At 34.9% G+C, this 144,179-nt stretch overlaps 5 protein-coding genes across 9 annotated transcripts; 4 read left to right on the top strand and 1 right to left on the bottom strand.

The window, feature by feature from the left end:
• Nucleotides 1–16,546: 16,546 nt before the first annotated feature.
• LOC128206726 (uncharacterized) lies at nucleotides 16,547–23,158 on the top strand. The gene is made up of 2 exons (XM_052909373.1): nucleotides 16,547–16,940; nucleotides 22,355–23,158. Exons 1-2 carry the CDS (start codon nucleotides 16,580–16,582, stop codon nucleotides 22,768–22,770), a joined length of 777 nt encoding a protein of 258 aa, XP_052765333.1. The 5' UTR covers nucleotides 16,547–16,579; the 3' UTR covers nucleotides 22,771–23,158.
• Nucleotides 23,159–52,823: 29,665 nt separating this feature from the next.
• Nucleotides 52,824–64,715, bottom strand: LOC128206881 (endoribonuclease LACTB2-like). 2 transcript variants are annotated; one of them, XM_052909589.1, is made up of 8 exons: nucleotides 64,542–64,715; nucleotides 62,242–62,405; nucleotides 61,213–61,330; nucleotides 59,664–59,766; nucleotides 58,765–58,840; nucleotides 56,573–56,721; nucleotides 54,820–54,901; nucleotides 52,824–53,841 (listed from the first exon to the last, which is right to left on the bottom strand). In XM_052909589.1, exons 1-8 carry the CDS (start codon nucleotides 64,703–64,705, stop codon nucleotides 53,789–53,791), a joined length of 909 nt encoding a protein of 302 aa, XP_052765549.1. In that variant the 5' UTR covers nucleotides 64,706–64,715; the 3' UTR covers nucleotides 52,824–53,788. The 2 variants fall into 2 exon arrangements, with proteins under 2 accessions (XP_052765549.1, XP_052765548.1); XM_052909588.1 differs by having other exon boundaries at nucleotides 52,824–53,234.
• A 6,520-nt stretch (nucleotides 64,716–71,235) lies between these two features.
• Nucleotides 71,236–97,185, top strand: LOC128205742 (serine/threonine-protein kinase 3-like). 4 transcript variants are annotated; one of them, XM_052907662.1, is made up of 16 exons: nucleotides 71,236–71,361; nucleotides 72,703–72,783; nucleotides 74,239–74,334; nucleotides 76,867–76,930; nucleotides 77,802–77,918; nucleotides 78,455–78,517; nucleotides 78,858–79,022; nucleotides 80,560–80,665; nucleotides 81,324–81,385; nucleotides 83,990–84,127; nucleotides 84,513–84,623; nucleotides 84,953–85,025; nucleotides 85,327–85,449; nucleotides 85,751–85,819; nucleotides 90,971–91,164; nucleotides 91,954–97,185. In XM_052907662.1, exons 1-16 carry the CDS (start codon nucleotides 71,348–71,350, stop codon nucleotides 92,110–92,112), a joined length of 1,635 nt encoding a protein of 544 aa, XP_052763622.1. In that variant the 5' UTR covers nucleotides 71,236–71,347; the 3' UTR covers nucleotides 92,113–97,185. The 4 variants fall into 4 exon arrangements, with proteins under 4 accessions (XP_052763622.1, XP_052763624.1, XP_052763625.1 ...); XM_052907664.1 differs by lacking the exon at nucleotides 72,703–72,783 and having other exon boundaries at nucleotides 71,248–71,361; XM_052907665.1 differs by lacking the exon at nucleotides 74,239–74,334 and having other exon boundaries at nucleotides 71,264–71,361.
• A 320-nt stretch (nucleotides 97,186–97,505) lies between these two features.
• LOC128206858 (leucine-rich repeat-containing protein 40-like) lies at nucleotides 97,506–107,590 on the top strand. Its single transcript, XM_052909554.1, has 4 exons — nucleotides 97,506–97,653; nucleotides 102,024–102,999; nucleotides 104,279–104,367; nucleotides 104,938–107,590. The coding sequence occupies exons 2-4, from the start codon at nucleotides 102,217–102,219 to the stop codon at nucleotides 106,379–106,381; spliced, it is 2,316 nt and encodes a 771-aa protein (XP_052765514.1). The 5' UTR covers nucleotides 97,506–97,653; nucleotides 102,024–102,216; the 3' UTR covers nucleotides 106,382–107,590.
• A 7,617-nt stretch (nucleotides 107,591–115,207) lies between these two features.
• LOC128204279 (DNA-binding protein Ikaros-like) lies at nucleotides 115,208–126,868 on the top strand. The gene is made up of 6 exons (XM_052905691.1): nucleotides 115,208–115,272; nucleotides 121,760–122,025; nucleotides 123,117–123,264; nucleotides 124,069–124,308; nucleotides 125,331–126,095; nucleotides 126,476–126,868. Exons 1-5 carry the CDS (start codon nucleotides 115,270–115,272, stop codon nucleotides 126,090–126,092), a joined length of 1,419 nt encoding a protein of 472 aa, XP_052761651.1. The 5' UTR covers nucleotides 115,208–115,269; the 3' UTR covers nucleotides 126,093–126,095; nucleotides 126,476–126,868.
• Nucleotides 126,869–144,179: the final 17,311 nt, after the last annotated feature.

Genomic DNA, 144,179 nt, shown 5'->3' with positions numbered 1-144,179 from the left:
CAGTTAACAACCGAATAATAATAGTGAATCGCTGTGTAAGTAGTTAAATTATCTATAATGTATTAGAGTAATTTTATAAAGTAACTAATAAAACGCGTAAAATGTTACGCTTTGGTGTTTAATGTGTACCAGCCCTAATCGTGCCTGCGATTGCGCGTAGACAAGTTAAAACGACATTTCAATTAATGGACATAAATTATTGAATGCTGCCTTTAATAATCAGGTTCAGAACAGATAGTATGCCCTAGTGGTGGACATTATACAACTTTAAATCTTGCAAAATATATTTTTCCTCCCCAACTGTATGTGTTATGCCTTTAAGAAACAAGAATTAATAAATAAATAATGAATACCATGTGTTGCAGTCCGGATAGAGAGATCCGACCCGAGGAAACGCGCATAACACGGTAACGAGGCTTTCCTATCTGGTTTGTATGAAAATGCAAAGACGAAAAGGCAAATTTGTTCTTATGTCTAATATAATATACAAAGCAATACTTCTGCATTTTATAGCAAGACTTCATGACCATAAGCTATTATTGTAAACTTTACTTTTATCTCTAACATTTTCAGACAAAAGATACGTTATCAGGTCATATCCAGTCTACATTAAAAATATAACAGATGCACCACGCAAGATGTCTTAAGTGCATACTTGGTATTTCTACTTTATATCGTCTAGTTCATGCAAAAGAAAGCAATAAGGATCTACAATCAGGAAGACATTTTTATTCAGGAAGTGAATAAAAGCTGCATTAGGAATATATTTTATAATTGCTGCAATTTATAGTTAAAAACTCAGTTCATTGTAATGTTACTTTGACTACATTGCCTCCAAAAATGAAATTTAAAATGTTATATTTCATTTTGAACTCATTTTTCTATGGATTAACTGTTAAGCAACCATGACCGAAGATATTGGCTGTTCACTGTAAAAAAACATTTCGCTATCTTCGACTCATGTTCAAGGTTGCTTACTCTTTCAAGATATGTATTCATAAATAATGGAAATATACATGTTTTTCTGATACATGTATTGTTAAATCGTCCCATGTTTAAATGCGTCTTAGCTCGAGTATCAGGTGTATCATGTGGATTATGGGATATTTATCCACATCTATAACAGCCTCCATGGCCTAGTGATTAGGCCGTCCGACTAAGGAGCGGGAGGTCGAAGGTTCCAGCCCTCTATGGGTTTGTTCTAATATGGTTGATTGCTGACCCAGCACCTAATTCCATAATGAATCCCGGTGTTTTGCCCTGTATATATGAAATGAAACGGTAGTCCATCAATCAAGGTGTCTCATTTGTCAATTGCATAGGTCTTTAAATTAGACGGGTGGCCATATAATATCCAAACACTCTGTTGAACTGGATTAGCAATTGTGCAATTTGTTAACATGTTTCGTACAAGTCCTATTCGTTAAAACATGTCGGAAATTTTGGTTCACATTACGATATAACATATCTCCAAAACACATCGTCACCATAATATGCATGCTCGACGCTGGAATGAGTAAACTTAAAATGGAAAAATGTTTGGATGCCCCCATCGCTATATTTGACATATTTGCACAAATAGTTAATTTCCTTCCTCTTTCAAAATATCAATCCCTAAATGGAGTGAAATATACAAATATTTTCTGTAATATGTAAATGAAAATATTTTGCCAATATATTTATGTTAGTCCGGATAGATCTCTAAGTTATATGCTTTTTGTCATGTCGAACGAATCTGTAAAAACGTAATGACTTATCATAACTAATTACATTTGATTTTTATAAGGTTAATAGAAAGAACAACTTGCTATAAACTACTATATTAATTTCGCAGTGGTAGACATTAATTCATTGGTTATATGCCAACACAAGAAATACTCTCACATTTGAACCGTTCACAAATCTTTACCAGTACCCAACAAGTCAACTTAAAATTATAACAGGTAACAGTGTAATCATTGTGACCGATTTGCATTAGATCATTAAATAAGGTTATATTTGTCTATGCTATCTAATTTTAATTAATGTGAAAGTAAATTATACCGTCTAGTTATATTCTAGTTAATGCACAGTGTATATTCGTACAAAATAAACGTATAACTATACAGGGGCTACGTTTCTTCTGCATATATTGCATGCCTATCCCTTGTATAAATGCGCCATAGTCGTGCGTTCGAGTATCAAATGCAAAGTACGGAGGTATTCAACCCCCTGAATATCCAGTAACTATTCAATTGGTTCAAATGTCTAGTACCTACCCGTTAATGAAACAGAAAAAGAGTTTGGCATGCAATATGATGGCGTGTAACTGATGCTCATCGTCAACAAGCAATAAGCATGCATGCTGCCGTAATTGGTAAACGTGAAATAGAACAATATTTTGATGTTTGGATATACATAAACATATCGATTATATGTATGTGTTTATGTTTGATTATGACATAGACGGCGTGTCCGATACGATAAATAACTTAAAGAGACTAATCCATTATATTGAACAGTTTTGAAATGGGATGATAATCAAATTTGAAGAGTCTAAGGTATGGTATTCGGGCGTTGAGGAGTGGTAATCTACCAAAAACCAAATTTAACTTGCCCAATGATATAATATTCTGGAACTTTGTCCTGGAATAAGAACCAAGAAACACTTGGAACAGAAACTACGAACCATTGTAAAATATTAACATATTTCAGAAAAGATTTTCCTATTTCAATTGAAAGGCGCCTTTTAACTGTTTGAAGTATAAATTTAGAGGAATCCATTACATGTTAAGCAAATAACTGTTCGATTTGTTCACATATTTAGTACAAATCCTTTTCGTTAATAAAACTGAAAGGGAGTTTGGCTTGCATTTTGATAGGACGCTCATCGCCAAAAGGCAATAAGGAGACTTGCCACCGGAATGGCCAAAATTATTGGACAATGCTTGGATGGTCGCTTCCAGGTAAGCGTGTTTACACCTCAGATATGACGGAATAGCGTTTGATGGTGCACGAATTATCGTGGTACCATACTACCATTCTAGATGTCGTAGTCGGCATATTAACACTGTGACAGTATCAAGAATCGCCTTTCTACTGATTATGTGAATACAGACCGACAGTACTGCGTCAAAGCAGGACAACATTCGACCTCACTCTGCGCGGATGATGGCGGATCACTTAGGGGAAGGAACATCAAGGTATTTTCATGGCTTACTCTTCTCCGATATGCGTCCAATCGAGAATACATGGAATACGATTTATCGACCTACGTTTCATCGAAAACCGCGCCTAAAACCATAACATATGAGTGGTTCCCTATTATCAAGTAACAGATCCAGTGACATATTCGGAAAAATGAGATGCCGCTACCAGGAATCGAGGGCATACATGCTATAAATAACTTTCTGTTTGCAATTCAAACGCTTTGCTAACAATTTCGTTATGAAAATGAGTATTTTAAAAACACAAGCTTGATGACCATGGTACCGCAGAGTCTACATACCCAATATCAACAATTCACATACAAAATGTTAGAATATATAAGCCGTTTAAAAACATAAAACAAATATATAGAAAGAGAGTTTATAAATAGTGTTATGGTAAATTTTCTTAATGTTTATTAGTAATTTCAAACTAACTATGAAAGTCAGCTGACCAGGCAATATGCTATATACATGTATTTTGGTTAATCGGCGTGTGACGTTTGTTACGGATACAGTAAAACAATTATTGCATGATAACATCTGGGTATTAAACATATTTATTTACAGATACAAATACAATGGTGAAACGATGTGGTGCTGGTTTTACGCGTACATTTAAAATATATTTTTGTTACAAGATTCCTAAAACTTACACAACAAAATCAAATATACAATGAATGTGTCTTGTATTCTATGGAAAAGGAAACTTAAGAGAAAAGCAACACTTTTACACTTGAATACATTGGTGTTCGATAAAGCTCTGAATAAAAATACATGGAATTTGTTTTATATATCAATCACTTTTTTACTGGAACAAAGTCTAAGTCTGTATAACCGTCAAAATGTATTATAATGTTGATAACGAATTAAAATACATGTAATAGTATACGTACTAAGAAATGTTGAACAATTCGGATTTACATAAAATAATATCATACAATATGTGACTTGCAAACTTGAATTTGCAATATGAGAAATAACCGTTTTTTCGTGTGTGTTCTTTTTGACATTCGTCTGATCACAGTTGCTGCCATCATCATTGGAAACACTGTCTTTCTCAGTTAAAACTCAATCAGATACTGATTCACCATGAACTTTTTGCTGAAATAAAGTTGTCATAGAAAGTTTCAAATCATACCCGATTTAAGTTCAGTTACATAAGCGTTTAAGATTGCTCAGTGTTAACAGGTTGTTTGTGTGATGAAATGTACAATTTAATGATAGTCTAGAAATAAACGTAAAGTGAGATTTTCATTGAATCCAAATCGATGTAGAGTAGATGATGCAATACGCATTGCTTAAACTTCATATTTCAAAGTCCTTAATATCAACTTCGAGCCGACTAGAACATCAAGCCAACGGGTTTCGAATGTAAATCACTTTCAGTAAAAAAAAATCCTGACATTCAGATGTCTGAAATAACACGCAGGCATAAATATCATAAACATGTTTCGTACGTACGTTTACTTTTCAGAGACGTTTGAATTGTGAGTTGTTTGATTCATCGTGTGGACATCTGTTCCTTGAAAAGCCTCCTCAGCAGTTTGAAATGAATATAAATTCCCTGTAGTTGACGTTGTTAGCACCATTTCACCATTGAATATAACAATGTATGCAGAAAGTATGAACATATTTAATTATTTAAAATATGAGACTTTAAACTGAATAATAAACATTCAACAACAATACATTTATAACATTTAAAAAACAAGCACTAGATTATTCAACAAAACATGAGTTATTGATATATATATATATATATACAATTATTCGAACCCGAACCCCCGCTGCACATTTAACCCTAAATTATTTGGCTAAAGTGGAATGTTCCGTTTTTTGCCACTGAACGTCAACTCTAGGTATGTTAAATATTATATTATTAAAGTTAATTTTATACCCATCACAAATCCAAACAATATTCATATCGCAAAATATGTTAGTCCACATTCAATTTCGCTTACGTTACGAAATAATAAGTATAAATGCGCTTTTTTAAAATGACGTAACAAAAAATGGTGCGTCCTAAAGATTACTTTGATTATGATATTATGTGTCTTTTCAGGGTTTTAAACCAGCAATGTTTATACTGAAAGGGCCAAGTTAATTGCGTCTTGAACCGGATCTATAAAATCCACTCTAGTCGAATAAAACCTCCCGCATAAACACAGTAGTTATAACCATATTGTATTACGATAATGCTGGATAAGAGAAAATATCCAATTTCCATTAAAAAATATACAATTGTACAGAAAGGAAAAGAAGCCACATACGTGGCAAATTTTGTTGTGGAAAAATCGTCTTTCCCTTTAAATCGCATTTGACAGCGATCTGCAGGTCATTTACGTTACTAAAGCCTATATAATTGGTCAGCAATGAAACAGTCGATTGAAAGCCGTCCAATGAAAACGCTTTTACACTCAAGACATAAGCGAGTACACTTTCCAAATTGCAAGATGGTGATTGAAAGTTAAAGTATAACTATCGAGATATCTTTCGATATAAATTAGTTTTATTACACACTTACTATACAAACAGGTATATAAGGCTCAACTGAGGTCAAATTGCTTTGAAAATATGATTGATGAATAATGATTGTCATTTCTCTGCGGTAAATTACAGCTCGGGTCAAATTTGAAGGAAAATGCCCTAACAGTAGAATAGAATAAGTGTGTTTGCAGCTGATAGTGGTGGGCACGATAATATTAATAATAAAAAAAAAAAAAAATAATAATAATAATAATAATAATAATAATAATAATAAATAATGTACCCCCTGGTTGGCCTTTTAATTATCAAAAGTGTACTTGTTGTAGCATTTATGTGTTTCTGTAGTAGGTAGTGTACAAATAGTAGTGTAGTTGTTGCTGTAGTCATTAGTGTAACTCAATCAACAATGAGTAATGTTTTTCTTGCCGTAATTAATAGTGTAAGTCTTGCTAATTATAAGTGCATCTGTGTATGTAATTAGTATCGTAGTTCTTGATGTGATTAGTCGTGTACTTGTTGATAGTTTTCGATCTTATCAGCAGTGCATTTCTTGCTGTAATCAGTGGTGAAGGTTTTCATGTTATCATCAGTGTATTGTTTATTTATTCAGTAGTGCAGTTGTTGCTGTATTCAAAATTGTGTGTCTTCCTGTTATCAGTAGTGTAGATCTTGCTGTAGTCAGTATTGTAGTTCTTACTAATAAGTAGTAAAGATCATTCAGTAATCATTATTGCATTTTGCTGCAATAAGTTATGTAATTATTTCGGTTATCAGTAGTGAAATTCTTACTGTAGTGAATATAGTGATTATGGCTGTAATCAGATGTGTAGATCTTTATGTAACCAGTAGTATATTGCTTACAGTAATTATTACCGTAGTTTTTATGTAATTGGTTGTGTAGTTGTTGCTTTAACTAATAGGGTAGTTGTTTCTGTTGCTTAAATCAGTAGTGTAGCTGTTGTTGTAATTAAATAAGTAGTTGCTTTCTTGCTGTGATCAGTGATGTAGTTGTTGGTGTAATTAGTAGAGTAGTTATTTATGTAGATAGTAATGTAGTTGTTCTTATAATTAACTGTTTAGTTATTGTTGTGGTTTCTGTAGTGTAGCTTTTGCTATTTTAGTAGTGTAGTGTTACTGTACTTAGTTATGTCGTAGTTAGCGTCAGTAGTTTTTTCGTTGTGACCATTCTGTTATTGTTGGTAATATTGCGTCGCAAATACATTTTTGATATTATGACAGGACGCTTTTCTGGTCACCTGTATCACGTCGACTATGGTGTGTTATCACGTATCCGCCGAGTCCAAATGTCGAGATCGATAATTGTTTAACTCACCGAACGAGACGTGATGCAGAGCACTAGAAACGCATTGTATCGTAATACTGGAATGATAACATAACTTTTTATATTTCGGTTTCAATTTGATTTAAACATCTCGCCATCTGTCAAATGTCCATAAAGGAAATGGAGGCTACTCCAGCGAAACAAATCAAAAGTTGCATGGTATATGGTGCATGGTTAAATGTACATGATGCATGGTGAAATGAACATGGTACATTGTTAAATGTTTTTGGTGCATGATGCATGATGCATGGCGTTTGGAACATGGTGCATTGTATGTTACATGGTTCACGGTGCATAGTGCATGGTACAAAGTACATGTTGCAGGATGAAATGTACATGGTGCACGGTGCATGGTACATGGTATATGTTGCATGATCCGTGTTGCATGATCCAGTGTGCATGGTTGATGATGCAGGGTGTATTAAATGTGGTTACATTGTACATGATACATAATGCATGGTATTTGGTGCATGAACCATGGTGGATGGTGCATGGTGCATCATTTATTGGTGCATCATTTATGGATGCTTGGTGCTTGATACATGGTGCATGGCTTATGGGTAGATAATGTATGGGAACATTGTACATGGTACACGTGAGTACACGTTACATGAGACATGGTGCATTGTGAATGTGTGCATGGGTCACGACTACACGTTGCATGAGACATGGTGCATTGTGCATGTGTGCATGGGTCACGACTACACGTTGCATGAGACATGGTGCATTTAGCATTTGTGCATGGTTTATGGGTAGACGGTGCATGGGACATGGGTATGGTTTCTGAGGGCATGGTCCATAGGTACACGTTACATATGACATTGTAATTTGCGCATGGAACATCGTGCATGTGTACACATTGTTTGTGACTTGATGCATGACAATTAATCTTCACACTTCATCTAGGAACCATGGGAACTACCGCAGCATGCCACCCATATAATCTAGGAGCTACGGGGACTATCTGGGCATGGCACACCACTTATCCATGAACATGGGTGGACAACCTTTGCATGGCACACACTCAGTCTAGGAACCTAAGCTCAGCAAATAAGTAACCTATGAACCTGAGGCATGATCTAAGCATTGCACTTATTTTTATTTGGAGCCTGGATAACTATCCTGGCGTGGAACACAATTAATCTAAAAACCTAGTTACTACCTTTAAATGACAGACAATTAATCTAGAGATATGTAATATATTCTTGACGATACGTTCTTAGGTGATGGGCCTGTAACCTCTGTCACACTATCAAGACTTTTGCCTTCGAGTTGCCCCCCTTGGCATGTGCATTTCTATATGAAGAATAGAATTAGATATTAGAAAAGATAAAAATATAACACTTATAGGGAAAACTGACTGTCGAAAATTCGATCAAATTCATTAAATGTTCTTAAAAAGACAACTTAACGATTTGATCTCTGATTTGTATGGGATGAAACCTTACAATAAAACGGGGAGTATTTATGAAAGACTTTACAAAAGGTGGCCTAATATGATAAATGTTGCAAGTTCTATGCATTGTTCAATTCTAAGATGGCTTAAAAATTATATAGTGCATTAATAATAGCAAAAGTTTTCAAAGTGATCGCTAGCTTAATTGATGTTTAATTCTTGTAAAGTGCTTTGTAAAGATATTTGGGGAAAAATTCAAATACATTTTAAAAAGATGTTAATCTTTTGAACAGATGTAATAACAGCATATATACTCTAAATATCTATGAATATCAATATATTTTGTATAAACAGTGTGTTTTATATGCCTTTCCTCTATAACCATTACTTTAAAAATGGACATTATATCTTCATGTATGCCTTATCAAATAATTGATTACACTTTGTAAACTGCTTAATTGATTTTAATAGTGAAATGTATGGTTTAAGTGCTTTATAATGAATTGTTTGCGAAAAGTCAACTTATTAATTTAAACTGCTAGCTTGTGAGGTACAATAGCACAATCTTATCAGCTAAAACGTGTTATTGGACAGCGTTTAAATGGTAACAGTAAAGAATGAGTCTTATGATCGAATGAGGTTATATAATAAAAATAATGTGCAAATCTATGTCACAATGTATCGTTCAAGAGTTGTCTTGCCTCCCTATCAATTATCGGGAATTGCCTACGATAATTCTAAACTGTTTGACTTTGCTGTCAGGAACGTTTACGTACAAATCTCCCAACGCACTCAGGCATTGCCGTTCCGCTGTACACACTGTTGCCTCTTTCCTTTGATAACAGATATCTGGTTTTGTAATTAAGCGGGCCAGGAAAACTGCCTCCGACAACTCGAGGGTGAATTACAAATTATATTTTTAAATGAATTGCGTCGGTTTGCAGTTGTCAAAGAAATCACATGTTGATGTTGTTGTTGTTGTTGTTGTTGTTTCTGCTGCTGTGTCTGCTATTATGTAATTCACTGATGGTTAATACAAATGTTTTTTACATTTTAAAGCTTCGATCATTTTTTTCAAGTTGATGTCGTCTTGGAAAGCACTATTGCTGCAAACCTGAATACCAATTATTCGTGAAATATATAGTTTTTGCATATAGGGTAACCTTATCAACAAAATTATGATACTTACTTGTGCTTTGTTTTACTATATGTGTTAATACTCAAGCCTTGTAAATCATTCTACTAGACTGGTGTTTTGACCGTCGGTAATTTACCATCTTTCAGCATGCAGCGATTACGTGACTGGAGTGACTGGAGAATAACATGTCTGTACGTGTTGTCTCTGGCAATATGTATACCTTTTTTACTATTAATATCTTGAACGGTTTCTTGGCCGATATTTTTGCACACCGAGAATGACACCAAGACTATCAAAAATCGTCTTCTGTTTCTGCTTCGACCTGAATGACTGATTTCACTCGTTAACGTCTTGCACGAGTGAAATCAGTCATCAGGTATGTTTTTCATTCACAATCGTAAGGTTTCCGTTTTAACAAAATCGTACGGTGTCCATTCTTACAAGATTGTATGGATACATAATTTACAAAATCGTATTAATTTCATTATGATAACTTCGTACGGATTCCATTCTTACAAAATCGTACGGATTCCGCTTTTCCAAAATCGTATGGATTCCGCTCGTACAACATCGAATGATTCCGTTCTTACAAAATTGTATTCCCTCCGTGCTAAACAAATCGTATGGAGTACTCTCTTACACAATCGAATAGATTCCGTTTTTAAAAAATCGTATGGATTCCGTTCTTACGAATTCGTATGAATTCCGTTCTTACATATTCGTATGGATTCCGTTCTTACAAAATCGTATGGATTCCGTTCTACCCAACTCGTATGGTTTTAGTTCTTATAAAATAGTATGTATTCCGTTCTTTCAAAATCGTTTGGTGTTCGTTTGTTATAAGAATGCGGGACGTTGATGTTGCATTCACTCTCCTAATGTTTTTGGCAAATGTGTTATTACACAAGCTGTAACTTATCAACCTCAAGTGCACCTCTAATCATCTCCATTTTCATATCATAAACTGGAGTTGAGCATATAATTCATACATTCAGCGTAGCTGTTTCTCTCCTTAACATAAATTATCCCAGAACGGGAAGGGCAGAACACGACAAAAGCAAATTAATCATTCCAAGCTAAGGCCTGCAACAATGCCTATTGTTCATTGTTGTAACATTTGAAACTCAAAAGCGGACACTTTAAAATGCACTTAACCCGACCCATAACTATTTATAAATTGCCTGATTTTATCAATTATAATATTTGTCGGCTAATGAATGATATTTTTACTTCTAAACCACAAAGAGATATATTAAATTCTAAGCTATTATAGAAGATATCGTCTAAATAAAGTCGAGGAGTGCAAAGCCTTGAATTTTTAACATGTTTTGGGAATATTATGTTTTAATGGATATTTGGTCCAGGTTGTGAATGTATTTTTTCATAATTAAGGGTGCCCTTTTGGCTCAATATACTAATTCACTCTCTTAATCTTTATTTTAGATCCTTTAGTATTTTTAAAAAAGTTAGGGAAGAATCTGATGTTTTCAAACATGGAATGTTAATGTCATTAGCGCCGTTCCTGCAAGAACAAAGCTTTTCACTTACCAACTGTCATGAGATCATCACACTCGACTTTAAAGCAAAATAAATAAAACATGACACCAAGGTACCTTCAACTTACTACTACATCGTTCATAAAGCTGGCCCAATAGTAAGATATTTTTAATTCAAAGAAAAATGCCAGAAAGAAAAACATGCATCAGTCTAGTCGTACGTCATATAAACCATATGGACACGAGGTGACATCAATATTACAATCTGCAGCCTATTTTATAAAACTGTTTAACGATATGGTAGGGATAAAAGAAGCAAACAATGAATTGATTTGTCAGTGGTTATCCAACAATTACTTTTAACTAAACTAAGTCGTTGGATATACAGACAAGCCATAACATAACATACGGACTACTTTTCAAAATGTATGCAATTGGCTGCTGAAAAAATAACTTTGTATAACGTCAACAACAGCACAAATACGCTGTAATCAAAGGACAATGATTGCAATAACATCGGTTTTATTTTAAAAAGCAAGACATGCAGACATGTCAAAATTGAAAATAAACAACCTAAACATAGCTATGCCAGACGAGTTTTGAAGGTGTTGACGCTGCATGATACATAATAAATTGTAAACATCCATCTAATTTTGCTTTTGATTTCGTGCGGGATAAAACTTATTTGCAAATGCCACGTACGGATGTTTGAAACTAATCCCCAAAGCACGTTTTATAATTCTAATAATGAGCTCCGACGCACGAAAATGGTTATAATGGTACGTTTGGAGTACGCAATCCATTTAACTTCATACATTCGCGTTAATAAGAATAAAATTGGTGTTAAAATGGCGTAATCATACGTCGCAGTAGCATTTAGAAATGGGGAAAAAAACATATTGGACTCATACCTGCACTTTGAAATTCAAAACATTTTACCAAACTTTTTTCGTGTAATCTTTAAGCAAAATGTTGTTTTAGCTTATGATGATAATACACATCATATTAAAATGTCATCCGCCCTTTTCACTTCCAAAACTATTATTTGATAGGTAAGGGTATGTGAGACTCATGAGTACATCTTTCACCGAGACACAAACATGACACAAGTACATCACCATTCTGAGACTGAATATGCATTGAACACATTTCATGACTTCTCTAAAACGGTAAAAACATTATGCTTGATATAGGGCTTGACAATCATGTTACCCATAGAATTTTCAATATTGACGTGTTCAATATGTTGTAAAAGGATCTATGTATAATAATACAATTAAAACTACAGGGACAAGCCTAGTAAAAGAAATATAAAAAAACCTGTTTAGTAGCACAGCGCAAGTGTCTAAACGACGATAAGCGAGAGAAACAAACTAGTGATTTTTACCAAATATATCATTTAATATAATACCAACAATTCTATAAAACAGAGGTGACATAAGATGTAAAATGATCATCCTTATCTTATGCAGCTTTATTGTAAATTGATTTGATATATCTTAGCATAAAGGTAATGCAAAGACATATGTTTTTCACAATCATGATATATTAATTGCATTTTACTATACAACATCTTGTCTCTATTATGTTGTATAACCCAAAAAACAATTGCGGGTCAAGCTTTAAAAGCAATGTTTAAGATGAACAAGTATTTGTATAAATTTACGGACCTTACTATTAAACACAAGTTAGATTTGTTTGATAAGCTTATTTCGCCCGTTCTAAATTATGGTAGTGAAGTGTGGGGCTTTGTCAAAGGTAACGCCATAGAGCGAATACATATGCAATATTGTAAAAGATTGTTGGGTGTTAAAAGAAGTACACAGAATGATTTTATTTATGGTGAGCTTGGACGTGTAAACTATCAGACAATTAGATAGAGTAATATTATAAAGTATTGGGTCAAGTTATTACGTACAAGTGATAAGAAGTTTAATAAGAAAATACATCTTACTTTATTGAATGACTGTGAAAGGTACCCTAATAAGAACAGTTGGTGCTCGATATTACGAGATCTGTTGAGTTCACTCCAAGACTCTTCCAAGAAGTAGGGAACGATAAAAAATTTCTTGCTTATGTTAAACAGAGACTAAATGATAATTTTATCCAAAACTGGAATGGAAGATTAGTAGCCTCTAGTAGAGCTTTGTTTTATAACAATATAGCATGTTTTAAACTCCAACCTTACTTAATCTCATGCAGTATTAAAAAGTTTCGATTTAGTTGATCAAGATTACGTGTATCTGCACACAGACTTATGATCGAGAGTGGAAGATGGGCGAAACCCAATACCAGTTGATGAGAGAAAATGTAATACATGTCAAGTCTTAGAAGACGAATACCACTTCGTTCTGGAATGTGGCCTATACTCTGATATAAGACGTAAATATATACCAATATTTTATAGACGTAGACCAAACATGCAAAAGTTTATCCAATTAATTACATCTGATAAAGAAGACATATTAAGAAATCTTAGTATATATGTTTACAATGCATTTTTAGTTAGATCAGTTGGCATGCGTATGCGTCCTAATTATTGCATCTGTATCGTGATCTGTCCGTTTATCATGTAACGTTTTGTATTGTGTAGTTAGTTAAAATATTTACTAGTTTTACAAATATGTATGATATACTTTTACATAGAAGTACTGTTACATAAGTGAGTATTCAGCTTTTATTATTTAGTAAAACAAATTCGAAAGTAATAGTTTCATAAATGATGTATGCAAATACTTCTGGTGAAGTATCTCTACCTGAAACAAAATAAGTACGCTTTCAAAAGTACGCATGATTGCTTAATTGCGTATAAGTATTTATTAAATATAACTTTTCACTTCTACACACACTTTCTGTCTGTATTGTTACTAGACTGAATATTTGCACACAGTGTTCATGTACAATGATTCTCTAAATTTTGTTACATTTACAGTCATTATCTAATCTTACCTGATTCAGATATGACTATTACAAAAGTGAATTTTAAAGTTTAAGTGATTTCCCTTAGTCCTATAGTTTCGTTTTGTATAGTTTGTCCGATATAGGGAGTTGTAGATATTTGCAAACACAACTCTCATTATAGAACAACTATTGTATATATGTACATGTATTTATTTCAACTTATATGTGATTAAACATATAACGTTATTGACACGTTAATTTAATTAATAGATTGCATTATAACATATTTTCATTTACTGAACTTATGAACGTATTTGCTTATTTGATATTTATGTTGTTGTTTTTTGTGTTTTTTTTCGGTTGTCTAGTTGTGTTATTTGTATGCATGGAATCACCTGAAAACACTATATTGTATATATATTTGTCCACATGGGCTATGGCCTTCTGGATATTCTGTAAATAAATCTTGAAATCTTGAAATCTATAATAAAGCAGGATTTTAGTGTGTGATAGAACAGCAAATTGATTTTGCTCCCCCAGACTCAACATTGGCAACACTATAATTTACCTTTTTTACATAAGTAGTTTCTCTCAAAAGCATACGGTGGACAATGAAAAACAATATGAATTTTGGACTCGACAATATTATAGCCAAACAGACAGAGACGCAAGTTTCTGTCAAAGCTTCATAGCGCGAACTGCGGTTCAAAACCGATTTGGTGAAGCATCAGCCTTAAACAATTCTGCTCAACGTAGTAATAACTCTAAAAGAGTTTACATGTTTAATTATTTAAACATAATATACGTTCATAATATGCTTTCCATTCACTCATTCGATTATTAAGCATAACTTGTGATCCATCATCTAACATATTTTTTTTATAAAACGGTTGTTGTACAAACACATTCAGTACAGGGCGAGTTTCAATTTGACCCTGGAAATAAATGTCCCGTTTTTACCGCTTAGAGCACTTTAACTACATGTACTGTTTCAGTTTTTATGTTCACGTGAGAACAATTGTATCTCAAACATATATTGTAAACCCATTCGACCTTCAACTAAACTGCTGCATTTGGGTTTGCCAGTGCCAAACAAGAACCGTTTTGCTCGATAGTGAACATTGTTTATGAGTGAATAATGAAATTACTATTATTACTTGTATTAACATTGTCTTTGTTGAATTAATTGCAAAGTTTGATTTTCAATTTACAAAGGCCTAGTATCATCATGGCAACCTGCATATTAATAACATTATTAGATATGACACCAATGTTGCAATATATTAAAATAACTTTTTCTGGAGTATTTCTCTGTAAATTTGAAGGCAAATCGTTCTGTCTCTTTAACAAATTCAAATGTTTGAATTGCCGGGTCTAGTTATCAGACTCTTTCGTGATAGTCACAAAATATGTATCTATGTTTGAAACAGTTATCTAAGTTGTACCTGTAAAAGCACTTGTAGGAACTTGTTTACCAAAGTGTTCGCGTCCTTGAAGTCGAAACCGCTCTTTGGCAATACCTCGCTCAACAACATCAACGTTTCCTTGAAGTACATAATTTTATTTAAGTTTATTGTTAAAGAAGCATATAAAAGCTCAAATACTTAATGGAATAGGGCCTTTCAAATATCCATACATGTTTATTTAGTGGATATTGAACAATAGAAGACATTCAAATCGTTGTAGTAATCTATTGGGTAAGAATTGGGTCAAATTAAATTTCGCAAAAGGGTGTTTGTGCATTTAAGCTCTTCAAATCTCTTTAAATGAATATATGTGATAATTCATTTTGTTTCATTATTAGAAAATTTTAGTTTTTAGGGCGTTGGGTGACGACTGTCATGCAAAGCTTCTAAAAATAAATATAATTATATCCAAAATATTTTAAAAATGATAAAAATCACCGTCTTTGAATGATTCAATGCAAAGGGTAATAAAAACCCTTTCTGCAAGTCGCGGCTCCTATTTGTCTTCATAGATCACAATATTGGCCTAAAGCGTGAATTTTCTTTTTTTGTATCTTGGGTGGGAAACAGTTTTACTGTTTCTAATAAAAAGGTTTCTAAGCACATTACAGCTACCGTAGTATTGCTTAAAGTCAATATGAAATGGTTAGTCTAAAGCCCGGTTTAAAATTTTAGCCGTATCGATAGTAAACTGATCAAAAAAAATATTCCCCCGTTGATAAGTTTAACCAACAATACATTTGCAAATGAATTAAGTTAAAACAAATGTATCATAAATAATATACAGAAAAACAACTACGTAGGTCAGTCATTGCCTTAGCTGCTTACCAAGTAGTGGATACAATATAAAGCATGCTTACCTGTTTGTAAAGGTGCGACAAGAAAGTAATTTTGAAATGTAATCGGAAATCGTAAATATATCATATTTGATTATCCAGTTAACTAGATAACATATCATAACTAATGAATGGAACCCGGAATCACAATGTGTCATTTTGTGCCGTCTATCAACCTGGTACCATTTTGGAGTTGGTTTTATTTGAGAAAATACGGTATTCATTCAGTACTATAGGGCTGCTCTTTATAAATAACGATTATCCTTTCGTTTCAAACATTCGGTAAACCTGTCAGCTAACAGTAACGTGAACTGAATGCTCGTTAGAGAATGACTGGACTACTTCAACTAATGTTATTGGTCAGCGCGACCATGGCTTCTGAGCCATCCTGTCCCACATGTTCAAAATACGACTATGATGAAAAGATGCTCGAGAGAATGATCCGGATGGAATTCGCTTTTGAAAAATTGTGCGAAAAAGTGGATCTGAATTTGAACAATATCATAGCTGAGAAAGAACGTTTGCATGCGGTAGTTGATGTTATGAAGGACCAGCAGGAGCAAGCAGAACGTAAATTGGTTTCGCTGATGGAGGAAGTCGAGAGAAACCAGTCAAGCACTCTGGACAAGGTTGTGACTGATTCGAACAAAACGTTAGACCAAATAAATGCCGCCTTCAGTAATATCCAAGGTAAGTTCAATGAAGAGGAGCATACTCTTGATGTTTGCACAGCTTTAAACTTATTTTTGAGTGGTGTGTTTATATACACATTGAATAATTGTTTGATGGCTTTGGTTTGTAAGAAAGAAAAATATATATAAACATTGAATGAAATAACTTTGTTTGAATATAAATATGGTATTATGAAAGATATAGCAATATATCTTACGTCCTAAACACCATTTTTTTTTCATTTGTTGCTTCAACACTCATGAAACTCGTATAACGATTTGTACTCACTCGTTGATAGATATTGCGATGTTTCACTAAAACATACAATTGTGTTGAATGCAAAATAAATATTCATTACGATCACGTCGTTAAATGAATGCGCCGACGTTTGATTTAGACTTGAAAGCGGGCTAAAAGTTCAAAATGTGGAATCATTTTACTGATTAATCGCTCTTAAACCACAAACGCAGAAATTAAAATTGTTGAATTCTAAATATAAATAGTAATTGTATAGTTATCCTTTCAAAAGCGTTATTATTAAATGTTTTAATATAACTTTTCTTCAATTAAAAAAAACAGAAAATTTCACCAATGACATATTTCACGGAAACTGTGATTACTTTATTTAAACTACACATTCAAAAAGCATAATCATTTCTTAAAGGCTATTTAATCACCAGTGTTCCATAATAGTATAATGATTATATGTTTATTTTTACAGTATTATGTTTATCATATGTATGTTTCTACAGCATATATAATTTTATATCAACATCATTTGTTTGCCGCAAAACGACGAACCGTCATTAGATTAGCCAGTGACAAGAAGTTGCCGTCAATTTCTTAAAATACTTAATTACCATTTACTTATAATATGTCTAATGTCGGTAAGGTAGAAACACAAAATATGCATAACTAAAAACATAACGCATAATGCCCCATACAACAAACATCATGCATATATGCAACATGCACCAAAACACATAAACCGTGTACCTGTTAATCATGCACACAAGCACCAAACACTTTGTCAGATGAACCGTGTACCTATTAACAAAGAACCATCCGTGTACCTTTAAAGCATGCACACATGTACCAAACTTGTCACATGCACTGTATACCCATGAACAGAAATAATGCACCAAGAACCAGGTAACATGCACCGTGTATAAACAAAGAACCATGCATCAAGAACCATGTCACATACACATTATACCAATGAACCATTCACACATGTACCAATAAACAATGTCACATACACCGTGTATCTATGAACAACGTACACAGGTACTATGCATCATGTCACATGCACCGTGTATCCGTGAACCACGTTCACAAGTAACATGCATCATGTCAAATACACCGTGTATCCATGCACAACGTACACAATTACTCTGCATCATGTCACATACACCGTGCATCCATAAACATCGCACCATCCCTATGCACCATGCGCCAAGAACCATATCGCATTCACCGTGTACCAATGAGCCATTCACACATGTACCAATATGTAAATATAGCATGGCTTCCAGTGTGACAGTACATATTGTCAACATGAGGGAAATACTGTTACCCGAGGCGAAGCCGAGTGTAACAGTATTTACTCGAATGTTGACAATATGTACTGTCACACTGGAAGCCATGCAATATTTATTTTATTATACCGAACACGGCTACATTTATATACATATATAAGATTTTTACCATTACACAACTTTCAAATTTAATCAATTTATTCTGTAATTATTGTTTGTTTACATTATTAGCTGTCATTTTGTTGCAAATGACGTTTAGAAATAATGCAAACACCGGTTGTAACCAGATTAACAACACATTTTAATAAGCGCTTACCACCTCAGCCTTGGGAAACCAAAAAATTCCTATTTTTAGACCTGTTTGTACTTTTGGAATCTTTATAGACTCAACTAATGTATTTCCATCGCCCTCCGTATGAGAGGCAAAAGGTTAAGAATTCAGTTTCTACTGCCTCTGATGTCCTGACAAAAATAGTTTTATTATTTATTTTTTCATATCGTAGTCGATAACTTGAACGGTTTTGTTATGCAATTTTATTTATTTTTTATTTATTATCAGCTCTTATTATTAATGCGACCATTAAAAATTCTAAAGCGCACGCGCATCTTTTCTGCGCATGTGATATTACTTTGCCAGTCAACATTACCGGGCAATATTAAAAAATATTGACGGCTCGGGTATAGGGAATTTAACATAGAGAATATAAGTGAGATATAATAATAAACAATGTCACATACACCGTGTATCCATGAACCACGTACACAAGTACCATGCGTAATGTCACATACACCGTGTATCCGTGAACCACGTACACAAGTACAATGCATCATGTCACATACACCGTGTATCCGTGAACCACGTACACAAGTACAATGCATGATGTCACATACGCCGTGTATCCATGAACCACGTACACAAGTACCATGCATGATGTCACATACACCGTGTATTCGTGAACCACGTACACAAATACCATGCATCATGTCACATACACCGTGTATCCGTGAACCGCGCCAAGAACCATATCGCATACACCTTATACCCAAGAACTCTGCACACACGCAACATTCACATACACCTTATACCCATGAACTATGCACACACGCAACATTCACATACACCGTTTACCCATGAACTATGCACACATGCACCATTCACAATGTCACATACACCGTATACCCATGAACCATGTAAGCATGCACCATTCACAACGTCGAATACACCGTATACCCATGAACTAGTCACACATGCACCATTCACAACGTCACATACACCGTGTATCGAGGAACTTTGCACACATGCACCAATCATAATGTCATATACACCATATACCTATGAACTATGCACAAAAGTACCATACAATATGTCACATGCACCGTGTATCCATGAAAATCGCAACATCCCCATGCACCATGCGCCAAGAACCATATCGCATACACCGTGGACTCATGAACTATGCACACATGCACCATTCACATACACCTTATACCCATGAACTATGCACACATGCATCATTCACAATGTCACTTACACCGTATACCCATGAACCATGTATGCATGCACCATTCATAATGTTACATACACCGTATACCCATGAACCATGTATGCATGCACCATTCACAATGTTACATACACCGTGTACCGATGAACCATGCACACATACACTATTCACAAGGTCACATACACCGTGTATCGATGAACTTTGTACACATGAACCATGCACCATGTCACATACACCGTATACCCATGAACTATGTACACATGAACCATGCACCATGTCACATACACCGTATACCCATGAACCATGCACACAAGCAACATTCACAATGTCAAATACACTATGCACCCGTGAACGTCGCACCATGCCCATGCACCATGCAATAAGATCCACATCACATACACCGTGTATCTATGACTCATGCACATATGCACCCGTGAAACATGCACCATGCGCCAAGAATCACGTCAAATGCACCGTGTACAGGAACAATGTACACATACAACGTTAACCGCTGCACCACATCAACCATGCGCCATGTTGCATATACCGTGTACTCATGCACCATGAACCGAACACATTCATCCGTACACAATGCATCATGTACCATACACAATTCACCATGTACCATGCACCAGGCACCATGCATCATGTACCATGCACCATGCACCATGAACTATACACTTTACACGATATACCATGTACCAAACACTACGCACTATGCACCATGCACCAAGTAACATACACAATGTACCTTGTACCATACACTATAACTCATGCACTATAAACCGTGTACCATACACCATACATAATGCACCATGTACCATACACCATTCACCATGTACCATACACCATACACAATGCACCACGCATCATGCACCATACACAATGCATCATGCACTATGCACCATGCACCATGCACAATGCAACATGTACTATGCACTTTACACGATATACCATGTATCATACACTACACACCATGCACCATGCAATATACACAATGTACCTTGCACCATACACTATAAATCATACACCATATGCAAAGTACCATTTACCATATACCATTCATCATGCATCACACAAAATGAACTTTGTGCCATACATCATGTATCTTACACCATGCACCATACACCATACATCATACAGCATGTGCATTAACCATGCATAATACACCATACACCGTGTACCATACACCATGCACTACGTACTATACATCATGCTCTATAAACCATACACCGTGTACCATACACATGTACCATACACCATGCACCATGAACCATGCACCATGAACCATACACCATTTACATTGTACCGTGTACCTTACACCATGTACAAAACATTATGCACCGTACGCCATACAACATAAACCACGCACCATACACCATAAATCAATACGCCCTGTACCATATACTATGTACCATACACCGTGTGCCATACACCATGCACCAAGAACCATGGACAATGCACCATACACAATACAAAATGCACCATGTACCAAACACAATGCGACATGCACCATACACCATGCACAATACACTTTGTACAATGTACCATGTGTCATGCACCACACATAATGCACAATGTACCATGCACTATACAAGATATACCATGCACCACGCACCATGCATCATACACGTATGTAACATACACCATGCACAAGGTTCTATGTATCACGTACCAATGCACCATGCAATCTACTTTACAGAAACCGCAAACACAACTTGCGTTTATTTTACATTCTCTGAAAAAATGCACACGGCCGGAGGTATACATATATGTTTTAAGTGAATGAATGGCAAACATACCGTTTTGATGAGATCTCAATGAATATTAAAATTAAATTGTTTCTAACAAATATATGCCCTTAAGGTGTATATTTTTTGCAACTGCATACTTTCCAATCAAATCAAACGAATCTTTAGAGGATATCTACAATCTTACACTGAAATCAACAAATTGTCTGTTTTTTGTAATGCTAACTTTCGAATATGTTTTCGGTACTTTAATATAGTTTTCTTAATACCCACTTTTTAATAAGTCTTTGCTACACCGTGGGACGCCCTTCATGTAAAGTTTTGATGGCTGATGAGTGTCAATTCTACGCTGGCTCATGGAGAAATAGTTATTCAATATGTTTTTGAAAGTTTATTTATTTCGCCTGTATCTCCATTTGATCGTATATATTTTTTTACAAAATTAGTAAACATAGTTCACAAATATAAGAAAAAATGTGATTTGTGTTTCCAAACAGAGATCTTAAATCTACTTCACCAACTTCTATAAATTGATAAAAACATAAACCGTATCAAAACACTTATTTATATTTATCCTCAATGATCAGAAGTTTACGAAAATAATATTTACAAGCAATCTACAATTAAACCTTATGTTTCAGACAAAATCGCTTCTCCACTGGTGTACTTCCACGCCCGCTCTCCACAGACCACCTACCTGTCTACAGGTGAGGTGATCATTTACAAGAAAGTGGAGACCAACCAAGCCAACGGCTACAGCGCCACCACGGGAAAGTTTACCGCTCCAGTACCGGGACTCTACTTGTTCTTCATGCACACATGTACGCACACATCTAAACATGCTTTTCTCCAGATAGTGAAGGAGGGCTCAGTCCTCATTGCAAGTAATCGGTATGAGACTAGCTATTATACCTGTTCGAGTAGTCAGGCGTTTGTTCAGCTTGATGCCGGGGAAACTGTCTGGGTACAATGCTCCTCTGGGAGCTCGAACAGACAACTGTTTGAGAATCCTTCTTATTATTGGACCAGTTTTGGTGGTGCTCTCATCCACAACTGACGTTCTTGGGTCAGTGTTCATAAAAAACCAAAATGCATAAAACAAATAATGAATGTGGAATCGAATTTCGCAGTGATTAATTTGTTATTCTTAAACAAATATCTTGCCATTACGTAAATGAGTTTTGCTTTCACTTATACCGTTATATTTTGCATTGTTATATATCGTCTGTGTACTCCGCCTGTATGTTGTGTTCTGTATACGTTTTCTTAAAATTGACAACACATACATTAAAACGAAATTATTGTTTGTGTTATACCTAAGAACGCATAATACGGTTATTGTTTTCTTTGCGGTCTCAACACATGTATTGTTTCCCTTCAATTCGTTGTTTATAACCTTTTTCCAGAATAAATCAGTTTCAGATTATTTATGAAATAGTGAATATTCAATAAAACTTCATATACATACTTGAAGGCGATGTCGAAAGGTTCATATAGATTTTATTTTTTTATTCCATTAATGTCCTTAAAGAATTAAACAACATTTTTTTTCGAGAAATAACCGAGATGAACACATAAAATCGGTAAACATTGTGAAGGCAATGCTTGTATCATTGTTGTCTTTATCTCAATATCAAAATACCTTGTTAGCAAAACATAGTGCCGGTACAGTCAATGCCAAGGTAATATTAAGAAATCATACCGCGCATGACATTTTTATATCATTTTTTTATTTTTTTACCTCCAAATATCTTACTCGACTGGCAATCAATGTTGGTCGTTGTGCAACTTTAAACATGTCATCTAGGTTATTTTCGGCAGAAAACGACAAGGTGTCTTTTGAAATGTAATATCAAGTCTTGACATTAACTGATTCAGCGGTTCTAGGCAGGATATATATATATTGGTCAAATCCGTTTATTTAGATATTCCTATGCCTTTTCCTACAACTAGACTTTCGACTATTGCAACTACATCTGTTGACTGGTACTTGATGATCCTGATAGTAGTTATACTGACCTGCAGTGTTGCTGCTGCTGATGATAATGATATGAAGAATATGTGGAAGTGGTGGTGATGATGATGACGGTTTACGCGACGACGATGATGATGATGATGATGATGATAATGAGGAGGTGGAGGAAAAAATGAGGATGATTATGAGGGGGAGGAGGAGGAAAAGGAGGAGGTGGTTATTCCGGATGCAGAGGACAGGTTCGCCGAATAGAAATCAAGCAAATTCAACTGATAGTAATATTATGACTTTCATCTACATATAGATTATCAATATGGCAACAGTTTAGAAGAGTATATACAAACAATATTTTGAACTCGACCGCCGCTGCGAACCCGCAAACCACCGCTGCACATGAAACCTAGGGTTGGGTTGGCTAGGGGGGCTGTTCCGATTTTTAGACACGTATATTAAAGATTAAAGTTAAATATTGTTATACTGGACTAGAAATTATAACCCCAATTGTAGGTTCGAACAAAATATAATTGAATATATTGACGGTGTAAACACATTTCTAATAAGAACAGAAGCAACATACGTTAAATTTCTTTGCGGCCTGAATGATATAGCTTCTATATACTGGTCATCTTGGTGTAGCTATACTCTGTGAAGTATTTTATGGTATGTAAGCCAGCGCACTTTAATAATAGTAGGCTTAACTTTTGGTCAAAATCAGAAGGTTTTTTTCTGTGGCTTCGCTAGCTCGTCATTTATATTATTTATCAATCATCAATTATACATTATTGCTTGTAAAGGTATAATTATGTAATATAGTAAGGTTGTTCAACGTAGGTATGCAAAACCAGGCAATATATTACTATCATCCTTATTATTTCCAATAAACACTAGTATCGCATCCTGTATATACAATGTCCTTAAATCACAGGCCTAACCGTTATCGGTTATAGTTAGAGAAGCCATGATATTAATTAAATTTAAGAACATAAAACATATTAGGGCGTGTAACACTATGCCCTCTCGCCATTATTAATTCATTTTTGTTCAGGTTAGTACTCAGGTTATCATTTCTATTAAGCTAAATAATGGTTAAAATGTCAAGTGCTCTATTGCAGTTACTGGCAGGTGCCAATTGGATATTCTGAGAATATATGGAACAGTTAATCGCTTTAGCATATGTTTAAGAGTGGTCGATGTCTTGAATGATAACAAAAATAGCTTAATAACCGTGTTTTCTTAAAGTATGTCAAAAAGGCTTGGTCTAGCTAAATTTACATCACTGAAACAATTAATTGACAAGCTCCTTTTAGTTGCGATACCGAGAAAATCCTTTCTTGCATTCCGGACGTGTGTTCCCGGTCATGTGACCAGTGCTGGAAAAACCCATCATACCATGTAAGATGAGTCACGCGCAACAACGCGCCACTTCTCATTTCTTTTATTGTAAGGTTTATAAAAAGTATATTATGCCATTTTAATGAAGCGCAATCAAATATATAAGTATGCAATACTTTTAATTAAAATTGAAAATAAATAATCATAAAATGTGATTATTAGAGGAACTATTTGACGTCAATCTTGATTTAAAATTACTGCGCTTTATGACGTCAGTAAACAACGTCGCACGTGCTTTTTGGTGAAATGTAAAAAAGTGCGTTTTCTGCATCATTTTTCCACAAATTAATAATTTTAGATATGCAAAACAAATTTCAATCATGTTTTTTTCCGGTCCGGATCGAAAAAATCATACCAGACGGCACGCGCGTAAGCCGGTAACGAGGCTTGTCGATGTGTACCGGAAACACATGATAGATACTTATATTTCTTCTTGCCATTAGGTTAATTTGGTACTATAAAACGCTCTTTGTGGAGCTCGATCATCAGTTTGTTAGTTCCTAAGCAAGTCAATAAGTCAGAGTCTGAGGTTTCTTATGGTTAGGATTCAAGAAATTCTAGCTTTTCTGCAAAATGGTTAAAATCCAATAAAATAAAACTGGGTATTCAATTTTGGATTCTTGAACACCTTTTTTATTTCCACACAATTAATCTAAAATCCTGGAGACTACCTTGGCATTTCACACAATTAGTTTAGGAGTACGTTTTATATAATGACGATACGTTCTTAGGTAATTGGTACCTCTGGCACACTGAAAATCAACAACTGTAGGGAGACTGACTGTCGTAAAAACGGTTATATTACTATTGTTTACACACTTATTTATAAGTCTACCCAATCCATATGATCATTTGAAATAGTTGAATGATCTATTCTCTGAGTTTGTAGGGAATAGAAAACTTAAAATAAAAAGTGCAGTATTTATAAAAGAAGATGGCATAAATATAACAGATGTTGCAAGTCATATGTACAGTTTGGAAAAATAATGGCTTTAAATGATATTGTACATAAATCATATTAAATGTTTCAATGTAATGGCTAGCTTAATTGGTGTGGTTCAGATGTTTAATTGCTTTTACACGTTTTGTGATGATATTTGACAAAAATATATATGACAATATATGCTATACATATGGATAAAATATGTATAGAATAGACAATGTAAAACTGTTTCTGCATATGTCTTTATTCTATTACCATTACTTTAAAAATGGACGTTATGTATTAATTCATATTTAATACTTATACATTACTTATAATACATACTCAATATGTAATCTGTCAACGAAGATACTATTAGTTTGCTGCTGGAGAGCATATTGCTTTATTAAGCTTTTGCCAAATCGCCTCTTATATGAGCAAGCTTCTTACAGATTTAACATAAATATCAACTGACCAGCTTATAAAGAAATGGATGGTTTTATTAATATAATAAGCTTTTGCCAATCGCCTCTTATAGGAGTCAGCTTCTTACAGATTTTACATAATTATCAACTGACCAGCTTATAAAGAACGGGATGGCTATAGTCATATAATAGGCTTTTGCCAATTCGCCTCTTATAGGAGTCAGCCTCTTGCAGATTTTACATAACTATCACCTTACCAGCTTGTAAAGAATGGGATGGTCATAATCATATTATAATAAGCTTTTGCCAAATCGCCTCTAATATGAGTAAACTTCTTACAAATTTTACATAATTATCAACTGACCAGCTTATAAAGAACGGGATGGTTATAATCATATAATAATCTTTTGCCAATTCGCATCTTATAGGACTTAGCCTCTTACAGATTTTACATAGTTATCAACTGAACAGCTTATAAAGAACGAGATGGTCATAATCATATTATAATAAGCATTGTCAAATCGCCTCTTATATGAGTACGCTTAGTACAGATTTTACATAATTATCACCTTAACAGCTTATAAAGAACGGGATGGTCATAATCACATACTAATCAGCTTCTTTGCTGTCACAACACGTTGACCGTAAAACTGAACATAATCATTGTTCTACAGCAGATTTAGGAGAATGGTCACGAACTTAACCCGTGTACGTGAATTCTTATTCCATGACTCCGTAATCGTATTACAAAACCCAAACTTGTTGTTCAGAGCTGCGATCATAGTTACGAACATTGGTCGTTAAATGGCACCCCGGAAATGTTATATCGGTTTATATATCGGTTTATATAAATACATAGGGTTTATATACAAGTCTTAATTATCCTGGACGAAGGCAAAAAACAAAACTTGCTGCACAAGCCCGAAAGTCTATTTATGCTTTAAGTCTTACAAGAGATATTTTGGAAAAGAAATCCCATACTGAATATATTAAATGATTTAATTCGAAGCCTATACTTGATTATAGAGCTTGTATATATGGAACGGAAATTTCGGATGTTCTTAAATAAGTTCAACTTTAAAACTGTAAAGATTTTCTTGAAGTGAAAACTTACGTAAATTTTTGTCTTACATTAGACAATTACGGCAGTTTCCTTTATGCTTGGACCATCATGTAGAAAAAAGTGTTAATACTGGAGCAAACCACAATGCATGCATGAAGAAAGTTATCCGATACATTACCTAATGATAAAACGACAAGATGACATTGAAAGCAATAATTATGTTCTCTCTGTAAAAAACTTACTGTACCCGCTATGGAAAAGAAATGTTAATAAACTTATATTAAAATACTTATGTCAATCTACCATTTTATGTGAGAAAAACAGTAGCGAGATTTCTATGTTGTTTTTTCTATGTTTTTGCCATAGATTGCATTTGAATGGTCACCATTTAGGAATTCAATAGTGGACCAAATATGTTGTGTTAATTTTGATATTTGATGTATGGACGATGCGTACCATGTAATTTTTAAATATCATAAATAAAGACAAGAAAAAACATCGTTATGTCTGTTCATGGTACAATGTTGTACATGAATTCAAAACTTTCTGCAATGTTTACTCAAAGATGAAATAAAAAAAAACTGTTTATGTCATTGTTATTATGAAACCAAATATAAATGATATAATATAATTATGTAAATTAATTGATAGAAAACACAAGTCGTTTCTTTAAATACATTGTATTTCTGTGTACAATAATGGGTCGGAGGTCTTTTTTAGAAAAATAAACTATGGAACATGAAAATATTACCCGTTTAGAGAATATTTAATGTACACACGCTAATACAAACATATGATCCGCGAAATAAGAGCCTATTCGAAGTTCGAAGAAAGATTTAGTATAACGGCTAAAGCTTACGACCATGATTTGTTGTCTTATCATGATTTAATAAAACATTTTGTTTTCATTTATTTCCTACATAGATTATGCTTACATAAGAAATGAAGAACACACACACACACACACACACACACACACACACATATATATCCTAGTATAATGACATTTCTATACTGCATAAAGTAATCTTCTATTTCACACACGCACGCACGCACACACACACACACACACACACACACACACACACACACACGAGCGCGTGCGCGGTTTTTGAACTGCTACCACTTAAGTCACTAGGTCCATTCCATTCATCTATCCATTTTTAAATAATTATTTTTAGCATTGTATTTCTTGTAGTAATATAATGTCATAATTGTTAGTTTCAATCCTTCCTTTTTTCCATGTAACCTAAAATTTTATATCAAGACCCTTTTTAGCCACAACTATACTTGTGGGAAAAACTACCGAAACAAGCTCAATAGCAAAATGTTTAAACATAAACCCGGTTTAATGGCACTGGGTAACGCCAAAGACATGGAACACAAAAACAAACAAGAGCTGTCACAGAGATAGCGCGGTCGGATATTTCGCCGCTTTTCAGTGTAAGGATTGAAAAGTTTTGGCGAAACATGCATGGATCACTGTTAGATTAGATTTCAATGCAATACATGATGTGCTGGGATATTAACATAAATGTGGTTACATGGAACATTTAAACCAACAATTTTAAGTCTAATAATAAAGGGCCATTATTTGCAAAATACAGTTAAATAAATCTAACTTGGTTATTCAATTTCTTTGGTGGTTGAATATCATTGTATAAAGTCTCAATGCAATACATCAAGTAGTTGCTGAGATATTATCCTATGTGTGTTAACATGCAAGACCTTAACCAGAAGTCTCATAATAAAGGTGCAAAAATTATATTATATGAAAGATAGAGTTATCTTACTTGATTAAAGAAGAAGGTTAAATGGTTGGGAGCATGTGTGTAGTTTCAATGCAATACATGATGTATTCGCTGATGTATTGACTTAAAAGTGGTAACAAGGAAAACCTTAACCAGAATTTCTATGTCTAAAAAAGGGGCCATTATTTGAATTTAATGCAAACTAGAGTTATCTGACTTGGTTAATTAAGTAGGCTGGATGGTTGAGTACCATTGTATAAAGTCTTAATGCAATATCATAAGAAGTTGTTGAGATAATAACCTATGTGTGCTTACACGCAAAACCTTAACCAGATTTTTTTAGTCGAATAATAAACGGCAATTATTTACTTTTAATGCAAACTAGAGTTATCTTACTTGGTTAATTAGTAGGCTGGATGGTTGAGTACCATTGTATCGAGTCCCAATGCAATACCTCAAGTAGTTGCTGAGATATTAACCTATGAGTGCTTGCACGCAAAACCTTAACCAGAATTTTTAAGTCGAATAAAAAAGAGCAATTACTTGCATTAAATGCAAACAAGAGTTATCTAACTTGGTTAATTAAGTAGGTTGGATAGTTGAGTACCATTGTATCAAGTCTCAATGCAATACCTCAAGAAGTTGCTGAGATATTAACCTGTGTGTGCTTGCACGCAAAACCTTAACCAGAATTTCTAAGTCGAATAATAAAGGCCTATTATTTGCATTAAATGCAAACTAGAGTTATCTAACTTTATTGATTAAGTAGGTTGGATGGTTGAGTACCACTGTATAAAGACTCAATGCAATACCTCAAGTAGTTGCTGATATATTAACCTATGTGTGATTGCATGCAAAACCTTAACCAGAATTTCTAAGTCGAATAGTAAAGGGCAATTATTTGCAATAAATGCAAAGTAGAGTTATCAAAATTGGTTAATGAACTAGGTTGGATGGTTGAGTATCATTGTATCAAGTCTCAATGCAATACCTCAAGTAGTTGCTGAGATATTAACCTATGTGTACTTGCACGCAAAACCTTAACCAGAATTTCTAAGTCGAATAATAAAGGCCTATTATTTGCATTAAATGCTAATTAGATTTTTCTAACTTTATTGATTAAGTAGGTTGGATGGTTGAGTACCACTGTATAAAGACTCAATGCAATACCTCAAGTAGTTGCTGATATATTAACCTATAAGTGCTTGCATGCAAAACCTTAACCAAGGTGTGACGCCAACGCCGACGCCGACGCTTGGGTGAGTAGTATAGCTCTCCATATTCTTCGAATAGTCGAGCTAAAATCACAAACAAGAAACATGGAAGAACAGCACAAAGCTTCACAAACAGCAGAGTAAAAACACAAATTCAGTCACGGTTGATATTTAGGATTGATGTCGATTTATGTATCGGCATATTTCATATTATTATCATTTCTTTCTTTTACTACATACTTGTGTGAATTGAAATCAAGCCAGTATTACAAATGGATAGTTCAGAAATAGTAAAGCAACGAGTTGACATTTGTGAAGTGTTTAACAGATATAAGATTATTCAAGTTACCACTAAGATCCTTTAATGAATCGACCCCAAGCCTCAAATAATCCACATTTTCTGGTGGTAGCATCCCCCGGCCCCAATTTCTCGAAACTTTTTAAGCTTAACAGGCTTAAGTCGCTTATTTCAATTAACCAAAATGCATACTAATAATGGATTTTGATTAATGAAAAATGTTTTTTTTCTAATAAGCATACAGATTTTTCTTATAAAACTTCTAAGAACTCTTAATGAAGGTAATATAACGGATATTATAGAACAAAACAAATAGAGAGTTTAGCTTAAACCTGTTATAAGGAATTAAGAAATTTCGAAAAATTGGGGCCAGCTTCTCAAGTGTATTTGATTTAGTCAACGTCTACAGAATGGCCTCGATCTACAAATATGAGGCACCAGTATACATGTTATCAAGAGCAGCGACATGCCGATCGTGAGAGCCTTTCAATTGTCAATGTATCAGACATATCCAGCATATGCAGGTCAACAGCAACTCTAACAAATTCAACTCACCTTCCTACAAATACTGCGTACTAACAACATCAGGTTAGCTAGCCTAAACATACAGAGCTTTTCCAGCTCTAAATATTTCTGTAAATTACAAGATAACAATGATATCCTATATGGATGTGAAACCTAGCAACTTAAAGCAACTCAATCATTCATCGCATCGTTAGACCCGACAGCTATGGGAAGAGCCTCATTAATACAATGAAATATTTTCAGTGGGCTAGTTTTAGTGAACAGACTGTGTAACACCCTGTTCTATCGATTACAATCAACCAATTCAAAGACTAGTATCATTCGCTTCGCATATAGACCGACCAAAAATGAAGCTTATACCGCAATGGAAACTACAGGAACAAGCCGTCAATTATCTATTCAACACATTTAAAACGTTACTATTTGGACTGCAAGGGCCCTAAGTCTACTAAATATTCCGGCGCATAACAAGCATGTAACTTCAATGGTTCCTGCACTTTAAGACATCTAGATCCCATGCTGACATATCAGGAATCAAAGATATCAATAGGAAAGCCCAGCGCCTATACAGCCTCACCCATGATGACCAGGTATTAAACAGGCTTAAAACAGACCACCAAGCGCCATACATATGTTCATAAAGCAAATACGTGGAAAAAATCAATTTTGTGAAAATGTGTTGTTGTTTCTTTAAATTTGACTTTAAAGAATACATACAATGCTTCGTAACCCAAACTATGAAACATAAGCAGGAATAAGGACCAACTAATAAATGCATGTGAAAACATTTGATGAATAACAAAAGGTAATTAAAATATTTGTAGTTCGAAATTCATTTTTGACTTAGTTAAACATTTATCTTTGAGACTTTAATAATATTGCCCCAGAACCCAGATTTTTTTGTGGATTATACGAGTATAAGTCCAGAGAGAAAGACAGCTGCGTAAGAACTCAGGAAAGATGGGATGACATACATCGGTGGTATTCGGAAAGCTATTCGGACCCGACAACTAGGTCATATATGTTTTCACAAATGAGGACACGGCACGACGTTCTATCCTTCCGCCTAAGCTGCCCGTCAACTCTCAACAAAGTACATATCATGATTAGGAGCATTTACAAGCGTCTGCTGCCCTTATATCACACAATGCACCATGGCCAGAAAAGCTATCCACCAGACTCCTCAATCATGCTTCAGAAGAGCTGTACCAGGCCTACCCAAGCTGGTTCAACTGTCACTCGACCAAGGCCAATACCACCTTGACCGGAATCTGCCCCCCTTTAAGGCATGTCAAACCTGTTCCGTTGCTCACCATCCAACTACAAATCCATTTCTTTAACATCAGTTTTATGCAAGGCAATAAAGTTTCACACTTAAGTCTCTTTCAGAAACTGGATCATAGGCCTGGATAAGATGCTTTTATTGTACATGTACTCAAAAGGTCGCCCTTATCAGCTGCCTCTCCTGCCATGTTCAGCGTCCCTCAGGGCAATGAGTTCCATCCGCAGCTGGACACTTCGAATGTGATTGCTTTTATATCGTACCATCCCTAGCTCAGAAGACTCGCGGTAATTGCAACATGGCCATGATAGTTGTTCATATCTTCAAAGTTAGGAACCCTTTCAACAACATCAACATCATCCACGGCACAGCAACACTCCAGACTACAGATCATGCCAAGAACTTCTACGTCACTTCTTCAACTGAGCTCTCATGAAAAGTATCTCCTTACTCCCATTGCCAAATCAACTTGTGAGAAATTAAAATCAGCATCACCGACTTTCCTACCGACCTCAAAATGGGCATCAACATCGGTGCAACATAATCAGAACAACCTTGCTTTTTAAGATAATACACCACCTAGTTCCCTTTACGCCAGATCCTCGTAGATTTCATACTATAATGGAACGAATGCAACACATTAAAACATATCACGTTAGTGTTCAAACTTGATTAGGACCTCTGTTTTAAAGCATTCTTTCACGAGATCAATATAAACCATATGGTTGTAAAACTTCAGTTTAAAACATTTAAGTATTGTAGCCTCCATAATTATTCATCATTTTATGGACACACATTTCAATACTCTTGACCTGTATGACTACACATAATGCAAGACGGTTTTGTTTAAGTTTACAGAGGATGCATTATATTTCTATCCATGTGTACATAAAATGCAATATGTTCTTTTTTATTAGGGTGCAAAATGATCCTGTTCATGTTTACAGCGAATGCAAGATGTTCTTGTTCATGTTTACAGCGAATGCAAGATGTTCTTGTTCATGTTTACAGCGAATGCAAAAAGTTCTTGTTCAAGATAATAGATACTGCAAAATGTTGATCTTAAAGATAACAGATAATGCAACATGTTGATTTTCAAGATAACACAGAATGCAAGATGTTGATCTTCAAAATAACAGAGAATGCAAGATGTTGATCTTCAAGATCAGAGAGAATGCAAGATGTCGTTCTTCAAGTTAATAAAGGATGCAATATGTTTTTGTTCAAATTAACAGAGAATGCAACTTGCTCGTTTTTAAGTTTACAGAGAATGCAGGATGTTCTTGTTAAAGATTATGGAGAATGCACGATTTTCATGTTTAAGATCATATAGAATGCCGGATGTTCTTGTCGACTTTATACATAATGCAAGATGGTTGAGCTTGTTCAACTTTGGAGGTGTTGCATGATTTTCTTGTTTAAGTTATCAGAGGATGAAAGATGTGTTGTGCAAGATTACAGATAGTGTACGATGGTCTTTCTCAAGGTTGTAGAGAACGCAACACGGCTTGGTCATGGTCGTTAGTAGTTCTTAATCATTCGCTCCAGTTGTTCCCGGGCTTCATTATTGCATACTTAAAGAAATATAAACTACAGCTATCACAGACGTGGTAACTACCCACAGACGTGGTGACTACCCACACACGACGCTTTTACAAATACCTTATGTATTGATTCATGCAGATATTACAATGTAAATGAAAACTATATTACTTATGATTATCACGAGGGAAGCGATTTGCCACATTTTCAATACACAATATATTTAGGCAGGTTCTGAACTGTAGAATTAGTTAACAAATATGCATATAAACTCAAATTGGAAAATTGAAGTTCAAGGGCACATGAATCGGCTGTATCTATTAGACAATACGCGTAAACTTCATGGCAATCGTGCTTTCCAAGTATCAAAATGATCCCTTTTGAATTGTGAAATAAATTTACTCAGCAGACCCCAGTATAGCTAAAAAGTAATAATTAAATTAATGGATACATATAGCTCTTGGCAGTTTTGCCGCAACCGTCAAAATGTGTTGTTTATAGTAATTGTGTGTACAAAATTTCAGAATTGTCGCTAATCAACTGTGAATCTAGTTCGACCCACATACTCCTGCATAATTATGAAGTAAAAAATAGGGCTCATAAATATTAAATTACTTTGGTGCTTCTGACAAAAAATGTGCTGAGGTTCTTTCAAGCTAACACATATCGTTCGCACGTTGTGATTATAAGATTTATTTACAGAATATCCAGAAGGCCATAGCCCATGTGGACAAATATATATACAATATAGTGTTTTCAGGTGATTCCATGCATACAAATAACAAAACTAGACAACAACAAAAAACACACAAAAAAACCACAAAAAACAACAACATAAATATCAAATACGCAAATACACCAACTTAATAAGTTCAGTAAATCAAAATATGTTATAATGCAATCTATTAATTAAATTAACGTGTCAATAACGTTATATGTTTATTCACAGATAAGTTGAAATAAATACATGTACATATATACAATAGTTGTTCTATAATGAGAGTTGTGTTTGCAAAATATCTGCAACTCCCTATATCAGACAAACTATACAAAACGAAACTATAGGAAGCCTAAGGGAAATCACTTAAACTTTAAAATTCACTTTTGTAATAGTCATATCTGAATCAGGTAAGATTAGATAATGACTGTAAATGTAACAAAATTTAGAGAATCATTGTACATGAACACTGTGTGCAAATATTCAGTCTAGTAACAATACAGACAGAGAGTGTGTGTCGAAGTGAAAAGTTATATTTAATAAATACTTATACGGATTTAAGCAATCATGCGTACTTATTTTGTTTCAGGTAGAGATACTTCACCAGAAGTATTTGCATACATCATTTATGCAACTATCACTTTCGAATTTGTTTTACTAAATAATAAAAGCTGAACACTCACTTATGTAACAGTACTTCTATGTAAAAGTATATCATACATGTTTGTTTAACTAGTAAATATTTATAGCTAACTACACAATACAAAACGTTACATGATAAACGGATAGATCACAATACACGTGCAGTAATTAGGACGCATACATGTCAACTGATCTAACTAAAATGCATTGTAAACATATACACTAAGATTTCTTAATATGTTTTCTTTATCAGATGTAATTAATTGGATAAACTTTTGCATGTTTGGTCTACGTCTATAAAATATTGGTATATATTTACGTCTTATATCAGAGTATAGGCCACATTCCAGAACAAAGTGGTATTCGTCTTCTAAGACTTGACATGTATTACATTTTCTCTCATAAACGGGTATTGGATTGGGTTTCGCCCATCTTCCACTCTCGATCATAAGTCTATGTGCAGATACACGTAATCTTGATCAACTAAATCGAAACTTTTTAATACTGCATGAGATTAAGTAAGGTTGGAGTTTAAAACATGCTATATTGTTATAAAACAAAGCTCTACTAGAGGCTTCTAATCTTCCATTCCAGTTTTGGATAAAATTATCATTTAGTCTCTGTTTAACATAAGCAAGAAATAATTTATCGTTCCCTACTTCTTGGAAGAGCCATACATCATAAAAACCGAGTGAACTCAACAGATCTCGTAATAACGAGCACCAACTTTTCTTATTGGGGTACCTTTCACAGTCATTCAATAAAGTAAGATATATTTTCTTATTAAACTTATTATCACTTGTACGTAATAACTTAACCCAATACTTTATAATATTACTGTATCTAATTGTCTGATAGTTTACACGTCCAAGCTCACCATAAATAAAATCATTCTGTGTACTTCTTTTAACACCCAACAATCTTTTACAATATTGCATATGTATTCGCTCTATGGCGTTACCTTTGACAAAGCCCCAGACTTCCCTACCATAATTTAGAATGGGCGAAATAAGCTTATCAAACAAATCTAACTTGTGTTTAATAGTCCGTAAATTTATACAAATTCTTGTTCATCGTAAAAATTGCTTTTAAAGCTTGCCCTGCAATTGTATTTGGGCATCTGAAAATGAGCCCCTGGGAGTAAAAACCGTTCCCAGATAATTAAACTTATTAACAATCTGAATTTCATTACCATTATAATAAAAATGAATATTTGCCGGGAGCCGTCCTCCCTTCCTAAAAACAATTATTTTTGTTTTATCAGTATTCACAACTAATTTCCAACGTTCACAATATTCTAACAATAAATTAAGACTTTCTTGTAATTCCACAGCATTATTTGCAAACACAATAATATCATCAGCATATAGTATTAGAAAAAATTTAAACGAATTGATACCATTAATACCCTTTTCATAGAAAATTGACTCTAAATCATTTAAAAACATCGAGAACAAGAAAGGCGATAAGCATTCTCCTTGTCGTACACCTATCACACATTCATATGTTCCACTCAACTGGTTACAATACTTTACTCTGGATTTCGCTGACGAGTACATGGATTTAATTATACCAAAAAAATTTCCTCGTATTCCTAACTTAATAAGTTTACTCCAGAGATTATCCCTAACAACATAATCAAAGGCTTTAGTAAAATCGAGTACAGTTGCTTACCTTGATTAAGAACATGCGTTAATAAACCATGAAGTGCAAAAATATTATCTATAGTACCCATATTCGACCTAAATCCAGCCTGCGCTTCAATATATACAGAGTAACCTTCGGCCCACTCAGATAGTCTGTTGTTCAAAATTCGTGTAAAAAAGTTTCCCCAGAGTACTTAGTAGCGTTATACCCCTATAGTTATTTTCATCATTTATACTACCTTTCTTATGTAATGGCACAACAAAACCTTCAGACCAAGACGCTGGAAAATGACCGGAATCAAATATCTTGTTAAAAAGAGTATGTAAATATGGTAATAGTACATCTTTACCGTGAATAAAAAATTCATTTAAGTGCATATCTGGACCGCCACTTTTATTAGTATTTAATTCCTTAATAGCTTTAGAAATACTTTCAACATTGATCGGTATATTTAATTCTTCGAACATTACACTAAATTCATTTTTTTCATATCGTTCCAAAAAATAAACTACATCATCATCTAGCGTAAAAAAAACATACTATTTGGGTTGTTAACACTTTTAAAATACTGCTCAAAAGCACCCAATGTGACATTTGCATTCTGAATACCAGCAGATTGCTTCATCATATTCCAATATAATTTAGCATTTTTAAATCTAGCTTGCTCAAGCTTTTTAGTCTGTAACTTATCATAGTTAAGCCTATGTTTTCTTATACATGTTTTATATTCTGACCTGGCAGCATTAAGTAAAACCCTATGTTCATCCGACTTATCATTTCTATAAATATTCAACTGTCTATAAAATATATTTCTTTTCCCAGCACACTCAGTAGTAAACCAAACTTTATGAGCAGAGTTGCGATCAATATTAGCATCAATATTGTTAGTTCTTATTTTTCGTTTAAAAATAGGGGATAAAACTGTATCTAATATGTTATTGAGCTGTAAATTACTAGCATCGATATCATGCATTGAAGTACTATTACTTACAACATCATTCCATGTATTTAAACTATCAATAATATTCTCACTGCTTAATCTTTCTTTATATGTTTGTTTATGGTCATAATTCCAAACATATTTATGAGGTATACTCTGTATTTCGTCCTCAGTCTCACTGTTACTCGTAGCAACTGAAATTGAACTGCTAAACATAAACGTGAAATCAAACAATGGTCAGATAAAATATGTGGGTCACAAACACAGAATTTATCAACACATTTAAATATATCAGGCGTTGAAATAACATAATCAACTAAACTAGACCCAGCTCTACCAAGGAAAGTAAAATGGCCTTCTTTATCATCGTCAAATCTCCCATTTAAAATGCGCAAACGCGTCTGTTTACAAAAATCTAATAAAATTAAGCCGTTATTGTTAATGCGGCCTTTGTCTTGGGAATTTCTAGCAATACATGTATCAATAAAATAGCCTTCGGGCAAATAATCAATATGGTTTAAATTTTCATCCGGCACATAATCTGGTAAATCGGATGTATGTGCATTCATATCTCCACACACAATTAAATTAAGATTATCGCCACACTTAGAATCGAGCTCACAAACATAATTAAGTAACCTGTCAAATGTATTACTGTCTACCATCGCTTGCCGCGAGCTACCCTCTGGTACAACATAACATAAGCAAATATACAAATCATGTTCTAAACATATTTTCGATGCTGAAATTTTTACACATATAATATCATCGTGACATTTGAAAACAAGTGTATCTTTACAAAAATATTCATTCCTAATATATACTATAATTCCACCTGATGACCTTTTACTGGTCTTTAAAAGTTCGGTTGTGTAAACGTTGTTCCATGGTTGTGTTGATGAACAACGTTGTGGCAAGGTCATTGAAAATGTTCTAATTGTATTTCATCATATCTTAAATTCGTTCGTATTTAATTTAAATTATATACAATGTGAATTATAGCATCAAAAGTGTTACTTATTCGGTAACAAAATGACTTACATTGTATTTTCAGCTAACATTACACAAATCACATAAATTGAATGAATATTGTGATTTTATACAGCGCCGACATGATTTGTTAATGAATTTAATGAACTTGTAACATAAACAGCATTGATTAGTTTTGAGAAAATGATTAATTACTTGTGTGTCATTTACTGAAAAATAAAAATTTGGCTTAATGAAATTAGCTTCTAAGGCTTGTTGTGCGTCAAGTCTTCGAGATATTGAAACCAATATAATATATATATAACAATATAATTTGATGCAATTATGTTGTTGTTGTTGTTGTTTTTCAATTTAATGCATTATCATGTTTAACTCATTAAAAACCCAATATAATTTGCATGAACCTATACTGTGCGATTCTCAATAATAAAAGATAACATAAACATAAATCACCTGAACACAACAAGCGTCCATTATCACTTGGTAACTTAGGATGTCCGGTAGCAATTCAGGACATTCCGACCCAGTGATGAACTATACATGTTCTAAAGTGCATGTTACATACATGTAACAGCCTAAATAAAAATTTATATGTAATAGGATAAATTAAATATGTATTTATGTGCCAGAATAAATAAAGACAATACAGTAGACAGTGTTTAGTTTTCAGGAGCTCATATTATAAATACATATTTTGTTTATCTCAGATCTAGGTAAATAAATATACCGATGTATTTAGTTGCAACTGTGGTGGCATATTGTGTACAGTTAACATGAGGATCGAGGAGATAATAGACAATCGGAAAATGTAATGTGTGTTTATTAGATCAGAAATAAGTGATTGAACCGCAATGTTTTGAATGACGAAGAGCCTCTCAAGATCATGTAATTATTTTGCTTTCTGATTTAATTTTTGTTTTGCATATATATATTATATCTTTTGATACAGTTATTCAATTTATGATAAGTTGCGTGAAATAAGCATTTGTTATTTAATTTTCATCTTTAAATATAGTTGAAGGAAGGTTGTGTTAAGGTTGTTCATTGGCTGGTCTAACGTTGTATGAACAACACTAAGAAAGGTAAATATTTTAACGTTGTGCAAACGTTATCATCTTATTTACTGGATATAGTGCAAAATGCACACATATGTAGTAAAATAAGATATGACACTTATACACAACTTATGACTAAAAGACTAATAGCACTGTCAAAGATCTTTATTGGAAAAGACTGATGTCTCGGATACTTACATCGCTGAGGAGAAATACTAATATTCGAGGAGTTCCCTTCGCGACAGTCTTCTATATTAATAATGATAATTATAATAATAATACAAATCATTCCAACAACCAATCATTTGACATCTTTGCAGTGTATTTCTGCGATTAATGTGAGGTCATCCTGAGGCTAGTATAAACTGCTATAAACACCTCTGCCCTGCACGCTTATCCTCAGCGGACAGCTAACCGTTACTTCTGGTTAATATATTAATGTTTAAACATTAAACACAACATTCAACCGTACAGAACAGTAAGCGTTTCAATACAAAAACAATAAACAAGTGTGAATAAAAGACTTTACTACGTTTTCTCGCGACATTAATTCTGGATATGCAGCAAATACATATCATTGACCTTTGGTACCTAGATCCGCTGTCGTCGTAGGTATTTTATCATTTCCTTCACATCATAAACAAAAGGAATGATTTGATTGGAAATTTTAATAAATCAGTGGTATATATGATTAAAACAGTGGGACAAAATGATTAAAACGAAGGAACAAAATGATTGAAACGGTTGGACAAAATGATTGAAACGGTGGGACAAAATGAATAAATCGGTTGGACAAAATGAATGAATCGGTTGGACAAAATGATTGAAACGGTGGGACAAAATGATTGAAACGGTTGGACAAAATGATTGAAACGGTGGGACAAAATGATTGAAACGGTGGGACAAAATTATTAAAACGGTTGGACAAAATGATTGAAACGGTTGGACAAAATGAATGAATCGGTGGGACAAAATGATTGAAACGGTGGGACAAAATGATTGAAACGGTGGGACAAAATGAATGAATCGGTGGGACAAAATGAATGAATCGGTGGGACAAAATGATTGAAACGGTGGGACAAAATGATTGAAACGGTGGGACAAAATGAATGAATCGGTTGGACAAAATGATTGAATCGGTGGGCCAATGATTGAAATGATGGGACAAAAAGAATGAATAGGTTGGACAAAATAAATGAAACGTTGGGACAAAATGATTAAATCTGTGGGACAAAAATGAATGAAACGGTTGGCCATACGAGTAATGCGGTACTAGGGCTTGTTCAACAAGTACCTGAATGGAGCAAATATGTAATGACAGTGTGGATTTCTCTTGCATTTCTTCTTGGTGTGCCCGGAAATGCAATCGTTATACACATCCATCGCAGGCTTTTGGAGCGGTCCATTATTCAGTGGATGATATTTTACCTGGCATTTTGTGATATGCTGTCTTTATGTGTCTGCGTGCCAGCATTTATTGTCAACGATATGCACACATGGAACACAATTGTGCCATCCATACTTTGTCAAATAAACTATGGGATTGTACTTATATGCTTTCTATCGTCGAACATTATCACCGCGATCATTGCAGTTGAGCGATATAGAAAAATGTCAGGAAAACAAGACGCATCATTGGTTCGTCAGGCGAAATTCATTGGAGGAGGAGTTATTATCCTATGTCTAGGATTAGGTTCTCCTTCATTTATTATGTATTCAAACAACTCAGATGGGTATTGTGTATTTAAAGAGGATGAAAAGGTACTTCAACTTGTAATGCACATGTTATATCTATGTATTTCCATTGGGTGCTGCGTCTTAACATGTATATGCTATGGGAAAGTAGTTTTGAAATTGAGAGGAAGCAGAAGGGTGCTACCATCCAATACAAACGAACATGCGGATACATCTGCTTTTCAAAGGACGCGCAAAAGGACAATAAAAACAACAAAAATGATGGCGATTATGTCGGTTGTGTTTGTGCTTTCAACTGTCATTCCTCCAATAATGGTTAATATAGTGAGTAATTTCGACGAAAGATCATCTGTTTCCTTAAATACGACAATTTACTTCTTATCAAGGCTGTTTTTCATAAACAACTTCGCAAATCCAATTCTATACTTCTCTGTAAATGAATCATTCAGATCTAGGGTCTACAACATATTTTGTACTTCTCAGACGCGTGTTATACCGATCGTTCCTTAGCGGTAACCCAAGCAAGTATTTTTAACGTTTTTTTAAAGCCGCACAATAAAGGTTAATGCAAAAGAATAAGAAAAAAATATTCAACGCATTTGACTTTTATTATCAAACCAAACCAAACCGTTAATTGTGTACAGATGAAAATTATTTCCCTTTATATATGTTTATATAGTAAGTAGTCACATCTTCCCCAGTTAAAAAAACGCCAAAATACCGCTTATATTTTTTTCTGTAAACAAATCATGTGCCTTTTTTGTTTCGATCATTTAAGTCACGTGAGTTAAACATGAGAATGCATTAAAACACGTGCATCAACCTATAGTGTGCCACGTAAAGGGTTTATTACATAATAATTTTATTTATAGTACTCTGCGTTACAACTGTGACGGTCCGCTGTAGGCGGCGGATGTGCGTTCAAAGTATAACATTCCGTAGATGGTAGTATGCAAATTAGCAAAGCCGGGTTCTGTGTGGATAGAGAATTTAATGTATATAAAGACCAGTGGACCCCTTCAGGGTAGAGCATGCTTTTCTCTGAAGGGATCTGTTGGCCTTGTTTGACGTCGCACTTTACAAATGGTGGCAGCGGTGGGATTTTGACAACTGCCGGAACGGAATTGCCTTACCCTTGAGTTTCCCAGACCAAGACTCGGGACAAGTCTTCTCGGAGGAGAGCGTAATGTAACGGTCCGCTGTAGGCGGCGGATGTGCGTTCATAGTATAACAGTCCGTTATAGACGGAAGTACGTTCATAGTATGTATGTTTACTTGGTTGGTAATATGCAAATTAGCAAAGCCCGGGTTCTGTGTGGATAGAGAATTTAGTGTATATAAAGACCAGTAGACCCCTTCAGGGTAGAGCATGCTTTTCTCTGAAGGGATCTGTTGGCCTTGTTTGACGTCGCACTTTACAAATGGTGGCAGCGGTGGGATTTTGACAACTGCCGGAACGGAATTGCCTTACCCTTGAGTTTCCCAGACCAAGACTCGGGACAAGTCTTCTCGGAGGAGAGAGTAATGTAACGGTCCGCTGTAGGCGGCGGATGTGCGTTCATAGTATAACATTCCGTTATAGACGGATGTACGTTCATAGTACGTATGTTAACTTGGTTGGTAATGTGCAAAATAGCAAAGCCCGGGTTCTGTGTGGATAGAGAATTTAGTGTATATAAAGACCAGTGGACCCCTTCAGGGTCGAGCATGCTTTTCTCTGAAGGGATATGTTGGTGTTTGATGACGTCGCACGTTACACAACATTAAGTCGAGTAATTTTGTCCTAACGGACTTCTGGTTGAGTGAATTGATTTTTAACTTTCAATCCATTTAATCTTTTCTCATGGATTTTTCCTGTTAAATATTTTGACATGTGTCTGTCATTAAAACAGAGCGACTTCTCACATATATCATTTCATAACAAATCATGAGTTTTCTGATAAGACTGTGACATGCTCAGAAGTTAAGAGTTGATTATAATGCTCAATTTGTTGGGGGAAAAAATGTGCGTTTGGATACGTGGTACATGTGGAGAACCATTTATTTCAATGCAAAGAAAATGTTGTTATGGGTGTAATTATTAATTTGTTATTTTGGTATGATTGTGTTTACCCCCATGTATCTTTTGTTGCCCCGAAATAAACTAGTCTTATCAGCACATACGGAGTTTGTTGTTTATGGTAGGGGTGTGGTGAGACCAATGAAACTGGCCTTCAAAACGAACCACACTCAATCGTTATGATTTGTAGTGTTACAACTTGACAGACATGAAATGATATTTTGGTTCCTCGCCTGCAGAAAACGGGGTTTACAATGTAAGACATTTTTAACATTATAGATACAACGTTAATGACGAAGGGCTCGCGTGTATTTTATAACCATTGCATATTAAAGAAATGCATGTATGATCTACTCAGCCAAAACAGTTTGATCAAAATTGATTATTGAAAGATCAAACTCGCTACATTGTAAAAATCAACACAAAATAGTAATCCGGACACCCAATAATTATCATCAAAGGGGAGGATCATCAAAGAGCTGGGACTAAACAACCACGCGGGACCAATCATCCAAGAGTCATCAAAAGGTGGTACCAATCGTTCAAGAGGCGAGAAGCGGCACCAATCACGCGGGACCAATCATCCAAGAGTCATCAAAAGGTGGTACCAATCGTTCAAGAGGCGAGAAGCGGGACCAATCACGCGGGACCAATCATCCAAGAGTCATCAAAAGGTGGTACCAATCGTTCAAGAGGCGAGAAGCGGCACCAATCACGCGGGACCAATCATCCAAGAGTCATCAAAAGGTGGTACCAATCGTTCAAGAGGCGAGAAGCGGCACCAATCACGCGGGACCAATCATCCAAGAGTCATCAAAAGGTGGTACCAATGGTTCAAGAGGCGAGAAGCGGCACCAATCACGCGGGACCAATCATCCAAGAGTCATCAAAAGGTGGTACCAATTGTTCAAGAGGCGAGAAGCGGCACCAATCACGCGGGACCAATCATCCAAGAGTCATCAAAAGGTGGTACCAATCGTTCAAGAGGCGAGAAGCGGCACCAATCACGCGGGACCAATCATCCAATAGTCATCAAAAGGTGGTACCAATCGTTCAAGAGGCGAGAAGCGGCACCAATCACGCGGGACCAATCATCCAAGAGTCATAAAAAGAGGCGAGAAGCGGGACCAATCACGCGGGACCAATCATCCAAGAGTCATCAAAAGGTGGTACCAATCGTTCAAGAGGCGAGAAGCGGGAGCAATCACGCGGGTCCAATCATCCAAGAGTCATCAAAAGGTGGTACCAATCGTTCAAGAGGCGAGAAGCGGGAGCAATCACGCGGGAGCAATCATCCAAGAGTCATCAAAAGGTGGTACCAATCGTTCAAGAGGCGAGAAGCGGGACCAATCACGCGGGACCAATCATCCAAGAGTCATCAAAAGGTGGTACCAATCGTTCAAGAGGCGAGAAGCGGGACCAATCGCGCGGGACCAATCATCCAAGAGTCATCAAAAGGTGGTACCAATCGTTCAAGAGGCGAGAAGCGGGACCAATCGCGCGGGACCAATCATCCAAGAGTCATCAAAAGGTGGTACCAATCGTTCAAGAGGCGAGAAGCGGGACCAATCGCGCGGGACCAATCATCTAAGAGTCATCAAAAGGTGGTACCAATCGTTCAAGAGGCGAGAAGCGGGACCAATCACGCGGGACCAATCATCCAAGAGTCATCAAAAGGTGGTACCAATCGTTCAAGAGGCGAGAAGCGGGACCAATCACGCGGGACCAATCATCCAAGAGTCATCAAAAGGTGGTACCAATCGTTCAAGAGGCGAGAAGCGGGACCAATCACGCGGGACCAATCATCCAAGAGTCATCAAAAGGTGGTACCAATCGTTCAAGAGGCGAGAAGCGGGACCAATCACGCGGGACCAATCATCCAAGAGTCATCAAAAGGTGGTACTAATCGTTCAAGAGGCGAGAAGCGGCACCAATCACGCGGGACCAATCATCCAAGAGGCATCAAAAGGTGGTACCAATCGTTCAAGAGGCGAGAAGCGGCACCAATCACGCGGGACCAATCATCCAAGAGGCATCAAAAGGTGGTACCAATCGTTCAAGAGGCGAGAAGCGGCACCAATCACGCGGGACCAATCATCCAAGAGGCATCAAAAGGTGGTACCAATCGTTCAAGAGGCGAGAAGCGGGACCAATCACGCGGGACCAATCATCCAAGAGTCATCAAAAGGTGGTACCAATCGTTCAAGAGGCGAGAAGCGGCACCAATCACGCGGGACCAATCATCCAAGAGGCATCAAAAGGTGGTACCAATCGTTCAAGAGGCGAGAAGCGGCACCAATCACGCGGGACCAATCATCCAAGAGGCAGGACAAGGATCATTTTGGATAAGAAATTCACCTAAAGTAAACACTTATACAATGTACCACAATATTGTATTAATATTAATAACATATTGTGACTAAATATTATTTCAAAACTAAAAATAGTAAGATAATGCCAAATCTTAAAATAGAAACCCTAATCCACTGTCCATTGACTTGATCCACATTGACTGAACTTTAACCCTGTAATGCTTTTGTGTACCTACTATTTCGCGTTGTCTGGTACCCGGTGTACTCTGCACAACAAGAGAAATGGTGAGATAATGAAATGGTAAGGGCAGGTAACCCAGGCTACTATCTCGCGGTGCTCAATACTAGTAAACTCAAGATGGATCCCCCCCTACGACCACCACATTCTTAACTACTCTCATATAACTCTAATATTACTCCCTTGCCTAATTAATCATTATTTGAACAGGGTATCCTTGGCGTCGCATCACTCTACAAAATTCAATCAAGATAAAGTTTCAACCAAGGACTGCATCATTAAAATAGAAGCAAATCTAAAATATTTCACATATGTAGAAGCAGAAAATAGCATATTATTTTATACGCTATGGAACATTTTCATATATGTTCTGTAGAAGACATAATACTTGCCCAAGAGATGAAATATAACCTGTGACAGAAATGGACTGTGATCAACAGAAAGTAATAATATTTGATGATTAAGTTTGTGAAAAAAGATCAAAAGGACATACTCGATTACTTTATTCAGGGAAGGCATAACAAATGTTGTGTTTGTAATGCACCAGTTAATTGTAACCACGGCCCCCAGGTCCGGGGAATAGCCGGGACTTTGACTTTCGGTTCAGCCAACCCCGGGTAAAATCCTCGCCCTGTGGGGATGAACTGATAGTTAAACCCCGGCCAAATGCCCCCGCACCCCAGAGACTCTATATAAGGCCCAATCTCCGCTACATTTGGCGCTATGACAAAACCACCGCGGTCACCCGGCCCTGCGGGGGCACCTTGAAAGTAAAAACACGGCCCTTTTCCCCGGCTATCCCCGGTATACCCCCGGACCTGGGGGCCGTGGTTACAATTGACTGGTGCATAAACTTTCTCAATTATATTACAAGACACCGAAAGACATAAGATTAAATTGTTCCAATGACATGTCATTAGAATTTCCATCGAAAATTAAATTAGATAGTATTTGCACTGAGAAAATTTTCATATTTTTTATACAATTCTGCATTTAATAAACCATATGATTTTAGGCAAACCAAGACAGTGAGTTAAAAGAAACTTTTATGAAACACTATAATATAATGGGATCATTAAATGATGTATCTGGAGAATCACAAAGCAATCAAACAGCAACAGGTTCACCAAATATTAAATGTTGTTAAGAAAATCACTTAGTTAATTAGTGATCGCTTTTTGAAAAAGCGCTTGTCTCCCCTATTGTGTGGTCGAGGTGAAACAATCGAACTGATCTTTGTACAAGTAATAAATAAAATAAACATAGAACAAATGACTTTTATTTTTTTGATGTTACTCAAACTTTGACAGTTTTCAAAGAAAATGAACCTCATGTATAAACTTCCGTTTTCTCTTTTCGCAATGACTAAACTCAATATAGAGCAAATCGTATTTCCAATGGCTAAATGTGAAACTCAGTTTCGATAAAAAAAAGTGTACTATAATCAGTGCTAGTATATTAAGTATAGCTCAACATATTGAACTCTATTATAATGTTTTATATTTTAGTGCAGTTTAAGTTTTAATACAGTTTAAATAAGTCTTAAAGAAAGGCGGTGGGTATTAGCACCAATGAGTGTTTTTAAAAGTCATCTGAATACATATTTCTAAACGATGACACTACTGTACAAAAACTAAATATCCAGCTTGTCTGGATGAAGATGCTATTTGTTTAACAGCAAAAATGCAGATGTTATCATACATCATTGTATATTTAAACTAAATTTACAAGTTTTGCTAACTATTTCTTTTAGTTTAAACTACTCCAAAAGCAAAAGTGTAACATTCGTCAATTGGCATAAAAAAATGATTAACTACTTAATCAGTTTTTTAATGGATGAACATATACATAGTAATATAAACAATTTAACCTTATATACGGACCATAAACATAATCATAGTCAAGGTGTATCCTAACGCCAGTCCAATTCCATGTCAATTCAGAATAATAACAAATGGAATTGTTTTGGGGAAATAATCCAGAGTTTGTGTGCGTGAAATAAGTCTTATCAACAACACATGAATGGCACATCAACATTTTCTATGTGTGTAAATAAAGTTGTTTTAAACGTTTGCGCTGAGCTTTCAAAAAACCGTCTTTTTTCAATGCCTGTTTGATTTAACAAAATAATAATTTTATGACAAAAAATGGCAGCTTTTAAGGGTAAATGATTTAGTTAACTAAACATTGTTAAAAAATGAAAACATAGTACACTACTATGTATTGAACCAATTTTAATTAAAAAAAAAAAAAAAAAAAAAAAAATAATAATAATAATAATAATAATAATTATAATAATAACAATAATAATACAGATAATAATAATAATAATACAAAAATAACATCAATTATAAAAATAATCTTAGATGGTAAGTGGTCAAAATAATTAGTAACCGGTAAGTTAAAAAGATGGAGTATGTTAATACCGAGCATTGCGAATAGAATGTTCACAAAAGTCAATGTGGAAGTCAATGGACAGTGGATTAGGGGTTTCTATATTAAGATTTGGCATTATGTATTATTCATGTTTTTCCAATATTTTGCAATTGACAAATTGTGCGCCTGCACCATTTTTGGAACATAAAAAGTGAATAAATTCACCTAAAGTATACACAACTCAGGGGGAGGGATGAACGCCAAATCTTGAAAATGGCGGGACAAATCATCCAAGTAGAAGGGAAGGCAAGATCAATCATACAAGGGAATGGTAAGGTTCGACCAATCATCCAAGGGAAAGGTAAGGTAAGACCAATCATCCAAGGGAAAGGTAAGGTTCGACCAATCATACAAGGGAAAGGTAAGGTAAGACCAATCATCCAAGGGAAAGGTAAGGTTCGACCAATCATACAAGGGAAAGGTAAGGTAAGACCAATCATCCAAGGGAATGGTAAGGATGGACCAATCATACAAGGGAAAGGTAAGGTAAGACCAGTCATCCAAGGGAAAGGTAAGGTTCGACCAATCATACAAGGGAAAGGTAAGGTAAGACCAATCATCCAAGGGAAAGGTAAGGTTCGACCAATCATCCAAGGGTAAGGTTAGGTTCGACCAATCATCCAAGGGAAAGGTAAGGTTCGACCAATCATACAAGGGAAAGGTAAGGTAAGACCAATCATCCAAGGGAAAGGTAAGGTAAGACCAATCATCCAAGGGAAAGGTAAGGTAAGACCAATCATCCAAGGGAAAGATAAAGTCAGACCAATCATCCAAGGGAAAGATAAAGTCAGACCAATCATCCAAGGGAAAGGTAAGGTTCGACCAATCATCCAAGGGAAAGGTAAGGTTCGACCAATCATCCAAGTGAAGGGTAAGGTTTGACCAATCATCCAAGGGAAAGGTAAGGTTCGACCAATCATCCAAGTGAAAGGTTCGACCAATCATCCAAGGGAAAGGTAAGGTTCGACCAATCATCCAAGGGAAAGGTAAGGTTCGACCAATCATCCAAGGGAAAGGTAAGGTAAGGCCAATCATCCAAGGGAAATGTTAAGTAAGACAATCATCCAAGGGAAAGGCAAGGTAAGACCAATCATCCAAGTGAAAGGTAAGGTGAGACCAATCATCCAAGGGAAAGGCAAGGTAAGACCAATCATCCAAGGGTAAGGTTAGGTTCGACCAATCATCCAAGGGTAAGGTTAGGTTCGACCAATCATCCAAGGGTAAGGTTAGGTTCGACCAATCATCCAAGGGAAAGGTAAGATTCGACAAATCATCCAAGGTAAAGGCAAGGTTCGATCAATCATCTTAGGGAAAGGTAAGGTAAGACCAACTATCCAAGGGAAAGGTAAGGGAGACGGGATAAATTATTGAAGGGACGAGACCAACCATCCATTGGGAGGCACTCTGGACCAATCTTCTGTGAGGTGCTTAGTGGGATCAATAAACAAATGGTTGGGACGCTGTACCAATCATTCATTGGTCAGGACCAATCATCCAAGGCCAGGATGCAGGTCTAATCATCCAAGACGCTGTACTTATCAGCCAAGGGTGGTACCAATAATCGCAGGACAAAATATCAAAATGGTGGGATACAGAAATTATCCTGGGCTAGTGGATTAATTAAAAAAAAAAACTTTAAAAAGTTGACCAATACAATATTTCTTTCTAAAAAAATAGAGCTTGCTTCAGACTAGAGTATTATAAATTAATTATCCAAGTCGACGTTGAAGCAATGAGCCTCATAGATGGCCACCGAGACAATTTGAAGCATTGTTGCCAAGGACTACTACAGTTTTTAATTTAAATTATATAATCTCTGGATGAACAAGCTTTTGTTTAGTATAAATATATATTTAAATGCTCCATCACTATGTCATGGTTTTTGGGGGTATTTCATAGCTAAACGATGGCTTATCAGCCTTCCTATCCAATGATAAGGCGACCAGAGATCACGTAGCCAATCACTTACCTTCCAGATTATCCATTCTCATAATCTCTTCAAAGACACTTGCTTGCCAATTTTTGCAGATTATGTTTCATATTTTCCCCTATCCTAAAGTCCAACTCCACATATTAGTCAAAACTAGCTAGTTATATACATGGTGTTATAGTCATTGGTTAAATTGCGTAATTTTATACAAATTATAAGGAACCCATTGTATAAATGAATTTGTTTTTTTTTTACTCTATATTTTAGTGAATATATACATCTATGAGTATTTTGTCCTGTTGCTACCATGGTGGTTATTGAGTGCCCACTGTATTCACTCACTGTGGATTATAATTCACATCTTCTATTAACTAGCCCCATATGTATTCAGTACCATTGTACATAACTGACTGTGATTTGAGTTTCTGATCTCTCTGTGTTGTCATTTTGCTACACCCAAAATTACTTAAATTTCATACTAGGAAAAAGCCTTAGTTCCAGTCTTATCTGACTTTTTACCTTAGCATTTGTCAACACATTACCAGATTTGGTCAGGATATATATGAGTATAATACCATGAACAAGATCGATGACCAGCCACATCGTCCCTGAAAGTTATGGCCCTTTAATTATAGAAATTACCTAAATTCAGTCATGTCCTATCAATAACTTCGAAAGAGTTTGTCCAATCGTTACCAAATTTGGTCTGAATGCCGGAATATTTCGGTTAGATTCGATAACCAGCCATGTCATGTCGCCTCAGACACTCCTAAGTTATGATCCTTGAGTTGGCAAAAACTCTATTTACAGTGTCCGCCTTCTAAATTTCGCTTAGGGTACTACAATAATCACCAAACTTGGTGTCCCAAAAACACGGGCATATTTTGCAACAATTGGCACTTTTGTTGATGCTGAGAAAGGCAGCTTTGTCATGAAAGTTGCTACTAAATACTTTAATTATTGACAAACTAAAGAAGTATAATTCACAAACCGTCAAGAAACTTCCAAGACCTAAGGACACAATTTTTCTTCCAGTTTATATCTGCGATTAATAAAATACAATCTGGGTCAAGCTTGACCATTTAGTTTTTTCAGGCTATGTTGAGTCAAGGAGTAGATTACTCAACACAATGGAGATTTGAGCCATAATATTGACAAATATAATGGACCAGGGGTCCCCAAATTTGGCAAGAAAATTGTGCGGCAGACTTTTGGTGTAGGCTAAAAATAGTTTGCACCATTATGAAATAAACAAGAGACCAGAGAGGGATGCCAACACTTGTCTGTTCTTTTAAGTCATTGATTTGCATTGTCATGAAAAAAACAAGAGTGCCAGGGAAGGCATGCTAATGCTAGGCTGTTATTTTGAGTCAATAAAGGCATAACTCATCAAGCGGAAGTCATGGTTCTTGCTACACATGTAAACATTTTCTTTAGTATTCTGTATACAAAGTTGCATGTGAATATCTTGAATAGTTATCAAGCCATGACCAAGTTTTTTGCATTACTTTTTTTAAGCTATCAAGGGAACTAACTTGGCAATTATTAAAGCCAGAGCTATGGGCATATCTACACTTGTGCATACTTTCACTTGTAGCTTGTGTATAAAGTTACATGTCAATATTTTGAATGCTTATCAAATTATGGCCAAGTTCAAGTTTTTGCATGACTTTTTTAAACTATCAAGGGACTTAACGAGACAATTATTAAAATCAAAGTAATGGGCCTTGTTACATGTTCATTTTATCATACATGTTTATATTGCCACTAGTGTTAAACGTTAATGTGAATATATTGAATGATTAAAAAGTTATGGCAAAGTCAGTTTGTGCTTGACTTTTCGAACTTGCAATATCACAACTTCAAAATATTTAAGCCAGGGTTATGGACCTTGCTGTTCATGTGCATATTGCCACTTTCAATAAGTGACCCAGTTCCATTCAAATATCTTGACTGGTTTAAGGATTATGACCAAGGTTAAAGTATTTCCACAATGAAGCCAATGACACCAAGGCTATGACAGTAACTCTCTCTCTTCTCTTCATAACAACAAACAAGCTTATGGTGGACACTGTTTATTATATCAATGTGGTGCAAGCAATGACTCGGAAAATTTATAAATATTTAATAAGTATCACAAATGAATACTGTTTATTTATTTTTGGTTTACATAGTTTAAAACAATAACATAATAAAAAGTATTTGTAACCAAGAACCTATATGGCTTATTGGTCGGTGATGTAACATAACAATTTATTTTATAACACAACAAAATTAACCTTACATAGTAAAACATATCACATACGAATTAAAACTGATTTATTATTCTAAACATGTTTTCATGAGACCCACATTAATAATGTGGTAAATAAAACTTCAGTTTATAACATTCATTTAGTGTGGACTTAAAGGTTTGATTTTCCGCCCTGAATCAAGCTCCATAACTCTTCTCCATTTTCATCTTTGCATTCTGGAAAAATGAAAATAGGCACAAAGTTAACTAGAGATTGTTTTTTTTTGAAAAAGCAGTTGTCTCCCCCATTGTGTGGTCGTAGCTGAGAAATAATCAATGGTGGATATGAAATTTGTACTTTTGGACTGGAGACTACCAACTGTGACCTTTAAGTTTGGCCTAATCATCAGTGTTCAATAGTGAACATCTACTGCATTAACTGCATCAGAGATCTTATTTTTTTTCATCTGAAGGTCACTGTGACCTTGACCTACAGACATCAAAATCAATACAGGTCATCTACAGGTCGCGACCAACCTGCACACCAAGTATGATGTTCCTAGGTCCAAGCATCTATAGTTATGGAGCGGAAACAAAGTGTGGCATACGCGTGGACTGACGGACAGGGCAAAAACAATTTGTCTCCTCATGAATGGGTGTGGCCTGGAACCAATACCAAACCCCAAGGTGAGACATGCCTACTCTCTGAGTTATATGACTAGAAAGAATGCAACAAGTTCTTGTTCAAGTTTCTGGAAACTAGATTGTATAATACAAGAAACAAACTGGGCTTAATTGTTCTGAATCATTCTCCACAATAAAACTCCATTTTCATCTTTGCAAACTGAAAGATAAACAAGCACATTAAATTTAAATGCCTATAAATAAGTAGCTAGTGATCTTTAATAGTACATCAAGAAAATACCACACATTGAAGGGCAGGTTCTATTTAAACATTGTGTCAATAAGCATATTTCTCAATAGCAAAATTATGTAAAGTTCAATGTTTTAATTTACAATGTCATTGTAAAGGAAAAAACTTAGCTATAGTATGATGTGTGTGATTTTTATAAAAAAATAATACACAATATATATATACCTAATTCCAGAATAATCAAGTTAATGCCTTTGGCCATTTGCCACAAATGATTATATCCAATAATATCAATGTTATACACAGTGGGCCAATTTTTCAGAAATTTGATAAAGTTAACAACATGAAAACGACATTGTTGTAAACTTTAAGCTGTAGTTGTTTTATTTAAAGATATTAGCACATCATAAAATAGTTCACATTTTAAACAGGTTTCTCAAACTGTGTAAGGAACATTGCAGATGACAAGAGTATCCTATAGGAGTTTATAATGCACTCTTATTCCCAAATAAGATTTATATTTAGAATTAATACTTTTGTTTTAATATTCCAAAAAGGATGAATAAATGTCGAAAACAATGGTTTTTATGAAGGATACCAAGTTTAATTTGAAAGAAATGTGCATAAAACAAGGTATTTTTACCTTATGAGACTATAGAAGATCACAGTAAATCTTTACCACTCACCAATCATTTAAAATTTGTGTGTTTTCAGCTGTTAAATACTCGGTTACAATCGGTTATCAGTATTTGATATTTTCCATAAATGCATTATTTACTGAGTAGTTAAAGGTTTATCAGTCAAAAATTATGTTTGTTATATAGTCATGTGTATGTATTGATTTTGAAAGAGTGTCAGTTTAAACTTCAAGAGTAGTAAAGTTTTAAAAGTTAACAATTTCATTAACTTTAACATAGTTCTGAACAATCAGCTTAGTAACAAACTTACCAACTTTCTCCTCTTTGACAAGTTTCTTCAAATTATGACTAGCATTTTTACAAGCACCACCAATCAAGCCAGGAGCTAATCCCTAAAAAGAACCATAGAAACATTAACATTTTGAACAATGAGAGTGGCCTAGAGGTTTAGGTGTGTGCCTCTCACTCAAGAGATTGTGGGCTCGTTCCCCTACGTGGTGAGGGTGAGAGTGTATACATGTTTGCCTTTCACTCAAGAGTCTCCTGGTTCGATCCCCACCAGGATGAGATTGGTCTAGTGATTAAGGTGTGTTCCTCTCACTCAAAAGGTAATGGCTAGTTCCCTATCAGGGTTAGAATGGTCTAATGGTTAAGGTGTCCACCTTTTGCTCAAGAGGTTGTGGGCTTGATTCCCACAAGGGTGAGCATGTTCTAGTGGCTTTAAAATATCCCTGTTTCTCAAGAGATTTAGGGTTTGATCACAACTTCAGGTCATTTCTAATGGCCCCTTAAAATAGGCACCATAACTGGTTTCTTTCAAAGTCAGCTTTCATCACAACCAAGCTTAAAGGGGCTAGACACTAGATGGTCCAAATATTGGCAAACACAGTATTTCCTCAAAACAAGCCTAGAATTGTCAATGAGTGCCAGAAGAAGGCCAATAAAACATCACTTTACAGGGTTAAAATAATATTATATAAATGCAATCATGTTGATGTCTCAACTGTGTTTCCCTGTTTAAAATAGCGCATAATGGTTTCCCAGTTTAAATCATATCTGTTTATGAGTACAGATAAATATACCGACGCTATTTTTAAACTTTCTGGAATTTACGTGGTGGAAAACTCTAGTAAATTTCAAATTAACAGGAACTGCGAAAAAAGCATGTCTCCAAAGCGATGTGATACGTCAGTAAATAAGATTGAATGGGCTGTACACAGCGATGTCAATTTCATGTAAGTTTTTGACATTTTTCTTTTTTTCTTGCAATTGCATCATCAGATATCTAGCCTCTTCAAATAAACCTTTGTTTCAAGAAGCAAACATTTGGCCATATAAATCTTAGCTTCACATTATAAACCACATTATTCAATATATCTAATTCCATTGACAATTATGTTCAATTATTACATGCCTGGGTTATTGTTATAAAGCATGTCACTATTGATCGAAATGAAATGAAAATTTCCAAGGTGCATAGTAACTGTTTCTTTATTATTTCGTAACCTTTTTGTAAATTGTTTTTTCTTTGCTATGCAGTAGCAGTGTGTGTATACCACATGATAAATTGCGTCATAAATACTCCGTCGGAAGGCAATATTTTGCTTCGGATGAAGACTTTAAACAAGGATAAACAAGGAGCATTACTATTTCTTCACCATTTTAAATGAAACATAGCGCAGTCTACGCTGCTTACAAATCCCTGCCTTCGGTCTTTTACCAGAGTTTGATAGAGTTTAGTTTCATTAAACACTTCGACAAACCTTTTCACAATACAGCCGTCTGACGGAGCACTGTCAAAACATTATTTGGGAAACAGGTTTGTCGAAGTGTTTGATGAAACTAATCACCTTATCAAACTTCTGTACTAACACGAAGGCGGGGCTCTTTAAGCAGCATGGACTGCCCTTTGAATTATTTAAAATGGTGAAGTATTATTTTATCTTTGATTTAAGTCTTTATTTTAAGCAAAATGTTGCCTTCTAAAGTCAAAATATTTATTGTATGATCTAGCATATATGACTTTATTTATCATGTGGAATACACACACTGAGTAGACTTACCTTGTAAACTTGCTCTACCACTTGGAGTGTAGACATGTATGTATTGCCACTTGATTTTAAAACTTCTAGTATCTGGGCCTCCCTCTCGTGACGATGCTTGATATAGTAAGTTATAAACTCAACCGGGTTTTGAATAACTATTCCATGACCTTAAAAATGAAATAAAAACCACAACATGTAGAAAGCTGGCAACTCCACTTATTTAAACTTGACTATAATAAAGTGTATTTAAAAAATATATTGATTATGTATTTAATAAGGAAAACAAAAAAATAAAAGCATTACAGTAAAAGCTTTTCACCATAATTCCTTGGTCTATAACAGTGTTGGGAATCGGTTCCAATTTTACTATTAATAATCGGTTCCACTCAAGTAACCGATTATCGATAGTACAATCGGGTTTTTTTAAATACTAGATAGAACTTGAATTGAAGTTTTATTCATGTACAGTATTAAACTCTTAATCATTATATGCATATACGTTATGTCTACGATTATTAGTTATTAAGTGTTGTTGTATAAAAAAATAGTTCATTTTCTTGCTCATTGTGGCTTTAATCAGCCATTTTGTTAAAGAAAACATCGGAACACTTACTAATTTTTTTTTTAAAAAAAATTTTTTTTCTATGATCGATTTTTTTCTATGATCGATTATTACTAAATATAATTGATTGTCGATGATTTCAGAGCCAACCAAACAAGTAATTTACACTAATTCTTTATGCAAAATAGAGTTATCTTACTTGGTTATTTAAGGTGTTTTGATGGCTGAGTACCGTTGCTGAGTATATAGTTGTTGAGATATTACCTTAAATGTGGTAACATAAAAAACCATAACCAGAATTTCTGAGGCAAATAATAAAAGGCCATAATTTGCATTCTATGCAAAATAGAGTAATCTAGCTAGATTAATTGAGGAGGATGGGTGGTTGTGTACCGTTTAAGAAAGCCTCAAAGCAATACATTGAGTAGTTGCAGAGATATTACCCTCTGTGTGACTACATGCAAAACTAAACCAGAATTTTGAAGTCGAATAATAAAGGGCCAATTTATGCAAAAATAGGGTAACATGTACCGGTACCTTACTTTATTTACCTCAGTAGAAAGGATCGTTGGGGACACATGTCTGATGTTTCAATGCAATATATGATTCATTTGCTGAGATAATGACTTGAAGGTGCTTACATGCAAAACCTGCAAAATCAAGCCAACACCAACATAGAGAAAAAAGGTAACTATCCATATTCTTCAAATGGTCAAGCTAAAAAAATGCCATTCAGTTACAAGGAAATCCATGTCATTCAGTTACAAGCTGCCATGTCATTCAGTTACAAGGTCAAGCCATGTCATTCAGTTACAAGGTGAAGCCATGTCATTCAGTTACAAGGTCAAGCCATGTCATTCAGTTACAAGGTCAAGCCATGTCATTCAGTTACAAGGTCAAACCATGTCATTCAGTTACAAGGTCAAGCCATGTCATTCAGTTACATGGTCAAGCCATGTCATTCAGTTACAAGGTGAAGCCATATCATTCAGTTACAAGGTCAAGCCATGTCATTCAGTTACAAGGTCAAGCCATGTCATTCAGTTACAAGGTCAAGCCATGTCATTCAGTTACAAGGTCAAGCCATGTCATTCAGTTACAAGGTCAAGCCATGTCATTCAGTTACAAGGTCAAGCCATGTCATTCAGTTACAAGGTTAAACCATGTCATTCAGTTACAAGGTTAAACCATGTCATTCAGTTACAAGGTTGAACCATGTCATTCAGTTACAGGGTCAAGCCATGTCATTCAGTTACAGTTCAATCTTGTTGAAAAAGAAAAGGAGCATTACTTTTAAATAAAACAATGTTTTTTTAGCTTTAATTTTGTTTCCTTTTATTCTTCCTCACAGCCAAAATTAAAAGATGATATTTCTTCTTATGAAAATTCATCAACAAAATAACATTTGTTTTATTGTTTAATTTTGGTTTAAAATACTGACTCGGCAATAACCAAATAACAATCTTACTGTTGGTGCGAACTGTCTTTTTACAAGCCAGCATGGAAACATAAACAGCTCAATTACTCACAATAAATAAAATCAATGACAAAATTATTTTTTTCTGTTGTCTAGAATTATGGAACAGCAATCACATTTCATTGCAAAACATGAGCATAAACACAAAGTGGTATTAAAATATTGCCAAACCTGGATAGATAACTTTTGGTTTCAGATCTAGTATTTTCTGCAGAGTTTGCATGTAGGAATGAAGATCATCAAAAACCTGGAAAAATAATATAACTCTGATACATGTACAACAAGTATGTTTTGCCACATTTTTGTAAATTGTGCCCTGACCTTAAATGTGTGGAAATAGCGACAAAATGCCTAAATTGTGAAACTACCAAAGTATATTTCAAATAAAGTGAAACTACCACAGTATATTTAAAAAAAAGTGAAACTACCCTAGAATATTTCAGATAAAGTGAAACTACCATAGTATATATTTTAAACAAAGAAAAAAATCCTGAGTTTGAAGATATTCTTTTTAATTGAAGGATTCTAATTCTGAGACCACATTATGTAAAAAAACAAAAAGAGTATTCATTATGTTTTTGTGAATGGGGCCGAAATTCAAAATCATTTCCGGTCAAGAAAAAAACACTGACAACGTACACTGCAGTATATAATATAGCCAAAGAGAAATCATTAATCACAGCATTTAACATTAGCGTTCACCTCCAAGTATGATTACCTTAATTCTACCGTTATATTGCAAACCAAAATTAATATATGTTATAAAATGTAATGTAAAAAAATATAGTACAATATTTTCACCTCAATTCCCATAAACGGCCTTTCGGCAATTGCGATTATCAACCAATTAATGCAACGCCTTCAGATATGCTTAGATCCCATATAAATATACATGTACATTGAAAAATGTTGCCTTGGAACTCCACTCATTTTAACCAGCCCAACTGTGTTTGTACCCTGATAATGACATCAACCACACAATTTATTCCTTAAACAAAGACAATGCTTAACACAATTATGTTGTGCATTTAAGCTTTAAAACATTGGACTACTGGTTCAAACTAACATACAGCTGTGGACTCGCCTAGGATACAGTCGCCAGCGAACACAGCATTCTCTTCCTCCAGGTGTAGGACCATGTGTTCCTCTGTGTGGCCAGGGGTCAGAATTGCCCTGAAATCAATGTACAAGACAATCTATACAGTTCTAAACGGCAACTTAATAAAAACATGCAGCAGCACGCACTTTCTCACTATTTAGCAGTTTGTGGTGTCAAGGGCCATGGTTACCACCAATTTAATAAAGAGCAATTATGTATATACCAGTACTTATAATCACTTTAAATGAAAAAGAGCGGACACAGAAAAGGTGCACTCAACTATCTGTCATAAAGCCAAAACTTGCATTACATTTACATGCAAACCTGTACCTTAAAGTTTTAGTTGAAAAATAAAGGGCTTTACTTTGCATCATATGCACAGATTGTGCGGATAAAAACCTGTGTATAAAGTTTCAGTGCAATACATGTATGACAGGTAGTTGGGAAGATTTTTAATTTGCATTATAAGCAAGATAAAGTGATCTTACTCTATTTATAAAGTAGGTTGGATGGTTACACAAGTTTCATTGCAGTATATGAAGTATTTGATGAGTTTTTGACTTAAATGTGCTTGCATGCAAAACCATAACCAGAATTTCTAAATTAAATAATTAAGGGCCATGATGTGCATTAAATTCAAAATAAAGTTATCTTACTTAATTGATTAAGTAGTTTGGATGGTTAAGAACTGTATTAAGCCTTCATGCAATACATGGAGTAGCTGCTTAGATATTACTAATGTGTGCTGGCATGCAAAACCTTTACCAGAATTTCTAAATTAAATAATAAAGGGCCATTATATATGCAAGATAAGAGTTATATAACTTGATGACTCAAGTATGTTAACTGGATGTGAACACATGTCTAAAGTTTCAATGCAACACATGTGCTAACATGCAAAACTTAACCCAAGGTGTGATACCCATGCCAGGGTGAGTACTGAGTTGTGCTTAAAATGAAAATGAAATAACTGTTTGTCAAAAGCGCATTTTTTACAGGAACAAATTGCATCATGAATTCGGTACCAGTAAACAATGTTGTTTTATCATGACCAAATGATAATTATTTTTAAACTCATGGGATTTTTTTCGAACAGAACAATCATTTCAATGATGATGGATATGAATTCACATTTTCACTGGAATTTCAATTCAGCATATCTGCTCCAAACATGTATAATATAATAAGCAGTATAATAACATAATTATATACTCAGTCCATGTACATCATATACCTTTAGATAAACTCATATATTTTCATTAGTTTCATCATATTTTTTTCAAAATAGCACAGAAGTAGCTCGGACATTATCTATATAATAATCTGCTTATTTTTCAATGTTCAATATTAAAATCATTTGAAATTTTCAATGAGTTTTTGGTTCTGAATTGCATGAAGAAAAGGTAGATTATTTAACAGATGTCATTAAAGAGTATACTTGTGAAAGCTCATTTTTAATACCTATGATAGGCACAGTCATAGAGAATGCCCAAGGTCATTTGTAATATATATAATTGTACCTTAAAGTAGCACCATCTGTTTTAAAAATGTGATTGTCTTCGATGAAACTGTATGATGCAGGGCTGATGTCTTCATCTGGACTAGACAACCGTTTGAACTTTGAAACTTTCACTGGCTCTGTAATATAAATATGCCCAAATTGTTACCCGGTAATTGAAGAAGCTTTTCAGTCTCCTGTGAATTAGGAAATTATTAAATATTAGTTTTTATTCTCTTTCGAAAGACATGAAATATCAATCCTTGGGGTGTAAATATCTATCACAATAAATCATGACAGATAATATTTCATACCTATCTCTGAATGTGATGAAAATCATCGATTTTAAAATTCAATTATCCTCAAAACATAACATAACATAATTAATTAGGATGTTGATTCTTTTTTACATTTGATTGGATTTTTTTTCAGAAGATTGGGAAAATATCATATATTTTGCGATAGTCGAATCTGTGGGTACTTTAGAAAAATGCCTACACATACATGCAGCTTTCAATCTTAATTGTTTTAAAATAACATTGTTAAATGAATGCAAAAGTCGAAATAGACATAATTGGAAACTTTTAAAGATTGAACCTAAAATTAGAGCAACAAGAACATGACATAACTGTATCTGAAATGAGAACGTTTACAATGAGGCTAAAAAAACGCTATAAATTTGCATTTGCAGTGATATTTTGGAAATATGTTAACCACCTGTGCCTTACAAATTGGGGGAAAGTAGAGATTGGGAAAAATACAAAATCAGAACAAAATAGCATATATAATGGCAAATATACATGTTTCACCTTTTTATGCATACATTATGATGTGAAAGAATTAGTCTTGCCAAAATTTTGTTTATTTTTCAAGAAATTCATTGCTTTTTTATTCATCAGCATAATCTGCATTCATGACATCAAATTGGGAAAAAATCATAAAATTTGGTGAAAAAATGGAAAAAAATATCAAGGAGAAATAGCCTTTAGAAGGCAGTAAATTGCACCAAAATAATTGCTGATTTGAAAGAAATAAAAAGTAAAAAGCAAACCTGACAAGATGTCCCTGGTGATATCTGGTACTCCCCCAACATGATCTGCATGCCAGTGTGTAAGAACAATCTCCTGAATTCCGCAGCTGTTCTCCTGCAAGGTCTGGCGTAAATTGTTGATGTAGTCTGGTTTCTGTGGATCACCTGTGTCAATAAGAATTTTTCTGAAATTACAAGAACAAAAAAATAAGTTCAGTTTAAATTAAACTTAATGGAAATGATTTCCAATTTCAAACAGAGGTCACCCTGTCATGATTCAGTTTTAGATTCAGAAAATAATTAGAAAAAATATTTTGCATACATATATATATATAGCCCAAAATTATTTTTTCATTATATCAATATGGTTAATACCACATTTCATAGGCTGTAGAAATATAAATTGCCCTTATATATAAAAATCCAATGAAAAGAAAGGCTTTGATAACAAGAAATCTGGCCAATTTTAGCTTGCCGATTGATGAAGCATCACAATTTATAATAATAGTCTTAAGAATATTGCCATGTGTCATCTTTCCTGCAAATGATCTCTCAAAACAGCTCAAAAAATGAAACCAGTGAAATAATGCCTGAGGACATACAGTAGTACACTCATCGAGTTACACACATTTTCTGTTACCCTTTGCAAATTAAAAGACCTCAGAGGGTGATCAGTCAACCAAAGAATTACCAATGCGGTGTTCTTGAAAAAAAGCTACTTTTGTTTTGAATGAAAATTTCAATCTACAGTTAATTGCTGTTAATAGTTTTCCTCTTCCCATTTTGCATGCAGTGGGCTTGAAAAACACAAAAAAATATATAAATATATATATTTTACTTTGCATTAAATTTTAGAAACATGTTTTTTGCTGATTACTGAATACATTGATGAATACATTTCACTAAAAAAGGCAATGTTACTACTTAAACATTTTCAAAAAAATCATGAGGTCAAACACATGTTCAAATTTCAAAGGGCATTGATGGGGTCTTCTTGCCACCTTTTCTATGGAAAAATCCCAAAAATGTTGTTGTTTTTTTAACCCCAAATAAAAAGTAGTGTATAATATTTTGCTACATCGTTTTGATCACGCATATAACGTCAGAGGTCATGGTTCAGAATCATGTAAAATGTCAGTTGTTTTATGATGCAACACAAACAGAGGCAATGTGTCAATAATTCAATGTTTATTATCTAACCAGACAAGACAATGTTCAATTGGTGTTAACACACACAAATACAAATAAAAGGTTGGTAAGAAACTTTTACAATTAACAAAGTACATTATTACTACATAAGCATTAAAAACAAATAATTTCTGAAAATAAGAAGCAAAAATCCGCCATGAGATCATTAAATCGGACAATTACCAACGCTACCTTTCATGATTTCCAACACTTCTGGTTGACGGTACATTTCCGAACAAAGCACAACTCCCGAACACCAGCTAAAACACGCGTTTGTTTACCGTGATCGATTATTCGATGATCTAGATCAATACAAAGGCTTGCCTTGGTCACATTTGCGAAGTTTCATCTTGTTTTGTTGAGTATTTTTCTAAAATAATGCCAAATGCCATTCAATGTTTATACCTTAAAGATCATAATGTAGCACACGGGGAATGACGTCAGAGGGCGCACGCGCATCTTTAGGTTTTGCAGTTATGTTGACCTACATTTATGATATTTATAAATAGAAATCACGCTTTACATTTGAATTTCATGTTTTGAAAAACATCAGAAACAATAAATAACTTTGTACCTAGTGTTTATTTAATATAGCATACTTATTAATTATAATTGTATGACCATGTATTTTTCGCTTTTCAAGTGTTCGGTATTTGTGCCCTCCATAGCACAAATTTAAAGGTGATTTACTGTCTATAAAATGAACATTTTCGACATAAAATTGATGAGATCGTGAATCTGTACTTTGACAGATGTTGTCACATTAACCAAAGATGTTTCATACCCATTTTTAACTTGCTACAACAAAAACTCTCCAAGATAATTGTGAAAAACCTCAAAAAGTGTTCGGATTTGTGACCTTAGCCAGTATAGTTCATATAAAACTCTGTAGTTAACCATTTTGCCACTTGGAGGAACTCAGCAAAAGAAACAGTGTCACTGCAAGATCCTTCAGAGTGATAGAGAAAATTGTGTTCAACTCGTTGAGTGTACTGCTTAAATAATTTTTTCTCATTATGGAATAGGATGTCATTGAGCACTGCAAGAGTTCTGATTTTTAACCTCAAAACTTAGGTTAGTCAAAATTAGAACTGTTTACATTGTAATTTTGAAGAAAATGAATAATGTCATACCTTTTACCACTACCTACAAGATAGGTATTTGTTCCTTGTAATCTAAAATCTCCAGGATTACAGCCAAGAACTCTAATTACACGCTCAGTTAATTTTTCAATGTTCAAAATTGGTGTTAGTTTTGAAAGACTGCTGACCGCCATCTTGAAAGTCACATGACACATATCACGTGACAGGTTTGGAGACAAAAAAGTTCTTTCAATATTAAAATCAATTGGTCGATACATAATTACACTCCAATAATGCAAAACATATATTTTTTATGTCATAAAATTTTACTGCCGAGTTATTTCAAACTGATGATAAAATTAACAGTAGTTACCTAGAGACTACAAATCATTCGGAACTCCTCGGCCATTTTATCGAAAACAACCTCGGATGTATGCCGGTACATCTGTTGAAGTAGTTCGTAAAATTTTGAATTATATCATTAGTTAAATGTAGTGTTTTAGAGTTGTATTTATTGATCTAAGTTTAAATTTATTGTCATTGAATTGTATTATAGCAAACATAATGAAGAATCCCAAGAGTTAAGTCACAAAGTTTAACTGCTAAATAAAATTACTACGCGATCTACTTGCAGCGGACTTAAACGTACCACTTTTTGAGTGTGTAAACCATCCATATACATCCGAGGTTGTTTTCGATAAAATGGCCGAGGAGCTCCGAATGACTACAAATACTTTAGCATTGCTAAACGCCGGTATCCAGTACCTGGTACCCTGTATCGCCCTATATCCGGTATCACTTTCCGACACCGGGTTCTGTCGAGACCGGGCTAGATGATACCGGGATAGAAGGATGATAAATCCCGGGGTCGCCCGACCCGATAATTATTGCTTGTTGAAGGCCTGTTTATTAGATTACGATAGCTGTTTATGAAGTTAAAATTATAACGAAGCAGCCCTCTAGATTTTTTTGAATTAGTCTTCAGGTCAAAAGGCGATTTTACTAACGCGAAAGAATCATGCTCACTCCTAATCAGTGGCGAAAAACGAGCATATTTCTGTGAACTGTTGGGTAAATGTTGCAAATGTCTTCCAAAAATGATAATTTTCACAAACACTCTTCCCGGAGGTGCATACCATCGCCAGGGGCTGATTAATGCTACATACGCATGCCCTGACAGCGGTTTTATGGACCAAAATTTGTACTTCCAATGGTTTGAAAAACAAATCCGGTGCAATTAATCCAAGACGATGCATCGTCCCATGCACGCATCTTATAAGGTCCGCTGTAGCAAATGATCTCATCATACTATATCTGCCATCAAAAACAACACGCATTAATCAGCCGATGGATGTTGCCGTCTATCACAAAATGAAAATAGAATCAGCAAAAGTAGTCAGGCTATAATGGTAAAATCCGATCTTTGGATTTCAAGAAATAGGTCAGTGCCATCTTCAAGGTAATGTAAGTGTGTGCTGCTGCTGTACGTAGTGGTTGCTGCTTGGATTGTTCCTTCTTGAATTGTTGCTGCTGCTACTGTTGCTGAGCTTAGTGTTTGATTCATTTAAGGAATGAATTGCGGGGTTGATGTCATTATCGGGGTATGAACGCAATTGGGTTGGTCAATGTGTGTGGAGTCCGAAGGACTCCACGCGTACTTTGACCAACCCAATTGTGTTCATATCCCCGATAATGACATCAACCCCGCAATTCATTCCTTATATTTACACCAAAAGTTCATTATTTCATTCAAGAATTGTTAAAAAAATACTTCATTTCATATAAGAAAACCTTTCAGTTATCCGTTCTTATCCATTCTGTAAATAGAACGACCCGACTGTAACCGGAAACATTTTTTCAAATGACGTCATAATAACGCGGGAAAAGATCCACCACATGAAATCACTTGAAAACGTAAAATTGAAACACTTATAGCAACAGTACATTTAAAATATAATAAATTAGCACTTTTAAAAATGTTGATTTATGTTTTACGGGACCTGCTGACACAATACAAACAATATCAAGATCAATAGTTTTCATGTATATTGTTCATTCGGAACTCCTCGGCCAATTTTTTCAAAAACAACCTCGGATGTATATGGTCGGTTTACATACTTAAAGTGGTACGTTTAAGTCCGCTGCAAATAGATCGCGTAGTAATCTTATTTAGTAGTTAAAAATTATGACTTAACTCTTGGGAATCGTAATTATGTTTGCAATAATACACTTCACTGGCAATCAATTTAAACTGAGAGCAATAAATACAACTCTTAAACACTACATTTAATTAATGCTTTTATTCAAAAAATACGGACTACTTCAACAGATGTACCGGCATACATCCGAGGTTGTTTTTGAAAATAATGGCCGAGGAGTTCCGAATGGTATATTGTTATGCGATGAATTGCGATCCGAACATATCCGAAGATGTTGCGTTCATCGATTGATGAACGCAATTGCCGAAAAGCAGTTCATTTAAGGAATGGAAGTCGAGGTGTAAATATTATACTATTTATGTTTTGTTTGCCTGTTGTGTTTGTGCGTCCTGTTTCACGTCTTTCAATGCTAGTGTCCCAGTAGTATACATTGTTTTAAGAAAATGTGGACGGATAGACAGACAGGGTAAATACTATTCGGCACCCGGGTTTTTGTGGGTTCCTTATCAAAAATATTACATAAAACAACAAACGTAGGATCAACCAATTCATTATCAATGAAAATATATATTTTTTCCGTGAAATGTTAACGTGTAATCGAAATAAACAACACTGGGTTGATTCGAAATACACAACACTGGATTGGTGGCTCCTAATGGGAAGAGAATTTCCCTAGAATCTGAACTGGATTAATATAAATAAAACACAAAACAAGAAGACAGACGGATGGACTGTGCAATTGCTGGCTTTATTCTTATTATAAATAAAACGAAAAACAAAAAAAGTGTTTCAAATACATTTTTTTTAGTTTAGTGTCCGTATTTATTCAAATAACATTTGGGAATCTGTCATTCAACTTCCTTGACGACCGTCCCCTCGTCAAGTCAAGCCCATCCATCCATAGCCTCGCCCGTTTTCGGTTGTAGAAGGAGGGAATATAACGACTGCTCTCTTTTCCTTCTTAGACGAAGTGCCCTAAAGATCATTCCGAAGATCAACATTCAACGCTGAGAGATTTGCTTCGAGCACAGCGTTTATTTGCATTCTCTCTCTAATCTTTCGAGCCATTCCATTTTTTATCTGAAAAAAAGAAGAAATTAAACTTGACGGAATCTTGTAAAACGATGCAAAGCTGAAAAATTGGCCAAGGATTGCTTCATTTACAAACAAACAAATCTAGAATATTTCACACTTGTAAAAGCAGAAAATAACATTATCTTTTATAGGCTAAGAAGTATTTTCATATACTTTCTGTCAAAAAAATATTTAGAAATTAACGTCACTTACTTGTTTGTTAATATGATGATGATGATGAGGATCCTCGGCCATTTTTATCGAAAACAACCTCGGATGTATATACACTGGTTTACAATGTCAGAAATCGGTACACATTAACTACGCTGCAAGTACATCGCGTAGTAATTTTAATTTAGCAGTTAATCTTAACGATCGACTTAACTCCCGAAGACTTCCGAATGTTCGATTCGGTAAATGAAATTCAGAACGAGGCTGTCTGAAAACTAACCAAATGATGACAGAAAAAAATAATTAAACAGTTAAACAGATATTCATGTTTTTCTCGGATTACCTTGACTGTCACCTTTTGACCTATTTTCTTATTTTAGAAGCTACTGTAATAAAATTTCGAGCATGTGTACAGTTTTGAAAACAAATATCAATATTGACATTGTCAGGTGACCTTTTGACCTACTTTCTTATTGTTGAAGCTACAGTTTTGACATTTGGACCATGTGTACAGTTTTGAGAACAAAAACAAAGCTATAGTGATTACAAAGGTCAAACACTTTTACTCAGGTGAGCGATTTGTTTAACTTTTGGGGGGGTCTGCTATTTTTGTAACAAACATATAAGAATATATTATGTATTCAAACTGAGATGTTTTGCAGATGAACTGTAATGTCCTTGGCTACAAAACGTCCATGCACAATCAATAGTTTCCTCCTTTTTAAGGGTTTAGCATCCTTTGGTTCTATACTATCAGTAATTGAGTTAATGTTTAGTCATGACTTACCATCATATTTAAATTAATTAACATGAATTTACAAAATGTTCATAAAATCAAAGGTCTGAAAGTTTAATTATGTATGGATGCTATATTCAACCCTATACCGTTATTTTGTTTCAGGAATTCATCTTCAAAAACTAGACGGCAAGTACTCTTCAAAGTTTAAATTAGTTTCAGATACCGTTGTAAAACAAATTTCTATAGTGCAAAACAGAAAACAAGCAATGTTAATGTTTATCAACTGATTTACAAATACATTTGTACAATAAAATTATTAAACCTAAATTATTATACGGCTGTGAATATTGCAGATTTGGTAACAATTACGTACTCGAAAAGGTTCAAAATAAATTTCTAAAATGTATATTAAATGTTAAAAGTAGTACGCCCACATGTATGAAATATGGTGAAACGGGTGTTTAGACTTTGCAAATAGATATAGACTCACGAATGGTCAATAACTGTTCTTACTTGATCGTTCCATCTTGTCATAAACTCTCAATCTCAGTATACAACGTCACATTGAGTAAATTCCTGTATTCTGCAAATTTACAAGCTAATGACTTCAAATGGATAAAACATGTTCAGAATATTTTCATCAAATGTGGTCTTATTAATGTTTTGCGAAACCTTTATCGCCTTGAGATTGTTTAAAGAACTATTTGAATTTGAAAACACCGCAAAAAGTAGTTTATGCGGTTTAGAACAAGAAACAATCATTTTCCAGTTGAAGTACATGTCGGTAGTTGGAAAAATATAAACATAAATGACAGAAATTGCCATCTCTATGATTCTAATCGTATTGGTGATGAATTTCATTATTTGTTAGAGTGTAGTTATTTCATCAACGAAAGACGACGTTTCATTGATAACTTGAATTTTAGAATCTCAAATATATTGTCATTGAAACGTGTTTTAAATTTAAATCCAGATTGTATTATGTTTTTAAAGTTGTGTACATTCCATTTTTTGTTTTGTTTTTGGAAGTTCCATTCTAAGACAATCCGTTTATTTTGTCATAAAACATCAGCAATGTGCTAGATAGTAAGTAAATATACTTTGTGCGGTGGAGTTTTACCTTATAAGTTGATATGTTTAACAAAATCAACCAGAAAACGTAGAGAAATGTTCTTATTTTTTAAATGTGTTTGAATAACTTTTAGATCATTATATAAATAGTACATACATGTAATAATTATCTGTTTCGATCTTCTTTCACAAATGATGTAGGCCCTATAAATACAGTAAGAAATCTGACTTAAAATAATATTTACAATATTATGATTTTTTTATCAATTTTATAGCCTATGACAATACTTTTAAGATTTTTATTATTTTTCTGTATTCCGCATCTTTTAAAAACTGCCTGTTTATCACACCAGAACGACGACAAAGTGCGGCATTTTACATTTAAAAATGTTGTGTAAATTCGTGAAATATATCGTAAACAAAATTAACTTAAGAATATAATGTACTCCTTTGTATGCCATGATGTTTATTATTATATTATTCTTACCCGTGCCCCGTCTCGTAGTATTTATAAGGAAGGTTACGGTTTCAGATTCACACTTTATTTAAACTCCAACGGTTTGACTTTGAATAAATCCTAAAATATACAAAATAATCAAAAAAGTTCTTAATACAAGTAAAGGTAATACATTACACATTTCAAATAATATAAATTATTTTCTAATACATCAAGCACAAGATAAATTCAAAATGCAATTACAATACATTTCCAATAATTCAAAGTACTGTAAAACAAAAACTTACCGGGCAGTGGAATAAAATATGAAAAAGTTATCTTTGAGATGTTGTCACCTGAAAGCCTGACTTGAACGTGATTGGGAAAAATAAGAGCGGAAAATATGCAAAAATGTTAGTGTCTATTAATAAAAATAAATAAGTTGAAAAACCAGTTCTCGTACACATACAATAATCACTCATGAAGACAGTGGACAGCACAATACATGTACAACACAACTGACCACTCAGTCACACTTGAGTTCACATGTTAAATAAACCTGCTCTTTTCCTTAAGGGATTAACTTATTAAAATATGACTATGAAACCTGGGTAAAATTATGGTTAAAGTTTATTTTTTCAAAGCCTCTTTATTTCTTTAATATGTTCACCGCAATGCTCGATTTGTCATGCATGTAGGATATGAGTTTACTGGATAAACTTGAAAACTGTGTAATTTGAAGGGGATTGTAAAAGTTTCAAAGCTGCACTCTCACAGATTTACCATTTTTACAACTTTTTTATTTTTTTGTTTTGAAAAGGGCCAATTTTTGCGTAAATATCTGCAAACCAATGATATAATATTGCTGACAAAAGATCAGATGGCAGATTTTTATATTTCCGTTCGAAAATTAATGCTTATGCTTATGGCTTAATCCGTTACTATTTATTTATGTTATCATAGTTGAATATTGTTATCATTGATACCAGGCCTATAATGATACTCGGTACCGACTGTGACGAAAACCCGGTATCATAAACTGTGATACTGGCTTTTCCAAATATCGATACCGGTTACCGCCTTTTAGCACTACCCATTTCCGGTGTTTTGAGACAAGTGTATTTCCTGAACTTTCAGCTGAGAATTATTAGTTTCGCGACTTTTGTCGCAGATGCTCGAAAATAAATGAAACGATCCAGAAAGAATTATGTCTAATCAAAGGTAAAAGCTTGTCCTCGCAGTTGATATTCACATCTTAAACAGCATTTCAACAAAAATGTGTTTTTTTAAGAAAACCTCTTTAAAGATCGAAACCTTCGAAGGTGATGGTCACATAGCTTGGACACTAAAATATGGCTGTTCAGTTCTTTGATATTGCTTTAAAATTAAACATATCAAATTTGAATACGATTCTAAGAATTTAACTGTTATGATATAATTACAAGTAAATTTCAAGAGATCTTTTATTGATATTAGGTTCGTAGCTTAGTCTAAAATAATAGACGTGTGATACAGGATTCTTCCAATCCCTAACGTCTAAACTGGAATGTGCAAAAAACGGGGGTGTTTTAAAAATATTGAAATTGTTTTAAGTGCAGTATTTTATGGTTGAAATTGATCATAAAGAGTTATATTCATATTTTACCATGTAAGTGTAATGTTATTTTGCACTAAACAAGCATTTACTGCAATTAAAACAGGTTGTTTACCTTTCCAATAAAAGGAAAGTTGACTGTCACAGATAACAATTATGCGAAGGGGAACAACTCGATACAATCGTAATAACTCGGCCTCCTCCGACAAAGCTTCGAGATAGACCTCATTATACAATCATAACAACTCGGCCATGGCCGAAATGTTCCGAGCGATTTAAAACTGTGCCCTGAAGCCTTGCAGGTGCCCTTCATGTATATATCGTTATGTTTTGACAGAATGAAATGAAGAAAAGCCGTCAAACGTCAAGTTGGATATTTAAGTTGCAGTATGCGTACTTGACTAAATGATCCACTACCAGATTGCACCTTGGGTTTCAAAATGTTCTGAGGTGGCATTTCCCTGAACCCCCCTAGTAATATTATGAATCCACATAAAAAGAGGGCTAGCTACGCCCCTGGATATAAACAGGCTGGTAGCACTTTCCCAATCAGGCACATTTTGGCAGACCTTATAAAAAAAATTAAGTGCTTGCTGTGTGAATGTTTTAAAAGTATGCATCTGTCATTGGTATGCCAGACACTTGCTCTGGTTTGTTGCTTTTTGGATATATAAATAATAATAATAAAATTATACAATGTTAATTCTTCAGTGTGCTATTGTTCTTATCTGAGATCGGGCAAGTTTCACCAGCCTGTTACCTTGAGACTAATTAAAGAGATTTTTGTCAATTTCGATATATTTTTTTACAGTTTCGTTGATTCTTCAATTAAGATGCAAATAGTTATGGGATTTCTAGGTTTCTAAAGTTGCATTTCATTTTGTTTAATACTATCATTCTGTTATTTGAGGGTATCATCTCATATACTTGATCCTGTCCATGTCATACTAATTTGTATTATTTTTCAGCGAGTTAACAAAATTGAGCGATGAAAGTTTAGCTCGACAGCCTGATGAGGTGTTTGATATTATTTGTAAGATTGGCAGAGGGTAAGACCTAATCTACAAAGCCTCTTGCATCGTGCAGCGAATGTTGTTCTTTAAATTTTCCTTTTACATATTTGTAAAACTTTTTATTCTGATTGAATGCTTTACAGTTTTGATTTTGAAATGTTACACGCTAAACATTTAGATTGAATTTATACGCTAAACATATAGATTGAACTTGCAATAAAAAGTTATGTTGAATCCTGAAAAAAACACTCATCAAAATTGAATTTGTAGCAAAAATCCAGATCTGAAATTCGGTATTGGTTAGTTTAAAAGGAACAAAAATTCCCAGATATTTATAAATGTGCAAGTCCAGCAAACATTTTACTTCAAGCTGTGTTTGCAGGCTTTTGCTATATTTGAAAATGACCCAGCAGTTACTTGTAGTGCTACCACATTCTTCTTTTTGCTTTCTCTTTGAAACCCGTTGAAGGAGGTCCCCCAAATCTTTCATCAATTATGGAGTGACCAATCTACTTTTAAGCAAAAATGAAACCCCATCTCTCTACAATGTGATGGGGAATGACCAAATTCATAAAGCCATTTGATTATCAAATACATATGTTAAAGCATTCATTTGGATACAGAAGTTTAGTGTTTGCCTAGATCATTGTGTATTTGTTTACTGCTGCTGGGCATTCTTTGCATGGCTAACATCATCCAACACTTCTTACTGAAAACTACTGTTATGTCAAGGGAGGATAAACAATTTGTTAGAATTTAATACACACTGAATTTTGGGGGTTAAAAACACCTGGAGAAAAACTCATATTTTGGATGACAGGACTGTGTTTTAACTGTTTTTGTACATGTTTAAATGAATTATAGGTATTTCTTATCATTTAGATAAATGTTATAAACAAATATTATAAATGTCATAATACAAAATTTCAAGCAATATATTTGGCATCCTTAATTACAGTAAGAAGTGTTTCGGAACTGCATGTCGTACATGTAGCTAATACCATCTGAATTTTCAGGTCTTTCTTTTACCTGGTGAATGATCCGCCTTGACTTGCCACAGCCTTTTCGTGTCTCATTTTAGATTTATGTTCTAGTGATCAGTCTGCACTCTGGGATTCAAAATACGAAGTTTTATGGATGTGTCACCTTAATGCAAGAACTCAATATCAAGTGTTTCTGTTTATATCAGTGCACTTATTGTGATCTTACAGTGAAGTGACATATTTATCTTTTATTCTGCATATAAAATTTGTTTACACTGGGGCCAAAAAGCATTACAAAGTTGATGCTGCTTGAGAATTAACAGTTTTTTCTTGTTTAAGTACATACATTTTCTGTAAGGATTGGTGTTAAAATCCTGCTGGTTTGAAATAGAGAACACTATGAAATTGCTATCCCAGACTGCATTCTGAAGTTTGCTTCCTAGAACTGCTTTGTATTTTATATTTTTTGCCTTGTTTCTCACCAATGATATTGTGCCTGCATGTTCAGGAGCTCCTCTGACACGTCACTTAAGAAGTTGAGTGAAGACCACCTCGCTAAACCACCAGAGGAAGTTTTTGATTTGCTAGGCAAGCTGGGAGAGGGGTAAGCTAAAAATAGAAGCAGATAGTTTTGTGCTGATAATAGATTTTGGTGTAAAAACTAGACTTGTTTGATGCTAAATTTCTAAAATCTTACTTTTTCATACTAAACTTTTGAGTGGTTTGGAACTGAATTTTAAATATAAGATCATTTGATTGTTTGAAATAGTTCTATAACTAAAATGTTGCCTTTTTTCCTGGGACTCTGAGTTACAAAAATTTAATTTGGGGCTATAAAAAACATAGTCGGGGTGGTAGAAAGTATGGTCGGTCAATGACCAGAAATAAGACCTCTTTTTTTTAGGTCTAGAATGTATTTTTGTTTTTAATTATCACTGACATTGCTTAATGGCTAATGTGATTAATAACTTTAGTGCTCATTCCCTTTTTATCATATAAAAATAGAAGTTTAACCCTAAAAATGGCAAATATTGTGCTTACACTAATTATATTTAAGTAGAATACTAATCTATACCGTAACACTTTTAAAGTTTTTGTGACTAAGGGTTAATGACATATTGCTTACAATATCGGTTAACTTAAATGTATTGCTCATGACAATATAGACTAGACATTGCTGGCAAATCTGCCTAATGTGACAAGAGATTACATATTTGAAATCTGTGACAACTGTCATCACGGTCATTGCCTTAATTCTCGTATCCCTTGATGTTTACTTACTTTTGTTAGATCAAGTATTAAAGAATATATGTAAAAATGATTTATCTCTAACTGAATAAATCATTCTTATGTTTTAAGTTTGTCTGTTTTTCACAGCCAAAATCGTGAGGTATTTTGAAAGCCTTCGTGAAGTCATTGGCGTTGTCATGCAAAAGCTTAAACCTTGGCTGCAGCTCTGAAAACATCATTGTGATAGAATTATATGAAATTTGGTACATATGTAACCCGGGTATATGCTCAAAACAGACCGGTTGCAAGTTCCATAACTCTTGCTTTAGTTATTGTTGAGTTATTCTTGCAAAATAACAACAGACAACAGTCTGCATTGCTCTGGCTGTACATTTATGTACATTCTCATTGAAGCCACATTTGGCCAGTTGTTCAGAACTTTATTTAAGTTTACAATGTGATTTATGACATTGTTGTTAACTTTTAAACGTTAAATATTTCATATTAAATTAAAACAAAATGAAATACAGGTGAAAAAAGTTGTCTCAAAAATTGTTATAAATATTGCATATCACTTGGGTAACCATTCAACATTCTGAGCAGTAAATATTGCATATCACTTGGGTAACCATTCAACATTCTGAGCAGTAAATATTGCATATCACTTGGGTATCCATTCAACATTCTGAGCAGTAAAGATTTGAAAGTTAACAACGATGACATTAAAAAAATAGGCTTATGTCTAGTTGTCTAGAGCCTAGATCATGGCTGGTGTAGAGCATGCGGCATCCTAAATTTGACCATGGCTTTCTACTGTCAGGGCTTCTGTTAAAGGAAGTATGGAAGTATATTACTCCAAAAAATACTGGGTTAAAACTTTCAAAATTGATTCCTTGTAAGTACAAAAGCTTAATTTTGAAGAAAACTTCCAAAGTTGAATGCTTGGAAATTCAAAACATCAAAACCTGTTGTCAATATTACTTTTATTGTCCTCAATGTCAATCAGTCTACATGTATATTCTATTATTATTATTCTAATATAAATCTGTGAATTTTGCAAGAAATAGTTGCATTTTTTTTTTTTAACATACTAGTTGAAAAATTTTGGGGAAAAATTTTGTGTTGAGGGATACTTAAACTTCAACATTATGTGAAAAACTTTGACAGGAAGTTTATACTTCCAGTTTCAAATTCATAATGGAAGTCCTGTACTTTGAATGCCTGAGTGTGATTTTACCCCGTAGTTGGCGTTAGATATTTTGCTTTTATCCCCATATTTGTAATACTTTATTTGATATTTTGGCACATTTTTATTTTGCTTCCTGTATGTCGCTATTTTTTTTATATTGTATATGTCATTTCATTTTATAAAAGGAAAATGAGATTCTCCTGGAAATATTTCTAGAACATTGATGTTTTATCAATTAATGAATAAAGAACGTGATATTAACACTTGGTAAACAAAGTTTGTCGTTTTAGATTCACTGCCATAAGCTTTTATTTCCAGATGTTCATATTAATTTTACTATTTAAATTACAATATAAATTAATAGATTGATATAGATAAATATTATCGTATTATACTATGTAAAGGAAGCTAGCATAGATAGGACACAGGCAAAAAAATTGGTGAAAAAACAACAACCCTCAATATATTAGATCAGATGAAATGGAAAAATGTCAAAATCAGAGCCGAAAAATTTAGATTGGTAAGAAAGTAAGAACATTTATTAAAGTATAAAGAATAAATTTGAGAAAAAATTAAAACCTAATACTAAAGATAGGACACAGGCAATTTTTTCCACACATTCTGGGGTAAAAAAAGTGTGTCCTATACACAGTATAATACATTAATGTTTCATGTAAAATATAAACATTTTCTAATAGCCTCCCTTTGTTCCCACAGTTCTTATGGCAGTGTGTTCAAGTCTCTCCATAAGGAGTCTGGACAGGTCCTGGCCATTAAACAGGTAAATTCTTATGTAGCCTTGTAGCTTTTAAGACATGTAGTTGTAATCCCAGATATGAAAATTGTGTAGATGTGCCATTAGTAAGGACAACTAAATATGGAAAGAACTCTTTCTGATCTGGGAACAGTCAGGTATGGAACAGCTTCCCAAAGGAAATAAACTGCTCTCAAACTACCTGAAATTGAGAATTAGATCCGCACCTGGACAAGTCCCTCTTGTAAATGCTCAATGTTAAAAAATAAGAAGAAATTGTCATTATCTTTTCTGCATTTAATGAAAGTATTGATTTTATAACATGGAATAAAAACTAATGTCAGATCTTAAACAAAACAAAACTTGCTATTCTACACAAATTCTAATGCACAATTTTCTTTTTTTCTTTCATAAGTTGAACCTTTTTATCTTGGTTTGGTCAGAATATATGAATCCAAGACAAAATTTGTACCATAGTTCTGCTCCAAACAATTCAATAAATGGAAGTAAAAAGAGTTTTTAATTACTGCCCACTAACTATACTCCCTTTATAAAAAAGCGTCATTGCGAAAATAAAAAAAGTCAGCTATGCTGCAACTGCAATTACTCCTCACACTTAATGCCAGGTTGGATTCCCAGTTTTTGGTCATGTTTGTAGCTGGACAACTGGTTTTCTTTGGATACTCTGACTACCCCCATAGCTTAAGAGCACAATCTCACATAACATCTTGTCAACCAGATTAATTAGGAAAATGTTTTAATAACTGGTTTTACTCTTTTTGTAAAATATATAAGTTTAATATAAAGTTGGATCTAAAAAATGATTGTGTGAAGTCATTGTGAAGTTTTGTGCTAACTTAAAATGATAGATCTTGACCAATGTTCTATTTCCCTCCAGGTCCCTGTGGATACCGATCTCCAGGAGATCATCAAGGAGATATCCATCATGCAACAGTGTGACAGTCCCTTCATCGTCAAGTACTATGGCAGTTACTTTAAAAACACGGACCTATGGGTAGGCTTATATTCATATAATGATATATACGTAAGGACATATTTAGCTCTACGTGTATCTTTATACAGTGAAAACTCATGCCCGATATCCCCGGGACTGACACAAATACTTCTTGCTAAAGTCAATCCAAGCAGCAATGCTTACTGAATGTATAAAATATATATATATTAAAAATAATGTCATGTTTATGGTAACTGTTATTTCCCTACATTATCTCCACTAAAGAAGCATATTTTTAGGACTTATTTCCCATACTTTTCACAACATGACAAAAAGAAAAAATGTCTTCGAGGCTTTCTCAAATTCTAAATTTTATATTGCAGGGATTGTTCAAAAACTTGATGTCAAGCAATAGTATAAGAACTCAATCTTGTTTATCCAAAGGTCTATTTTCAATGACCTGTTTATGGTAACAACGAATTATGCTAAATAGATTGATGTGTTTTATTTGTGCAATGAAAAGCAAATTATTTCCTTGCATTGCCTTGGTTTTTGGCAGGAATAAGGGTTTTATGGATGCTATGTTGATGTTTCAGATTGTGATGGAATACTGTGGTGCTGGATCTGTGGCTGACATCATGAAACTGCGCAACAAATGTGTAAGTAAAGAGGGAGGGGGCCATAGGGAAGAGGGTGAAGTTTGAATGAAAATTGAGTCGATGTTTGACAATGATTTGCCTCAGGACATCTTTTTTTTAATTTAAGCAGCCTACATCATCCTAAACAAATTTTCAAAAAGATATGTTTGAGTCGACTCCCATTGGCTAATACGCTTGGCTCGAATTGCTTATTGACTTGAACTAAATGTAAAGGGCCGGTATCTTTTAAGTCTGATGGTAAACATTCCCGCTTGGCTTGAATTTTCTGAGCCTTTTCTGCTGGTCTCTACGAGTTCATCAGGGTTTGACTGTATGTGTAAAAAAATAATTGTATTTCCAGCTGAATGAAGAGGAGATAGCTACAATCCTGTTCTACACGCTGAAAGGCCTCGAGTACCTGCACTCGAAGCGGAAGATCCACAGGGACATCAAGGCCGGGAACATACTGCTTAACACCGAGGGTCACGCTAAGCTGGCTGACTTCGGGGTGGCAGGGCAATTGACTGTGAGTTGTCTAAAGCTTTGAAAACCATTTTCTACTGTTCAAATGAATGAATAGCACCTGTCTTTTGAGAAAAAATGTATAAAAGTGGTCAAAAGGAAATTCAATTCTAAATGCAATGCTTTTTAACCCTTTAGCACATAGACAAGTGGCCAGATTACACCTCCCAGTCAATAGCCATCTTACTGATAAGCAGTCCTTATCTGCATAGGTACTTTTCTGGATATTTGAAAATGAGAAAATGATTACAGCAGTATGACCTTAATTAAAATCAATGTTACTCCAAATAATTGTGTCCAAATCTTTTTTATGTGAATTCATTTTTTATAGATAATTAAATTATCTAATAAATGGTGTCAATGATGAAATATTAAATTATTTTATTTCAGCTGTGAATGTATTTTCAAGATGGATTTGTAACATTTCTTTGAAATGTCATAATTGCATTAAATCAAAGGGTAATAAAATGCTGGGATCGATCTAATTTTTATTACCCCTATCATAAAAAAGACCCATCTGGATTAAAAAGCCGACAATTTATGTTCTTGTGTATTAATACACAGAAATATGTCAGGAATATCCGGTGTCATCCAGCTGAGAGATCCAGTCCAAGGTGTCTGTTTAACTTTATTACCCCCTCATAAAATTGTTTACAAAAAAAGAAAGCCGATAAATGATTTTCCGGTATGAATAAAAAGATCTAGATCAAACAAAACGCTTGCACATGACCTATTTTACAGCCAAAACTATGATGGACATTATATAAGCTTCACAGAAAATTTACCCATCATTTTCTCATTTACTAATTTTTTCTTTTTTTTGGAAACAAAATATTACCTTTAAGTAAATATAATCTCAATTGATTTTAATGGTAAACTGAACTGACGTAATATATTTAATGATTTACGCATCAATGAATTTGGGGGAAATTCCATACAGTACTTAGCTCGTGGTCTTATTACGTCACAATGGGATATCACACCTGCGATTGGGAGTATAAACACCTTCTCAATTTAGCAGACGATATTTTCAAGGGAAAATCAATACACAAAAGGTTAAACTTTAATTTTATAAACATGCGGGATATTGTTTACAAAAAGAAAGATGCAAAATTGAAATATTGAGATGACCCTATTGAAATATGCGGGCCATGCGTTTACATCCAGTAATGGATACGGTCGGCCAAATGCGTATACATCTGGTAATGAGCTATGTCGGCCTTTCTCGTATACATGCGGTAAAGGGTTAAACAATAATCAAAATATTTTAATTGTTTGTGTTTGCAAAGCTTTTGCAAATCCATGTTTTTATAGAAGACAAATTCATTGGAATGTTTCGTGTTGATTTACTCACACACCTATGAAATGTAAAAAATTTAGTCAGTGTTTCATTTATGTCTAGAGATAATATTTGACAATGATAGACACATAGTACTAGATAGCTACTAAAGTCATACAGGTGATCAAGTATGACTGTGTCCCAGGTATATGAAAAAAAACTAAACATAAATAATGCCTCTCTCTCCTTTGCTGTTTAACAGGACACCATGGCAAAGAGGAACACAGTGATAGGCACACCATATTGGATGGCTCCAGAGGTCATACAGGAGATCGGGTATGACTGTGTAGCAGATATCTGGAGTCTTGGTACGAAAAAATTGTCATTTACCTTTTATTTCATTTGCTTATATCTGGTTCTTGTAAAAGTTGAGTTGGGGTATCATCAGAGATAGGCTTGAGTATCCTTAGCTTTGTTGTCATTTGCTGCAGCATTAGATTTGGACAGTGGTATTGTCTTAGTTAATTAGGCTGGGGTAACCTCTTAGCTTTAATGTCATATATGATGACAAAGCTGGGCTAGGGTATCTTCTTAGCTTCAATGTCATTTACTGTGATAGCAAAGTTGGGTCGTGTTAGTTTTGATATTATTTGCCGCAGTATCAAAGTGGGGCTGGGTACTGTCTTAGCTTTGATGTCGTTAGCTGCAGGGTCAAAGATGTCATCAAAGCCAAAACCTTGTTCATTGTTTCCAACATTGACTTGGAAACCATTCAAAATTTGAGCACAACATTTTTAACACATGTATTTTATTACCAAAGGCATACCTATGTGTGAAACAAAATATGTCCTTTGACTGAAATATTTGAAGTCAATCTTTTTGGCTGACTAAAAAACTTTTTTTGAATTGTTTTGCTGAATGAAGCACTATTTTCTGACAATCTAATTAAAATGAAATGTGCACAGGCAGCTTTTAGCTGCAACTTTAACCAAATTTTCTGATTATAGCTTTGTTTAAACATTTCAGGTATAACAGCATTAGAGATGGCAGAAGGAAAACCTCCCTATGGTGATATTCATCCCATGAGGGTAAGCAACAGAAGGGAGGGTGTATGATAATTTTACCGGACCTTACTGGCCTAACCACAGGCGTTAGATCAAGTGTCAGTCTGATACGGTGGTGCGGCTAGTGCATTAACAAAACAACCACTACCTGTTTTCTTTTATTATGCCCCCCTTCGAAGAAGAGGGGTATATTGCTTTGCACAGGCATGTCGGTCGGTCGGTCGGTCGGTCGGTCCGTCGGTAGACCAAAGCTTGTCCGAGTGATAACTCAACAATTCCTGGACGTATGGTCATCAAACTTCACATGAAGGTTGGGCCTGACCAGTACATGACCCCTATTGATTTTGGGGGTCATCGGGTCAAAGGTCAAGGTCACAGTGACCTTTAATGGTAAAATAATTTTAAAGCTTTTCCGAGTGATAACTCAACAATGCCTGCACCCATGGCCCTCAAACTTGACATGGAGGTTGGGCCTGACCAGTAGATGACACCAATTGTTTTTGGGGGTCATCAGGCCAAAGGTCAAGGTCACAGTGACCTTGAATGGTAAAAGGTTGTCCGAATGATAACGTGACAATGCCTGCACCCATGGCCCTCAAACTTGACTTGAAGGTTGGGCCTGACCAGTAGCTGACCCCTATTGTTTTTTGGGCTCAATGGGTCAAAGGTCAAGGTCACAGTGACCTTGAATGGTTAAAGGTTGTTCGAGTGATAACTCAACAATGCCTGCACCCATGGCCCTCTAACTTGACTTGGAGGTTGGGCCTGACCAGGAGATGACCCCTATGGTTTTTGGGGGTCATCTGGCCAAAGGTCAAGGTCACAGTGACCTGGAATGGTAAAAGGTTGTCCGAGTGATAACTCGACAATGCCTTCACCCATGGCCCTCAAACTTGACTTGGAGGTTGGGCCTGGCCAGAAGATGGTCCCTATTGATTTAAGGGGTCATTGGGCCAAAGGTCAAGGTCACAGTGACCTGGAATGGTAAAAGGTTATCCGAGTGATAACTTGACAATGGCTGCACCCATGGCCCTCAAACTTGATTTGGAGGTTGAGCCTGGCCAGAAGATTGTCCCTATTAATTTTAGGGGTCATTGGGCCAAAGGTCAAGCTCACAGTGACCTTGAATGATAAAATGTTGTCCAAGTGATAACTCAACAATGCCTGCACCCATGGCCCTCAAACTTGACATGGAGGTTGGGCCTGACCAGTAGATGACCCCTATTGATTTTAGGGGTCAAAGGTCAAGGTCACAGTGACCTTGAAAGCAAACTCGACAATTCTTGGACCTATGGTCATCAAACTTGACATGAAGGTTGGGCCTGCCCAGTAAATGACCCCTATCGACTTTGGGGGTCATCAGGCCAAGGTCAATGTCACAGTAACCTTTAACGCAAAAAAGTTAACAAAGCTTCCCCCACTGATATCTCAACAATGCCTGAACCTATTATCATTAAACTTGACATGGATGTTAAGCCTGACCAGTAGATCACCCTTATTGATTTTAGGATTCATAGAGCCAAAGGTCAAGGTCACAGTGATCTTGAATGGTAAAAGGTTGTCCGAGTGATAACTCAACAATGCCTGAACCCATGGCCTTCAAACTTGACTTGGAGTTGCATCTGACTTGTAGATGACCCCTTATGATTTAAGGGGTCATCGGGTCAAAGGTCAAGGTGACAGTGACAGTGACCTTGAAGGAAAAAAAACTTGTCTTGTGATAACTTGACAATGCCTGCACCCATGGCCCTCAAACTTGACATTAAGGTTTCTGGTGACCAGCTGATGACTCTGGATTTTGAGTTCATAGAGTCAAAGGTCATGACGGTCATAACACACTTTAATGGTCATAATCTTAAAACAGCAACAAATCAGCTGTCATTTCGGTCCATGCATATTTCATTTAATTGTCCATATAATCCTGACAACATGGCGCTCAGGGGGGGGCATAATGTTTGACAAACATCTCTTGTTACACTTGTGTTATATTGCCTAACATTGATGTCATGTTGCTCTACTGTTATGCATCAAACTTTTTACTGAAAAATGAAGAAAATCTTCATTTTTGGCAATGGAGTTTCATGTGATTAAAAGAATCTAACATTTGTTGCAATTTAATACAATATTTTAGTTGGCTGATACAGAAATGTTATAATGCTTGATAAATGCTTGCTTTATGGTTTTACCTTAATTGGTTTGATAAATTTAATTAAATTGCAACTCATGTAAAATCCTATGTAAGGGTTCGACACTAAAGCCCGACTGAACGACATACACTAGTTGATAGATGGTCTGGTTAAGTTATGTCCGGGACTGGCTAGCCTGATTTTTGTGTTCTGAATAGGTCAAAGTTTGCCGAAATTATGTCTTCAAAGGAATCAAAGCACAAAATATCTGTGGGAATATTACGCTTTTCGGAAATTTTAACAGTAATCCATTCATACGGCATTTAGTAAAAACCTTGAAACGCATTCACTGAATGGTTTATGTTTTCGTATTCAGGCATTTTCAGCCCCATTTTAGGTAGAGAATAAACACATGTGATAAATGTATTACTTTACAGGTAGGTTTTGTTTATGATCTAAAAAGAATAATAATGCATTGAACTTTCCTTTCCATTTATTTCAGGCTATATTCATGATCCCAACAAAACCCCCACCCTCGTTCCGAAACCCGGACAGATGGACTCCGGAGTTCATAGACTTTGTCTCTAAATGTCTCATCAAGAACCCAGAACAGCGAAGCACAGCAGTGGAACTGTTAGAGGTATGCCTTTCAACATCAATATTCTCAGCATTGACATGAACTAGCAATTATGCGAATGCTGGATCCGTAGTTTTGGGTCTGAGATCAAGACTTGTGCTCAGAAAAGTGAATTCTTTAATGTGCCAAAAACGCTTAAGTATGTTTATGTTTTTTTTTTTTTAAATGATTCAGGCATGCTTGTAGAACATTTTATTTCAACGGATTAAGGAATTTTAAGATTTGTTCTGGCTTTAATGGTATTCTGTTGAGTTATGCCCTTTGTTTGACTGATAGAGAAAAAACAAAACAGATGCACATAGAGGTTCACTCCAGTGCCGTTGTCTCAGTTTTCAGTAAAGCATTGATTGGATTGTAATATATTAATTAACGCTGTCTTTCCTTTCAGCATGAGTTTATCAAGAACGCCAAGCCAGTTACAGTGTTACAAAAGATGATCTTGGAAGCACGAGAAATACAAGAAGAAAATACTCTCAATACTGTCAATGGGGATGACTCTGTAAGTGTTTGGAGGATGGGGATGGGGGTGTTATGTTGGTAGGGATGGGGGTTAAGGGGTAAATAAAATAGAGGTTAAAAAATAGAGGAGATGATGAGGGTTAGAGGAGAATGAAATACTGCCTCAAAAAACTGCTTTTGTACAAAATTAATTTGGCTGTATGTTCCTTCCCTAAGGTCATAATTCTTGTGTGTAATATACCCTTAAATCAACTGAGAAAATGGAGAATTCATTGTATCCACAAGTAATGCTTTTGTTATAGATAAAAAATGTGCCTTTGAATTTGCAGAGTTGTTTGGTTTAAACTGTTGTTGTTGTTGTGTTAACAGGGCGAGGATGATGCTGTAGAGGCAGGAACGATGGTGCGTAATGATGACGGCACCATGAAGGGATCTCAGGCAGGTTCGTACATAGCTACCATAGTTGTTTTATAAGTTGTGAATGTTAAGGAATTTGGTGGTTATCTCCGTGTCTATTTCTGTATAGCACATGTGCTTGTTAAGAGCTTGAATGTCATGTGTAGTTACACAGTAATTATCATTTGCCATGTAAAATCTGTGGCAGTATCATATTGTCATATCAACATTAAAACAATCATTTTAAGAAAATACTCCTTTTCGGGACTATCACCATGACCTTCAGTGAACTATGATACTGTTGCTATATAAATGACCTTACAATGACCTTGACCAATGTATTGCAGGCACCCTGCAGTCAGAGAGCGGCACTGTGATATGTAACAGCGAGAATAGCACTATGATGGAATCTGATCTTGGTACCATGGTGATAAACGAGTCAGATGAGGAAGATGATGGAACTATGAAACGTGAGTCTGGCAGTTTGGCCCAAGGACCGGCATGATACAATTATTTTTTTTGATTGAATGAGCTTTCACATGTTTTGGCGCAAAATGAAGGTTGACTTATAGATCCGTAGTCATTGCTTTGAAGAAATTACATCAGATACAGTCAAAACTTTATTTCTTGGAGGATAATTATGAAAGCAAGGAAATGATTAGTTATATAATGATAGTAATGATTGATTGATTGATTGACGGTTTCACTTTTAATTGACAAAAAATACTGGTATCCTGTTCATGTATATGAGCGTTGATATGTTCCTGGAAGGTCAGGGAACAATGTCATCAAGTAGCGGCTTCTCCAGCAGCAGTATGGTCAGCATCAGCAGCCTAGTCAGTAAGGAACAAACACCTCTCTCTCTCTCTAGGAATGTCAAAACCACGTCCATATATCAGGCAAAGCCTAGCTGTTTACTCTCCATTCTAGGAATGTCAAAACCACGTCCATATTTCACACAATGCCTAGCTGTTTACTCTCCATTCTAGGAATGTCAAAACCATGTCCATATTTCAGACAATGCCTAGCTGTTTACTCTCCATTCTAGGAATGTCAAAACCATGTCCATATTTCAGACAAAGCCTAGCTGTCTACTCTCCACTCTAGGAATGTCAAAACCACGTCCATATTTCAGACAAAGCCTAGCTGTTTACTCTCCACTCTAGGAATGTCAAAACCACGTCCATATTTCAGACAATGCCTAGCTGTTTACTCTCCATTCTAGGAATGTCAAAACCACGTCCATATTTCAGACAATGCCTAGCTGTTTACTCTCCACTCTAGGAATGTCAAAACCATGTCCATATTTCAGACAATGCCTAGCTGTTTACTCTCCATTCTAGGAATGTCAAAACCATGTCCATATTTCAGACAATGCCTAGCTGTTCACTCTCCTCTCTAGGAATGTAAAAACAACAATAATATTTCAGACAAAGCCTAGCTGTTTACTCTGCACTCTAGGAATGTCAAAACAACAATAATATTTCAGACAAAGCCTAGCTGTTTACTCTACACTCTTGGAATGTCAAAACCACATCCATATTTCAGACAATGCCTAGCTGTTTACTCTCCTCTCTAGGAATGTCAAAACCGTATGGACATTTCAGACACAGCCTAGATGTTTACTCTGCACTCTAGGAATGTCAAAACAACATCCATATTTCAGACAAAGCCTAGCTGTTTACTCTCCACTCTTGGAATGTCAAAACCACATCCATATTTCAGACAATGCCTAGCTGTTTACTCTGCACTCTAGGAATGTCAAAACAACATCCATATTTCAGACAAAGCCTAGCTGTTTACTCTCCTCTCTAAGAATGTCAAAACCGTATGGACATTTCAGACACAGCCTAGCTGTTTACTCTGCACTCTAGGAATGTCAAAACAACATCCATATTTCAGACAAAGCCTATCTGTTTACTCTCCACTCTTGGAATGTTAAAACCACGTCCATATTTCAGACAAAGCCTAGCTGTTTACTCTCCACTCTTGGAATGTCAAAACCACGTCCATATTTCAGACAATGCCTAGCTGTTTACTCTCCACTCTAGGAATGTCAAAACCACATCCATATTTTACACAATGCCTAGCTGTTTACTCTCCACTCTAGGAATGTCAAAACCATGTCCATATTTCAGACAATGCCTAGCTGTTTACTATCCACTCTAGGAATGTCAAAACCACGTCCATATTTCAGACAAAGCCTAGCTGTTTACTCTCCACTCTAGGAATGTCAAAACCACGTCCATATTTCAGACAAAGCCTAGCTGTTTACTCCCCACTCTAGGAATGTCAAAACCACATCCATATTTCAGACAAAGCCTAGCTGTCGACTCTCCACTCTAGGAATGTCAAAACCACGTCCATATTTCACACAAAGCCTAGCTGTTTACTCTCCACTCTAGGAATGTCAAAACCACATCCATATTTCACACAAAGCCTAGCTGTTTACTCTCCACTCTTGGAATGTCAAAACCACATCCATATTTCAGACAAAGCCTAGCTGTTTACTCTCCACTCTAGGAATGTCAAAACCATGTCCATATATCAGGCAAAGCCTAGTTGTTCACTCTCCACTCTAGGAATGTCAAAACCACATCCATATTTCAGACAAAGCCTAGCTGTTTACTCTCCACTCTAGGAATGTCAAAACCATGTCCATATATCAGGCAAAGCCTAGTTGTTCACTCTCCACTCTAGGAATGTCAAAACCACATCCATATTTCAGACAAAGCCTAGCTGTTTACTCTCCACTCTAGGGATGTCTAAACCACATCTATATTTCAGACAAAGCCTAGCTGTTTACTCTCCTCTCTAGGAATGTCAAAACCACGTCCATATTTCAGACTAAGCTTAGCTGTTTACTCTGCACTCTAGGAATGTCAAAACAACATCCATATTTCAGACAAAGCCTAGCTGTTTACTCTCCACTCTTGGAATGTTAAAACCACTCCATATTTCAGACAAAGCCTAGCTGTTTACTCTCCACTCTTTGAATGTCAAAACCACGTTTATATTTCAGACAATGCCTAGCTGTTTACTCTCCACTCTAGGAATGTCAAAACCACATCCATATTTTACACAATGCCTAGCTGTTTACTCTCCACTCTAGGAATGTCAAAACCATGTCCATATTTCAGACAATGCCTAGCTGTTTACTATCCACTCTAGGAATGTCAAAACCACGTCCATATTTCAGACAAAGCCTAGCTGTTTACTCTCCACTCTAGGAATGTCAAAACCACATCCATATTTTACACAATGCCTAGCTGTTTACTCTCCACTCTAGGAATGTCAAAACCATGTCCATATTTCAGACAATGCCTAGCTGTTTACTATCCACTCTAGGAATGTCAAAACCACGTCCATATTTCAGACAAAGCCTAGCTGTTTACTCTCCACTCTAGGAATGTCAAAACCACGTCCATATTTCAGACAAAGCCTAGCTGTTTACTCCCCACTCTAGGAATGTCAAAACCACATCCATATTTCAGACAAAGCCTAGCTGTTGACTCTCCACTCTAGGAATGTCAAAACCACGTCCATATTTCAGACAAAGCCTAGCTGTTTACTCTCCACTCTAGGAATGTCAAAACCACATCCATATTTCACACAAAGCCTAGCTGTTTACTCTCCACTCTAGGAATGTCAAAACCACATCCATATTTCAGACAAAGCCTAGCTGTTTACTCTCCACTCTAGGAATGTCAAAACCATGTCCATATATCAGGCAAAGCCTAGTTGTTCACTCTCCACTCTAGGAATGTCAAAACCACATCCATATTTCAGACAAAGCCTAGCTGTTTACTCTCCACTCTAGGAATGTCAAAACCACGTCCATATATCAGGCAAAGCCTAGTTGTTCACTCTCCACTCTAGGAATGTCAAAACCACATCCATATTTCAGACAGAGCCTAGCTGTTTACTCTCCACTCTAGGAATGTCAAAATCATGTCCATATATCAGGCAAAGCCTAGTTGTTCACTCTCCACTCTAGGAATGTCAAAACCACATCCATATTTCAGACAAAGCCTAGCTGTTTACTCTCCACTCTAGGGATGTCTAAACCACATCCATATTTCAGACAAAGCCTAGCTGTTTACTCTCCTCTCTAGGAATGTCAAAACCACGTCCATATTTCAGACTAAGCCTAGCTGTTCACTCTCCACTCTAGGAATGTCAAAACCACATCCATATTTCAGACAAAGCCTAGTTGTTTACTCTCCACTCTGGGAAGGTCAAAACCATGTCCATATTTCAGACAAAGCCTAGCTGTTTACTCTCCACTCAGGGAATTTCAAAACCACATCCATATTTCACACAAAGCCTAGTTGTTTACTCTCCACTCTGGGAATGTCAAAACCATGTCCATATTTCAGACAAAGCCTAGCTGTTCACTCTCCACTCTAGGAATGTCAAAACCACGTCCATATTTTAGACAAAGCCTAGCTGTTCACTCTCCACTCTATGACAAAGCCTAGCTGTTTACTCTCCACTCTAGGAATGTCAAAACCGTATGGACATTTAAGACAAAGCCTAGCTGTTTACTCTCCACTCTAGGAATGTCAATGCCACATCAGTAAAACAAATTGTTCTCTCTCTCCTTCATTCTCTTAACTGGTATTGCTCAATTTCAGTCAAGCTACCCTTAATAATTTATGGCTCAATCACAAATACAAGGACGTTCAAATAGCATGATGTTTACAAGATGTTATCAAGAATGCATTATCAGATCTTCAGTCTACCTTTTGCATGTGTACATAGAAAAAAACACATGTTTACATATACTTACATAAATGCAATATTCTGAACTGCTGATTGGGTTTTCTTCGACAATATCCAGGGCTTTGTTAAAACCTGGGCATTTGTTTCCCCCTTGTTCTTAAAGCTGCACTCTTGCAGATTTACAGTATTAACTTTTATTTTTTTGTCTCTGAATAAGCTAATGTTTGCATCAATGCGTTCAATTCAGTCATATAAGATAACTCACTAAAGAACAGATCTCAACTATTTGGAAAACTTATGAAAAGTCATTTTTCTTAAAGCGTTAGTAAAGCTTCTAGAGGTCAATCTGTGAGGGAGCAGTTTTAAGAACGTATTATATGCATTTCAACTCACAATATTGGCAAAAATTTCAATATGAAATATGTTAACCTGAATGTATTTAAGTCATTTGTACTCAGGGCTTTTTCAGCAAACATTAATACGGAAACACTACAAATTAGGAACATTTAACACTGTTTCACATAAACGATTCCATGACTTGAATTGTTTTATCTCTCTTTTGTTAATGATTTTCAGGAAACAACTGTCTATAAATTTGAAATAATTTTTTGAAATTTTCTATCATTATAAGTTATAATTCCATAAAATGTTTGTTATTGGATCCACCAACTGGCTCTGTAACATTTTTTTATAAACAAATTCTAATTTTTGGCTGGAAAGATCCGTGTTTTTTTATGCTTATTCAAAACACACTTGAAAACTGATTTATTTCAATAAAAATGCATCTTAGTAAAAAAGTGATCAAGTCCAAACTTAAATATTCTTCAAATTCCAAGGCATTTTGTTCAATCGACTAAATGTTTGTTTTTCATATACACAGGGTATTATGAATCAAAATACAATAGGAAATTCACTAGAAAAGTTTTTTTTTAAGCAAATCTTGAAAACCTTAGCAATTAACGACAAAATGTTTTTGCCATGTAACATGTTTTTACATATTTCTGCCAATTTTAACATTTAAATGAAAAAAAGAAATTCACCAAAAGCTTTAGTTCTACGCCATCTACAGTATTAGAAATACACAGTTCTATATACATAGGCCTACCATCAGATAGTTTAGATATGTCCATTTTCTTATGCCTTCTCGTATCAGCACATCAGAACTGGTTTCTATGAGTAATATTAGCTAAAAGCTCTTGTCATGATAAATCAGGAATTAATGAGTATGACAAACATCACTAAATCCAATGAACCTTTCCCCTGCAGGGCATAGCACGGGTACGGGCGGCCAGGAAAAGTACCGACCCTCATTTCTAGACCACTTTGAAAAGAAGGAGGCAGAGGCTAACGTTGCCCAGCAACGTGCTGTAGCAGCACCCCCCTCCCAGCCCCTGCCACAGAAACAGATCACACCCCCTCACCACTTCAACAGATCTCTGATTGATGGAGACTTTGAGTTTGTAAGTTTATCCTTTCTTAGAGTTATATTCTTGTGCTTAATTACCTGACTTAAGTCAGTTTCCCTTGTTAAGTATCTCTTTTATTATATGGTATTATAACTTTATACTATCTGAAATACTTTATTTTTATTGATTTCATTAAATATACATAATATTGAGTTAGAAACATTTTTAGTTTTCTTTTTATTTGATAATGAAATTTCTAGGAAATTGACATAGGTTAAGAAAATACTTAAGATGTTTTATGAATACTGGCCCTGAGCTTGAAAAAGTAAAAAAATGAAGCAGTATTTGTATTGGTTACTTTCTTGCATCTTCGCAAATACATGTAGATTTATCAGTAATTTCCCTTACTTGACATGAATTATTTTGTAGTTTAAAAAGTGCAATACATCATTCACTAAGCTTGAGCCAGGATGGTTTATTATGTACTGATTATGTCATTACAATGTAATGTTCATATTTTTCAAGGAATATCGACTGCAATGTTGTCTAATATAAATGTTAGCCATAAAGAAGCAAAAAATTTCTTGAATTTCAAATTAGATCAAAGTTTGACCATAAATATGTTCTCTGTAAGAGTCATTAATAGTAACCAGGTTGCCTGTGGCCAAAAAAAGAAACACCCTGCGCTACCAGAAACATTGTCTTTGTTCAGATTCCCAAATTGCATTATTATTGATCTGTGCTCTATGACTGTAGTGCTAATTTTGCCCAATCTACTATTGTTCAGAAAAATGATGTAAAAAATGTAAAAAGATACAACAAAACCTCGTTCCATTTTTGCAGCTTCGAAACTTGGCGTATGATGACCTTGAGCGAAGACTTGCCGACCTTGATCCAGAAATGGAGCGGGAAATTGACGAACTTCGGGCGAGATTCCACGCCAAACGACAACCGATTCTAGAGGCCATAGATGCTAAAAAGAAACGACAGCAGAACTTCTGAACTGCTAAAATCAGTGAAATAAAATTTAATTGTAAATTAGAGAAAAAAATAATTCATTAATGGTAGTTGCTAAAACCTCAATTAGAGATTTAAACGAAACAAATATGGAACATAAATGTAACTTGGAATGGATCTTGTATTCTACTGTATTGCGTCCAAATTGAGTTAATTCCTAATGTAATTTCCACACAATAACAAGAAAATCCTCTATCAGAAACACCAAAGACTATAAACAATAAATCATTGTATGCATTTGTTTGGTTACTGGAATATTGAATCTCCAAGTATTGTTTGATTTCTTATTTGGGAATGTTAATTATTCACTTGAAAGTTGAAATTTTGCATTGAATTAATTCAGAGTGGACATCAAAATGTCTCATTTCATCAATCAAGTAATTAAAATTCATCCAGTCATTTTGTATTTGTGTCAAAGCTTTGAACTATTTTCTTGCTCTAGTAGCTGCATATTCAGATATTGCATCCAATGTTGTTTGAAGATGAGTCCACCCTTTTGTTATGTTAATTTCATTTTTATTTCGAGAAATGGGTATTACTCAAGGGTATATATGTAGCGCCGGTTGTTCAGAACTTCGTTTAAGTTAACAACATTATTAACAGCATCATTGTTAACTTTATAAGGTGAAGTATTTTGTAACATGCTCATATATTTAGATGTGAAACGTACAGTTGAAATAGTTTTTTCAGACCTTGTTAGAAATACTGCAGGGCACAAATCTGTCCATGAAAGTGCCTTAGTAATACAGATTTGCAAAGTTAAAAATGCACTCCTTCTCCCAAGTAAGATTTACCAGTATTAATACAATTGTTTAAATATACCAAAAAGGATGAATAAATGTCAAAAGCAATGGTTCTTATGAAGAATACTGAGTTTAATTTAAAAGAAAGTTACAGAAAACAAGGTATTTTTACCTTGTGAGATGATAGTAGATCACAGTAAATCTTTTAGCGCTCACCAATCATTTAATATTTTTTGCAATTTCAGCTATTATATACACGGCTACAATCTTGTTATCAGTAATTGATGTTTTTCATAAACGCACTATTTAGTAGTAAAAGGTTTATCATTCAAAGTTTATGTTTGTTATACATGTGTATGCATTGGTTTTGAATAAGAATTCCACTTTAACAAATTTGAAGCTGGCGATGATGATATTTACAACGTTGATGTTAACAATGGTGTTAGCTTTAGCACAGTTCTGAACATTAGGTCCAATGTTTTGTAGCTCTTAAATTTTGGACTTTTAATAGCATGTACTTTTATGTTATTGGCAGAAATCAATAATTTAGGAAATACCTGACTTTTTTCGAGGGCCATCTATTGTTTCTTAATTGTGCAATAATGTTTTAATTCAAACTGAATTTTAAACGCAAAATAATTTATTGTCTTATTTTCTTATTTGATAAATACAATAATGGCTGCCATTGGAAGGTACAAGGTATTCCTATCTTAATCCTAAATGAAATATGTTAAACTTTACACATATGTGAATGTTTTTTTTCCAATATTGATAAACTTGTAGCTAATTTCAAGGAAAAGGGTAGGAAAAGGCTATTAAATACATTGATAATTTATTTTTACATACAAAACAAAAAAGGGTTTTTTTTACGGGAAAGGTAAAAATCAATTCATCATATTTGGGACGGGAAATCTTATCAGCGACCGTCATAACAGCTGAGTGACTTGGTTATAATAATAAGAGGTTAAACTTTTACAAATACAGTAAAAAAAATTAATTGATAGGAACTTATTTTTTACCTTTTGCTTAACAAGGTTATGCATTGTTATTGATATGTATGTAGTTACATACAGTTTAAAGGTGCTTCCTCCCAAAGTATTTTATAAAACGTTAGTTATTGCTTTGCATGTGTAGATATATGTATTAGGTTATTTGATAGTAATAGCCTGTGTTTAAATGTGAACTATTTGTACTGCTTGTTTGAGAAATACACATAAGCACAGTCTGGGACTTCAACCATATTTGGAAAGTCTTGGACTATCAGAATTCAACGCAGACTCCCCACCTTTTTTATGTCCTGTGCAAAAGACAAACGGCTATAAGGCAGAACAAACTTGGGAATAACATGGAAACACTTCCCCTTAAATTGAGTTGAAAGTTCATGTAAATTGTCCAAAAGCTTCGAAAAAATTTGGGCTCCCAAATTGTATTTGGGACTTGTGAAATTCCCAGTAAGGGAGCTGAATGACTCTTAAATTGAACAGAATGGTTTGTAGAATATATACGTTTTATCATCTCGGTGTAATTTTGCCAACTTTCAACAGAGAGTTTTGTAAACTTTATCTCAAAATAGACATGGTGAAGATTCTGATATACCTCTATTTCATAATGGTTTAAATTATGCACGCTTTCATGCTACTGTTCATGTACATTTCAGTGTTTAAATTTATAGGAATATTTTATTAGTTTATCTGTTTCCTCATAACATTGTCATGGTAATGGAATTTGGTCATGATTGGTAGAGTTTCAGAGAGAAACATCATAAGCTCAATGTTTTAATCCGTTTCAATATATCATGTCTTTGATAGTATAACATACAATGTTGCATATATATGTTTGCTATATATGTTGAAAAAAATATTCAAGTTCAAGTAACTGGCCAAACTAAATGTTCACAGGAAATTTAGTTCACATCTGTATAATTTGAATTGTAAAATATGACTGGGGTGATATTCATTAAACAGTTTGAGTCATTTCTTAACTTAAGTGAATTTCCGAAAATTTTCATAGTCAAAATAAAAGAAAAGTATTAATAGTGTTTTAAACATGAAAATAATAATATTTTGAATCAAATCAATGAAAATAAAGTTTTCCAGATATTATGAAGTTATTGTTTTAATTTATTATTTTTTTAACATTGAAGTATGCTATATTTAATAAGGTTAATAAAAAAAGGAAATATTTTGGAAATTCTTTATTTTTTATTTCACATAATTTAAAAGAAAATAGATTAGGAAAGTGACTCAAGTTAGAAAATGACTAGAGATGTTTTATGAATACCACCCTGGCCCCAATTTCTCGAAACTTCTTAAGTCCCTTATAACTGGCCCCAATTTCTCAAAACTTCTTAAGTCCCTTATAACTGGCCCCAATTTCTCAAAACTTCTTAAGTCCCTTATAACTGGCCCCAATTTCTCAAAACTTCTTAAGTCCCTTATAACTGGCCCCAATTTCTCAAAACTTCTTAAGTCCCTTATAACTGGCCTCAATTTCTCGAAACTTCTTAAGTCCCTTATAACTGGCCTCAATTTCTCGAAACTTCTTAAGTCCCATATAACAGGATTAAGCTAATCTCACTATTTGTGTTGTTCTATAAAATGTGTTATACTTACTTCTTCAAGAATTTTAAGAAATTATGCAGGAATAATCTGTATGATTATCAGAATAAATCAATTTTCGTTTATCAAAATCCATTTTCAGTTTGTATTATGGCTACTTGAAATAAGCCACTTAAGCCTGTTAAGCTTAAGAAGTTTCGAGAAATCAGGGCCAGGTGTCTAAACTGTTCTTGTATGCTCCTTGAAGGACACTAGTACATGTACAAACTCATGTAGTAAATACGAGTGTATAGCCCCTTGTGCACATAGATAGAATACATGTACAAACTCATGTAGTAGTGTATAACCCCTTGTGCACATGGATAGAAATGATGTTGTTGTTTCATGCCTTTAAGTTTATATTTTAAGTAGTGATATTTTACTTATTTATATCTCCATATTTTGTTGACCGAGGATTGTTGATTTAGATATATGTAGCAACAGTTTTAGCTAGCATATGATAATGCAGTTCATGTTTTCTGTGTCACCTCTAAGCCATGGGGGACAAAACATGGGATTACTTTGTCCACCATTGGGTAACATCACGCTTTTTGTTTACCATCAATAATTTTTGAATGACTTGTTGTAGAGTCTTCAAAATTGGTATGCATGTTGGTCAAGGTCAGTAGATGACCCCTATGAATTTAATGGGTTATTAGATCAAAGGTCAAGGCGACCTTTACAAGGGTGAGGAATCATGTGACTAAAAGGGGTTCTCACATGGGTCACCACTTGTAACAACTGGTGTAAACAGACATTAAGTGACGTTAATGTTAAAAAAAAAAATTGACAGAAAAGATATGAAAAGGGTTTCATAGTCTATAAAAGAAAGTTTGAAATTTAATCTGAGGATTGCATCATTAAAATACAAGCAAATCTAAGATATTTCGCACTGTAGAAAGCAGAAAATAGCAGTCTATTATAGGCTATGAAATACTTTCATATTTTTTTTTTTCATAAGAAATTATCGTCACTTAATTGTTAGTTTACATCGACTTTTAGTGATTCATGTGAGAACCCCTTTAAGTGATCCCTCACCCTGTTTACTATAACATTTTTTTTTTTACTTAAAATGAAAAATGAAGGGAACTCCTGACAGACCAAATTCAATTTGCAGTATTCTAGATTGTATGTGCATGTTTGTTTTTACCATGTGACTTGTAAATAACGTTCTATTCTGATTATGTATCATTATGTCTCATCATTTTCAAATGGTAAAACTTTAAGATGGTGAACTGTAATATTTCTTACCCCCTGTAGGAGAATCAGTAATTTGTTAAGAAATCGTAATAATCTGCAGTAGACAACTGAATGGAAACTAAAATATAACTGGTATTAGTTTTATTGTTGGCACTTTGAACTAAGAATTCATTGTTCTGTTTTCATTAACCCTGGTAATGGTATTCAAATTTCAACAGACTCTTGATGATATATCAATAACATATATTGATTACTTGTGATAAAGTAGTACAAGTACAATTTATTAGAATGATGTCTTCTTTTTTAACTTAGGCCTCATTTCACATGCACTTTTTTGTTGTTCTCATCATGTCTTTTCATATCTAGAATGGACCGACCATAGATCATTTTGTGTTTTTACCCCTCCATCTGAACATTTTATCAAGCACTGTATGATAACATTTGTCACCACATGGTAATGTTTGCAACACAGATCGTGTATATTTTCATTGACTGAATTGAATAAAATGTGAAACATTTGAATTTTTATCTGATTAATTATATATACTGTTTTGTAAATATAGTTCAACTACTGAGTATCATCATTTCATTATTGTTTATTTGTAAAGGAAAACTCATAAATGCCAGAATGGCGTTTAGAGTCTTGATAAGTTAAGAGATATTTTCATCTAATGAAAATCTGTTCGATATGTGGAAGTAGGATTGGTCCCATTTGAAATGAACGATTAAAACAGTAAGTGAATGAAGCCATTTTGAATTTCGCGCGCCCCAATTACCGTGGCAGGTGCCCGGAGCTCTTCAATTGAAGGTAGTTTCGTACTCCTGTCGTTAAGCACGCAATAGCTTATAACTTCCACAGTTTATAATCTAATATCGTAAGTTTAAAGTATTGGCTAAAATGGTAGGCATGTATGTTTATCTCAGATAGTTTTCAGATACATGTCCAAATCGCGAGAAAAACAAGCAATCGGATTAATATACTAAAGGTGAGTTAAATTGGATGTTTATGATATAATTTCATAAACTTATATTACGCTTTCGTACAGGAGATATCATTATTCGAAATTTCAGTAGCAAATGTAACTAAAAGAAAAGTTAAAATATAAAGGAAACGCTTATTTATTTAAAATGTAAGTAGTTTATATGTATCGTTGTTTTATAAATATTGGTGTAATACTTTATTTTATAAATTTTGGTTTATAGTAGCTAGTATTAATATACATACTTCACAATTCATTTCTTAAAAATATGCACTTCTTAACAAAGCTACTAAAATATCTCGCTTCTATTGTCAATAAACATACAAAAACAGTATGTATCTATAAGCTAGGCGAATCGGTTAAAAACTATATTGAAGCTAACTAATACAATATGACTAAATGACAACTAGTTCAATATTTATCTATAGGTGTAAGGGTATTTTGGAGTTTTATCTTACCCCCACAAAGGAAAGAAATTTAAGCGGTTGTCAATTGTTCAAATCTTTTTAAGCTTAATAAAGATCTGTTTTCAAAAGCTAACGCATTCAATGCTTTGTACTTACTATGCACAGGTTGGTTTCTACTCTAAGCATTTTTTCGGTGCAAATCATTTGACACTTCGTATGTTAAAACACAAACCTATATGAATTGTAAAGACCAAGGTGTATGATATATTTTTAAATAAAATACATTAAAGCTGCACTCTCACAGATTGGCCATTTCGACAACTTTTTACTTTTTGTCTTGGAACGAGCCAATTTATGCGAAAATGCATCTGGGTTTTTTTTATTTAAGTTCAAAAACTGATGTTTTATGCATTTTCTTAAACCGTAAGTAACGCTTTAAGCCTTAAAACATTAATTTTCGAACGGAAATATGAATATCTGAATTGATCTTTGTCAGCAGTCTTATATCACTGGTTTGCAGATATTTACGCAAAAAAGGGTCTTTCAAAGACAAAAATGGTATATTTGTGAGAGTGCAACTTAAATTTAAAAAAAATGTCGTTTTTATGTGTAAGAGTGTACATGCGATGCAATCTCGAAGATGTAACGTGCCTTAACGTAACATTTGCCTAATTTCTTCACCAAAAATAAATTAAAGTAATATGAACTCGTATAAATTTCAGATCTGTGTTAATCCAAGTTGTGCAATAAAGGATTACGTGTATTGTAAACTAAGGGCTCTCGACAGGATTATTGTCTTAACATTATACATACAACTTGCAATCACCTGCGAGCTATTGTAATTTGATACAACCTGCTTTAAATCTATTAAGCTAGTTTTGGCAATGAAGGTTGTATATAGTTTTATCAGTTTCTACATTTAAGCTTTTTGTTTTATAGTTTCATATGACGAAACGAACTCTTCCAAGCGTTTATATGAATTTCTTGTATTTTCTTTGTCTTTAAGCAGTGCCTATAAATTAGACGTGTATGCGCAAGCCAAAATTTCGAAATTTGAACGTTATACAGTGGAACCCCGTTGGCTCGAACCTCAGGGACCTACGAAAATATCTCGAGCCTCGAGGATTTCGAGCCAAAGGGGTATGCTCACCCTTTGTATAAAGAAATCGGTTCCAGCCAACGGGAATATCGAGCCAAGCGAGTTCGAGCTAACGGGTTTCGACTGTATACCTTATTAATTAGTCAACATTATATTTTGTCCAAACTGGTCTAGCCACTGTTTATATCTACCACTTCACCTAATTAAAACCACTAGCGACTGGCTACTAATTTACTGAAATTAATGTACTTAAGAACTTGAGAAATACTGTCTTTTCATTGGACAAAATATAATGCTGACCACTTTTTCGTAATAACATACTAACAACCTTTAACCATAACTAAAAAACACAGGTACGACTCTTAATTCAACACTATTTAGTTCGAAACCGTTAAACGTTCTATATTAAAGACCGGAAAACAATTTACTGTAACTATCAAGTTAGTGCAGTTTTCGATATCAATGTTCAAACACAAAATAAAGTGATCCAGTACAATGCTGGTGCACATTACCATGGATGACCCAAGTCATGGGCGTATTTCCAATGGCGATCTGTGGTCTTCGTCTAGAGCACACTTACGCCGTTGTTTCAAAGCAAAAGATTTTTGCAGTCACTCCACTAGTTATCAAAACACGGTCGAAAATCAGTATTGACTATGCATGATTGCATGCATCATTTCAATAGCGTTATATTTCTTTCAAGAAATTATTAAGGTCCGGACGTTATTACCCAGGAAGAAAACATTACTGTGATGTCCAATACTTAGCAACTTGCAGATTTCATGACGCATCTGAGGCTAGTCAGGATATTAGCAATAATTATTCCCCAACGTTTATCCTTGACAAAGAATCCACCGTTGTTGGCTTTTCAATGATTTACAATCAAAACGTCTTATCAATAAATCATAGTGGGAAAACATGCTGTATAGAACTATTTTTCTTAACACTCTAAAGACTCTTTTGCGGCGAAATATGTGATGGGTCATGATGCCAAGAACGTTTGTAGGAAGTAAATATAAGGTTCTATCATGGGTAACAACGTGTGGTGCACACTAGCGGATCCAGATGTGGGTTGGGGCGCAGTCGGCGCGCGCCCCTCCTAAAATCGCCTAAGTTCAGTTATTTTTCAATATAGGTGAAAAAAGTAATAAAATACGTGAAAATGCACCATTTTGGACAAGAAATTATTTATATTCTCGTGGGGGAATAACCCCAACCCACTGCCACGTTTTAAACCAAATGATTTTGGGTTCTGAGGGAGGGACGCAAGTCAAAAGAGTACGCCCCCCTAAGTTACGCTCCCTCTAACGTCAAATCCTTGATCCGCTCTTGGTACATACAATCAATGGAAATGGTAAACCAGATATGTGTTTTTGCTTTTATCACTTTAATTTGTTTTGAAATAGTTCATGTCTGTTTTCTACCAACGTTGCTATACAAGCTATTGTGAATTGTGGGAGATAGCACGAGCAGTAAAATAAATTGCGGTAATAAATAGATGCACGCAACGATACAAACCACAAACCTATTTATTTTCATACATTTGTAATATAATATAAGTATTTATTAAGGATTTGTCAAGGATTGGCTGCAAATACTTGGCATGTTTTATTCGAAGGGGCACAATATAATTTCTACACTTGATAGATGCATAAAAGAAACATATTAATCTTGATGTAATTTTACGTTTAACTCGATTGAAATTAATGATGAAAACATAACAACAGAATAATATATTTGTTTTCATATAAATAAAATATTGGCGATAATTTAGCGCTTTTTACTGCGGTTTGTAGCCACGTAGCATTAATTAAGCTTCTATTGTTTTTAACTGAACTAAGATTCTATGGGTTTTTTTTAGATTTTTAAGGTGAATACATAAATGATATTAATTAAAAACATTCGTAAATTTGTTATTTACTTATTTACTAAGTACTTGAAGGAGAAACATGTGATTAATTGTAAGATACTAGAAGTCCCCAAGATTGGAATTCTTTGATTTAAACCCGCTACGGAGACCATTGCCAAAACATTGAAATAAATACATGTATAATTGATCATTGGTCATGTAATCTTACACTAGCTCTTTAGAATTTGGAAATAAATTGGTCTATAATTGCGATATCGTTTTTTGCGACTTGTAGATCTAGTGTTTAAATACTGGCCTTGTCACTAGCGGATTTAGAGGGGGCGCTTCCGGCGCGCGCCCCCTCTAAAATCGTCAAAGTTTACTTTTTATGTCATTTTAGGAGATAAAAAATAATAAAATACGCCTATAATGCATCATTTCCAACTACAAATTGTTAATTTTTCTTGATTGCTTAACCCCAAATCCATATGCAAACAGTTTATGCCATACACTTTCGGTTCAGAGGGAGGGGTGCATGTCAAAAGGTTGCGCCCCTAAGTTACGCCCCCTCTAACGTTCATTCCTGGATCCGCCTCTGCTTGTATTCAACTATTGACAATAAAATATAAATGTCTTTTTAGTTTTCTAATGAAATCATTTTAAAATTAAAAATCGTCTAAAGAATAATTTGTATTACTATTATATGAATTGAAATATTTATCAATTTTAAATCTGGAACAAACCGCCTTTTCATTCCTAATAAATTATTAGGAATGAAAAGGCGGTTTGTTCCAGATTTAAAATTGATGAATATTTCAATTATTAGTAATAATCCTTTCAAACATATTTTATCAAAGATGTCGATTTCTCGTGTATTGAACAAAACTGTACATATTGTGCAATGGAAATTTAAGTGATACAAATAATCGTGCAGACGAATTGAACTGGTCTATTTCTTAAACGAATGTCTTTACAGGGTTATGACTACTCGTTTATGATAACTAAACTTTGTCCTTTTCAGAGACCCGGTTAAGGGTCCGCCTCAAGACCCGGTTAAGGGCTCGTAACAAGACCCGGTTAAGGGTCCGTTACAAGTCCCGGTTAAGGGTTCGTTAAAAGACCCCGTTAAGTGTCCGTTACCAGACCCGGTTAAGGTTTAGTCTCAACGACAACATTACGCTGCCCTCCCGAAGTTAACCCAGCAAGCGTTCAAAATGAGCAAGAAGAAAGAAGACGAAATAATTCCCGCCATGGGACCCGGAAGTAAGATCAGCGCCCTGGCCGCCCCCTTGCGGCGTTTCATGATCCGTCAGGGAAAGCAAGTCATCATGAACTTCTCTACCGCGAGTATGAAGAGTCTTCCCTTGGAAATTTGGCAGAATGAGGAAATACAGCAGAACGCGATCGAGCTCCGAGCAGAGAGCAACCGGTTAAAAAAGCTTCCGAAACAGGTTTCCGACCTGGAAGTGTTGGAAATTCTGTCCGTTCAGAACAACGCCTTGTCTGCCCTGCCTGGGACGATTTCAAAAATGAAGAAACTGGTCACACTTCACGCTGAAAACAACAGCATAAAAGCCATACCCGGCACTATCCACAAGTCTCCGGCTTTGAAATATCTACATCTCTCAAACAACAAAATCAAAGCGCTTCCAAAGACAATCAATAAGGCGACCACGTTAGAAATTGTCGATGTGTCACACAATATCATAAGGTCCGTGAAAAAGAACATTTACGAGTTGAAAGCGAAGCTGATCCTAAACAACAACCGACTTGGCGAGTTACCGGACGCATCCATAAAGAATTCTGCACTCCGGGTTTTAGACGTATCGCACAACCAAATCGCACACATTCCTGACAACATAAACAATGTTGTGACCTTGACGTGGCTTGACCTTTCCAACAATGACCTTGAGGACCTGCCGAGAGAGCTGGGACTTCTGAAGTACCTTCATTATCTGAATATTTCCCACAATCAGATAGCTTCGCTTCCCGATGAGGTAATATATCCCATAATTTGATAGCTTCGCTTCCCGATGAGGTAATATTTCCCATAATTTGATAGCTTCGCTTCCCGGTGAGGTAATATTTCCCACAATCTGATAGCTTCGCTTCCCGATGAGGTACTATATCAGGAATTATAATCATAGTCATTTTGTTTTTCCTTTGCCATAAGGAGACCGATCTTATATACTTCTGTTTTTTAGCATTTTTTAAACTTCGATACGCCGGGTGCGCGGCATCATGGTATTAAAAGGGGCTGTTTAGAGAAAAGGGCAATACAAACACATCCGGCATTAACATGAAACGATAGAATATAGTTCGCGGGTTAAAACGGTATATATATTGTTACACTTGACAACTTTATATTGTTATGAGTACGCCAGTCCAGTTTATTTTGGATCATCCCTCGTATATGACATTGCCGCGTATTACTGTATCCAAAGTGTCGCGCACACATCTATGTATGCCATCGAGAGCTATGATTCAACCAAAACAATCGGAACCCGGTTTTCCGTATGTCATTTTTCTTAACAATTATTCGTTCCGAAATCATGTTGACATTTAACTGCACATGTACCCTGGTGATCTGTCATTATCAATAACAAGCGCTTCAAATTAAAAAAAAAATATTGAACCGATTATTACAGTAAATTAACCAAACTCTGCCATGATCAGATCCATAATATTCTTTAATATCAAATTATCGGGGTTTTGTCTGCATTCGATCAGTTCTCGATTCAAATGATCTCAACGTGTATTTTAAGTAGCACTTTGTTGAAATGATAAATTCAAACCAGTTATTTTATACAGCCTAGATCACGTATCCATTTACAAACCTCATTTAACAAATAGATTTTTATCCAAATGTCAACTGGTCGATATGCTATTATTCATTTAATTAAAACTATCGACGCAAACCTAATCTATAAATATAATAAGCAATCAAATTGACCTTTACTGGAACGTATGTAGTTTACAAACATGTAGTAAAATTTAAGATATTCGTCATGATATATAAAGTACTCATCAAAATAATAGCGTGATCGTTCAAGGTCAAGATAATTGTATCGAAATAGGCCAATTTTTTTTTTGATGGCATGCAATTGTGGTGTTTGTGTCCGGTCAAAGATTTTCTTCACATAATGCAAACAGCATCCTAATACTATACAGAACTTTATTTCATAGGCGTATTCTGTAATGAACAAATACGATAAGCTTTAACATCGGTCGATAATCAATTAAGCTTAATATTTGACCTTAAACTTTCGTTATTAGGTGACGACCCTGGAGTACGCGCTGACGTACCTACACGCGGGCCACAACAAAATCAAGAACCTGCCTGAGGATATACATAAACTCAGAAGGTAATACGGATATGACAAGTGGAGTCGAGATAAGTTGAGTTCAGTTGACTTTTGATGAGTCAATGATATAAGATGAGTTGGGCTGAGTTCATATTTGTTTTGGTTTACAAATACTTTATTCAACATAGCACAGTAGAAAATCGCTATGTCAAACCCCGTTATCTCGATGTTCCGGTTATGTCAAACCTTTTTCGAATATGTTGGGTTTAGTTCTACATGTTTTGTGTTTCGGTTATATCAAATGTTCGTTAGCTCAAAGTATTTTCCTGAGGCCCCGACGGCTTCGACATAGCGAGTTTTGGTTGTACATATTGTAATATTCACGAAAGTATTCACAATTTGAACACATACTTGTATGTATATATTTGTTCCGGTTATATGAGTAGTTCATGAATTAATTATATAATTATAAAATCTAAGCATAAATATATCTTGAAGTTTTAGGTCAACTTCACCATAAATAAATACTTCATTTAGAAATCAATATTAATCTGATTTGAATGCACATTGCCATTAAGCTGTTTTGTTTGTCTCGATATACATTTACATCACTTTCGCCTCATATTACAGGTTGCAAGTGTTGTCTGTCGGAAGTAACGAGATAGAGAAGGTTCCAAACCAGTTTTACGAGCTCAAGGTCATCAGGGAGCTGGATCTATCGGGGAACAAACTCGCGACGGCCGTCGGTATGAGCAAACTGAAGACTGTGGAATCACTGAGTCTCGCCAACAACGCTTTGACGGAACTTCCCGACGATATATTTCACCTCAAATCTCTTGTCACGCTTGACATTTCCGGAAATCAAATAAAAACCCTGCCGGATACCTTGAACAAAATCAAAACGCTCAAATCACTGAATGCAGCAGACAATCGTCTGAGCGCAATCCCGGAGATGCTTGGGGAGGACCAGTTGCTGACGTCACTTAATGTTAGCGCCAACAGAATCCAGGGGCTTCCCCAAGATATGAAACGCTTGAGAAGCTTGGAAAGCCTAAAAATAGCCGGAAATCAGATATCAGCTTTACCAAAGTCTCTTGATTCCCTTCGCTTCCTTTTGGAACTGGATGTGTCCAAGAATTCCCTTACAGACTTTATTATACCAAAGACTCTTACATCTATAAGCATTGCTGGAAATCCGCTTTTCCTGCCTTCACAGGACCCAAAATCAGTTATTGCCATTCTTGGCGAAAGAGACTACGCGTCGAGAATGGTTTTCCTTGATGCTTCAAGTCTGAAACTAGATGAGGTTCCAATTAGCTTCTGTCACATGAAAATGTTAAAGACTCTAAAATTGGCGCATAATTTGCTTAAGGAGGTTCCGGAGGAGCTCACGAAGCTTCGAGCCCTAGAAGAGCTGGACGTAAGTGACAATGATATTGGGGCTCTTCCGGACAGTATCAGAAACATGCAGAATCTAAGAGTCCTGGACATCTCCCAGAACAGACTAAGTGAGTTCGGCGAAGGTTTGACCCAGTTACACCAGTTGGAAAGGTTGAACATAAGTTTTAACAACTTAGTGGAACTCCCGGAACACTTTGGTGAGCTGCATAAGCTCATCTGGTTTGACATTTCAAACAACGAGTTGATGAAACTTCCGGAAGATCGCTGGGACATTTTTGCGTCCATGTTGGAGCTGAACATCACCAAGAATCATGTTAATGAAGTACCAATGGACCTTCCATACTTGTATAGGATCAAAGTCCTTCGCGCACAGAGCAACGACCTGACAGCCATTCCAAGTGATATTGTCAAAATGACCGGATTAGAAACGCTAGATTTAAAGGACAATCTACTGGAAACGCTTCCGGAATCCATTTGCAAACTCCCCGCTCTGAAAGAACTGGATGTGTCTGATAACAAGTTGAAATCATTCCCGAACAAGCTAGAGCAGTTGAAACAACGATGCACGATTGTCACCGAGGGTCAATCTTCTTACAAGCAGCGGGACCCGCCAGATTTCCTCAAATCCGGCGAAGCACAAACAACCAAACCGGAAGAAAAGAAGGAAGAATAGACTGGTTTATATTGTGTGTTGGAAATAAGAAATAATAGACTGGTTCTTTGATCGTTAAAATACAAAGGTGTGATCATTTAATTAAAAATGTACCATATGTATGTTCTTCATTTCGGACCATTCCAAAAAAGATAAATCTAGCACTTTATATGCGTATCCGTGCTTGCATATCAAACAAACGCTACATTTCGGTTTGTGGATGGTTTACGAAGATTTGTGAATTGTATTTTAATGTTTTATCAACGTCTCTGTAGTGGGTGTAGAACTATTTATGTTACCGTTGATGTCAATATACACGTATGTTTCTTTTACTGTACAAGTAAACGAGCTTGATGTGTGCAATATACATGTATGATTTATCTAGAATAGAACAATCAGTTAGATACCCAGGGTGCACACATTCCAATCATTACTGTTCACATGTATACATACATCTAATAAACTGTTTTTGTCAATGTTGCATTTCAAACAATAGTATCGAATTACGAATATGATTTAAAAAAAAATAGAGTACATTATTTAATTTCTGAATAAAATAAACGCAATAAAACGCATAAATTTTGTATTTTTATTAGATATTTAAGATTTTAAGGTCGTCTGTTGTTGTTTTTAAAGAAAACGGTGGATGTGTTGTCATAGTAATGGTGTCGTTGTCGTCGGTGTTGTCGGCGTCTAGCAAACCTTTAACCCGGGGGCCATTATTACAAAACAACGTTCAGGATATATTAATGAAACTGGGTATACATGTTGTATGTAACAATATGTACTTGATTGAGACAATACCCACACAAACGGCAAGGCTTATAACCTGCCTAAACAAGTGTCTAGGCATGCTTCGAGCGGGGGTGTTTGCTCCGTCGAGCTAAACTAATTGTTACATGTCGACACTGTGCTACTTACGATTTTTACATGTAAAAGTCTTAAGTTAATGGTCAATCCTGAATAGCCAGCGGACTGGTTAAGCATGAGCGACCCGTGCTCTTTGAAAGCACGGTTAGTGATTAAGACCCCTTTTGAAATTGTTTACAAGGTCATGCATATTATGTTCAATGTACTGCCTTCTATGTTTATGAAAATGTGCGCAACTAAACAATAGCCTGTAGTTCTGTTAAGGATACATGTTGAAATTTAGAACTCCTCAGTCTGTTATTATTCATTGTGCTCCGTAATTATGTGTCTTTATATCTTTACACTTTTGCAAAAATCTTTTTGAACGAATAAACAATCCAAAAATACAAGTGGGTGCTGTATTAGACAATGATTTGTGTTAGTACATAAAATATATGGCTAGAGTATTTGTGTTTACCCCCTAAAATAAACAGGAATATGATGCTGTCTTTAAAACGTCTTCATAAAATTGTGCACCATGATGAACTCATAGCAACGGAAATATAATCAACCGTCTTTAACTGGCACGATTTTGATAATACGAGAAAGTTTCCTGGAATGCCATCCGGCTCAAGACCACAGTTATCTGCCCCCCGTTGACCTTGACCAAGATCCGGATGTGAATACAGAAACAAAGAGTGCTTGTGTTCAAGTATCAATATTTTATTAAAATTGAATGAAAAAGAAGCAAAAAATGTTCTTTTTGCAGAGAACTTGACTGAATTTGACACTTTATTGCAGAAATTGATAGTTTTCAATGTAAATATTGGAAAAATCATAGCTTGTGGAAGTCTGAAAATTAGTTGTTTGTAGCCGATTGACTCCCTGGCGGAAGGGTTATGTATTTGAACTCAATTTTGACAGTCGGGTCAATGGTCAACATGGTGTTTTCTTGTGATTATATTTTGTGTCTTGAATTGTTCTAGAGATGCCATGTCCTTGTTTTTCAATTGGGGTGTGTATAAAGTCAAAAGCCAGGTTAGTGTCTATATGAAACATATAGTAAAAATAACTGTGGTCTCACGCCATCCGCAAAAACTGTTAACCTCATTGCGATTCGTCCAAAATTATTTGAGCGGAATTCAAGACTCGTTTTCCCGTTTTACATGGTGCGTAGCGCTTTAATTATGAACAAAATAATTAAACTAGGAACTTAAAGCCATACCTGTTAACGTACGAACTATTGGTGTACTATAATTTTTCAATTTAATTACTGATAGTGATAGGTGCTATCATGCATAATCACTAGAAACGGCTTGGTTCTTGAAGATTCATTTTGTGATTTTCAATTATTTCATACATAAAATTGACCGCTTATAGCAAAAATAATTAGATAAAAGGGAAATAAATACAGTGTTTCACAAATCGGCAAAGGTAAATTTAACGTGGTTGGGTTGCCAAAATTTCAAAAGTCAATGTCACACTTGATGGTCCTGCACATAGCAAAGATAAATGTTTCATTCGGTGACACACAAAATCATTTATCGAGACTTAATTCTTTGATTTACACCTCAATGTCAAGGTCACATACGATTGTCCACAACTGAAAGAATTGGCCCGAAACACAAATGAAATACAAGTTAACACGCAATACATGACCAACGTTATATTGTATGTTCAATAGCTCAGTTGTCGAGAACATTTCCGGTGACAAATGTTTCAAAATTCAAGCTAACAACCGATCGTCGGCAACTCAAAACTTCGAAGTCTCATTGTGTAGACCACTCAAAATATGAATGACACATTCAGAGGCTCGCATATCAAAGGTCGATGTCACACTCTGAGACTCAAGTATCAAAGGCCAACGTCACACTCGGAGACTCAAGTATCAACGGCCAACGTCACACTCGGAGACACTCGTATCAACGACCAACGTCACACTCGGAGACACTCGTATCAACGACCAACGTCACACTCGGAGACACTCGTATTAACGGCCAACGTCACACTCGGAGACTCAAGTATCAACGGCCAACGTCACACTCGGAGACACTCGTATTAACGGCCAACGTCCCACTCGGAGACACACGTATCAACGGCCAATGTATCACTCCGAGACTCGCATATCAACGGCCAACGTCACACTCGAAGACACTCGTATTAACGGCCAACGTCACACTCGGAGACACACGTATCAACGGCCAACGTCACACTCGGAGACACTCGTATCAACGGCCAACGTCACACTCGGAGACACTCGTATCAACGGCCAACGTCACACTCTGAGACACACGTATCAACGGCCAACGTCACACTCGAAGACACTCGTATTAACGGCCAATGTCACACTCGGAGACACACGTATCAACGACCAACGTCACACTCGAAGACACTCGTATCAACGACCCATGTCAAACTCTGAGACTGGCATATCAACGGCCAACGTCACACTCGGAGACACTCGTATTAACGGCCAACGTCACACTCGGAGACACACGTATCAACGGCCCATGTCACACTCCGAAACTCGCATATCAACGGCCAACGTCACACTCGGAGACACACCTATCAACGGCCCATGTCACACTCTGAGACTGGCATATCAACGGCCAACGTCACACTCGGAGACACACGTATCAACGGCCAACGTCACACTCGGAGACACACGTATCAACGGCCCATGTCACACTCTGAGACTGGCATATCAACGGCCAACGTCACACTCGGAGACACACGTATTAACGGCCAACGTCACACTCGGAGAAACACGAATCAACGGCCCATGTCACACTCCGAGACTCGCATATCAACGGCCAACGTCACACTCGGAGACACACGTATCAACGGCCCATGTCACACTCTGAGACTGGCATATCAACGGCCAACGTCACACTCGGAGACACACGTATCAACGGCCCATGTCACACTCTAAGACTGGCATATCAACGGCCAACGTCACATTCGAAGACACTCGTATTAACGGCCAACGTCACACTCGGAGACACTCGTATCAACGACCAATGTCACACTCGGAGACACACGTATCAAAGGCCAATCTATCACTCCGAGACTCACGTATTAACGACCAACGTCACACTCGGAGACACACGTATCAAAGGCCAATGTATCACTCCGAGACTCACGTATTAACGACCAACGTCACACTCGGAGACACACGTATCAAAGGTCAATGTATCACTCCGAGACTCACGTATTAACGACCAACGTCACACTCGGAGACACACGTATCAAAGGCCAATGTATCACTCCGAGACTCGCGTATCGACAGCCTATGTAGCACTCGGCGTCTCGCATATCAACGGCCTATGTCGCACTCTGAGACTCGCATATCAACAGCCTATGTAGCACTCGGCGTCTCGCATATCAACGACCTATGTCGCACTCTGAGACTCGCATATCAACAGCCTATGTAGCACTCGGGCCTACGTCACACTAGGAGACTCGCATATCAACGGCCTACGTCACACTGGGAGACTCTCATATCAACGGCATATGTCTCACTCTGAGACTCGCATATCAACGGCCAATTTCACACTCGGAGACTCAAGTATCTACGGCACATGTCTCACTCGGAGACTCAAGTATCAAAGGCCAACGTCACACTCGGAGACTCAAGTATCAACGACCAAAATTCGCACTCGGCGACACACGTATCAACGGCCAACGTCACACTCGGAGACACACATATCAACGGCCAATGTATCACTCCGAGACTCAGGTATCAACGACCAACGTCACACTCGGAGACACACGTATCAAAGGCCAATGTATCACTCCGAGACTCATATCAACGGCCAATGTCACACTCGGAGACACACATATCAACGAATTATGTCGCACTCTGACACTCACATATCAACGGCCTATTTAGCACTCTGAGACTCGTATATTAACGGCCTATGTCGCATTCGGCGACTCGCATATCAACGACCTACGTCACACTACGAAACTCGCATATCAATGGCCTACGTCGCACTTGGCGACTCGCATATCAACAGCCTATGTCACACTCTGAGACTCGCATAAAACGGCCAATGTCGCGCTCGGAGACTCGCATATTAACAACCGATGTCGCACTCGGAGACACGTATATCGACGGCTAATGTCACACTCGGAGACTCGCATATCAACGGCCTACGTCACACTAGGAGACTTTCATATCAACGGCCCATGTCACACTCTGAGACTGGCATATCAACGGCCAATGTCGCACTCGGAGACTCACGTATCAACGGCCAATGTCGCACTCGGAGACTCGCGTATCAACGGCCAATGTATCACTCGGAGACTCGCATATCGACAGCCTATGTAGCACTCGGCGTCTCGCATATCAACGGCCTTTGTCGCTCTCGAAGACTCTCAATGGCCTATGTCATACTCTGACACTCACAAATCAACGGCTAATTTAACACTCGGAGACTCGCATATCAACGATCAATGTCACACTCGGAGACTCGCATATCAACGAATAATGTCACACTCGGAGACTCGCATATCAACGGTCAATGTCTCACTCGGAGGCGAGTGTATCAACGGCCTATGTCCCACTCGGAGGCGAGCATATCAACGGCAAATGTCACACTCGGAGACTAACGTATTAACGAACAATGTCGCACTCGGAGACTCACGTATTAATGGCCAATGCCACACACAGGATCACGACTCAAAGCTAAATATGGTGGCCAAACACGGTGGCCAAAAGAGATTTGGTGGCACATACCAAAAAGGTAACCGGGCCATGTTCACTGGCACACAAAGATTAGTGTTCTAATAATAAGAAACTTAACTGTCAACCCAGTGATAGCAGGCTCGATCCCCCGCCTAAACACTAAAATGCTTATCGTGGTCTGGAAGAACCGTAAGGGGGGTCAAGGCTACATTGTATATGTGCAATATTACATGAACACACTAACACCAAGGCTTATTAAGTTATTATCTATGTCTTTCAAACTAACAGCAAACTAACAACAAGGCTGATATGCTCACTATGTCCTACAAAGAAACACTAAGGCTGATACTCTCACTATGTCCTACAAAGGAACACTAAGGCTGAACCTTCACTATGGCCTACAAAGGAACACTTAGGCTGATACCCTCACTATGTCCTACAAAGAAACACTAAGGTTGAACCTTCACTATGGCCTACAAAGGAACACTTAGGCTGATACCCTCACTTTGTCCTACAAAGGAACACTGAGGCTGATTCCCTCACTATGTCCTACAAAGGAACACAAAGGCTGATACTTTTACTATGTCCTACAAAGGAACACAAAGCCTGATACTCTCACTATGTACTACAAAGGAGCACTAAGGTTGATACTCTCACTATGTCCTACAAAGGTACACAAAGGCTGATATTCTTACTATGTCCTACAAAGGAGCACTAAGGTTGATACTCTCACTATGTCCTACAAAGGAGCACTAAGGTTGATACTCTCACTATGTCCTACAAAGGAACACTGAGGCTGATACCCTCACTATGTCCTACAAAGGAACACAAAGGCTGATCCTCTTACTATGTCCTGCAAAGGAACTCTAAGGCTGATACTCCCACTATGTCCTACATATGAAGACTAAGGCTGATACCCTCACTATGTCCTACATAGGAACTCTAAAGCTGATACTCTCAGTATGTCCTACATAGGAATACTTAGGCTGATACCCTCACTATGTCCTACAAAGGAACACTATGGCTGATACCCTCACTATGACATACATAAGAGCACTAAGGCTGATAGCCTCACTGTGTCCTACAGAGGAACACTAAGGCTGATACACTCAATATGTCCTACGAAGGAACACTTAGGTTAATACTCTCAATATGTCCTACGAGGGAACACTAAGGCTGATACTCTCACTATGTCCTACAAAGAAACACTAAGGCTTATACTCTCACTATGTCCAACAAAGGAACACAAAGCCTGATACTCTCTATATCCTACAAAGGAACTCTAAGGCTGATACTCTCACTATATTCTACAAAGAAACACTAAGGCTTATATCCTCACTATGTCCTACAAAGGAGCACTAAGGCTGATACTCTCACTATGTCCTACATAGGAGCACTAAGGCTGATACCCTCACTATGTCCTACATAGGAACACTAAGGCTGATACCCTCATTATGTCCTACATTGGAACACTAAGGCTGATACTCTCTCTATATCCTACATAGGAACACTAAGGCTGATACTCTCTATATCCTACATAGGAACACTAAGGCTGATACTCTCTATATCCTACAAAGGATCACTAAGGCTGATACTCTCACTATATCCTACAAAGGTACATTTAGGCTGATACTCTCACTATGTCCCACAAACTAACAACACATACAACAACCACAAAAAGATTTCGGTTCCAGGACACGTGAAAAAGTTGCTTCCAAGAGTTGTGCCTCTTCTCACTTCAATCCCTAGACCCGCCCATTGAATGCCGCACCAGTGCTGAAAGTCGGTGGCTTAGCTCAAAATTGAAGACCGTGCACATTCAGTATATAACATGCGGACCATCAACAATAGAACAATGACGCATGCAAAGGTTCACAGACGAAAAAAAGGTCAATGCCGCTTTCTCTGGGCTGAAGGCCATAAGTCTAACAGTTTCCGCCATTTTCAAAGAAGTAACATCGGAAGTTCACTTATATAACCAGTTGCAAGGGCTCTTGCCCTCCCCTCCCCCAGTTGGCCGGCATATGAACGCTTAAACACTTCTTTTGTTCATAAATTGATACCTTGTGTCCGAGACTTATGTGAACTCAGATAGTAGAAGGTACATGAACGGGGACGTAAAATGCTTCAGCAAACCAGTCGCAATTATGCACCAGTCAATTGTAACCCCCCACCCCCACCCCCGATCCGGGCCATAGCGGAGACTTCGATTTACTGTCCAGCCAAGCCCGGGTAAAATCCCCGTCCTGCGGGAAATAACTGCTTGTAAAATCCCAGCTTAATGCCCCCGCACCCCAGGGACCCTAGGTAAGGCCATTCCCCGTAAATTTTGGCGCGAAGACAAAACCACCGCATTCACCCGGCACCGCGGGGCCACCTGGAAGGTAAAAACACTGCCCATTTTCCCGGCTATCCCCGGTATACCCCCGGACCTGGGGGGGGGGGGGCGTGGTTACACTTGAATGCTGCATTAGTCGTAGCTGTCCGTACAGATCGAAGCTGTTATATAAAAATATAATAATAAAATGGTCCGGTGCCCTGGCAACCCGTTCGGGATTCATACGACCCAACAGATCTACAAATCCGTATCAAAAACGCAAGGGCATCAGTACTGACTTCCTCCGAGCTTAGTGTGCTTAACTTTCAGCCACGCTGCTCCGATTGGGACCACAACATCTCGGAAAGAGTGTGCGGGGCCGACGAAATTTGCCTTAGTTCCGGACTCATTTGTTAAAATGGGGAGTAACTCTTTCAACTACTTTTGAGAATTGTTTTCTTAGTTATTAAACTTAGATGCATGTATCTGATAAATAAATAAAATGATTAAACAATTCAATTAGTTGACGACCAATAGTTTCCAAATGCATAATACTTAAACAGATACTATTTAAAATTTGAGGTCGAATTTTGAAACAGTTTATTTTTCAATGAACAGGGCTTTTTCATTAAGAAATAAGTAGAAAACATAACATGGTACATATTTGCATTGAGATCTTATCTGCCGGAAGACATGTTTTTTTCCTGATTAATTCAGCTTAATTGGATTAAAATAGATATTTATTTGCCCTAAACAAATTCATTTCATCATGTTTTCCTAATTATTTTACCTGTTAATTGAATTTTAATTTAAACCACAGGTAGCAAGCGTTTACCGATATCGTCTGCTATCATCAGAGATCAACCGCGCTTCGCTACGTATAATGTATTCATTATGCAATGTTGCGAAACGATTTCATTGGACAGCTATTTGTGTCACGTGCTTTAGTTATATAGGTCAGTGTAACATTTAACAAAAGAGTATAAGACTGCGCGCTGTGGCCATTTGTTTACAAATTTCATTTTCGATATGTTCGGATAGATTTTCGCTTATATGGTAAGTTAACGTTTATTTATTAAAGACATGTTACCTTTTATAATTGGTAATTAATTGTTAGTTATATTCATAAAGCAGACAAATTTTAACTCGCCTTTTCTATAAACATGGACGATATGCGGCTACATCAAAGCGCTTGCATGCAGGTGGCTGCCCTTGTTGGATAATTATTACGTGTGTGGTGCCGTGGTTTTAACTTAGAATTTCTCCATGAAAACTGGGCGGATTTACACAAATGTTAGGTTGGATAGCAAGATAATTTTCTCATCTTTATAATGCTATAATTTATTTCAGTCGTCGCTGTAATATTTTGAAGAATTTCTGAGTTTAACTTAAGCACTACGATCGGAATCTAAACAGTGGTCGGAGTCAAATTGACATGGCCGCTTGCGTACACTCACCCAATAGTGCGCTAAAGATGACCGTAGGCTAATTGCTAAAGGTCATTGAACCGTGGAATATCACAAAAGAACCTGGCACATGTAGGGAAGAAATAGCTTTCAGCATTGAATGTCTTAATTGTTCCTTTACCATTGAAAGATGATTTTGGGGGATGGTTGACATGTCGATTGTTGTATTAGTCACTATGTAAATAACTTATTTCTAAAGCCTTCTATAATTGTTAATTGGAAATAGTTGGGTAGTTTGCTTTTAAGCTGTAGTTGTGTGATTTTACAAACACATGTCCCAGATAGAAATGATGGATGCGTATGACATTCCTGAAATTTGCCAGCATAAGAATTACTTTATTATAATAATATACTTTATACATGTAAATAAAAAATATTATTATAACATACCTTATTTATCATTATCATGTCATGATCTAAATTAGCACTAGTTAACATATTTAGAGGGTGTGCACCTTTTTGAAGATTTCAAATGTTGAAGTTATAGAGATTAAGTTTTGATACATATGTCTGGTCTGTTATGTCCTGACACCATGGGGAGGGGGGTCACCATTTTGAACGGAAATAATACACATTCTCTTTTTTAAACAGAACAAAACAGTTTTTATTCATGTATAATACATAGTTTCTTGTGACAGCTAAATACTGTAAACTACAAGACATAAGGTAATAGGACATCGTAAGGGTGGATCTTATATGGAATGTATATAAGTTTGATCTATTTCACATAGTTCAAAACATGGTAAATAGTAACGGAATGAAAACAGTAGTATAAATCCTAGGTGAAATATCTCACTTCATAACATATGTAATGGGCCGTGCGGGACTAAGTGTAATGTATGTGCCTTTGAAGCTTGGTATACATATTTCAGATTTATTTTCCAATGTCAGTAACTGTACAAATTTAAACATACTGTGTCCTTGTCCATAATAATGCTTTATATAGTTTTTTGGTAAAAATGATAAAAAAGATAAAATGAAATTCATCTTCAATAACATTTGCAGTACAAATCTCTACATTAACATTACAAATTTAGAATATCAGCAGACTTCCCGAAAGTTGAAAAAAAGTGGCAGACATTCGGTCTGACAAGACATAAAAATCTGTCAGACCGAAACAAAAAACGAAGTAATAACATTGCTTTATTCATCAATAGCAGCTTATTTCTTTATAAAGGCTTTATATAGTGTCTCTTATGAAAATCATCACTCTGTCAAAATTCAAAAGTTGATATTCAAAACACTCCTCATCATAATCAGGGTTTAAGTCCTGTTTGTCACAGAGTGTTAAATCTCCATTTCAAGAGCCTGATGTAAGGACTTTTTCAGTGTTGGACAGGGTGACAACCTCCTGTGATGCCAATGGTTCTGGTGTAGTATGTTCAATTATATGTAGGCACATCTAGACTCTGCCTAAAAGTACAAAATATATCATGGACAGTGGATGTACAAATAAAGTTTTATCAATAAAATAATGATAATCAGACTAAAACTTGTATGATGCGAGTGACAAAGCAATGGATCACTTTGGCTACCTTGAACAAATCAGGCTTCCAATTGGTGTCATGTTTATTTATAATTTAAGTTAATTTTATTACAAGTAATTACGTTAATTAATTTTTATCTATATATTTTTCATTTTGCAGGAATTCTTTCAGGCTATTTAAAGGCAATAAGGTCTATAAACAAATTAGGTTTGTTTCTGGTTTTCCGACCAACCTTATTTTTTGGCCACCATCTCAAAAAAAATTACCAGAAATAAATACATTTACATGCAAACAGATTTGTTTTATCTGAAAATCGGGCATTTACTTATTTCACAAGAGTGACAAAAAAAATTGTGCGTATGTGTTTTATTCCATATATGACAACAAAAAATTATTTTTGATATTTGACAGTAATTTTAATTGCCTTATTTTAAAAAACAACATAACAACCCTACCTCCCGACCCATATCTTTTTTTGGGCATGTAAAAAAATTATATTTTCAATTTTTTGGTTAAAGGATTACATCCTTTTCAAAAACAGGTAGGATAGGTAGGCTTTCTTTTATAATTAGACTTTGAGTAAGAACTTTGTCATCATTGGACAATTGTGTTAACATAATATTCTGTATAAAGTTAAAAGGGTTTAAACTACATAGTCAATTATTTATCAACTGTATAAATAGTAGGGTCAGCCCCTATTTCGTAGGTAGATTAGGTAACCCGAACAAAATGTATTTTTTTTTATTTAAGCCTAACCAGAAACAAGCTTTTTTATGCCTGATGCCTGCAGTTTAAGGGTTCAACTTCTTATAAAAAGACACGCTTAAATACATGTTTTTTTCTTTATCAACTGACTTTAAATCTGCACTCACAGCTTTACCATTTTTACAACTTTTTTATTTTTGTCTTGGAAAGGGCAAATGTTTGCGTAAATATCTGCAAACCACTGATAAAAGACTGTTGAAAAAAAAATCAGATCGAAGATTTTCATATTTCCGTTTGAAAATTAATGTTTAATGGCTTAAACCGTTACTAACATCATTTTTGAACTTAAATATAAAAATATGCAATCTTATTTTTTTGTCAGCAGTCTGATATATTAAGTTTCCATGGATTTCCACAAAAATTGGCTTGTTCCAAGACAAAACATAAAAAAGTTGTCAAAAAGTACAATTTGTGAGAGTGCAGCTTTAAAAATTGTAGGGTCGGTGCCAATTCCATGGGTAGGTTCGGGTAACCCAAACAAAATGTATGTTTTATTTAGGCCTAACCAGAAACAAGCTTTTTTTAGGTCTGACGCTTGCAGTTATGCATTTAAATGTTCTTCTGGAATTATTAATTCCTAGGATATAATTATTATTGTGGTTTCACATTTCTTAGAATATTGTCAAGTTTCAGACTTAAAATGCTTGTTTAATTAAGTGCTATTTATTGGCAGACAACACGTTGTCATAATTGTCCATGTTATTGTCTGCTAATTGTTAATAAATATTCTTCTCTGGAAAGTGTTTTAATATTTTGCACACTGTAAAGTTGTAAAAAGTATTATTTTATAATTTTACAGCTTTTTAATTAAGCTACCGTAAGTGACAAGTCCCCAAAGAGTAATGTCAAATCAATGTAATTGTCGGAACATATTTTGTAAGTCTAACTGATTAAGAAAGATAAAGCGAGTGAAGCGTCAACGATCACTTCTCAGTAATTAAGATTTTACACTATATGTTTTAAGGGACATAGATTGGAACGTGATATAAGCAAATGGGGAGCAAAATTATGATGTCATGCCTGTTTATTTAGTATTCTTAACGATAAAGCTTGGTACTTAAAAGAGGTGATACCGGACGCAATATGCTGGAAATGTATAGTAAGAGGTGATATGGGACTGAATTGGCTGGAAATGTATAGTAAGAGGTGATATGGGACTGAATTGGCTGGAAATGTATAGTAAGAGGTGATACGGGACTGAATTGGCTGGAAATGTATAGTAAGAGGTGATACGGGACTGAATTGGCTGGAAATGTATAGTAAGAGGTGATACGGGACTTTATTGGCTGGAAATGTATAGTAAGAGGTGATACGGGACTGAATTGGCTGGAAATGTATAGTAAGAGGTGATACGGGACTGAATTGGCTGGAAATGTATAGTAAGAGGTGATACGGGACTGAATTGGCTGGAAATGTATAGTAAGAGGTGATACGGGACTGAATTGGCTGGAAATGTATAGTAAGAGGTGATACGGGACTTTATTGACTGGAAATGTATAGTAAGTGGTGATACGGGACTTTATTGACTGGAAATGTATAGTAAGAGGTGATACGGGACTGAATTGACTGGAAATGTATAGTAAGAGGTGATACGGGTCTTTATTGACTGGAAATGTAGAGTAAGAGGTGATACGGGACTTTATTGACTGGAAATGTATAGTAAGAGGTGATACGGGACTTTATTGACTGGAAATGTAGAGTAAGAGGTGATACGGGACTTTATTGACTGGAAATGTAGAGTAAGAGGTGATACGGGACTTTATTGACTGGAAATGTAGAGTAAGAGGTGATACGGGACTTTATTGACTGGAAATGTATAATAAGAGGTGATACGGGACTTTATTGACTGGAAATGTAGAGTAAGAGGTGATACGGGACTTTATTGACTGGAAATGTATAGTAAGAGGTGATACGGGACTGAATTGACTAGAAATTTATAGTAAGAGGTGATATGGGACTTTATTGACTGGAAATGTAGAGTAAGAGGTGATACGGGACGTTATTGACTGGAAATGTATAGTAAGAGGTGATACGGGACTGAATTGACTGGAAATGTATAGTAAGAGGTGATACAGGACTGAATTGACTGGAAATGTATAATAAGAGATATATAGGACTTATTTGACTGGAAATATATAATTAGAGGTGATACAGGACTTAATTGACTGAAAATATATAATAAGAGTTGATACAGGACATAATTGCCTGGAAATGTACATGTATAACAAGAGGTGATACGGGACTGAATTGGCTGGAAATGTATAATAAGAGGTGATACGGGACTGAATTGGCTGGAAATGTATAATAAGAGGTGCTACGGGGCTGAATTGGCTGGAAATGTATAATAAGAGGTGATACGGGACTGAATTGACTGAGAATGTATAGTAAGAGGTGATACGGGACTGAATTGACTGAGAATGTATAGTAAGAGGTGATACGGGACTGAATTGACTGGATATGTATAATAAGAGGTGATACAGGACTTAATTCGCTGGAAACATACCATAGAATTAGAGTCGATACAGGACTTAATTGGCTAATATTGTCGAACTGCTTTGGCTCGAACTCTCTTGGCTAGAATTCCTCTTTGGCCCAATGGCTCCAACTTGATATAGAGGAACGATTTCATATTGAAGGTTCGAGCCAACAGGGTTCGACTGTATACCGTATATTGATTTTATTCTAACTGTAGTTTGTCTTGTAGAGACATATACAAGGCCTGGTTCCAAGTACATGTTCTCTGTGTTCAAGCCAATTAAATCTTTCAGCATTCAATAATTTGTACTATCCTTAATTATTAACATTTTGACAGACATAACATCATTAAAGTTTGGTTTCCTGCCTGCTGAAAACAATCATAAGACAAATAGATAAAAATAACTTTATAACTTAGAGAAAAGCTTGCTTGCTTTATTTGTTTTGCCCTTCTTTATCAATAAGAGTTGACCTAATATGTTCTAACTATTACTTAGCATAGGCAAGCAAGAAATGGTCGATTTTGGCTGTCCCATGGTAAAATTCAAACTTAGTTGGACAACTTTTCATCTTCAGATTTATTTGAAGTTGTTAAATTCTGAGTGACGTCGCTGATGGCAAATCCACTTTGTGGAAGCCTTTAAAATCCTACTTAAATCAAAAAGGTCACAAATTAGATTCTGTAAGAAGGTTTAGATTATGATGGTACATAGGACTACATTAAATGAAAACTATCATATTGACTTTCTATCTGTTGTAATAGCAGCTGAATGTGTCTAATACATCTTGAGTAAGGATTTGAAATATGAATAAAACTGAATATAATGTGAGAAAAACTTCAAAAGTATAGATGCTAAGATTCTGTTGTTGTTATTATAGAGGGAATAGATCTTGAACCAAACTAAATTCCGTAAGAAATTGTCCATGACACTTAGGTTTGTGACTATCTTGAGAACAGATTTAATTTCGGCAATTTATTTATTAAAGTTGAAAAAAGATTAAATTGTAATAAAGGTATATCCCAGCTAAAACGAATTTGACTGTAATTAAGTTCAAGAAGAAATTAGTTTGTCTGATTTTAGATGAAAAGAGGTGAAGTAATTGTCATTTCTTATAAGATAATATATAAAGTATATAGTATAGTATTTTTTATATATAGTAGTAGTAGTAAACAAATAATGGTATAATCAGAACCCTGTAGTGTACAAAGGTCATTATCAAGATGAAAGTTACTATGAATTAAAGGTATTCAATTTTAAGACATGACCCTGAACTACATGTTCAACGCTGTAGAAGCCTTTCAGAGTTATCATTATTTAGCAACGTAAATTATTAAATAAATCTTTACAGATAATGAGTACAGAGAGCTTGACAAGGGAGAAGAATGGTCCCATTCCACTACCAGCTACAAATGGCCCGCGACCCCACAGATGCGAGATTTGCCAGAGGTCATTCAGGGAGGTCGCAACCTTGAGAAAGCATGAGCAGCTTCACCGTGCCGACCGTCCGTACGTCTGCACAACCTGTGGCAAAAGTTTTCTCTGGTCATCAAACTTGAAGGTTCATGAACGTGTTCACACTGGAGAGCGTCCGTACAAGTGCAAGATTTGTCACAGGTATGCTGGGAACTATTTAAGTATAATGCTGCTTCTTAACATGTTCGTCCATAGGTTCTTTGAAAATACATATACTAGGTGCCAGCCACTCACACATAAGGTTGTGGATTCGATCCCAATCACTATCAGAGAAACGTCCTAACGGCCTCAAAATGGTTTCTACCCCTGAAACAGGCTTAGTTCTGATTCTACATGTTATTAGCCTTCACCACAATCAAGATAAAGTTTTTTTTATTGAAATCAATATGTTTTCATGTTAATATTTATCTGTTGTTTCTAGTTGTTTTCAAGAAAAAAAAATCAGGTATTGTCATAGTTTGTGGTGGCAACAGGGGAGGGTCTCAATATTTTATGTCTATGTTTCAGAAATGAACCAAAAATACTGTTTTAATTATACTCATGAAACTTAATACACAGGTTAGCAATGACAATATGCATGCCATTGTGTAGCAGGAGAGGTAACTCTGAAATGATCGTTGGATTTATGTCCCTTGTTAAAACGAAAAATCTGATCAGCTGGAATCTGATTGCAGTGTTCTTGTTTATAAATAATATATAACTTTGACTTCTTTCACTTGATGTCAAGGTCGGAATGGCATCTCAGATCTCTTTGAATGGAATCAGAAAAAATGTGTGTGTAGTGATGTTTGCCCAGGAGAATGCTTTAGCACAGAAGCTTGTTATATAGGTTGTTTAGGGTAAAACATGGAAAACACAAAATACTGACAAAATGGCGATAGCATTTGTACGCACCAGACATAGATAAAATGTTTAAAATTTCAGTAAATTTGTGTTATGCATGTAAATTGGTTCCAAATTGTTTGTCTTCACAATTTGTTATGCAGGTTTTGAAATTAAAAGCATAAGTGAGGTTTGGATCACAAATGTGCATTTGTCAATTTGTGGGGAAAGGTTTGCATGGATAATTATATATAAAACAAAAATAATTTCTTTCTTACAAATTTCCTCAAGGTTAATGATTTCAACTGGATCAGCCATTAATTAGTGAGGTTGTTTTGGGATAGATTAATTTCAAATATTGGAAGTTTACACCTTTAACAAAACTTCTATGTGTCCATTGACTGTTTCAGATGTTTCACGCAGTCCAATGACCTCCGACGTCATGAGCGCAATGTCCACATGAGAGGCAAGTTGTACAGCTACAAGAACCCAGCGACAGGCCGCGCTGTCCCCACCCAGCCTGCTAACCCTACACAAATGAACCTAGCTGCATATCAGGTATTGATTTTAGAATATTGACTACATCATCTTCAAAAAACTGATAACACAAATTCCATATACTTCATGGTTTGTTGGTCAGAAGGTCGCAGTGTCTGCCCAAGTTGTCATGGTCCGTCAGGATTAGTTTAATTGGATGGTACTGGTTTCTACCCACAAATTGGCTTCAAGGGAAATGTGTTTATAGCGGATTCATGTAGCAATGGTTTCACAATCAAGCATTTACTATAGAATCAAGGTTTTTGGTGATACAATTTTATGATTTTATATTAAAATTGAATGAAATGTGTAAACCTCATTTCGCTTTATATGGAAAAAGCAGTTTTGGGTTAAATTTAAAGATTTTTAAAATATTGCTTGAAAGTTTATGTTGATGGTAAATTTACCATTGTAAATTTATTCAGTCTCCATTTTGCATGATGAATATGAAAAATCAAAAACTTTTCAAAACGGATTGATCAAATGCATTGAAACTTGTGGGCATTTTACAAAAGGTTACATTTTAAAATTATGATAGTATTATTTCATAAAAGCCTTACTTATACTTATGCTTTAAATCCCAATTTTGAAAGTGACATGAACATTTCTTAATGTGTCAGTTGCAAGGTAAAAATAAAAAAAATCATTTCCTCAAAATTTCACTAAAAAACATTGAATAATAAAATAAAAAAAACACCAGAAAACATTGGTTCTCCATTAAGTAAAACAAACAATATATAAACTAAATTAATATCTGCCTGTATCATTTCAAAATTTTATTGACGAGCCTGAAAGATGATTATGACAATTAAAATGTATTTGCAGGCATTTGCTTTACAACAGCGGGCCTTCCTGCAACATGCCCTCACCTACGAGAGTCTAATGCAGAATGGTGTTGCCATGACAACGGCACAGTACCTCCAGTCGTCCGGGCAATCGCTGACAAGTCTGCCACGCATGAGTGACCCTGACATAACTACCTCGATGATGAAGTCTCACGGTGACCAGCACAATGATGACAGTCAACACAGGAACGGCTCAGAAAGGGCCTTAAAACTTGAACAGGTAATTGCCTCATCTAAGACTGGATTCTTCAAAAAGGCTTAAAAAGCTTTAGTCTGTTTCTTGTAACATTCTGAAAAAAAATAAGAAAAAAGTGTGTTTTTGAGTACATTTTTGTACAGATGAACATTCAGTGGAGTTTGTATTGGTAGAATTATTTCCGTTGCTTTATTGTTGTCAATCTTATTTTAAACTACCTGCTAGTAGAAAACTTGTTGCCATGTTTGCTTGGAATACTGTAAATATTTTGTTATATATTGGCCTGATTTTTCGTAAAATGTTTCAATTACGAAATTATTATTATTATTCGTATTATTACAATAATTAAATGAAAAATAATGGCATTTTCTGAGAATATTATTTATATACAAAATAACACATTGTGGAATTCTTACATTGATTTTTTTTATTTTCATAACATTTCTTGACAAAAACATGAAAACAGTTGTATGTAATATGTAATATTAAATTTTAGTAATCATACTAAAACAATTTTTCGACTTGAGTAATCATCATGTTTCTCTTAAAAAATTAATCTTTTATTTTCCTTACAATGATATATTTGAAATAAACTTTATTAATGTGACTGACTATATGTTTATAATGTCTGGAACAATTGTACCAGTCTGACAGTGCAGACACCTGATGTCTCCTTTATGAGGCTGGAGACAAAGGAGATGGTGTATAATATTGCCGCCGTTATTGCCTCTTTTCAATGAATAAGCAATTGTAATAGAAAATGCTAAAAGCTATTTAGATGTGTTATGACTGATTGTGTATTTCTAATCAAATGCCATTTTCTTATTGTGACCCAGCGCATTTTTACCAGTTATGGGGAAGGCACCATAGCCCGTTTTGTGGGGGGGGGGGGGGGGAAGCATTTTAAAGTTATTTTTATTTTTGGGATGAAATTCTGGCAAATACTGGAATGGTTGAACACACTTTTTGCCTTGAGAGAAACTAGTTCCAGTGTTAGGTTGAACCTTCTTATGTAAATTTGACAGTACATGTCTTTATTTTTAAAGGTGACACCTCCTCCATCAGATGGCCGATATGAGCGAGCAGAAAATAGTGCAAACGGTCAACACAGTCCAAGTCAGACTGGTTACTCTCCTACATCAAACAAAACCCTCTCCCCACCCACCCTCCCCACTACTACCTCACTTTTCAACACCCTATCACACCATAATGGCGCCCAACTTGGATCTCCGGTCAAAGACGAGAACAGACCATACTCGCATGAATCTCACTCTGCCATTGAATACCCTCGTTACATCAGCTACCCAGACCAACACGCCCTTGCCCGGAGCTACCACTCGGCATTCAGCAGTATGACAAACAACAACAACAACTCAGATTGTGTAATGGATCTTAGGGTCAACAAGTCCATGTCGAGCGTTGAGTCAGAAGATGGTGAGCTAGACTGGAAACACCGAAATTCCACGTCCAAGACACCAGATTCAGGGTCTGAAACAGAATCCAAACGAGATGTTACGACGACCTCCCTTACACCAACGGTTGATTCAGGTGTCCACCATTGCCCACATTGTAACATCGTATTTCACGACTTTACGATGTACAACCTCCATCAGAGTCTGCACTCACCCGTGGAGTCGGACCCATTCATGTGCCCGTCATGTATGAAGCACTGCCAGGATCGTATTGAGTTCATGTTCCACATCGTGTGGCATGTGAAGTACCCGCACACCATACCCAAGTACCAGTCGTTCAAGGAGAGCTACCTCGTGGTGCCAGAAGTGGAGGAGAATAACGATGATGCAGAGTAATGGGTATGTAGAGTATCTTACCATTGTTGACTTGTGGAGATGCTGCATGAACAATATAGTGTCTTCACATATTTGCTTTCCTCTAATAATTGTCATTGTATTTTATATTAAATGTATTTCTAAAATGTTCAGTCATTTAACTAGGTAGACACGAAATATATGGGCATTCAGAATTTGTAAAACTATATTGTTATGTCTGAATTCTAAATTAATTGTATAACTATGCATGGTCATAACTGAGATTTTTTTTAAAGCCAAACTATGGGCATTGTAAATATTTTAAGCTTGTCTTTATGTATCAAATTTACACATACAAAAGGAAGTGTGTAGTTATGACTACAGATTGGTGGAATAGTTTTGGAAGTGTTTCATTGTCTTTTCAGGAGAATAGAAGGATCATGTGCAATTTGACTGCCATGGCAATGGTTAGCTGCCTCATACAGTTCTCTGATAAGCCACAGTGTCTGCAGTTTAAAGCTGTTCAAATGGTCAGTGGGTAACACAGCATGCTACATTTTGATTGGATGAAATCTTCAGGGCAAGCCAATGAGAAGCGGCCTTTCAAGTATACAACAAAACAACACATTACCTCAAAGTTGTTGGGAGTCTATAACCCAGGTTATATTAGGTATATCGTTAGTAGTTTAGATAGATCTAGATATTTTGGTAGTTATTGTTACATATAAACAATTGTTATATTTTGTTTACGATTCCTCTAAGACAGATGGTCTTTCTATTTCAAATCAAAAACTTACATTTTATGCCATATTTTTTATGTTATAGGTAATTTTGTTGTTTATGTTGTTAATCTATGCTTTTGATTTTGTGGTTTGTGAAATATTATACTTCGATGTTTTTGTGAAGGAAAAAAAGATATACATTTTATTTTTTAGCTGTTAAAGATATCAGTTTGCCACGAGAGTTTAAAATTGATAAAACTTAAAATATTTTTTTTAAATGTTTTTAGTTTTTATTACCGGTAGTTCAATGAAAATGTGCAACATTTTTAAAATCATTACATAAAATAATGCATTATCTAGTTGTGGTTAAGCTTTTAAAACATGTGTTTTGCCTTTGCTGTTTACATTCATGTATTTTGTATATTATGTGTATTTGTTTTGTTTACTTCAGAAAGTATTCATGAACATGTACCAAACTACCTCAGACTCTTTGAATATCATGTTTGTACATTTTATTTGCGATATATTTTTTGCATCATTTTTATACAAAAAAATGCATTACATGTTTTATTGCTTATTGAGTAGTTAGTGTGAATGGTCTTTAAAAAAGTTGACAGTAACTTTAATTCCAGAAATTTGAGTTAAAGAATGGTAATACTCTGCTTACTATCGACACAGAACAAAGAATCAAGTTTTTCACACTATAATTGTTTAAATTTCAACACTTGATACTAAATGAAGCTATTTTTTAAAGAGTTATCTGCAAAATAATTGTTGTTATGTTTGGTTACCATGGTTATAGCCACTAACTGATTGATTAGATTGAGAATATATTGAATGAGAGTTTGCTGGCAGTATTGAGTGTGTCCGTATTGAATTGTTTTCTGGGTAGGAATTATATTACGGGTAATTTCATGGGGATATTTCCCCACAAATTTTGTCTGTCCACCAAAAGTTTTCATACTTTTGCAAATTACGTGCCATGTTTTTTTTTTATATACCTAAGCATAATCAAAGTTGTCACAGAGTGGTGTTCTGATTTTAATCAGAGTGTTATATCAAAACCATTTATATTAAATTATCTAACATTTTATGTTATTCATGACATCAGAATTTTGTATCTCTCACGTTCTTCATCATTTATTTCTTTTTTATTGTCAGGTTTTGCATATAAAATGTCTATATGGCTGAATAATGATTTTTCCAGGTAATTTCAACCAGGAATATTTAATCAAAAAAAGTTTCCCTAATAAAAAAAACAAGTCATTTCACTTAAGGAAATTGTCCATAAGGACGCTAAATTGGTTTTAATGTTCAATGTTGATTTATAATGAATATTTTCCTTTCATTGAAATAGTGCTTAAAATTGGTACCAAAAAGGTTTCTTAGATTTGACTGACTTTTGTTAAGAACCTCAATGTACCTAGTGCTATTGACACGATTTCATGTTTCATAAATTTTCATTAGATCTCTTTCTTCATCACAGTCTACCCAATAAGAATGGCTTTAATCGTCCAATAAAAAGGCCATTTAAGAAAAAAAATCCTTTAATTACCCTATTTTTAGCTCTAAATTCACAAAATGAACTAGGCAAAATTTCACATAATGAGGTAGTTTTGCCGGAGAACATTTAAAAAAAAAAACACATCATACAATTGATACTTTCAAATCACATCCATTAATTTTTTTCGAAAGTAAGTTGATCTCTAAAGCCTATTGTATCTCATGATGTATGTATGTTAGACAATTTGCCTTAGACAGGCAATATTATTCTGAACTTGTAAAATTGGTGCGTACTGCACTTGTACAATTAATGTACAGTGCAAACTTCAACCCTCTATTTCACAACCGTAATCAATCACACGTTAATTTCATATGATAAAACAAGCAATGTCATCTCACCTCAATCATGATAATGTAGGACATAAATCAGTTAGATAAATAAGTACAGATCTGTCTACAGTAGAAATAAAAAAAAATCTAAAAACCTTTAGTTTTAACAAGAATGTCTTAAAGTGATCCTCTAAAGTGATGAATTAACATAAATTCACTGACGTCATTGATTCTGACTCAAATACAGACCAAAATCATTTCAATGCAGCACATGGAATAATCTAAATTCAAAACAGAGGTTGACAAATAATAATATGCTGTTGGTTAACACAATGGACAAAAAACTGCCTTAACGTTCATTAATCTAATAAATTCCACATATTCTTCCATTATTCATAATTCCAACTATTATCCTCACCATTTCATCATAGTCAGGTGTATCAGTCCTAATTGTCCACGTTTATAATTGTTCATGTGGTGTGTCTGAGAGAGTGTGAATAGGATTTGATTGGTTTTCGTCAAATGACATTTGCTGATTAGCTCTCATCTGTTCACAAAACTGGTGGCTTTAGTGTCATCTTTCAAGTCTTTTAAAAGAATAAGTCTTAATTTGACAGCTGAGTGGTGGATACTATGCTTTATTAAAAAGTTTGATATACTGTACACTAATTAATTAGAAACCTACATTAACCATACTTGCTAAAAAGTGGATATTTATGTATTAGTCTACATAAAAAATACTTTATATTTCAGTACTATTTCAGTGACTATCTTTTCTGCAAAATATATTTCAAATGAATGATTTGTTCAAATATTAATATATACTTCCATATAAAGACAGACGAAGAATGTAAAAAACATTCTGGTGCATATCAGAAAATTAATGTCTAATAAAGGGAGGTAATTCTCCTATTTCAATGTAAGCCCTTGCAATAAAATATGATATTCCATGTAGGTTATATTGGATATTTAAGATTTCTTTGGCCTTATGTTCAGAAATTTTAAAAAGTTAACAATATGATTAACAAGATCGTTGTTAACTTTTTACAGTGAATATTTTGATGATTAGCTCATGTATATAAATAATTTTGGTACAGCTGTAATAGTTGTGTCAAATATTGTTAGAAATACTGAAGATAACACAGTGTAAATTGAAATTAAAAAGTAGTAAAAAGATAAAAAGTTAACAACGATGACATTGTTAACTTGGACAAGGTTCTGTACAACAGGCTCATTGTCTGTGTTACTGAAAAGCTTGAAGAAGAAGTAAAGATTGTGTTATACTTATTTTTTGAGTTTCTAAAGACTTCAATATTAGGCCCTCGAAAAGATAGAATACAAACCTCAAACTGGTTAATACCCTAAACATGGTAACTATAGTTAATATTTAAACCTCACTTAGCTAAGATTGTATTTTGATTCACAACTATTTTGTCAAATTAAGATCATGCCATTTCATCATTGGATAAAGGTTATTTACCTGAAAAATGGCAAGGCCACAGCACTGTAAGAATAGGTTAGGTTCTATGATAAAACTTATTTTATTAAGTTCTGTGTTATGAAAGTGTAGATAATTTCAAGGCAAGGTCGTATTATCAAAATAGGAGTAATTTTTACAAAAACTGACAATTGATTTACAAAAACTGACAATTGATTTTGTTTTAAAATCAGTTTCGATTGGACATTATCGCCAAAAATACAACCTAATAACAGATAATTCTCTCTTTGGCCTAAATGTTTATATCTACTATTAAACTCTTGCCAAAATAGCCTGGAAATAATGGATAAGACTCCTCACAAGACTAGATTTTTACAGTCTTTTATCAGATAACTTATTAGACCAGCTGTGAAAATATGTTAGAAACAAAGCAGTTTAAACATGTGTATTTAGATAGAAATGAAGAACTTTTATTTTTATGATTTGAGAGTAAACCTTTGGTATGAATATTTTTTTTGCTTGAATTTGAGTCATTTGTGGAAAATGGTTTCGCAGATTTGTTTTCTTGCATTTGTTGAATTTTTTTTTAACAGATAAGTCTCATCTGTGAACATTTCTATGCAGATAAGTCTCATTTGTGGACTTTTCTATACAGATAAGTCTCATTTGTGAACATTTCTATACAGATAAGTCTCATCGGTGAACATTTCTATACAGATAAGTCTCATCTGTGAACATTCTTATACAGATAAGTCTTATTTGGGAACATTTCTATACAGATAAGTCTCATATGTGAACTTTTCTATACAGATAAGTCTAATTTGTGAACATTTCTATACAGATAAGACTCATCAGTGAACATTGCTGTACAGATAAGTCTCATCTGTGAACATTTCTATACAAATAAGTCTCATTTGTGAACATTTCTATACAGATAAGTCTCAGTTGTGAACATTTCTATACAGATAATACACATGTTCATAGTTGAACCTACAGCCATGTTTATTGGCAATATATCAACTATAAAGAAAAAACATTATTAAAGTAACATGGGTTAAAAACAATTGTTTCATTTAAAAGTACATTTATATTGAAACCAGCTTGGTACAGTTAGGTTAGATTGTACTTTAAACAGAAAAAAATGTGAAAAGGGGAAACAAAAATTATACAATTGTTCAAAACCATCTGCAAAAAATCTATACCTCCTTGCAATATTCTTTCTACAAAATATACAAATATAATCATACTTATTGACTCAATCTGTCTGTGAATAGTGTTTCTGCAAACATTATTATGTATTAATTTACCGAGGACTGTCTAGGAGCTGTACAAAGCATGTTTTACAAACAAATTGGCAAACTTTCCTTTTTCTCTGCAAGAAGGTCAATAGAAATTCTGTGTATTTGCCTGAAATATCTGATTGGATTTTTTTTGAGGGAGAAATGTTTGGGAAATGTTCCTGTTATTATATGAGCTAAGGAGATTTTGATGTAATCTCTGATTAACCTGGCATGATATTATCATTTTTGTGAGGAATCTGAACATGGTTTAGGTCACTTTATGTAATATGGTGTTTTTTTCTACAGTAGAGAGGGAGAGAGCCAAATCTTTGGGCTTGTATTGCAATGATATCATTGGAACTGTTGTGTTTTTAGTTATATATAATCAAGTCAAGTCTTGTACACTTTTAGTTAATCGAACCTCTCAGGCCACTGTTTGCTGCAACATGAGCAATGCATCTACAGTATACATTATTGTCATAAAGTACACTTCTTTTAAACTTACATGTACCTTTTAGACATTAAAAACTCTACTTTTACCCTGGCTAAGAGCCTAAGAATATTTTCCATTTTAAAACAAAATACATATTCAAAGACATAATACAATTGGAACATAAAATGAAACGTTGTCACAGAAATTAATCAAACATTTTCAGAAACCTAGGTGTCATTTAAGAATATAAAATTGTCATCAATAGTTTTGACTCTCTTATTGAAACCTTGAGGCTGTAGTTTGAGATTGGAAAACCATATTGAAATTTGTTGTCTGGCAGGAAGATTATTGACAAATACCATTTTTTTTTCTTTCTGTTTTGCACTAATATATAGTGACTGTAAAACTCCACATTTCAAATATCTGAGTGAGTATAGTTCAGCCTTTATTCATAAAACATTGTAAGTCTTTGCTTAAGTTGATTTCTTAAAAATGTTCATAATAAAATAACAAGAAAGGAATAAGTGAAAATTAAATGTATATTCAATAAAATCAATGGAATTATTTAAAATAGTATTAAGATATTATATCAGATGACCAGTGGCTGTATTCAATAAGCATCTTAGTAAATATTTTCAACTTAGTGAGACATTCGAAATTTTTGACAATGATTTTTTTTTAAATACCCGCTACTTTTCATCAGATTTATTCAAAGGCATATATTGTTTATACCATTTTCTTGCTTATTTTCACATTTTTGGTGTACACACATTCTTTGTTTTCTTAAAATTTAGATTAGTAAAAAGGCAATTTTTCACTAAGTTGAAAATTATTTCTAAAATGCTTATTGAATACGGCCCCAGTGAGAAAATATCTGAAAAACATTATTTTCATTGTACTTTAATGTAAAAAAATACTTATACTTTTTTTAATTTGACTACGAAATATATTAGGAAATCAAGTTAGAAAATGAGTTAAGATGTTTTCATGTATACCAGGCGCGTAGCTAGGGCCAATTTGGGATTACACAGATCGATGAATTGCTAACATATTAATCCCTTTACCCCCTACCCCTCTTCGGGTTTTATTTCAAATTCGTGGGGCTTTGGTATGACAAAAACTTAAACCTGTCAGAATTTCATTACCCAACTCTTACTGCGTAGTTGTGTACAGTCAGCTACTCGCTTGAAAATCGCCCCAGTCCTGGACTACATCTCTGGTGGTGAAATGGGAAGTGAGACTCACATTTAGCAACAGCTGTGTGGTAGACATGTTGAGAGATCTTTCATCCAGTCTGTCAACAGGTCAGATCCACCACCTAGATTTCTGCCATGATGATCTAGGGCATGTGCTTGGTAGCAAGTCATTGTTCTTCATTCATTCCTGCTTTGTTACAACCAAGAGCTAGACTCAAGTCTTAAATTTTCAGATCCACCACCTTAATAGTGTTTAACTGTGGTCAAATTGATTTAAGCCAGGAGTGTTCGTTTGTCCAGTTAAACTGTTTAAGTAGACATTGCAGCCACATGGGTCACATGATCTAAGGGGTTTGGTTGTTGTTTATATATTGGCTGTTGCAAGGGTAATGCAGCTTTCTTCAGAGCATTTATAAGTTCATTACAAGCTGGAATACCGACACCATGGTCTGGGGGCTTTAGTTATACTTTCAATACTTTCCTCTGGACATTCTGTGTTGTTTGAAGGGAGAGAAATGTCTCGTTGGGTGTACAGCAATGCTTTGAGTCACCATTGACTAGCAATATTGGAACCAGGGTGGTCTGTGGGTGCAGAGAAAGGGATATTGTTTATTTAATCAGTATTTTTTTTATAATTTTGAACAACCGCTCGGATTTTGGCCACCTTAAACTTTATTTAAGTGTGACATTGTATACAAGTCTCATTAAAGCGTTGGTGAATAGTGAACTACTACATTACAAGTTTCGCCCTCAACATTGTTCTAAAGGTTGTCCCTACTATTGTTTAATTCTCATTAGGCCATACCAAATCGTTTATTTGTTTAGCGTCTGCAGACAGATAGGTTTTTGGCTTCCCGATACAGTAACACAACACAATTTATATGATCAACGATCTTGCCGATTTCCTTTTACTTTAATTTTAATTACAGAACACAAGTATCATCAACATGCTTCATACTTTGTGCTATAGTATTCTTGGTATTTGATATCAGTAAATGATACATTCTGTACGATTTCCTAACCAACACAAGTACAAGTTTGATTTGAACTCATTTTGCAATAGAAATTTTATCTATCTAACTGTTGAGAACGTTCCAGAATAGACTTTAGAGGGTCTGTTGTCTTCATTCTACTTAGGATGCAACTCATTTAGTATTTGTTGTTGTTTTTTTTTCTTTATGTAGGGGGGTGGGGGGCTTGATTGCTTTTTCAGGAGAGCTAGGTTGGTTTTTGTACGAAGGGTTGACGCTTAACATAAAAACAATTTGGTATTGCCTAAGTGGTAAAACATGTTGCAGTGTCCTAACCACATTTTATAAACATTGCTTCAACATCATTCTCCATGATAAAAATTCATTATAGACAGAATTGGAAGTGACAAGAACATGTGACAATGATGTACTCTAGTAAACAAGGCATGAACAGAATGTGGTCTATTACAGAGCCATTAAAATGGGTCTTGTTTTAGTATCTCGTTGCAACTTCAGGTTCTGAGTAAGGTTGTTAAAAGCAGGAACTATGGTTGAATGTTTACAAATAAAGGTATTAAAGTTGCACTCTCACAGATTTGACCACTTTTTTTATTTTTTGTCTTGGAACGAGCCAAGTTTTGTGAAAATCCATGAAAACCAGTTATATTAGACTGCTGACAAAAATGCAGATAGCAGTGTTATATATTTAAGTTCAAAAATTTATGTTTTATGCATTTTTCTTAAACTGTTTGTAATGGTTAAAGCCATTAAAACATTATCTTTGGAATAGAAATATGAAAATCTACCATCTGATTTTTTTGTCAGCATAATCTTATACCATTGGTTTGCAGACATTTAAGCAAAAAATTGCTCTTTCCAAGAAAAAAAATAAGTTGTAAAGATGGTGTATCTGTGAGAGTGCAGCTTTAAAACATAGGATAATAAGCATATCGATGAAATCACAACTATTATGTTTATATGAACTACCTGTATATTGTTTATTAGGGTCAACATCAACTTAACTCAAATCCTGTAATTAAGACTATGTAGATACTTAGTGATAATTCTTTATCATTAGAACATAATGTAAGCCACATACTTTCTATGGTTGTTGTCAGTATCAACTCTTAGACTGAGATTATTTAGGATTTTTTTTGAGATTTCATACAAAAACAAGCATACTGCATGAATAAACACCAGACTAGCTTCTCACAAAGCAAGACATACTTGGGAGACTGCTTATATTCACATAATCAAAACTTGTCAAATGTTTATTGCTGTTTTATTCGAAAGAAGAGCTATTTTCTTGTACATATTTCTCCCATTTGGAATACCTCTGCCATAATCCCTGTATTCTGATAGGCATGTGAACATTCCAAGGTACCGTATGAGAGCAAAAAGGTGCTAAATGACGTCAAATAAAGCCGGAGCTAAAACGTTTCTGCTTTATCCCTTTTCTTATAGTCACTACCTTTCATACCAAACTGCTTGAATATTTCTGGGTTTATTTAATACAAAACCAGGTTAATTAAGTCATTTTGAAACTGTGCTTGTATTATAGGAGTTGCATTTGAATGAAGACTTGAGTAAGCAGAGCCCCTCCCCCCACCCACCCATTTAAATTTCCAATGAAACATTTCAACTCAATATGATACTGAAATAATGCATATATTACATCAAAATGCACCATTTCAGACTAATATTTAATTATTAAGATGACAATAATACCCGAGGTGTTCCCCCTCTTCACGTCAAATCCTGGACCTGCCCCTGAATGCTTATCATCTTAATTTGCATGAACTGTTCTGATTTTGGGGAGCATGGCTTGATTCTACACATACATTTCACTGTTACAGTGAAATTTGTTTTACTTCATGGTATTGTTTTGTGAATGTCGTGTAATACCCATTCTGACTACATGTAATCTATTCTCATGAAGTAAACTCATAATAGCCCCGCCCATGTTGAAATGAAATCTTCTATACCATATTGTGTACATGCCCTTACATAAAGGCAATGACCTCTGCCCTATCTAACTCACAGCGCATGATAAGAGGTCCATGTTTAATCAATATGGACCACTCTACCTGAAGGCATGTTGTTAATGGGACCGTATTTATTAATGCAGGACATTCACCTTTATTCCTTCTCACAATCTAGATGATACATGTTTGCATTGTAAAACTGAATTATCTAATAATGATTTTACGACAGTGGTAGTTCATTTAAGCGCTTTGGATTTTTAGCAATTTGAAACATTGACATATCACTGCTTTGAAAAATGTAAAGAAAAAATGTTACACCTTACAATTTGTTCAAATATGTTTGCCTAAAGCTTGATCTTATGTAAGAAAGTGCGAAATGTTTCTTCTAGGACTTATAACAAGTCTTCTTTTATGAGACGGAATTGTTTTGAATGCATTCGAAACTGTTGTATATTTATGATGTATTATTAGCTGTTTTGTCAATATTGTCTACAGACATGTGCAATTTGGAAAGCCACTATTGTAAAATTTATTGATCTCGGACCCAGTAAGAAAAAGCCAGACGAAATATGACAAAGCATGTTAGAACAGAAATGAAATGGCTATTTTTTAAAGGCAGACAAGGAGTTTGCGTGCTGGTTGGTTTCAGATTTTGGTAGAAAATAATGGTGGCCAATTTATAATCTCCGAATGAAAGCTTTTTGTGTCTGTAAAGAAATCTCTACCAAACATGAATGTAGATCATTTATGCATCTTGCTTATACTCTTGCTTATAAATCTGCATGTTATCAAGTAATGCTAGCAATGTTGGTGGGGATTTTTCATTTCAGTACACCAAAACCATCAATGACAATGTTCAAAAAACCCATAATATTCGATATTTCAGATTTATTTAGTAACAAAGCCACAAGGTATTACGCAAGCAATGTTTTGTTTTTTTCCAATCCAAAGAAATAAGATATTTCAGACTTTTTTTTATTACGCCAAAATGTAATATGCTAGCAATGTTTTTTGTTTCGAATTCAAAGAAACAAATGAGATATTTCAGACTGTTTTTAGGTAGCCACAAGGAATTACGCTAGCAATGTTGTTTTTTTATTGTTTTTCAAATCCAAAGAATTATAAAATACGATATTTCAGACTTTTTTTATTACGCCAAAATGTAATATGCTAGCAATGTTTTTTATTTCAAATCCAAGGAGATCGAGAAACATAAAATGAGATATTTCAGACTTTTTTATTAAGCCACAAGGTAATTCAGTCTTCCGTTGTCCATGACGGTTATTGATCCTCAGATCTGATGTCCATGTATTATGGCATGTATGCCCATTACATTTGCTGTGGGAAACACTATTGAAAACTCAATGTAGCGGTCAGTCACCTCCATGGCCAATATCTCCATGTTTAATTTCTTGTAATTGTGGAGTGTGCTACAGCAAGGCCTATGTAGTGGGTCAGTCACCTCGCCTGATACCGCATGTATTTCAGCATGTATACTAGCTAGTTCATTTGCTGTGGGAGAATACAACAGCGGTCATTCACCTTGGCACATATCCAGTGGCTGTGAAAATATTCATTTGTAGGATTAATTGCATATAGGTAAATTGTAGACCTGACTTTGTACTGTGACAGACGTTTAATGAACCGCATAGTTATTTTATTTATGTATTGAATCAGTCTTACATTTATGAAATACTGAAGTTGGATGATTAGGAACTGAAATGATTTGAAATTTGTCATGAGGAAATAACATAGTAAATAGCAGGGGTCGCAGCACCCAGGATTTGACGTAAGAGGGGGAGTAACTTAAGAGCCTTTAAACTGGTACGCCTCTCCCACAGAACTGAAAATTATTTGGTTTAAAGTGTTGGCAGGGCGGTCTCCAGGGTTATTCCCCCAAGAAAAATTTAACAATTTGAGTCTGCAAAGGTGCATTTGGGTGTATTTTATTACTTTTTTTCTCCTATATTGAAACAAAAGTAAACCTTTGAATTTGAAAATTCATGCAATGTATGTATTATTACATTTTGCATCTAGAATTTGGTATATGTCAAGTACTTCATTGACAGTATTGAGGTCAATGCACTAATAAGACTGTTGCCATAATATTTATCGTTGACGATTTAGTTTTATGAATATAATAATTTGAAGCAACTTCCACTTTCAAACACTTATTAAAAAAATACACATTTTGAAAATTAAAATACTTTTTTTTCCACATTTTTTGATGTCATGAATTATAAAAATCTAGCAAAATATCTGTGTATGATTTAAAACCTTAAGAATGCACTTCTACAAATTTACAATTTGTACATTCTGGTTCACAATTTTCTTAATTTATCTTCCATCATTAAGAAGCAAAGTAATTTTTAAGGTTTAAACGTCTTAAATGAAGCTGAATTTTATGTTTGCCATGAGAACGAAGAAGATTTCTGATATAAATGTACATGACCTAGTATTCTGTTTAGATTCTTATAAAAGGTAAAGGCTCCATTTAATTCAGAACCTCTTCCTAACTTCAATTAAGCTTTGGGTTCCTTTTGTAAGCTTAAGAAAGAAATGAAAATTGAACTTATTTAATGAAATTGAACTTTAATTCCTCATGAAATTTTATTAGGTTCTTGGAGTTTAAACTTAAGTTTTCTAAAGAGAGCCTTGGTGGGAACAGCAGTTAGCCCATAGTTGAAGGTGATTAAGCAGTGTTTAGTTACAGAAACGTTGTTTATATTATACTTAAAAATGGACTGTTGTTGTACCAGGAATGCTTTTATTTTCAAATGCTGAAATCCTACAGTTCACTTTTCAAGGAATTGTGTTCAAATTACAGTTGCCATTTAACAGAGCATATAAAATTGTCTTCAGTACTCATTAGGTTGAATTTAAATTCACTTGTAATACAATATAACAGTTTGCAATTTAACCCACAAACACACCCCTTTCAAAATGAAAAGCTAGGACACTTAAATTTAGTTTTGTTTGATTAAACAAGTACCGGAATTGCTTAAAAGTTCAAAGCCATTTATATTTTGTCATTATGTACCTGAACGCCAATGTGAAAACGGAAAGTAACACAATACATTCACCCCTCAGCTGTCATATGGAGTTTTTCAGTGCGTGTCAACATTTTAAATGCATGACTGAGTAGCTACTGACCTCTTTAAGTGACCTCTTCCAAGGACACCCGCATTTACATCGGGAAAAAAAGATTTGTGACTATGCCTTGTCATTGATGGTTTGGGTGTATTGAAATGAATAATGAATGTTTTAAATAGTGTCAAAAGCAAACAAATATTTGAAAAACACCAGTTAAAAATAGTTAAAAGGACAAACTAGTTTGACAAAACACCAGTTGTAAAAAGAGAATTTATTTTGAATCTAGTAACCTTTGGTCACCTATGTATTTGTCAGCCAAATCTTCCTTTTGTATTATCTTCTATGAATTAATTCCCATTTCGATGAGAATAAAAGCATCGTTGTCAAATAATTGGTTTTAAAACACCACATTAATTTTAAACTTTATGCAAATTCTGTAATTCTCAAAATAAGACAAAGTTTTAAACCACCATTAAAAGTTCATGTACACAAAATCTACAGTCAGACAATCAAACACATTTCTTGTCATTTGATTAATATTGAACTATTTTACATGAAAATATCATAGTTTAAAATTTGTAGTTTCTGTCAATTCATAAATGTTAGCAAAAACCATTTAAATTAAACTTGAATTTTGGATCAAGAAAATGAGAAATGCATTTGCTTTTTGAGGATTTATAATTTATTAATTATTCTTTGTTAAAGGAACCACCGCGAAATCGAAAATGTGTATGAGGAGGAAATAAAATAGAGAACAAAATAAAAATCTTTATTTTCTTTGGGTATAAATTAAAATACTAGCTTTTGTTTATATGCCTGCAAAGTCAATGCAATTACTTCCCTGATCTGCTTTTGGTCCTGCTCAACAGTTTCGCTCACAGCTTTGTTTTCCTCCAACACTTTCTTAAAAGCAAACTCCATGCAAATCATTCTCTCAAGCAACTTTTCCTCATAGTCGTATTTGGAGCATGCCGGACACCATGGCTCGGAGGCCACGGTCACGCTGACCAGTAACAACAGCTGAAGAAGTCCAGGCATTCCATTACAAACATTCAGTTGACCCCACTGTTAGTTGACACGTTAGCTGAATGTTTGCAAATTAGAACAAAAAAACTAAATATATTCACTCTTGCACAGAATAACAATCTTTATATTTTCTGAAAAGGTTTGTTGAGTGGCGATTCCATTTAACGAAGAATAAAAAATAATGACCTTATATGAGGAAAAATATATACATGTGTAATTGTTTGTATAATTGTAAATAATTTGAATGAATCATATGTACAATGTTGTTATAAACTGTTTCTCAATTATTGTTAATAATTAAGTTTAAACTTGAATACTTCTGAAGAAAATAAAGAAAATACTTTTTGGAGTATTTTACTGTTATCAGAAAAATGAAATCAGAAAATATTTCTTATCACACACTTTTCTGTGGTTCTTTTTTGATTTCGTTGCCTGCATGTTTGAAAGAAGTGATATATATTTTATACTGGTATTCCAATTCCAAGCTACTACCTCAATTGCTTAAATATGGGTATTAATTATTATTTTTTGTGAGTTGTCTCAAGGCGAATTTGAACTGCACGTTGATATTTTAAATTGCTATGACTTACATATGCTAATTTTTATGTGCTTTTTATCAATTAACAGTATGTGTATAAAATATGTGATTGTTATATTGAAACCATTAAGAGTTTAATAAAGTTTGACAGTTACTTTAAAATGATAGATGTGTTATAATAATTATAAGAGATTTTCCATAGTGTTTTTGACAGAGACGAAGTTCCATCGAACTATTATAATGGTTACATAGAGGCGGAGAAAATGATATTAGTTTTTAAAACAAATGTGATTCACAATAATTATAGAAGTGTATGTCTTTGAAGTTGACAATACCTAGAATTGTTTACAAAAAGTTGAATCCTGGTGAGATGTTCTTATTGTCTCTATTACAATTTAATACATTTTATATCAGAAGAGAAATACTGATAATGTTGTTATGTTAGAGGAATTGAAATGTTTATAACGTCGTTGCCTAGCAACTGTTTGTTTAGTACATTAATTATATTGTTAGTTGCAAATGTTTAAGAGATTGTATTATTTGCAATCCAAGTGACACAGAATTTTTTAAAGATTCTATTAATATGATGGTTCTTGAACTACAAACAGAGAATGCCTATCTGTAGAATTAACTTTTAGAATAGATTTAGTTAGTTGATATGCTTTGGTTAAAGACACAAAAATTACCATGATTTCCTTGTAAATATATGTAAAATCTTTATGTTTTTGAGACGAAATTGTTATGGTAAATAGCCCTTGCATTTTATAGATTTGATGAATGTCTCAACCCTGTTGAAAGATTTTGTAATGAAAATTAATATTTCAGACCATTTTTAATTCGTTACATGGAACACTCTGATTATGTTAATGATACTTTTTTCTAGATCTGTTTGATTTTTTTCTTCTGTTTTTGATAATTGTTTAATGCTGTCAATTTTTAAATACTTTCAAAAGTGTGATTTTGTATTGTATTTTATCAATTTTAATGTTTATCTCATTAGGCCATTTGATTTTCAAATTTTGTGTTTTGAATTCTTCAAATTAAAAACTTATATGTGCACACTTAATTAATCAGGATTGCTTATACTATATTTTCCTTTTGTGTTTTCTACATAAAAGCAGATTTACTTTTTTGTGTGAAAATAACAATTTACATAAATCAACACCAAGTCATCATTCTGTACAGAATTAATTTGATAGGCAGACATATGCTTTCTTAGTAACAGCTGTTTTCACCACAAATTAATTCTGTTTTAATCAAGACAGAAAAAAATGGAAGAAAAAAATAAATAGTTTAATATCATGTGTATTAAAAAAAACTTGAGACATTGATATCTTTGGTGCCAATAGATTTTTTTATCATTATGATGAAGTTTTTTTCTAAGAAAGTAAAGTGTGAAGTTATATGATGGGGTAAAAAAATAACCAATTTGTATTTAGCCTGTGTTCAAAAGGATGTCAAATTAATAAGATAAAATTGCTTATGTAATAAATGAGGTTGTATATGTATGGATAATAATACTAATAATGATAATACTTGCTGAGATAAAATACTTCAGACTTCAAATAGTTCTGAAGGATACTCTTATTTAGAACTCTTTTTAAAAAAAAAAATACTTTCTAAAATAATGAGCTTGAATGCGAGAAGAGAAAGGAAATAATTTAGAGAAATATTTAGAGTTGTTCTGTTTGAGTATAAACACACACTATTTACTGTTCCCTTAGAAAATTAAAGGTTACAAAAATTATGAAATACATAAGTATGATAGAGTCTAATGGAGACTTTGTGTTTAAATAATTTAGTTATATTTTCAAATGTAATTTTGTTTGACATATTGTTGTAATGGGTAATGCTTGATGTACTACTGACTGTGTTATCGCCATCTTGTAGCTAAAAGCTTCCATTTTCATTTTTACAATCATATCATTCCATGTGTACAATAACATTGCCCTTTGTCATCTAATTCATAAATATAACTCATTTTTGTTTATGCACTAGTTGACATTTTAACCCATCCAGCACATCTATCAAGGGTTGCCCACAAGACCGCTGTAATTGTCTAACTTTATTGAAGCACTTACAGCAGTCTTGCAGGCACCATCACTATCACATGCTTTTGGTGCCAGTGTTTATTTTTAAATTTTAATTCAGTGCCATATAAATGTATGGTGTTCATCTGAGGCGGATGAAGTACCCCGGTGAAACTTCTAAGCTTGATTTTGATTGGCTGAATCTGTACTGTGTAAGAGAAAGCTTGATTTTGATTGGCTGAATCTGTGCAGTGTAAGAGATTATTACAGTGTTACCATCCAATGTTTTGTCTGATACATGTATATTCATCATCGCAATTTAATCAGCCTCTTTAAGATCATGTATTCATTCCCCATCATCTACAATATTTCTGCTTGAAAATTGTGTTGTTAAAATAACAGTGACCATCAGTGAAAAGAAAACAAATCTACAATGGTTACAGTGTCCAAAAGAGAAATGTTATCTGCAATTTATATTAGAATTAGAAAAAAATGAAACAGATATGTTTTTTGTTCGTTTTAATATGTTCAAAACAGCATTTGTATAATGTTTCCTACTGGCTTAAGTTTGTGCATATAAGTAGCAATGTGTGAATGTTGCTTTTGACTGCTTCAACTCATATTTCAAGAAACTGTTTGTTAATCAAATGATGGTTAAACTATTGACCCTGTATGAAACTGTTTCGTGAAAGGTTAATGTTGTTGTTTCTTCAAATGGTTGGTGTGATAATGCTGTTTCAAGAAGGGGCAGTCTGTATGGTTAGTGTCATCAAATATTTCATTTAACTTCTGATCTCCATGGGAACGGTTGCCGGGTGCTGGAATATTTTCATAGCAACCATCTGTGTTGAAGGAGATAATATTTTTGTATTGTATAAGCTACCTCTACATTTCATTCGTGGTTCTATCATCAGCATTGACATGTTTCATTGACTGTATGTTGACTTTTTTGAATTCTTTATTGATGTTTTTAATCTGTTTTGCAACTTATTAACATGTGTCAAGTAAAGTGATTTTAGCTTTTTTACCATTTGTGTACTGATATTTCAACTCTTGAGATGCAAAAATAACTAAAACCCTTTTTAACTGTTCTGCTATATGTGATTATTATAGCCTTGTCACTATATTTAGAATATAGGTCAAGGTTATTGTTGGGGTGAGGTGCGGCGCTGCCTTATAATTCTTCTGTGATATTTTTCAAAATTTCATGCCAGATTATATATTTTTGCGATTTATATGTACTATATTTTGATACGGTGATGACATGAAATTTTGAAATCTTGACATTTTAAAGTGTGATGGCTGAATTGTAACTCCATCAGCCAATCAAATGCTGTGTATTATATTTACGGGTACTACATATTTCTGTGTAAGTGTCTGATTGGCTGATGGGGTTCTATTCATAGAACAGTTAAAAAGAGTTTTATTACATTTTTTTTCAAGGTATTATACGGGTAATGAAGTTGTACATTCTATAAACAGCATTCATTGGTATTGCATTTATGATATAACATGTATTGAAGTTTTTGAAGAAAGTAAATAAAATGATAAATCTGAAATAAATATTTTTTTCTGGCATTTTTT

This window comes from Mya arenaria, chromosome 10 (assembly GCF_026914265.1).
Source record: "Mya arenaria isolate MELC-2E11 chromosome 10, ASM2691426v1".
Lineage (NCBI taxonomy): Eukaryota > Metazoa > Mollusca > Bivalvia > Myida > Myidae > Mya > Mya arenaria.
The sequence above is the reverse complement of the archived record's forward strand: the minus strand, read 5'-3'. Positions and strand labels throughout refer to the sequence as shown.

What these genes read in the sequence shown, in the direction of transcription:
- LOC128206726 (XM_052909373.1), top strand. Translation starts at nt 16,580, where the DNA reads ATGACTGGACTACTTCAACTAATGTTATTGGTCAGCGCGACCATGGCT. An exon ending in CGCCTTCAGTAATATCCAAG is followed by an intron (nt 16,941 to 22,354) that starts GTAAGTTCAATG and finishes CTTATGTTTCAG; the next exon opens with ACAAAATCGCTTCTCCACTG.
- LOC128206881 (XM_052909588.1), bottom strand. Translation starts at nt 64,705, where the DNA reads ATGTGTCATGTGACTTTCAAGATGGCGGTCAGCAGTCTTTCAAAACTA. An exon ending in CACCAGGGACATCTTGTCAG is followed by an intron (nt 61,331 to 62,241) that starts GTTTGCTTTTTA and finishes TTTATATTACAG; the next exon opens with AGCCAGTGAAAGTTTCAAAG. An exon ending in TGTCAAAGAGGAGAAAGTTG is followed by an intron (nt 53,235 to 54,819) that starts GTAAGTTTGTTA and finishes TCATTTTTCCAG; the next exon opens with AATGCAAAGATGAAAATGGA.
- LOC128205742 (XM_052907662.1), top strand. An exon ending in CTAGGCAAGCTGGGAGAGGG is followed by an intron (nt 74,335 to 76,866) that starts GTAAGCTAAAAA and finishes TTGTTCCCACAG; the next exon opens with TTCTTATGGCAGTGTGTTCA. An exon ending in TTAAAAACACGGACCTATGG is followed by an intron (nt 77,919 to 78,454) that starts GTAGGCTTATAT and finishes TTGATGTTTCAG; the next exon opens with ATTGTGATGGAATACTGTGG.
- LOC128206858 (XM_052909554.1), top strand. Translation starts at nt 102,217, where the DNA reads ATGAGCAAGAAGAAAGAAGACGAAATAATTCCCGCCATGGGACCCGGA. An exon ending in TAGCTTCGCTTCCCGATGAG is followed by an intron (nt 103,000 to 104,278) that starts GTAATATATCCC and finishes TTTCGTTATTAG; the next exon opens with GTGACGACCCTGGAGTACGC. An exon ending in GATATACATAAACTCAGAAG is followed by an intron (nt 104,368 to 104,937) that starts GTAATACGGATA and finishes CTCATATTACAG; the next exon opens with GTTGCAAGTGTTGTCTGTCG.
- LOC128204279 (XM_052905691.1), top strand. An exon ending in AAGTGCAAGATTTGTCACAG is followed by an intron (nt 122,026 to 123,116) that starts GTATGCTGGGAA and finishes TGACTGTTTCAG; the next exon opens with ATGTTTCACGCAGTCCAATG. An exon ending in TGAACCTAGCTGCATATCAG is followed by an intron (nt 123,265 to 124,068) that starts GTATTGATTTTA and finishes ATGTATTTGCAG; the next exon opens with GCATTTGCTTTACAACAGCG.